General features: G+C 36.3%; 7 protein-coding genes, 1 long non-coding RNA gene and 1 pseudogene across 12 annotated transcripts; 1 reads left to right on the top strand and 8 right to left on the bottom strand.

Moving 5' to 3' along the window:
• Window positions 1-2,806: 2,806 nt before the first annotated feature.
• Window positions 2,807-5,602, bottom strand: LOC107435273 (GDSL esterase/lipase 1). 3 transcript variants are annotated; one of them, XM_016046846.4, is made up of 6 exons: window positions 5,417-5,602; window positions 4,189-4,364; window positions 3,966-4,084; window positions 3,648-3,866; window positions 3,251-3,509; window positions 2,807-3,129 (listed from the first exon to the last, which is right to left on the bottom strand). In XM_016046846.4, exons 1-6 carry the CDS (start codon window positions 5,452-5,454, stop codon window positions 2,894-2,896), a joined length of 1,047 nt encoding a protein of 348 aa, XP_015902332.3. In that variant the 5' UTR covers window positions 5,455-5,602; the 3' UTR covers window positions 2,807-2,893. The 3 variants fall into 3 exon arrangements, with proteins under 3 accessions (XP_015902332.3, XP_015902339.3, XP_015902324.3); XM_016046853.4 differs by lacking the exon at window positions 5,417-5,602 and adding an exon at window positions 4,668-4,873; XM_016046838.4 differs by lacking the exon at window positions 5,417-5,602 and having other exon boundaries at window positions 4,189-4,594.
• A 1,402-nt stretch (window positions 5,603-7,004) lies between these two features.
• On the top strand, window positions 7,005-7,820 carry LOC112490723 (E3 ubiquitin-protein ligase RSL1). The gene has a single exon (XM_025071095.2). It carries the CDS (start codon window positions 7,005-7,007, stop codon window positions 7,818-7,820), a length of 816 nt encoding a protein of 271 aa, XP_024926863.2.
• A 21,542-nt stretch (window positions 7,821-29,362) lies between these two features.
• Window positions 29,363-34,110, bottom strand: LOC107434966 (GDSL esterase/lipase 3). Its single transcript, XM_060814366.1, has 7 exons — window positions 33,771-34,110; window positions 33,466-33,590; window positions 33,120-33,350; window positions 32,834-32,920; window positions 31,540-31,564; window positions 29,725-29,886; window positions 29,363-29,611 (listed from the first exon to the last, which is right to left on the bottom strand). The coding sequence occupies exons 1-7, from the start codon at window positions 34,021-34,023 to the stop codon at window positions 29,373-29,375; spliced, it is 1,122 nt and encodes a 373-aa protein (XP_060670349.1). The 5' UTR covers window positions 34,024-34,110; the 3' UTR covers window positions 29,363-29,372.
• Window positions 34,111-35,452: 1,342 nt separating this feature from the next.
• On the bottom strand, window positions 35,453-36,629 carry LOC125422358 (uncharacterized). The gene is made up of 2 exons (XR_007240952.2): window positions 35,743-36,629; window positions 35,453-35,627 (listed from the first exon to the last, which is right to left on the bottom strand). It is a non-coding gene; the product is annotated as an uncharacterized LOC125422358 (long non-coding RNA).
• Window positions 36,630-36,782: 153 nt separating this feature from the next.
• Window positions 36,783-106,206, bottom strand: LOC132800507 (GDSL esterase/lipase 4-like). Its single transcript, XM_060814364.1, has 5 exons — window positions 106,158-106,206; window positions 105,673-105,797; window positions 105,315-105,545; window positions 37,186-37,435; window positions 36,783-37,068 (listed from the first exon to the last, which is right to left on the bottom strand). Exons 1-5 carry the CDS (start codon window positions 106,204-106,206, stop codon window positions 36,830-36,832), a joined length of 894 nt encoding a protein of 297 aa, XP_060670347.1. The 3' UTR covers window positions 36,783-36,829.
• Window positions 39,043-41,396, bottom strand: LOC125422341 (GDSL esterase/lipase 1). Of its 2 annotated transcripts, none has more exons than XM_048473690.2 (6): window positions 41,299-41,396; window positions 40,817-41,197; window positions 40,528-40,649; window positions 40,119-40,319; window positions 39,687-39,942; window positions 39,043-39,547 (listed from the first exon to the last, which is right to left on the bottom strand). In XM_048473690.2, the coding sequence occupies exons 2-6, from the start codon at window positions 41,079-41,081 to the stop codon at window positions 39,312-39,314; spliced, it is 1,080 nt and encodes a 359-aa protein (XP_048329647.1). In that variant the 5' UTR covers window positions 41,082-41,197; window positions 41,299-41,396; the 3' UTR covers window positions 39,043-39,311. The 2 variants fall into 2 exon arrangements, with proteins under 2 accessions (XP_048329647.1, XP_048329643.1); XM_048473686.2 differs by having other exon boundaries at window positions 39,047-39,547; window positions 40,089-40,319.
• LOC132805018 (GDSL esterase/lipase 1-like) lies at window positions 43,145-52,034 on the bottom strand (annotated as a pseudogene).
• On the bottom strand, window positions 57,738-59,771 carry LOC107435009 (GDSL esterase/lipase 1-like). Of its 2 annotated transcripts, none has more exons than XM_060813731.1 (5): window positions 59,417-59,771; window positions 59,127-59,248; window positions 58,732-58,932; window positions 58,300-58,555; window positions 57,738-58,160 (listed from the first exon to the last, which is right to left on the bottom strand). In XM_060813731.1, the coding sequence occupies exons 1-5, from the start codon at window positions 59,679-59,681 to the stop codon at window positions 57,925-57,927; spliced, it is 1,080 nt and encodes a 359-aa protein (XP_060669714.1). In that variant the 5' UTR covers window positions 59,682-59,771; the 3' UTR covers window positions 57,738-57,924. The 2 variants fall into 2 exon arrangements, with proteins under 2 accessions (XP_060669714.1, XP_048329686.1); XM_048473729.2 differs by having other exon boundaries at window positions 57,740-58,160; window positions 58,702-58,932.
• On the bottom strand, window positions 61,669-63,794 carry LOC132805016 (GDSL esterase/lipase 1-like). The gene is made up of 5 exons (XM_060819736.1): window positions 63,527-63,794; window positions 62,994-63,115; window positions 62,568-62,798; window positions 62,143-62,398; window positions 61,669-62,003 (listed from the first exon to the last, which is right to left on the bottom strand). Exons 1-5 carry the CDS (start codon window positions 63,792-63,794, stop codon window positions 61,768-61,770), a joined length of 1,113 nt encoding a protein of 370 aa, XP_060675719.1. The 3' UTR covers window positions 61,669-61,767.
• Window positions 106,207-134,831: the final 28,625 nt, after the last annotated feature.

Raw genomic sequence — 134,831 nt, 5'->3', positions numbered from 1 at the left:
AGTAATAATAATATAACAAATAAGGAAATTTAATTAATACCGGCAATTAAATAGGTAAATAGATAATAACAGTTGAAAATAATAATTTCTCTCAAAACTCTCACTATCACTCCGTTGGAAATGTTCCCTTTTTAAAACCTTTTCACAAAACCCGATATTTGTATTTCCCGAAGACCAAGGGATCAAACAATTTAATAAACAATAAATATATAAATACCCAAATATAATTAAAATGTAAATAAATATCATAAATAATTTTTGAACACTTGGGGTTTGAAATTTTATCTGAAAATTTACACTTGACGCACCACACCATATACCAGTGAGGCCCTCTGATACCCAGCGTCCCGAGCACCGACTGGCGGGGGATTAAAGAGAGAAACTTGCAAACGGCACTTCGGCGTCCCGACAGTACCGCTGCTGAAATCGTCATCCCGGCCAAGGAGGGGGGCGGCTGTGGCCAATATCAAACTTGCCTGCCTACGGTCCAATTGCAACTCACGGGAGACATATTAACTTATGCGCTAACCACATATACACCAGAACACCAATACTGTATGAATGCGTCTAAAATAATTATTAAATTAATTATAACCGTACCGTTTTTCCAAAATTACCGTGGAAAATATACCAATTTTCACATTTACCATCCCATATATTTTCATTTAACAAACCCGGTACGAAAACATCGATAACGAATAAAATAATTTTTCTCGCAACACGCAGTCCAACAAATAATATACCATGGGCATAATTATAAAAATTAAACCACTAAATTGAACAAATATTTTCTCAAAATATTTAAACCAATTATGCCCAAAAATAATATTAAAACCACATACAATTATTACTGAAATATACCTTGCTCATGCATAATAAATAAAATTAAATCACAATAAATAATAATTAAATTGCACCACATGAGCATAATTCAAATATCAATTAAACACCAATTAAATATAATTAATTACCCCAAAATAGGTTTAAAGGTGGATCACTCACCTTAAGCGCGTATATCAGCTAAGATCCTCCGTAGGATCAACTCCACTACTCGCACACACACCTAAAACAGCCACAGTACACCAACCAAATATATTAATATTTTAGTCGGGTAACTCCCAAATGGGTACCCGGGGAGCGAATACAAACGACAACTAAAAATTACGAGTGATATACCGAATCGAAGCTTGAGTGATGAGGATCACGGATTCGGTCTTACTTCCCGGAGATTGGACCCGAGGTGGCCGGAATTTCGCCGGAAAGCTTTTGGGATTCGACTCCTCAATTCTCCCAAACCGTCGCGAATTGGAGGAAAATGATGCCGGATTTGGATTCAGGAGGTCGGAATTAGTGGATAAGGACTGGCGGTGCAACTGGGTACTCGCCGGAACAGTGACTTCCGGCGAGCCGCTGCGGTCACCGGCAACCGTCGCCGGCGGCGGCGCGTGCGGTGGCCAATGACTGAGATTTTTGGAGGTTTTGTAGATCGAGGGGAGATGATTCCAAAGGGACCGGCGGTGAGACAAAAGGGGTTTGAAGATTTTCGGCGCCTCGCCGGAAAATGCTTCGATCCTGGCGCATCGGAGGTCCGATGGCTGTGAAATTTGGGGGTAGGGTGAGAGACCGGTCAAGCATGTGTGGCTTGAAAGTGGCCGGAAACGGGTCAACGGCGGTGGCCGGCGGTAGAGGGGAAAAATCACCGCCGAGCTTCGTCGGCTCGGTCTGGGCGCGTCCGGCGACCGATGGTCGTGAAATTTCGGGGTTCGGCTAAAAATGGGAAGGCGCTCCCGTTTGGCTGGAGCGTGTAGCAAGGATCGGCCGGAAAATTTGTCGAGTCCGGCGGCCAGTCGTTTCTCTCTCTCCCTCTCTCTCTTTCTCTCTCCTCCCCGGCGTTTTTACCAAATAAAAGCCACCGTGGGTGACACTGTTCACCCACGTGGACCAATCAGGTGACAACACGTGGCATTACTGTGCACTTAAGCCAGATATAATAAAATATTACGGTATCCAGCGAACTTCACACGTCCATAACTTTTTAACCAGACGTCCAATTTAAGCGTACCGCTAGTTTATGAACTCGTATCGACGAGTACTTTACAACCATACAAAAGTCAAAATAAAATTACACAACAATAAAAAGTCAACTCCCGGCACCTTTTGGACAATTTGCACTTCGACTTGTTTTGCCCATAACTTTCAAACCGTAGCTCCGTTTTCGACGTGCTACTAGTTTACGAACTTGGGGTATCATGCACTTCGCCACGGTACCATGGTCAACTAGAAATTTCAACTGGAACAAAAAGTCAACTTTTGACCCACTCGGTCAACGTGCACAAATTCCGATGTGGTTTGGGTCGGGGTGTTACATTCATCACCAGTTTCAACAGAGTAGAAAAAGCCAGCAATTTAACATATCTCATAGAATTTGATAGGACCAATTTAATCCTACATTACAAGTTTGGGATCAATTTATTCATTAACATATAATTTGTGTTATAAAGTGTTTATGTATTTTTTAGATTAAATTGTGCTTTTGATGTCGTAACTTGTCCACTCCACATTAGAATTGCTATGACGGGTGGCATTCACTCTGTTGATTTTCTTTTTTTCAGTATAAATTGGATAGGTACAAGGAGTATTGTTTAGCTTCCCTCTTCATATTTCTATCTATGAATTGACTAGTTCGCTCAAAATATTATATACATCATGACATTATCGACACATTCAAAACTAAGGAAAACATGGACACATTTATATAAAGTTGCCAACAGTTTCAGTAAAAACTGAAATATTAGCCGGCCAGCAATTCAGGAAGGGAAATATATTTAGTTTTTATTTATTTTATTTTTTATATATTAAAAAAAAAGCTACATTGCTATTGAAACTCAAAATTTCATTGTGTTTGAAGTTCAAATAGTGTCTTAAGATTGTAAGGCCAAATGAGAGGAGAGTTTCCACTCCACATCAGCTTCGCAAATTGCTCGTTGGCCTTCTCAGAGGGATGAGCAGGGTCAAAGAACAGATAATCATCAGGAGTATCACATAATTCATACTTGTTATTCCCTCCACACCCTCCAAGTCCTCTGTATGGACCAGAGCCACAACATGCTGTCTTTGCTTCCTTGAAACCTTCACAAAGAAATTCAAAAACAATCCATTATTACACAGAATACATGGTTTACCATACAATTAAAATTCTTTTTTTTTTTTTATTTGTCTGATTAGATAGCTCAGAGTGCCATGAGTATACCATATTTTGATGGGTTATTAATTCTTTCACTGAAAGCAGTATAGAAATCAGTCTCCGAATATTTGAAACCTTTGAGCTGCCTTTCCAGCTCCACAAGGACTTTGGAAAGTGCTGTATTATGTAGTTTCCGGGCTGTTGAGAATTCATCCATGCAGGAACCTTCACTTCCTGCAGATCTAAGTGCTCTGGCAACTGGAAAACAACCTTTAGCAACCAGGTTTAGAATCCCAAATTTCCTTCCTCCTTTATTGTATATTCCCTTATTTTAAAAAACAAAAAGCGCCCATCAAAATGTATGCATTGCTTCAACACATTTGGGAAACAAAAATAAAGTAGGATTCAATGTCTAATTGGCTAGGTAGAAAGCATAACAAAAGGTAATATATTTGTATCATACTTTGATAACATTTGTCAAATTTCCTATCACCATGCCGACATATTCTTCTTGAGAGTGGAATGGAATTGGAGTGGTTTTTGAATTGTAGTCGTTGGTACCGATGCTAAATATGTAAACAGCTTTGGACAGAAATCTCTTGGCTTCTTCACCACCTAGTTTGTGCCTCAAATTCTTTTCCACGTTCTTGAAATAACTTAGCTGAATATTGAGGGATATCACCTGAAAGCACATAAAATGAAATTGGAAAAAAAAAAAAAAAAAAATTCCTGGAATTAGAAAGCAAAAGTCTAATTATAATGATCTAGCTAGATCACATACAGAGCCCTTATTGGTTTCCTGCAGAGCACCAGCCCCTAACGATGCAAAGTTCACACCATAATTGTAGCTGATTCCAGGTTGCAAACATGGTGGAATCAATGGCAATTTTGCATACTCAGCTGAAACAAATATTTATGTACATATATATACACGCAAAAAATTCAATTTTTTATAGTACCCAGTATTTAAACAAAATAGCACAAAACGGGTTAGCATCCATTACCAATAAAGTCAGGAATCAAACGGCCATTGGAAGTTCTACCAGTGGGGAAATGAAAATAGGTTTCTCCATAAGGCCAGTGGTTTACTCGTAAAGGAGTGAGAAAGTAGTTGTTGTTTCCAGCATCATACAGTGAATCACCGAAGATGAACAAGCTGGTTGGATTTTTTTCACCAAAGCTGCTTGGAAGGTTGAGAATGATCAGTAATATTGGAGAAATTAAAGCCAAGAAGTAGATGTAAAACCATGTTGTTGCCATCTTCTAAACCTCTCTAATATGCCAATTAATGTAATGTTTATTTGATGATATGAACTGCTCTTTTACAGGTCTTTATTGGAATTTTCTGCTGAAGAAGAAACAGTTGTAGCTATGTGGATTAGCACAGTAAGGGGGAAAAAAAGATAAAGTGTTGAGGTTTTAGTGAAACTTGGTCCTTTAATTAAAGAAACATGTTTTTCTGGGTCAGATTTTCGTCGGTTACCTATTTTTTGTCTTCATTTGATTAAAAGTCGATGTGTACTGCGCGAATCACCTTTTCATACATGTCCAAAAATTGAAAAGGCAAAAACATAATTGTTAGCTGTGTCCTCCTCATTCACTCTTGCAAAACTGGTGTATCCAGGCTGTAGGCTGTAGGTATAAGTAAGATTTTGATAAACGGAGAGAGAGAGAGAGAGAGAGAGTCTCTATATTTCTTTAGAGAGAGAAAACGAAATCCCAGACTACAATTCCCTGGAAACCTCTTCTCTTTGTAAAGAGAGTCAGGGAAGGCATTCAATCTAACTGAAACCACATCTGGTTAGAAACTAATTGCTAGTAAACCACGAGGCATTAATTGAAGCTTCTGATGGTTATGAAAATAACATATACCTCAATAGTATAAAATAAAACTATGGTATTGCTTTTTATTTTCTAGCTATTACTTATTTATTTTCGGTAAATAAAGCTGCATTTTGAGTCCTAAAGCCTCGTCCGGATCTGGAGAATGTACTGCCAATTGTGCCAACCACAAGTATCCCCTCGTTGTGTGGTTTTCTCGACATTCTCGGCAAAGTAGAAAACCACATAGCACAAATACATACACATACATATACATATATATATACATGTATATACATATAAATATGACAATTATGTTTCATGGCAAGGACGAAATTATCACATTAAAGGCAAATTAGCAACATAAAAACAGGGGAGGTATGAGAACAGAGGAGGAAAGACATCTCTTACCTTAATAGGGTCTTGCTACTGGTTTTTGCTAAAACCATCTCGCACCTTGCAAAATGCTCCCCCTTGGTCAGAGCTTGTTTAGCTTTTCACTCTCCCTTGCCGACACCATAGAGCTCCCTTTCTGGAAGTAAAAAAAAAAAGAAAACTAGTGATTTCAATAAATCATATGGTTTCTGGCAGCAAAAAAGAAAAAAAAAAGTAGTGCTTTCAATAAATCATATGGTTTTGAAAATATATATATATATATATATATATAAATAGCCTATGAAAACAAAGATATGATTAGGAAAGATGAAAAACATGGGGTTTCACATCATTGCGTTTACCCAGTGACATTCTTCTATGTAACCTTCAAGAAAAATTTATAGCATGTCAATATTTTCCATAATGTAATTATAGTGCTGCAGAGTGTTCTACCTAGACCCTTCTTTTCTTTAATACAGCCTCCGACATTAAATTTACAGCCTCATTAAGGAAAAAAAAAAAAAATTGGATTATTAATGACAACCAATTAGTCCCGGAACACGACAATGGCAAAGCTACACTTGTTCCCTACGCAATGGTTTCGAATTCAACCTCCACATTCCCATATCAAAAAATCAAAGCAAATTGTTGTGTCTTGACCATCAATAATTATTTTACTAAAGTTAAAATGATTGAATTCCAATATGGAAGTCATATTGAGCAAGAGCAAATAATAAAAAAAATTAATTTATCCTAATGATTCATACAAACAAAAATAATTAGAAGCCCAGATCTCACCTCTATTAATATGGATATTTAAACGTTCATTTTAATTTGTATTCATAGGCTTGATCTAATAGTAAAACCATTAAAACAAAAAAAAAGTGTTAATTTTAATTGAGAATATTGACTAATTTTCATATCTTTTTTTTTTTTTAATATAAATTGAGAAAACAGTTAATTGAAGATCCAATATGGAATATTTTGAATTTGAGAGTCTAATGCGTAATTTACCAAAAGTACAATACAGTTACTTTCAGTGCAATTAACAAAAAAAAAAAAAAAAAAAACAGAGTATAAAACTTGAATAGTGTGTTCTGAAAAAAAATTGAACAGTATGTTTTTTATTTTTGGTCAGAACTTGAATACTGCTTTTCACTGCAGGCATAAAGATTCTTCATGGTCAAGTTTCAAATAGTAGAAATAATTTATAATAATTTAGAAAAATAATGTCAAACTATTGATAATAATCTAAAAATAACCATACAGTTTTGATTTACTAGATAAAAAAGCACTATTTTTTAAGTTGTACACAATATAAAATCATATTTTATTAATTAAAAGTCTTTCTGAAAAACAAAGTTATAAATTTGCATTACCTTTCAAACTTTTAAAGCTAAGTTTCAAAACTACTCTTATCAAGGATAAATATATATATATATATATATTTGATAAATGGTCAAAATATATTGATTGGCTTGGCTGTATTTATCCAATAGGAGGACACCCCTTTGAGTTTCCTAGATTTGCATGGAAAGTTGTATACCTATATTTATGATTGATTAACAAATGAATAAATAAAGAGAGAGGAGAAAAAGAGAAGTCCATACCGAGGGAAAAACAAATGGAAGGAGAACGATCGGCAAGTTCTGGTGTGGTTGATGAATTTTACTTCACAGCACTCTTTGATGATAATGAGTTATTCCCAATCTCAGACGAGAAATATGCAGAACAGCTTCAGATCCAAGAGGCCCTCGTGTCCTCAGCAATCTCTTTAAAAACTTCAACAACAAGTGGATCAGCAGCCCCGGATAGATCAAAGAACGCTAAATGCATGGAAACTGGTCAATCATCATCTTCTTCCTCTCATGGACAAGATTCTTCTCCTCCTGAGTTGTGTTTGATATGCATGGATGCAAAACCTGGTGGAGAAATGTTGAGAATTACCAGCTGTTCTCATTCATTTTGCAACGATTGCGTTGCCAAATACGTAGCAACAAAGATTCAGGACAATATATTAAAGGTAGAGTGTCCTGATCTCAAATGTAACGGTGTGTTGGAGCCGGAATCTTGTAGCTCCATTGTTCCTAAAGAAGTGTTTGAGAGGTGGGAAAATTTGCTTAGCGAATCTTTGATTCTTGGTGCTGAGAAGTTTTACTGTCCCTTTAAGGATTGCTCTGCTGTGTTGCTGGATGATGGTAAGGAGGCTGTGACTATGTCTGAGTGTCCCAATTGCCATAGATTGTTCTGTGCTCAGTGTAAGGTTTCATGGCATGGTGGAATCGAATGTAGGGAGTTTCAAAAACCAGGCCAGGACGAAAGAGAGAGAGAAGATATCTTGGTCATGGAGCTTGCCAAGGCTAACGAATGGAGAAGATGTCCCTGTTGCAAATTCTATGTGGAAAAGAGGTCTGGTTGTATGCACATTACATGCAGGTAATTAATTACTATCAAAAACTTTATTTTATTTTTGTCAAGAACATACTCGAAATTTAATAATAAGATAAAAAAAATTAAAGGATATGTATAATATGTATGAGATATCTATTGACATGTATTAGTATATGCATTTGATGGTTAAACTTGATCAAATTATTGTTTTTTCAAAGTCTAATTGTATTCTAAACCTTCTGCTTTTATATTCATACATATATATATATAGGTGCCGGTATGAGTTCTGCTATTCATGTGGATCAAAATGGTCCGAGGTTCATGCATGCGTTCCACTATCAAACTAGTTATTCTGGAGAAGAAGCTTTCGTGGGATGACAATCCTATCTATTATAATTAGATCGATATATATGCTTTTTAAAGTATTCTTAGTGCTGCATGTGTAGTCAGAAATGTCTTATATATGTTTTAATCTCTTTTTAATTTGTTTCTGGCTGTGCTGCAGTATTAGGATATCTATCTCTAATTTAGTTTAATTTGCTTTTGAATTAATTTATCACTAATCACTATATATGGAATACTATGCGTTTTCAATATTTTTTTGCTGCATGTTTAGTAAGAAATGATTTATGTTTTAATCTATTTTTTTTTTCCTTCCCGATGCAGTATTAATTTATCTTGTTAACTATAAGAAGGTGTCTTAAATGATTAAAACAAAAAGCTTTGTTCACTGGCTAGGCAGTTAGTAAGTGATGGCATTGCCATTGAGTTTTATTATTATTTTTTTTTTTATCGAAGTATTGTTATTTGAGTCGATTATCTAAATTTCAACAAATATTAAATTTCTACATGGTAATGATACTCTGCACTATTTGTATGTGAAACAATTCAAGTAATTAGTGGATTTCAAACCAATCAAAGGGTTAGCATATATTACCAATAAAATCAGGAATCAGACTGACGGCCTTTGGAAGCTGTTTACCATGTGACGAAATTAAAATGGATATCTCCATATGGCCAGTGATTTACTTGGAAAGAAGTGGGAAAGTAGTTGTTGTTTCCAGCACCACACAGTAAATCACCAAAGATGAACAAGCGGGTTAGATGTTTTTCACCAAAGCTGCTTGGAAGGTTGTGAATGATTAATAATATTGGAGAAATTATAGCCGAGAAGTATATGTAAAACCTCGTTGATGCCTTCTTCTAAACCTCTCTAATACCCCCAAATAATATAATGTCCATTTGATGGTATGAACTGCTCTTTATCGGTGTTGATTCTAATTTTCTTGGTGAAGAAGAAACACTAATAGCTATGGGTTAGCACAATAAGACACAAAAAAAAAAAAAAAAAAAAAAGCATAAAAAATGTTGAGGTTTTAGTGAAACTTGACCGTAGGTATGTAATTAAAATGGGATTGATATATATATATATATATATATATATATTTTTTTTTTGGGTATTACTTGGTCGTGCATATTGAAAAGAGCAGAAATTAAAACTGCTAGTAATTAGATTTCAGCATTTACCCCAGAAAATCAATCTACACTTTTTCTTTCGTCCATTATAATTTTCGACTAACATAAAGAATACCAAGTCAACTCTCCTAGACTGAATTAGGAGAATAATGTACAAGTTAAACATCAACCAAGTGACAGAGATTTCAGTAAATGATGTGGTTTTGAGGGGGAAAAAAAAAAAAACTATAAAATAACCTATCAAAAGAAAGATATATGATTACATGGGGCTTAACACGATTGTATTTCTGATTCATTGACAATCTTTCCAACATAATGTTATGGTTGTCGTAGTCTGTCAATATACAGTATACGATGATTATAGTTGATGCAGAATGTTCAACCTTGACTGTCATTTTTTTTTTTTGACTGTCATTTTTTTTTCTTTTTTCATTTTTTTTTAATAGTATTGAACTTTTGACTATTAATCAAGTGAATTAGTCTATCAAGTGAGATGGACTCAGTTAAATTAGTTTGTCAAGTGAAGTTGGTTGGGGGAATTATGGCAAAGCCATTTTTTTTCTCTTGCCAAATTTATATCCCCACCTTTCCCATATAAAAAAATCAGTGCAATTGTTATATCTTGACTATCAATAACATTTTTACTCCATTGAAATAAATAAATTCCATTATCGAAGTCATATCGGGGGAGAAGAACAAATAATAATAATAATAATAATAATAAAAATTTATCCTAATGATTCATATAAACAAAAATAATTAGAAGCCAGATATCACCATGATAAAATGTATACGTCCACTGCGCGTGTACAACATTTGTCTTCCTCCAAAATTAGCATTTAATTAAAGGCACCTTTGGCATTCAAAACAGTTATTTTACATGGATATGAATACCTATTAGTAGGAACTAAAAAATGAAGAATGCATCCTATTTATACTGAATTAGATTCTACGTTAAGCTTTTACAAATATTTTTTCCTTTCAAAAATATCAAATTAGGTAAAAATTAATAAAAAATGAAGTTTTATAGTTATTTATATATAGGAAAAATAATTTAAATTTAAATATATTTTTACTATATTAAGGATATTTATTTTTAAAATGCCGAAATTCAAATTCTAAATTTTTAAATGAGCATATGTTAATGATATTTATTCTTGAAACGAAGGAATATCAGAATTTTTAAATAAGGGATTAGGTTTGTCCTCTATCATCTTATAAAACAGTTTTCATTTTATAAATTGAAAAATGAACAAAAATGTTTTAGGGAGCTATATTTGAAACAAAATAATTGAAAAAAGTTGAAAAATTATTTGAAATATAGATAAATTTAGAAAATGGCCATTTTACATATACCTCAAAATTTTGGAAATAGCAATATTAAAAAGCATGGATAATATTTATTATTTTAAATTGAAAAACATTGATTCTATATATATATATATATATATATATCGTGTTTTTGACATATACTAGACATAAATATCGATAATTGTTACCATTTTCAATAACAAGATTATTATTATTATTATTTTTTAGATATAGATAAACATGATTTTTGTCCAGTTTCATTTTCATAAAATATTTTTAGAGATATATCAAAAATATTTTTAAATTCTAAAAATAGGAAATATAATTTTACCATTTCAATTTTACAAAATCTATTTATAAAATTTATTTTTAAAAAGTTACCAAATTAAACTTATGAAAATGTGTTTGAAAAAGCACGATACGGCATGATGGCCATCTTTCCTCTCCTAGATAGAAGCAAAGCCGATGTTTTTTCAAAAAAAACGTTGGCTTTTGTTATGATTCGCATGTGGATGATCCACATTGTACAATTACTCTCTCTATATGTTTGTGTGTGTATATATATATATATATGTGTGTGTATGTGTGTGTGTGTGTGTATTTTGCAATTTTAACGTTACTTTTGATTTTGGATTTATTTATGATATTTGATTTGTTTCTGATGCTAAGATCATTTCTAGAGGGTGATTTTATTTTTATTTACTTCACTTCTTTTTTTTTGGTTGTTGTTGATCATTGATTATATTGCTTATTTTTTTATTTTTTATTTTTGGCTAAGACCTATCTGTATTATTGATTTATTTATATGGTTTGGCTGAGATAATTTGTGTGAGTATTTTTTGTTAATATTGTTAATTAATCTAAAAATAACCATACAGTTTCGATTTACTAGGAAAAAGAGAAAAATACAATATTATACACAATATAAAACCATATTTTATTAACAAATTCAAAGTCTTTCTAAAAAACTAGTAAGTCATAAAATGTGCATACCATTTAAACTGATCTTTCAGTTGAATTAAAAAAAAAAAAGAAAAAAAAGAAAGAAAGAAAGAAGGAAAAATGATCTTTGCCACAATAATATCATCAAAAAAAAAAAAATTATATTTCAAAACTACTTTTATCAAGGTAGTTAATTGGTCATATTTTATTCATAGAATGAGTTGGATTGGTATTAACTTGGGTACAGCAAAATAATGCTACTAAATGTAACACCCCGTCCCAAAATACAATGGAAATTTTCCAACTTTGACCGAGGTTGACCGTTGACTTTGACTCTGACCATTAATCGAAAGGGGTCAAAAGTTGACTTTTTGGCTCGGATGGAATTCTAGGTTGACTGAGGTACCATTACGAAGTACAGGTTGGCACGAGTTCGTAGACTAGTAGCACGTCGAAAATGGAGCTACGGTTTGGAAGTTATGGGCAAAACAAGTCGAGATTCAAACTATCCAAAAGGTGCCGGGAGTTGACTTTTTATGGTTGTAGAATGTTGCTTTGACTTTTGTATGGTTGTAAAGTGCTCATTGATATGAGTTCCTAGACTAGCGGCACGCTTAATTTGGACGTACGGTTAAAAAGTTATGGACGTGTGAAGTTTTCCGACTACCATAATATTTTAATGTTTTTGAATCGGTGAACAGTGAAATGCCACGTGTCGACATCTGGGAAGGTCCACGTGGGTGAATAGTGTCACCCACAGTGGTTTTTATTTTGGCAAAACGGGGGGAAGGAGAGAGAGTAGAGAGAGAGCTAGAGAGAGAAACGAACGGCCACCACCGGTTGGCCACCGTCCGGCCACCGGAGGGCCACACGGGTCTGTCAGGCAGGAGCGCCTCTCCATTTCCGATTGACCACCCAAATCTCACGGCCAACCGACCGGCGATGCGCCCGGATCGGAGCGTTTTCCGGCGACGGCGATTTTTCCCCTCCACCACTGGCCACCACTGATTTGCCAGTTTCCGGCCACCCCAAGCTACACGCGCCTGACCGGTCTCTCACGCGTGGGAATTTCGGCCTACCCACCAAATTTCACGGCCACCGGACTTCCGATGCGTCGGGATCGGAGTATTTTCCGGCGAGGGGCCAAAAATCTTAAAACCCAGATCTCTTTGCTGTTCGGCCTCCGTTTGCCTCACCGTCGGTCCCGTTAGAACCCTCTCCCCTTGATCTACAAAACCCCCAAAAAAAATCTCAGCCATCGGCCACCGGACGCACTGCCATCGGCGACGGTTGCCGGTGATCGCGGCGGCTCGCCGGAAATCACTATTCCGGCGAGTGCCCAGTTGCACCGCCGGTCCCTCTCCACTAATTCCAACCCCCTGAATCCAAATCCGGTGTCCTTTTCCTCCAATTCACGACGGTTTGGGAGAATCGAGGCTCTAAAGGCCGAGAGCTTTCCGGCGAGATTCCGGCCACCACCGGTCCGATCTCCGGGAAGTAAGGTCGGATTCGTCATCCTCGTCACTCAAGCTTCGATTCGGTATATTATTCGTCAATTTTGGTTAACGTTTGTGTTAGACCCCCCGGGTATCGGGTATTATTTATCCGAATAAAATATTAATTTATTTGACTGTGTGTGAATCGTTGTTCTAGGAGCACGTGTGCGTCGTGGAATCGATCGTATGGAGGATCTTGGATTAATTGCGTGCTCCAGATGAGTGACCCACCTTTAAAAATATTTTCGGGCAATTAATTATATTTAATTGGTGTTTAATTGATATTTGTAATTATGCTCATGTGGTGCAATTTAATTATAATTGTGGAAAATTATTATTTTATTGTGATTTAATTTTATTTATTACGCATGAGCAAGGTATTTTCAGTAATAAATCGTATATGATTTTAATATTATTTTTTGGGTATAATTGGTTTAAATATTTTAAGAAAAATATTTGTTTAATTGGTGGTTTAAATTTTATAATTATGCCCGTGGAATATTATTTGTTGGACCTCGTGTTACGAGAAAAATTATTTTTATATTGTTATCGATGGTTTTGTACCGGGTATGTTAAAGGAAAATATGTGGGATGGTAAATTTGAAAACTGGTATATTTTCCACGGTGATTTTTGGAAAATCGGTACGGTAATAATTAATTTAATAATTATTTTAGACGCACTCATACAGTATTGGTGTTCCGGTGTATATGTGGTTAGCGCGCAAGTTATTATGTCTCCCGTGAGTTGCCATTGGACCGGAAATCACTATTCCGGCGAGTGCCCAGTTGCACCGCCGGTCCCTCTCCACTAATTCCAACCCCCTGAATCCAAATCCGGTGTCCTTTTCCTCCAATTCACGACGGTTTGGGAGAATCGAGGCTCTAAAGGCCGAGAGCTTTCCGGCAAGATTCCGGCCACCACCGGTCCGATCTCCGGGAAGTAAGGCCGGATTCGTCATCCTCGTCACTCAAGCTTCGATTCGGTATATTACTCGTCAATTTTGGTTAACGTTTGTGCTAGACCCCCCGGGTACCGGGTATTATTTATCCGAATAAAATATTAATTTATTTGACTGTGTGAATCGTTGTTCTAGGAGCACGTGTGCGTCGTGGAATCGATCGTATGGAGGATCTTGGATTAATTGCGTGCTCCAGATGAGTGACCCACCTTTAAAAATATTTTGGGGCAATTAATTATATTTAATTGGTGTTTAATTGACATTTGTAATTATGCTCATGTGGTGCAATTTAATTATAATTGTGGAAAATTATTATTTTATTGTGATTTAATTTTATTTATTACGCATGAGCAAGGTATTTTCAGTAATAAATCGTATGTGATTTTAATATTATTTTTTGGGTATAATTGGTTTAAATATTTTAAGAAAAATATTTGTTTAATTGGTGGTTTAAATTTTATAATTATGCCCGTGGAATATTATTTGTTGGACCTCATGTTACGAGAAAAATTATTTTTATATTGTTATCGATGGTTTCGTACCGGGTATGTTAAAGGAAAATATGTGGGATGGTAAATTTGAAAACTGGTATATTTTCCACGGTGATTTTTGGAAAATCGATACGGTAATAATTAATTTAATAATTATTTTAGACGCACTCATACAGTATTGGTGTTCCGGTGTATATGTGGTTAGTGCGCAAGTTATTATGTCTCTCGTGAGTTGCTATTGGACCGAAGGCTGGCAAGTTTGATATTGGCCACAGCCCCCCCCTCCTTGGCCGGGATGACGGTTTCAGCAGCTGTACTGTCGGGACGCCAAAGTGCCGTATTCAAGTTTCTTTCTTTAATCTCCCGCCAGTCGGTGCTCGGGACGCTGGGTATCGGAGGGCATCACTGGTATATAGTGTGGTGCGTCAAGTATAAATTTTCGGATGGAAATTTCAAACCCCAAGTGTTCAAATTATTTATTATATTTTATTTATATTTGGTGTATTTATCTATTATTTATTAAATTAATTGATCCCTTGGTTTTCGGGAAATACGTATATCGGGTTTTGTGAAAATGTTTTAAAAGGGGAACATTTCCAACGGAGTGAATAGTGAGGGTTTTGAGAGAAATTATTACCTCAATTGTTTAATATTATTTATTTATTTATTTAATTGTTGGTATTAATTAAGTTCCTTTATTTGTTATATTATTAATATTAAAAGTGTTCAGTAGATAGGGTCACTCACTGAGATGATTAGCATCTCACGTTTTTAAATTCCGTTCCCCTAGGTCCAGGTTGGGAGACGTTGATCATCCGGGGTGAGCCCGACGTCTCAGTTCGTTGCCGAAAGTCCAAGAAGTATTTCCTCCCTTTTTCCTCTCCATCTTGTATTGTTTCCTTATCTGACATTATATTAATTCCACATTTATTTGTATAATGCTCTGTATACTGTATTGAACGCATTTTATTAAATACTGCACTGGATTACTGTTATTCGTTTGGAATGCTGTAAATTTGTAGAATCAAATTGTAGTATTGTGGAAGGAATAAGGGGATGAACATAGAAGTATGTTTTCAGTACAGGAAATTTTTGGTTAGTTCTACCCTCAGGGGAGGTGGTGCTGGATTTTCCGTTGGAAGGTTCGATGGTATTTTCCTGGGATCAGGGCTTGTCTAGGGTTCCGATGAGAAATTTTAGACGGGACCTGACACTAAATCTAAGGTATTTATTAGATCTAATAGATGTCCCCTTAAAATATATTAATTTGCATGGGCAATTGTATTTATAATATCATACAATATAATATATTATGATATTCATAGTTTATCAATAAATGAATAAAATAAACAGATAAAGAAGAGAAAAGCCTATACCGAGGGGAAACAAGTAATGGAGGAAGGAGGATCAGCAAATTCAGCCTGTATGATGTGATTTTTACTAACGTGATTTTTATTGCAGATAGACAGCAAAATTTTGGCCTCTACATCCCCCAATAATATTCTGCTGACGTGCTTGAAATAAACAAGTTGAGTTTGGAGGTCCATCACCTGAAAAATGGTTGCATTTAATATTGTTAATTTCCATAACGATATTTGAAATACAATATTGAAAGTTTATATTATTAGCAGTTCAATTTATTCTTTTGGAAATTTTTATTAAAAGAAGCCTAAAAGGTGACCCAAATTTTTAAGATTGACCGAATTATTTTATTTTATTTTATTTTTTTCAAGAAATAATTATTAATTGTATCCTAACCTTTTGGTCACTCCAATCCCATATATACAAATAAAAGGGCAACACTTGGAGAAAAGTCTGAAACAACCTGAGGAGTCTCACAGGGAGTAAAAATTTGCTCCTCTAAGTCCTTTGCTTCTCACGTTGTTTCAACTTTTACTCCATTCTTTTAAACTTTTTGGATTTGGTAGATTACTTGTTATTATCTATATAATATATAATATATAATATATAAAAGTTGAATAGGTATTAAAAAATATTCCGTGTCATTATAATATTTTTTAAATTTCTTTTAAAATCATCAATAAAAAAATTCATCTCTCCTTTTTTTATTATTTATAATTCTATCAAAAAATTCATCTCCACCTAAATAATCACAAATTATAATGGTAATGAAATTATGTATAACCATGAATAAAGTACATTACAAGGTGAAAACATCTTTATAGGGTAAATAATAATAATAATAATAATAAAGTAATTAAATTATATGACAAGGATTTAAAATTATATTATATAATAAATAAAATTTTATTGTAAAATAAAAAGATTAATATATAGTAATTAATAATCCGATTTATCTTCTTATCAAGAATTTTAAAATAAATAATATAGTTTTTCAATATTTTCAAAAAATGCTTGAAACATACTTTTATATATATATATATATATACATATATGTGTGTGTGAGCGCGCGCGTGTTAACAGACGCTTAAAAGGATTTATATATATATAAAAAGTTGCTTTTTAAAAGGTTTTCTTAAAATGATAATATATATATATATATTTGGTTAATTATTATATATATTTAATTTGTTAACGATGATTTGTACCATCTTCAAAAAAAAAAAAAATATATATATATATATATATATATAATATCAATAATAAAGAACATTATATGCATATAAATTTTATATACTAAAAAAAATTTTTTTTAAAAAGATTTTACGATCTATATATTAATATCTTTATTACTTTGTTATCTTTATTTTATTGATAAATAGTAAGATTTTGTATATTATAATTAATAAAGAAATTGATCTTTTTATTTGTATAATTTATATATTGACATATTTATTACTTTATTATATTTATTTTATTATAAAATAATTATAGTTGATAATGTGATTGGACTTTTTATTTGATTTTTTTTGAATTTTTAAAAGATAAGGTAAAAAACATCTTTATAATAAAATATATTTTTTTATTAAATATATTTCACACAAATGTTCTATATATTAATACATATTCATATATAGATATGTAATAACTGAAATTTCAATATTCAATATATAAATTTCATTAATGAGATTGGTCTCTTTATTTGTTTTTTTAAAAGATAAAATAAAAAAAGTAAATATAATCAAAGATATTTTTATAATGAAAGATATTTCACACAAAAATTATATAAAGTAATATATATTCATATATAGATATGTGATAAATTGAATTTTATTATAAAATAATAAGACTAATATATATATATATAAAAGGACTTATATATATATATATATATATATAATTTAAAGCTGCTTTTAAAAGGTAATATTAAAATTATGATAATATATATATAAATATATATATGGTTAACTATTATATATATTTCATTTACCAAAAATAATTCATATCATCTTCTCAGCAAAAAATAATAATAATAAATAAATATAAAATATAAAATCAATGATAAAGAATTTTATATGTATATATTCATATTTATAAACATATAAAATTTATATACTCATAAAAAAATATTAAAAAAGTTTTTATAATCTATATATTAATACTTTTATTAGTTTGTTATATTTATTTTATTGTAAAATATCAAGATTTTTTATACAATAACTAATAATAAGATTGATCTCATTATTTTCTTATATATTAAAATTTTAATATATTTCTTACAAAAATTTTATATGCTAATAAATATTCATATATATAATAAATGTAATTTCAATATCCCAATATATAGTTGTAAGAAGCCCATGATATACAAATAAAAAAAAAAAAAAAACAATATACATGTTTTATAAAATGAGTTGCAATTGCGCTTTGTAACATGCTTACAATAAATATATTTGGACAACTTACAAAAAATACACCATCTCGAACAAGACCATTAGATGGTTTTTTTGTTTCACTAAACACAAAGTCTATACGTCAAAGTTAAGATTTTTTAAGCAGCTCACAAAGTTAATCAAGAATCCCATTGAGTGATGTCATATATGGTGTGATTATTTATTTGTTTATTTAATTTATTTTTTATAAAAATTTCTGCACATCAAATTACATTTTAGAAGTTTCAAAAGATAAAAATATACTAATAAAAAGGCAATTTTGAAAAGAGAAAGAAGAGATTGCACATTTACCAATAATACAACCTTTTCTCAAAGGAGTTTTGGACATAATAGATGCAACAAAGTATATAAATTATTAAATTAGCTATTTTCTTAGAGGCAAATAATGAATAATGAATTTATTGTTGAAGGTTTTAATACAGCTTCAAATACTTTTTTGGATAAATATGTTTGTAAAGCGCTCTTAGAAAACACAAACAACTTAAATAATGATACGATGCTTTATTAAAAATATTTGAAGTTATTTAAATTAATATTACTAATTTACTTTTATAGTTAAATCCATAATTGTTGTTTCAAAAGTGATTATGGATGTAGATTTGTCAGAAATTAATATTTATCAGTGTATTTTAACTCTGTAAAATACATTAGTTAACTATTTTAGCTTTTACTTTAAATTTAAAACTGTATGATTGTTTATGTAGTCTCCTTAGTTTACTATCTTGTGGATAATGAAAATCCTATAAATTCTGATGTCACAAGGAGTGATGACTGCGAATATGATGGTACGATTATTGTTATATAGAATTCAAATTATGCTTTTGTAATTTGAATATTTATTAATTGTTTTACTTTTTTTTTTGCCGGAAGAAGTGGACTGTGGTGACTTTTCAAGTAGGGGTATATTTTTTGAATTAAGTGGTTTTTGTTTTAAAAATTACTTATCTTACTTATCTTACTTATATGCAAATTTTAATAGTATTTAATTATTATAAATTTCATATAAACTATTGGGATATCGGAGATTTTTATAATAAATATGAATTTTGTGATGCATTATTTTGGTATGATGAAAGGGTTGAAAAGCATTACCCTTCATGAAAACCAAAATTGTTTTGGTGTTGCATGCCAGGGAAAGTGGAGATTCAAATGATTCAAAACCCTCTCCAAGTTCTTAAGGATCTAGTTTATGATGCAAATGACAAAAGCAAGCATTTTCTTGAAAATATTCAATCACACAGCGGCATTATTTTTTATTTCTACATCCATGGGAGGAAAGATTGATTCATAAAAATGTCACAAAGACTTTTTCCATTGCTTTGCAAGATCTTTTCAATCTCTTGAAGAGTATAATTTTTTATCTCTTCGTTCGTCTGTTAATTGTAAATTTGTGAAGTGGAATACTTAAACAATCAAATTATATTAATGATAACACAACAATGTTACACTCACCATGTCAGGACCCGTCCGGAATCCCTCCCCGGAACCCCAGACAAGCCCTGATCCCAGGGAAATACCACCGAACCTTCCAACGGAAAATCCGGCAGCACCTCCCTTAAGGGTAGGACTAACCAAAAAAATTACCTGCACTGAAAACACACTTCTATAAACATCCCCTTATTCCTCCCACAATACTACAAATTGATTCCACAAATTACAGCACTTCAAATAACCACAGCAGCAACCCAGTGCATAAATAACAACTACACGTCCAATACAGTATACAGAGCATTATACAGATAAATGTGAGGAATTTATACAATGATAGATAAGAAATAATACAGGATGGAGAGGAAAAAGGGAAGAAATACTTCTTGGACTTCGGCAACGAACTGAGACGTTGGGCTCGCCCCGGACAATCAACGTCTCCAACCTGGACCTAGGGGAACGGAATTTAAGAGTGTGAGATGCTAATCATCTCAGTGAGTGACCCTATCTACTGTACACCTTTAATATTAATAATATAAAAATAAAGAAATTTAATTAAGCAATACCGAACAATTAAATAAATAAATAAATAAATATTTGAAGTAATAATTTCTCTCAAAACCTTCACTAATCACTCCGTTGGAAATGTTCCCCTTTTAAAACATTTTCACAAAACCCGATATTCATACTTCCCGAAAACCAAGGGACCAAATAATTTAATAAACAACAAATAAATAAATAAATACCCCAAATATAAATAACTGCAATAAATTATAATAAATAATTTTGTACTTTTTGGGGTTTGAAACTTTATTTGAAAATTACACTTGACGCACCACACCATATACTGGTGATGCCCTCCGATACCCAGCGTCCCGAGCATCGACTGGCAGGGGGTTAAAGAGAGAAACTTGCAAACGGCACTTCGGCGTCCCGACAGTACCGCTGCTGAAATCATCTCCCGGCCAAGGAGGGGGGCGGCTGTGGCCAATAACAAACTTGCCTGCCCATGGTTCAATGGCAACAACGGGAGAAATAATACCTGTACGCTAAACCACATAATACTTGCACGCTACCACGTGTCCATACATCAGAACACCAATACTGTATGAGTGCGTCTAAAAATAAACATTATTAACCAACCGTACCGTTTTCCAAAATTACCGTGGGAAATACATTAAATTATCACACTTACCATCCCACATATTTTTATTTAACCAAACCAGTACGAAACCTCGATAACAACAACTCGAAATACGAGATGCAACCATAAAAAAAATACCGCGGGCATAATTTATAAAATTTAAACAAATATTTTCGTAAAATATTTAACCCAATTATGCCCGAAAAATAATACTTAAAATCCCGTACGATTATTACCGAAATATACTTTGCTCATGCATAATAAATAAATTAAACCACAATAAAACCATAACCAAATTGTACCACATGAGCATAATTTAAATACCAATTAAACATAATTAATTGCCCAAAAATGATATAAAAAGCAGACACAAGTAATTACTGAAAATACTTGCTCATGTGTAATAAATACCATTTAATCACAATAAAATAATAATCGGAAATTTCTTAATGACCCCAAAATTTCATTTAGTACCAAAGGGTAAATATATATATAAAATAATATTTTTCCCGATTATATTTAAAATACGCCACATGAGCACCAATTACAGATATCAATTTAATACCACATAAATACAATTAATTACCCCAAAAACATTTTCAAAGGTGGGTCACTCACCTAGGGCACGCAATAATCCTAAGATCCACCATGGGATCAATTCCATGACTCACCAGTGCTTCTAGAACACAATTCACACACAATCAAATAAATTAATATTTTATTCGGGTAAATAATACCCGGTACCCGGGGATCAAACACAAACGTTATCCAAAATAGTCGAATAATATACCGAATCGAAGCTTGAGAGACGAGGATTACAAATCCGGTCTCCATCGACTCCAATTCCGCCGGAGGTGGCCGGAATTTGGCCGGAAAGCTTCGGCCAGATTTAAACTTGAGAGATCTTTCAAACGGTGGGGATTTTGGGCAATCTAACCCCGGAAATGGACTCAGAGGGGTCGAAAATGGTGGAATAGAGATATGGATTGGGCTGGGTTGGTCGAAAACGGCAAGAATCGCCAGAAAAACGTAACCGGCCGCCGCCGGCTTCACCGGCCCAATCTGGGCGCGTCCGGCGGCGACTGGCCGGGAAATTTGGAAGCCGAGATCGCGAGGAGATGGGCTACACCGGTGGCCGGTGCGTGTGGCATTTCGGCGACTGAAATCCGGCCAAACGGTGGTCAAACAGAGAGAGGGAGAGAGTCAAAGGAGAGAGAGAGAGAGAGAGAAAATAACTGCTGGTGTTTTGATGGCTTGGGGAAGAAGAAGGGAAGAAAAAAAAGAAAAGAAAAGAAAAAGGAGTTGTTTTCCCACGTGGGGAAAAAGGAAAAGAAAAAGAAAAAGAAAAAGAAAAAGAAAAAGGAAAATAAAAAGAAATAAATTCAAATTAATTAAATAATATTAATAATAATATCATTATTTAAAATACTAATAAAAATAACTTGATATTATACATGGTTGACATGTGGCTTCTCAACATGGTGATACATGGTCACCTTCATTAAGTCACACGTGGCACATCGTTACGCGTTTAAAAAAAATAATATTAAAATAATACGGTGTTTAAAAAACTCTACAGGTCCATAACTTTCAAACCACATGTCCAAATCGGACGTGCCGCTAGTCTACAGACTCGTATCAACGAGCACTCCACAACCATGCATGAGTCAACGCTCAACTTTGCATGAATAAAAAGTCAACTCCGGCACCCCTTGGACAGTTTGGACCTCAACTTGTTTTGCTCATAACTTTCAAACCGTAGCCCCGTTTTCAACGTGCTACTAGTCTACGAACTCGTGCCGACGTGTACTTCGTAACGGTACCTCAGTCAACCTAGAATTCCAATCGGGTCAAAAAGTCAACTTTTGACCCCTTCGGTCAACGGTCAACAGTCAAGCTCGGTCAACGTGCAAAAATTCCGACATGGTTCGGGATGGGGTGTTACACACCAAATGCCCTTCTCTCTCTCTCTCTCTCTCTCTCTCTCTCTCTCTCTCTCTCTCTCTCTCTCTCTCTCAGCCCTTTAGTCTATCTCCAATATCATATATATATATATATATATATATTCTTTTTGCAAATTTACAATTGAAGTTTCTTTCCCTTTTTCCCTCTTCTTTTCTCCACCGAAACCCCATCCACATAGATTTCTTTATTTCTTTGATAAAATTTGTTTTGCAAGTTTGAAATTGCAGATGTTAGAAGCCATCTTTTTAGGGAAGGAGAAGGCTATATTTTAAGGAGAATGTGTGAAATCAAGACAAATGGAGTGAGATAACGTGCATTTGGAGTAGAAAAGAGCTGCTTCTGATTTGGAAAAAAATATTACACATGTCAAATACTGAAGGGAAGGAGTACTAAGCTATAGGTACTTTGAGAGTATTAGAAAATTTTCCATCACAAAACCATAATCATTAAAGTACAATTATTATTATTATTGTTAAAATAAACAAACAAAAGACAAAAAAAAAAAAAAAACTTGAAATTCTAGGGGGATGTATTTAATTTAAAATTTGAAGGATTTTAAAAGTATTTAAAAATTTAAATGTATTCGATTTAGATTTTAAAAGAGTCCATACAAGTCCAATGATATTCAATTTAGATTTTAATATATTTTATAAAAGTCTATCAAAATTCATGTGTATTCAATTAGGACTTTAAACTTTATAGAATTCTTTTAAAATTTACAGGTATTCAAAAAATCATTAATTTTAAAAGATTTTAAGAAGTAATGGATTTTAATGGATTGAAAGGATCTTAAAAGTAAAATTATGAAGAAAATTATAGATTCTCATGAAAGAATTTAATACCCTCTAATTATCAAAGCTCACTGTTTAACAATAAACACCGTTGGACAAAAGCAACAAACCATCCGTTAGAAAACTCCGTTCGATAGCCTTGGCGCGCATGCATATTTTCTTACCCCACAACCAAAAAAAAAAAAAAAAAAGTAAGTTGGAAAATTTATATGAATACATACAAAAAAATTGACACATCCATTTGTACATATCTTTGTGCCTAATTTGATAACTCTTAACATTACTGAAATTTGAATATATTAAAAAATTTAGTTAGGCAGAATATTTTTATATATATCTCATTTTATATATATTTTGATGCCTCGTCGAATATCTTTAGCATTATCCAATTTGAAATATATTAAGATTTAGCTAGGCAAAATATATTTTTTTTAATGAAACATTGACACATAGTACTTTGTATATATTTTGGTGCTCCAAGTGGTAAGGGAAGACGTTTATCTTATAAAACGGTCTATAAAATCACGAAGGTTTCGTTTTCCAAGCAATTCTACTTAGAGAAGAGAGATAAGCTTCAGATAAGAGAAAGAAAAAATCTTTAAGGTAGGTTCTGATTATACTACCTAATTTATATGTATATGAACAGTAATCTGTGTGCTGAGCACAATTATATTCATGAATATGTATAAACTCTTTGTTTTGAGCATCTAATTGATTTGTTTTCTGTTTGAGAACCTTAATCATCTACATTCATAAAAGTTGTTCCAATTAAAAGGTGTAAATTTAGAAACCCAGTAAATTATCAAAGGATCTAAGTAATTTCGTTTTTCCCATTTTAACGTAATTAACGAAACGGAAGCCCCCCCCCCCAAAAAAAAAAAAAAAAAAAAAAAAAAAGCAAAGCCCTCGCTTAAACAAATGAGTTATTTTATTGCCGATAGATAGATATGGGGTGGTCATCGCTTAAACCCAGTTCAGACGAACTTATTGGCCTACTTCAAGTTGAAGACAAACAGCGATTGGAACAGATTTATTGCCTTCACATCCATCCCAAAGCTTTAGTTGTTGCTGCTTGGTTTGCCATCGAATGCAGTGACAGTTAATTATCGTTTCCTTGCACTAATTGCTCAGTTTGCTGCTAATATTCTATTATTTTCTCTTTTTAACAAAATATATATATATATATATATATATATATATATATATATATATATATATAAATGTTTATTAATATTTAATCTTTTTTCTCTTTTTGTTTGTAGTTTTACTGCCACAGAGCAAAGCTGTTACTGACTATAAGCTCCACAAGTCTCTGCAGCAGCAACTGGCTGTTGATCTGTTGCAAAGGGCATGTTTTGAGCTGATAAATAACATTGACACGGATGACGATTTGGATGAATACTTGTTCACTCGCACGCATATTGAATTGAATGAAATTTCCAAAGAGAAGTATCCTGGGAAGAGAGTATGGTCTACTTATGTAAGTTAATAAATGCCTGATATGTCATTGAAACCAACCTTGTGTGTAAGCATTAATTGATTGGGAATTAATTAGCATAACTAATTTGTTTGAATTACTTGATATTACATATGAATTCAGGTGAAAAAGGAGCATAAAGAACTGAAGGAAAAATGGACAAAATTTGAGACCAAGTGGAAGCCGCTGATAGACTCATGGCGAAGATCCGAAACAGGAAGTAAACATGTAATAATGTTGGAGCAGGTACGCCAAGTGCGTGTTTCTTACATGAAGCAGCTGCAAATGGCAAAGAAGATGGACCACCTTGTGTTTCAACAGCTATATAAACTTGTCACTCAGCTTTGTCTAGCAGCTAAGACAGATCAAAAGCAGTTGCTAATTGTTACTCCCTTTATGGTAGCAAAGGAACATAAGTTAGTCATTTAGCACTCTGGTTAATTTATCATGCGAATGCTCACTTTTTTACTACACAACAACCTATAGGACCTCTCACATGGAATACGGATTTTACTACTTGGATTTCCCCTAATGGACTTGGTTTTATGAATTAAATGGAACCTGATTTTAAATTTCTATTGGTGCACTCTACAGGTAGTGAGGTCCTTGACTGGCATTCCAATTTCGTGGTTACTTCCGGTTACAAAACCAAAATTATTTCCGAGGTTCACAAGAAGGGTTGTGGGGCAAGAACTTGCCAAATTTGCAGTCACCACTGCCTTGTTACCGTAGAAAGTCTGTCACTGGCCCATGTGGTTCATTTCTTTTTCTTTATCATCCTGGTTGTGGCAGGACAAAGCTTGCAAAAGCTATTGCTGAGCAAGTTTTTGATGATAAAGACATGTTGACTGAATTTGACATGTCAAAATACAACGGCTCTGAGTTTAGGGAACAACTCACTGGAGTTGTGAAGAAGAGACCTTTTCGGGGTTGTCTTGCTTGACAATATTGAAATGGCATGCCGTGATGATGAAGACACTCTGCTTCAGATTTTAACTCATGGTAAAGTTAAGGATGAGCAAGAACATGTTGATTTCACTAGGATATTGATTATTTTGACATCTAATGTTGAAGAGGATATCTATCAAATGGCAAGAAAATTGAAAATTTTCAAAAAAAAGAACTAGGCAATGAAGAGCATCTATTAAGGTTGAATGATGGTCGCCGTATTTCCACCATAGCAGAGGTAAATTGCTGCGTGAAGATTCGTGTACTTTTGAATTATTACCATATGTATATATATATATATATATATATTTTTTTTTTTTCCCCCTCGTGCAAAAAAGATGTCCAATTTATATTTGTGTTTTACAGGCCAAAAAGCATTTTAGGACTGAATTGATTGAGAAATTGGATGACATAATAGCACCCGAGCCACTTTCATTTCTGCAGTATTAGTGCATCACAAGACACCTGCTGAGGGACATTGCATGCTTCTTTACACCGAAGCGGATCATCTTATAACCATCTGAAGCTGCAGTGGGAGTTATAGCATTTGAGAACCGTTACACTTATACCAAGGTAAGGTTGTTCTAATTAGCGGTTTATAGTCTTTTTGATCATGAAGAATTTGTTATACATATCTATCATCTAGTACACCTTCATTGAATCTGAATATGTATAGAATCATAATCACATAAGAATGCTTTCATTTCGTGCCATCGCATATCATTTCATTTTTCTTTTTCTTTTTTTTTTCTTTTTTTTTGAATTAGTCTAAATGAAGTGCCTGCCAAATTTTCTTACATAGGTACAGTGGCGATGAGCAAGCTCTCGAGATAATGCTATACACCATTTTCTTTCTGGATGGAATTGAAGAGGCTAATGGTTCTAATTTGAAAGCTCTGATTTCACTGCTTGATCATGGTATGATGATTGATGATCATGGACATAAGGTTACTTTAAGTAACAATATTTTCATGCTTGCTTCAAATGCAGGAAACAAACGCTTCATTGATTTTCTTCATGAGGTCCAAAAGCGTTTTACTTAAGCTGAAGAGGTAAATTCAGTAGACACTGTAGCTTTTTTAAAGTGCATTTTAAGTAGCTAGCATTGCTTCATTTTTCTTTTCCAAATTCTAAATTGATTAGCTTCAACATTTTGGTTGACATTTAGATACAAGGTACATAGAAATTGATTAACTTCACTTTTTTAATGTTTTTGTTTTCTACAATTAATAAAGGCTAGTTCCTCCATGGTAACGACTATTTCTATTCATTCGGCAGGAAAACAAAATTTGCAGGTCAGAACTGCTGAATCGCGTGGATGAAATAGTATTATTTAACCCTTCTATTCATGATGATCAACTTAAATCTTTTTTAAGGCTTTCAATGCCAATTGCTGGGGGATTGGAGGCTGTTACTTTCAAAGAATCATTTAGGCACTTGTTTATGCCTAATAATAATAAGGTGATTATCAATAATAGTGTAAAATGAGTGTGTGGTTTATCCTTCCCTTGACTTTCCTATTAAAAGTGTATATATATATATATATATATATATATATGTTTGCTTTTTGTAGGGATTGTCACAAACACGAAATCATTCTTGGCTAGCAAAGAAATATCTTTTCAAGTGGCTGGTTAGAGATAGAATTAGCAAGAGAGAAAAGAAGAAGAAGAAGAAGAAGAAGAAGAAGAAGAATGGATTAAACTCCAAACAGTTTGTACAACAGCAAAAACAAGCGAAACTAGAACGGGCTTACTTTCTATTTAAGGAGAGTTACTTGAGTTTTGGATTAGTCTGAAAAGTGTAAAGCATATGTTTAAGAGTGCTTTTTTTTTTTTTTTTTTTGTTTGTAAGACCAATTCAGTACCACAGTATAAGTTAGTGAACTACTTAATTTTTTAATCTCTGAAATTTAAGAAATAATACATAAAATATATTTTCTTAATTAGTTTCAAATAATTCAAATATCTCTTTGAGGATGTAAAAGCCAGAGAGAGTTGGTTTTCCATTCTGCGATTGTTTGGCAAAGTTGATGGTTGGCTTTTTCAGTGAGATGAGCAGCGTCAAAGGAAACATATTCACCAGCATTTTCACATAGATAATACTCTTTCACACCCCTTTTTACCTCCACAGCTTGAAATACTTCTGTATGGTCCATTGCCATAGCATGCTGTTTTTCCCTCCTTGAAACCTTGGCAATGAAACATATATATAGTGCATCAGAGTACAAGCATAAAATTAACACCGTACCATAACCATATTAAGAAGGGTGATTAATTCATTGGTCCAAAAGGGAGCAATATGGGAGGAAGTGACTAGTTGAAGAATCTACATGAAGACTCTTAATTATGCAATCGCGGGACAGTTTGACTAGAATCATGAAATATTATTTTGAGCTAAAAAGTTATCAACTTTCCCTATAACTTGGGCTATTAGCTAATGAAGCCCGGTACTAAATCCAAATACGGGCTTCAGTTTTTGAGTTGGACCGGAAAGCCCATCTATCGGAGTGCAATAGCCGTTGATGATGTGCTTCTACTCCAATAACATAAATAAGAAGCTTGGAAAGATCTTGGTTACCTTGTTGTCTTTTTTCGGGAAAAAAAAAAATCATTCTATTAATTTAGCGTAAAGCTTCTTGCATCTTTAGAATATATTAAAATCTCACGGAAAATAAATGACAATAAAAAAAACACTACCAATCACATCTTAAATACTTAATTTGATTTTTATTTAGAACACGAGTAGTTTCTCCAATATTGAGTATTAGTAATTAGACTGTAAAATTTGAACTAATGGACCGCTCATAATGAGTTTGACCAATATTGTTAAGATAGTCCAAGCATTGGAGTGTTCAAAGAATTTCTTTTTCCCCTTCATTTTAATCTTCCATGGTAGATGAGATTTATAAAAACATATTAAATAGTAATTATAAATTGCGGTTTATATGATACAAAAATAAATAATGTTAATATTTAGATGGCACAATATTCAATTTAATTCAAAAATTATTTTTTGATGATATTATGCAAAAATGTTGTTAATAGTTATTAATTTTATTCGATGATGACAATCACTATTCTAGCACACCATTTGTTAAAATTTAGAATTTCACTCAAAAAGTTAATCTAATAGAAAAGTAGTTCCGACCTTTTATAGGACTTTTATAGTCTCCAAATCTAACCCATATGGAATTTTATCCACACACTGTAATATATACTTCACCAGATGATGTAACTGGCTCAAAACAACCTGCCTCAGGATTACAGAAAATTTGGCTTGGTCTAACAAGCATAAAACATATATATAATAGACTCTAATAGTAATAATATATAGTGTATATATATATATACTTTTTTTAATAAGATTCGAATAGGGCTTTGAGGCTGTGAGAGCCAGAGAGAGTGGGTTTTCCATTCCATGATTGATTGACAAATTGCTGGTTGGCCCTTTCAGTGGGATGAGAAGAGTCAAAGAAGACATATTCACTTACATTCTTACATAGATAGTACTCTTTCACACCCCTTTTTCCTCCGCAGCTTCTACTACCTCTGTATGGTCCACTGCCACAACATGCTGCTTTTCCTTCTTTGAAACCTTAGACAAAGAAACATAAATATTATGCATCAAAATATAAGCTTAAAATTAATATGTGTTCAAAATAATTAATATTGGATTAAAAAACTGGCTAATAATTGATAGTTTAATACCATATTTAGAAGGGTGATTTATCCGTTGGTCCAAAAAGGAATAAAATGGTAAAAGTGAATATTTGAATCCCTTTAACTCGCTTTGTAGCTTTTGAAGAAGCTTGGGAAGTTCTTTGTTGTGAAGCTTCACATAGGGTGTAATTTGTTCAAAGCATCGTCCCCCTCCATGTCAGGACCCGTCCAGAATTCCTTTCCCGGAACCCTAGACAAGCCCTGATCCCAGGGAAACTCTACCGGACCCTACAATGGAAAATCTGACAGAGCCTCCCCTAAGGGCTTTACTTACCACAAACTACCTGCACTGAAAACACACTTCTATAAACATCCCCTTATTCCTCCCACAAACTACAAATTGTTTCACAAATTTCAGCACTTCTCAAAAACCACAACAGTCCAGTGCATAAATAAAACATAAGTATCCCAATAGTATACAGAGCTTTAAGAAGTGCTAAACAACAGAAATACAACAAGGCTGAAAGAAATAATACACTGAAATGAAAGAGTACAGAAGGATTTCTCGAAACACAATAGCAGCGGAAAACTTGGTTCGCTCCGGAAGAACGTCTACCACCACTTGCACCTAAGGGAACGGAATTTAAGAGTGTGAGATGCTAATCATCTCCGTGAGTGACCCTAACTACTGAACACCTTTAGTGATAAATAAAATAATATTAATAGCAATTAAGGAATAGAACAAATACCAACAATTAATAAATAATAATAGTAACTGTTGGAAAATACTAATTTCCCTCAAAACTCTCACCAATCGCTCTGTTTGAAATATTCCATTTTTAAAACCTTTTCGCAAAACCCAATGTACATACCTCCCAAAAACCAAGGGATTAAACCATTTAATAAACAATAATTAAATAAATACACACCCCAATATATAATTAAAATGTAATAAATTATAGTAAATAATTTTGAACACCTTTGGGGTTTAAAACATTATTTGCAATTTACACCGACGCACCACACCATATACCGGTGATGCCCTCCGATACCCCGCGTCCCGAGCACCGACTGGCGGGGGGTTAAAGAGAGAAACCTGCAACGGTCACTTCGGCGTCCCGACAGTACCGCTGCTGAAACCATCACTCGGCCAAGGAGGGGGGCGGCTGTGCACAACAATAACCTTGCCTGCCCACGATCCAATGGCAACTCACGGGTGAAGTAATAACCACGCGCTAAACCACATAATAACCGCGTGCTACCACGTGTCCATACACCATACACCAGAACACCAATACTGTATGAGTGCGTCTAAAAATAAACGTTATTAACCAACCGTACCGTTTTTCCAAAACCACCGTGGGAAATATATTAAATTCTCACAATTACCATCCCACATATTTTTATTTAATAACCCGGTACGAAACAGCGATAACAACAAACCACAATTTTCTCGAAATACGAGATGCAACCATAAAAATACCGCGGGTATAATTTATAAAATTTAAACAAATATTTTCGTAAAATATTTAACCCAATTATGCCCGGAAAATCAATACTGAAAACCACGTACAAATACTACCGAAATACACTTTGCTCATGCATAATAAATAAATTAAACCACAATAAAATTCATAATTAATCACACCACATGAGCATAATTTAAATATCAATTTAAATACCAATTAAATATAATTAATTGCCCAAAATAATTTTTTTGAAGGTGGGTCACTCACCTTGAGCACGCAAATCAACTAAGATCTTCCTCGGGATCAACTCCACCACTCGTACGCGCAACTACACAACCACAGTGTACCAACCAAAAATATTAATATTTTATTCGGGTAATTCCCAAATGGGTACCCGTGGAGCGAATACCAAACGATATCTAAAGGTTACGAGTTATATACCGAATCGAAGCTCGCGTGATGAGGATCACGGATTCGGTCTTACTTTCCGGTGATCGGACCCGACGGGGTCGGAATCTCGTCGGAAAGCCTTTCGGGTTTCGGCTCCGCAATTCTCCCAAACCGTCACGAATTGGCGGAAACGGATTCCGGATTCGGGTTCAGGAGGTCAAACACAGTTGACTGGAGCTGGCCGGAAATTTGGGTACTCGCCGGAACAGTACTTTCCGGCGAGCCGCCGCGGTCACCGGCAACCGTCGCCGGCGGCGGTGCGTGCGGTGACCGTTTGCCGTGAAATTTTGCAGACTTGTAGATCGTGAGGAGAGCAACCCAACGGGATTGGCGGTGAGCAAAACAGAGGCCGGACGGCGGAGAAATCACCGTTTGAAGATTTCCGGCACCTCGCCGGAAAACGCTCCGATCCGGTGCGTCGGTGGTCCGATGGCCGTGATTTTTGGTGGGTCGGCCGGACTTGAGGAGAGGATCAAGGGTGTATGGCGCGTGTGGCCGGAAAATGGCCGGAAGTGGGTCGATTTGTGGTGGCCGGCGGTGGAGGGGAAAAACTCGCCGCCGATCTTTGGATGTCCGATTCGGGCGCGTCCGGCGGCCGTTCGCCGCGCAACTTGGAGGTTTTGCCGAAAATGAGGAGGGGAAGCTTTCTGGCCAGCGCGTGCACAGTAGATCGGCCGGAACAGTTGAAAAATTCCGGCGGCCGGCGGACTCTCTCTCTCTTTCTCTCTCTTCCCTGAGAATTTTATCCAATAAAAACCCCTGTGTGACACTGTTCATGCCACGTGGACCAATCAGAAGCTGACATGTGGCATTTCACTGTTCACCAACTCAAAAACATTAAAATATTACGGTATCCGGTAAACTTCAAACGTCCATAACTTTTTAACCGGATGTCCGTTTCGAGCGTGCCGCTAGTCTGTGAACTCGTATCGACGAGCACTTCACAACCATGCATGAGTCAAAGCTCATTTCCCCATAAATAAAAAGTCAACCCCGGCACTCCTTGGACAGTTTGGACCCCAACTTGTTTCGCCCATAACTTTCAAACCGTAGCTCCGTTTTCGACGTGCTACCAATCTACGAACTCGGGGCATCGTGCTCTTCGCCACGGTACCCTGGTCAACTCGAAATTCCAATCGGGCCAAAAAGTCAACTTTTGACCCCTTCGGTCAACGGTCAACAGTCAATCTCGGTCAACGTGCACGGATTCCGGTGCAATTTGAGACGGGGTGTTACACTCCAAGCAATGCTTTTGCAGATGGAAAACAGCTTATTGGCAACATATTTACAAACCCGAATTTCCTACCTCCGTTCTCATATATTTCCTAATTAACACACAAGATCATCAAATTAAAACCATTTAATCATGCATTAAATGTAGAAAATATAAGCCATGATATATATATATATATATATATTATATTTCCTAATTAATAAACCAAATTATTAAATTAAAACCATTTAATTATGCATCAAATATAGTACAGAAGTCATATATATTTAGAGGCTATAAATAGTACTTACTTTGACTACTGTGGTTATGTTGCCTATCACCAACCCCACAAACTGTTTTGGCGAGTAGGAATGAGGAACGGTGGAGTTGATCTCAAAAGGGAGTGTGTAGTCATTGCCTCCAACACTAAACAAGTAAACAGCTCTGGATAGCAAGGATTTAGCCCCTGCATCCCCAAGCTGCTTCCTCAATTGCCTGCTAACATTTTTGAAATAACCAAGTTGAGTTTGAAGGTCTATCCCCTGGAAATTAAAATGGTTCATAATATTAATGTTATCCATCATATATATATATATATATGGACAATAAGGAAATAAAAAAAGAAGAAGCCCAAAAACCAATATATAAAGCCTATACCAATCCTTGGCGAGTTTCAAGCAGAGCACCAGCTCCTGCTGATGCGAAGTTCACCCCATATGTCAATTGATGATCGATTCCAGGCTGTAGATATGGTAGAATTAGTGGCAACTTCGCACGCTCAGCTGTATATCAAAAGATCAAATTGTCAATTTCTCTGATAATTTTGATGCCATCTAAAAAATCAATAAAATTCTATATATGTATACGCATAAAGATGTGTAAAAAATAATAACAATAATAATAATAAAAAAATAAATAAACAAAAATAAAAATAATAATAATAAAAAAATAAATAAACAAACCAATGAAATCTGAAATTAATCGGCCATTCGAAAATCTACCAGTAGGGTGGTGAAAGAAGGTTTCGCCATAAGGCTTGTAATTAGATCTGAAAGTGGTGTTGATGTAGTTATTATTTCCAGCATCAAATAGTGAATCTCCAAAGATGAACAAAGCCACATGGTTCTTCAATAGGCCAGAGCAAGTGTCTGTGATGAGAAAACTTGTAAAGAAAACAATTAGGAGACAAATATTGTGGAAGCTTAACTTTGCCATGAGCGACAAACTCTTTATCAATTTCTAGTAATAAATGCACATCATCATCTTAGTCATGTTTCTTTGATAATTTGTAAAGAAAATAATTTGTTTTTATCTCTCTCATTTAGACCTTTCAAAATTGATGATCTGCAGTCGCCGTCTATCCAAGCACTTACTTTCAAATGAATTTTGGTCAGAGTATTGACTATAGAGACTAGTCAGCATGTTATGCCAAAATCAACTTGTATACGTTCTTATTGTTAATTGGCAGATCAAATTAATTGATATATCCTCTCACTGGCTAATCATCAAACTGAGTGTGTGTACATAAATATGTGAGTATATTAGTTTTCTAAACATATACATAATTTTGTGTATAGGTTCACCGCAATGCTTTTTGATGAAGTTGTTTATAAAATTTTTATTAGTTGCTTTTGTCATGAAATTATCCCAGATTAACTGCTTAATGGGGAACCATCTAATGTGAAAATTTCCAGAGGTTTTCTTAATTTCTCATAGTCAAGAAAGCTTTATTTTATTTTCAATTAGTCAAACGATTTTTTAGAATACCCTGCCTAAGTTTTTTTGTGAGATTCCACATTGGTTGTAAAAGGAAACGAAGCATACCTTAAAAGAGGATGTGGATGCTTTTCCCTTATGATGCGTTTTGACAAAACCGTGCGGGCTGGGCCTAAAGTGGACAATATCGCATGCGGGTGGACTGGGCTGTTATAAGTGGTTACAAAGCCAGTACCCGGATCGGTGTGCCAGCGAGGACGCTGGGCCCCAAGGGGGGAGAATTGTGAGATCTCACATCCCTTGGAAAGGGGAACGAAACATGCCTTAAAAGAAGGTGTGGATACCTTTCCCTTGCAATGCGTTTTGACAAAATTGTGTAGGCTGGACCCAAAACGGACAATATCGCATGCAGATGGACTGAGCTGTTACATTTTTTGTGGGACCTGACCTGCTTTACACATTTTTCTAACACGTATAGGTAGTATATTGTATAAAATCATTTGATATTGTAATGATTTGAGGCTGTAAGACAGAAAAAGAAATACTCTTTAAGTTGGGGTAGTTGTCTAATGGAGGTTAATCATATTTGTTGATGTGTTGCATGTACTTTGTTAAATTTTTTTTTCTCTTGTTAACTAATTCTATATCTGTCCTTCAAATCTCAAAATATATGTAAAAATTTTATAAACATTTCGAATCAAAATTTTACAATATAACCTACCATATGTGGACAAGAAATAGATAGATTATTTATAAGTGTAATAAGCACATATATGGAAATATTAGAAGTATTTATGGAAAAAAAAAAGAAAAAAAGAAAAAAAAAAGGAGAGAAAGACCATGAGAATAAGTAGACAATTCTAATGTAATATAGCACAAGTAATATATATATATATATATATATTCTTTTTTTTCTTTTTTTGGGGGGGGGGGGGGGGATAAACAGCACAAAGTAATATATGGGAGTTACATATGAGCATCGTCTTTATGGAAATCAAACTACAATTCAAAAAGGGCTTTAAGATTGTATGGTCCAGTGAAATAGGGTCCTCCAATGCAGGCCACAGGCTTGGGATTTTCCTTGCTCTAACCTTATATATTTCCTAACACGTCAAGAAAAATTGAATGTCATGTAGGGAAAGATAAAGGGTAAGAAATATATAGAACATTGAACAGAAAATGTATGAAATATGGGGTATATAGTATCCTGGTACGTACTTTGATGACTTGGGTTAGGCTGCCTATCACCGTCTCTACGAATTGTTGGACAGAATATGTATGAAGGAGTCCCATGGGCGGATTTACATTAGGCCAACTTGCCTCCCTCAATTTATTATTTCTTTAACATTTTTATAGGTTAGTTTTGCTTAATATAGATAACAACTAAGTAGGCGGTTATATGTAGGAGTTATATCTTAGCGTTAGTCTTATGGAAATCAAACTAAAATTTAAAAAGAGGTTTAAGATTGTAAGGTCCAGTGACATTGGGCTCTCCACTCCAAGCAACTTGGGCCAACAACTCGTTGCACCTTTCTGTGGGATGACCAGAGTCAACGAACAAATATTCGCTAACATGTTAGATGGATGATCTTGCCCATTATGAAATTTTCTCCTCTCTCTCTCTCTCTCTCGCTCTCTTATATTTATATATATATATATATATATATATATATTAGTGTTGTAAACCTTTTTTACACATTTTTCTTTACATAGGTGTCTCCGTTGAGGTTGCTTTGCAATTTTTGAAGGAGCTTGGAAAGTTTTTTATTGTGTACTTCACCAGATGGTGTAATCGGTTAAAAGCAAGCAGCCATTGATTAAAATATGGACTAGTCTAACAAGCATAAAGCATACTTAATGTTAGAACCAAATTAATTTTATAACTATGAAAAAGCTATAATTTAATAGAATTGTAGTTAAAAATATTTTAGCTTGAACAAAAATGTGTCTATATTGTTAAGTTAATATATACCATTATAAATGTTGTAACAAAGATAAAAAAACAAATCATTATTCTAAATAAATTAATATAAATATTTTATGTCATATTGAACCTTAAATGTAATATACCATATATTTTTTACAATATATAGATTATTATTATTATTATTATATTATGTGAATACAAAGTTTTTGTATATACTACCTAAAAAAATCATAATTTATTATAATATAGAGTTTATTCTTATTTATAATTGATCTAAATTGAAACAAAATCTTTTACAACTAAATGACAATTATTTCAATACAGAGAATTATTGTAAAAAGGTTTTTCTGTAATAAATTCTAGTAATACAATATTTTCTTAATTAGATTCAAATAAAGCTTTGAGGCTGTGAGAGCCAGAGAGAGCGGGTTTTCCATTCCACGATGGTTTGGCAAATTGCTGGTAAGCCCTTTCAGTGATATGAAGAGAGTCAAAGAAGACATATTCACTAGCATTCTGACATAGATAATACTCTTCCACACCTCTTTTTACTCCGCAGCTGAAAATACCTCTGAACAGTCCACTGCCACAACATGCTGCTTTTGCTTCTTTGAAACCTTAATTAGGCAACCAAATTTATATATAATGTATAAAAAAAAAATGTAAGCTTAAAATTAACATGTTCAAAATAATTAATACCAGACTAAGAAAAATTAATTGGTTGTATATAATACCATATTTAGAAGGGTGATTTATCCGTTGTTCCAAAAAAGAGTAAAATGGTAAAAGTGAATATTTGAATCCCTTCAGCTCGCTTTCTAACTTTTGAAGACGCTTGGGAAGTTCTTGGTTGTGAAGCTTTACATAGGGTGTGATCTGTTCAAAACATTGTCCCCCTCCAAGCAATGCTTTTGCATATGGTGTACAGCTTAATGGCAACATATTTAAAAACCCAAATTTCCTTCCTCCAGTCTTATATATTTCCTAATTGACACGCAATATAATTGAGTTAAAACCATTTTAATTATGCATCAAATATAATAAATATAAGGTATGATATATATTTCCTAATTAGCACACCAGATCGTTAAACTAAAACCATTTAATTATGCATCAAATATAGTACAGAGGTTATATATATTATTTAGAAGATATAAATACTACCTACTTTGACTATTGCTGTTATGTTGCCTATCACCAACCCCACAAATTGTTCTGGCGAGTTTGAAGATCTATCACCTGGAAATTAAAATGGTTCATAATATTAATGTCATCCATTATACATAAATGGGCAGAAAAAGAAGCCCAAAAACCTATACCATGTATAGGCTATGTATATATAGCTTACTAATCCTTGGCGAGTTTCAACCAGAGCACCAGCTCCTGAGGATGCAAAGTTCACCCCATTTGTCAATTGATGATCGATTCCAGGTTGTAGATATGGTGGAATTAGTGGCAGCTTCGCGTACTCAGCTGTACATCAGTGATCAAATTGTCAGTTAAAATTTCACGGATAAAATCAACAAAATTCTAGATACATACATACTAAAAAGTAGGATAAAAATGAGGTACCAATGAAATCTGGAATTAGTCGGCCATCCGAAAATCTGCCAGTAGGATAGTGAAAGAAGGTTTCACCATAAGGCTTGTAATTAGCTTTGATAGTGGTGTTGATGTAGTTGTTATTTCCAGCATCAAATAGTGAATCCCCAAAGATTAACAATGCCACATGATTCTTCAATGGGCCAAAGTGAGCATCTGTGATGAGAGAACTTGTAAAGAAAACAATTAGGAGACAAATACTGCGGAAGGTTAATTTTGCCATGAGCGACAAACTCCTTATTAATTTGTACTAATTAATGCGCATCTTCATCATCTTTCTTTCGATAATTTATGGGGAAAATCATTTGCGTCTATCTCTTTCATCAGACCTTTCAAAGTTCTAGCTAGAGTCACTGTGTATGCAGGCACTTATTTTCAAATTAGTTCTCGTCTGACTAAGATTATCTAAAGACTATTAGACATATTATGTAACAAAATCAATTCGTATATGTTTGTTAATGGGAAGATCAAATAATTAGATTGAAGAGTAAAAATTAAGGATATAGCTAAGTCATGTAAATATATGTTTTTAAGTGAGATTGACTTAATTGATAAGTTACTCTTGTATATATAATCAGAAAATTATGGATTTAAAACGTGAGAATAAAAAAAAAAAATTGTTATAAGTAAAAAAAAATACTGCTGATATATATATATATATATGTATATATTCTCACCTAGCTAATCACCAAATTGAGTGTGTATATAAATATGTGTGCGGTATGTATTATTTTTATAAATATATACATATACATAATTTTGTAATATATGTTTAAATGCTTTTTGATGAAGTAAATTGTTTGTAAAATTTTTAGTAGTTGCATTTATTCTGAAATTATCCCATATTGCTTAATAGGAAACCATCTTAAATTATATTGTAATTCAGGAGTTTTCTTAATTTTTCAAATTAGTCAATAATCGGAGTATATATCATAATCTTTATGGGACCTGCTTCGCACAATTTTTCTAACACGATTCACGATTCATGCGGCCACCGCCACCAGCAAAACCGTGGTTGACGGGCAATAACCACTCCCGATTCATGAATACACAGGCCGAGTGGCCCATTGCTGAGTGCAATGGAAGATCTAATTATAAGTGATTTTTGTTTTTTTTTCTTATGACCAGTCTCTATAATCACTTATAATAATTATAAGTGATTAAGTAGAAATGAGACCATCTGAATACAGATAACAATTTAGTAGGTAGGTGGTTATATGTGAGAGTTACGTATGAGCATTGTCTTATGGAAATCAAACTAAAACTCAAAAAGAGCTGCAAGATTGCAAGGTCCAGTGACATTGGGCCCTCCACTCCAAGCAAGATGGGCCAATATCTCGTTAGTCCTCTCTGTGGGATGACCAGAGTCAAAGAACACATAATCGCTGACGTTGTCACATAGGTAAAACTCTCTCACACCTCTCCTTCCTCCACAGCTCAAAATTCCTCTGTAGGGTCCGCTGCCACAGCATGCTACCTTCCCTTCCTTGAAACCTTAACCGAAAGAAAAATCAACAAATTAATTAAATTAGCAATGGGAAATTATGTACATACTTCTTTCGTTTGGTAAAAGAAATTATATTATACATGCATTGTGACTAAACTAAGAAATTGCAATGGCATTTATAGATACCATATTTAGAAGGGTAATTTATAAGATCTTGTCCAACTGCACGAAAGTCAAGAATTGAATATTTGACTCCCTTTAGATCGCTTTGCAGCTCTTGGAAAAGCTTGGAAATCTCTATATTGTGGAGTTCTACATATGGTGTAAATGGTTCAAAGCACTTGTTTTCCCCTGCAGGCACCATTGTCCTTGAGAATGGCGCACACTCTATAGGACCAAGATTTGGAAACCCAAATTTTCTTCCTCCAACCTCATATATTTCCTTTTAACACATGAAAATTAAATTAAATAGAATTTTGGGGAAACAAAAGATTAAGAAAAATGCAGAATATTAAATAGAAAATGTAACGAATATTATGTATATGTATCAAATATATATGGGATACATGGGATGGTGGTGTTGCATACTTTGATGACTTGGGTTATGTTACCTATCACCTGCCCTACGTATTGTTCAACAGAATAGGTGTAAAGGACACTGGAGTTTGTCTCAAAAGGGAATGCGTAGTCATTGGTTCCAACACTAAACAAGTAAACAGCCCTTGACAGCAAAGCTTCGGCTTTTGCATCTCCTAGTTCCTCCCTTAATACCCTGCTAACATTCTTGAAATAACCAAGTTGAGTTTGAAGGTCTATCACCTGATAAATTGGTATAGATACGTCAGTTTTCATTACAGATGAAACTTTTCTTCTTGTCAATTATGATAGGAGTATTTATAATATGATTTAAAATATGAATACAGACAAACGTTATGCATATATATATATATATATATATATATATATATTTAATATTTTTATGCCTCTCAACCTTAGTATAGAAGCCTAACAAAGAAATTCAACGTACCGATCCTTTCCCAGTTTCAACAAGAGCGCCAGCTCCTCCTGATGCAAAGTTCACCCCATATATAAATAGCTTGTTACCGGGCTGTAGATATGGTGGAATGAACGGCAACTTTGCATACTCAGCTGGATTAAAGAAATTAACACATATATAAAAATATGTATATAAAATTTTTATCTATTGGGTGCCATCACATGTAATACCGATAGTATATCCCATACATCATATGTAATTAAGTACCAAATATCCAACAGAAAATTTCTATATATACTTAAAAAAATATCATGTTTACCAATGAAATCTGGCACTAGACGGCCATCGCAGAATCTGCCAGTTGGGTGGTGAAAGAAGGTTTCACCATATGGCCAAAAGTTAGCCTTGCCAATAGTAGCGTTGATGTAGTTGTTATTCCCAGCATCAAACAATGAATCCCCAAATATGAATAAGGCTGCGTGGTGTTTGTAAAGCCAAGGACGTTCATCAAAGCATTTTGTTTGGATATTGAAAAGACTTATGCAGAAAACAAAGATACTAAGGCAAAAGTTTAACTTAGCCATCACAGACAAACTGCCTATTCGGCTCTGCTACTAATATGCATGTCCTACATTAGATTTACCTTGATAAACAGAGCAGGGTTAGCACTTTTTTCTCTCTCAAGTTCTCTATGAGGTACCTGTCAATGAATTAATCTGTTTATTAATCAATTAAAACCATTGTTATTATGTTTGAAAATTGAATAAACAACAAAGAATGACTGAGTCGTAAGAGTCTAACCTCATTAATGACGAATTGCTCTTAACAAAGGGGCGGAACTACCCCGTGGTCTAGGGGGCCAAGGTTTTTTATTTTGTTTTTTTATTTTTTACTATATAATATACAATGGTTTTCTGACTTTTTTTGTCATAGTAGTTGTAGACTTGCTTTAAATAATAATATCTATATAAATTATTTTTTATTCCCAATTACATTATTAACTTTTTTTTTTGGTTATCAATTAGAAATTTTATTTTATTTTTTTTTTAAATTGTAATTAGAAAATTTTGATATTAACATTATTTTAGTTTTTGTATGGTATCAATTTTGTTCGCTAAAGTATATTCTCTGATATTTTTCAAATAGAAACGTTTTTTGAAGAAAATGAATCAATTTTCTAATAAACTTATATAGATGTTAATATAATAAATTATATGAAGTTCTACAAAAACTAGTCATCAAATTTTTATTTAAGGGATTATAAATATATTTAAAAAAAGAAAAAACCTGTCATCAATAACAATTTGAACATTCAAAAAAAAAAAATTTGTAACTTGGCCCAAAGATGAAACATTGGCTCTGCCCCTGTCTTAACATAAAGTTAGACAGATATATCCCCATAAGTTTTAGTTTCCAATTTCTTGTTTGCCAAAATAAGTATTTAAATTCCATTATAGAATAAGTTGGATATGGTGAAATACAATTCAGAATATTCTTGCTCCATGGAGTTTGCCGAAAGATAATGCATAGAATTCGCATTGACTTTTTATAAATGGTAGACTTGGCAATAATATAAATTTGTCTCGGCGAAGAAAATGTTTTTCTATTCATTCTAATAATATAATATATATATATATATATATATATATATATATCTGCTCCATTTTTAGGTCAAAGAACATCTATATGTATATAGATGTATATATATATATGTATATGTTCATTATTGTTAAAAGAAATGTGTAAAATGCATGTGATATGCCTGTTCAGTCTTTACTTGCTTATCCAATAGCACCAAAGCAAAAACCAAATGAATAAAGAAGTAGAAAAGAATATAACTTGATTTGTAGGAAAACGTATGTGGTTTCTTCGCAATTGCTGTCCGGGTATACAATTACTATAATATTTTTACACTTGCAGATTGTATTTTTCTGATTGATCAGTTTTTGTCATTGTCAACTATATATGAGGAAGCCCTGTTTGAAATTATGAAAACTAAAAAGCAATATGCTTTGAATGTTTACACAACTAGAGATGCAAATTATACTCTTTTAATTATTTCAAAATTTGATAGCCTGAGTCATTTATACATAGTCAATATCTTCTCAGTTTTAGTTGGTGCTTTTCATTTCCATTTTTTCGGTTCCTTATAGAAAACTTTACACGATATAGTGTATTTATTGGTTTGTACAGATAAATTTTATTCACATATTATATAGAGATGCACTGCGTGCTAAAGTTTTTGTCACTAAAACAATTTGGCTGTGCTAGACAATAGACGATAAGTTGCTTGCTGGAAATGAAGCTGAAAGGTACAAAAGGTTGCAGAGATTTATATATTGTTATAGAGCTTTACAAATTCCACTATTATCAATTATGAGAAATGAAATTTGAACTCATAGATATCATTTTAAATACTGGTTGTTTAATTGTCTTTAGCAATCCAAACTGCTTATAAAACAGGTCAAACTGCCTTAAATAGGTTTTGATTGTCAAGGGACAACATTTGGTTAAGTTTATTCTACATGATCAATCAATATATGCTAGATATATTATTTGTGATACTAAAACTTTGAAAGGAAGGAAATGGAAGAGCCAAGCCATCCATCAAAGCCATGCTGTGAAAAACAACCATTTCCATTAAAGATTAGGATTCAAAAAGAGCTTTAAGATTGTAAGACCCAGTCAGACTGGGCTCTCCACTCCAAGCCAATTGGGCCAATAGCTCGTAGGCCCTTTCAGTGGGATGAGAAGAGTCAAAAAGCACATATTCACTAACATTGTCACATAGATAATACTCAGTTACACCTCTCCTTCCACCACAGCTAAAATTCCTCTGTAGGGTCCACTGCCACAGCATGCTACCTGCCCTTCCTTGAAACCTTAACAAAACAAAGAAAATCAACAAATTATTTAAATTAGCAATGGATATTATATATGTACGTTTTCTTTTGGTAGAAGAAATTAAATTATGTACTATGACTAAACTAAGAAATGTAATTGGTATTTAGAGATACGATATTTAGAAGGATGATTGATAATATCTCCCATAAGTGTATGAAATTCAGGAATTGAATATTTGAATCCCTTGAGGTCACTTTACAGTTTTTGGAGTACTTTGGAAATCTCTATATTGTGCAAGTCAACATATGGTGTAAGTGGTCCAAAGCAGTTGTTTTCCCCGTCAGGTTCCCTTGTCCTTGAGAATGGCGCACACCCTAAAGGCCACAGGCTTGGAAACCCAAATTTCCTTCCTCCAACCTCATATATTTCCTGAATACATCAAAAACAAATTCAATGGAATTTTGAGGAAAGAAACCTTTAAGAAAAAATTTAGAATATTAAATAGGAAATGTAACAAATATCATTTATATATGTATCAAATATGGGATTCATAGGATGTTGGTACGTACTTTGATGACTTGGGTTATATTGCCTATCACCTGCCCTACAAATTGCTCGATAGAATAGGTATAAAGGACGCTGGAGTTTGTCTGAAAAGGAAATAAATAGTCGTTGCCTCCAACACTAAACAAGTAAATGGCTTTTGAAAGCAAAGCTTCGGCCTCTGTATCTCCTAGTTTCTCCCTCAGTACCCTGCTAATGTTCTTGAAATAACCAAGTTGAGTTTGAAGGTCTATCACCTGAAAAAAATTGGATCAGATACTTAGTTTTCATTACAAACAAAATTTTTTTTCTCCTTGTTAATTAAGATAAGAATATTTGTAATATGCTTGAAGATATTAATACATTATTGACAAACATGATATATATTTAATTTTTTTCATTTATGCCTCTAGACCTTAGTATCGAAGCCTGATAAAGAGATTTACCGATCCTTTCCGAGTTTCAACGAGAGCACCAGCTCCTGCTGATGCGAAATTCACCCCATTTATAAATAACTTGTTACGAGGGAGTAGATATGGTGGAATGAACGGCAACTTTGCATACTGAGCTGCATCAGAGAAATTAAGATATATATAAATATGTCCATATAAAATTTTATCTACTGAGTGTCATAAGTTCAAAATAAGCAAGCGCTTGATTACATGTAATATGAGTGATATATTATACAAATTATATGTAATTGAGAGCTAGACACCTAACAAAATATTTATGTATATATTTAAATATATATATGTATACAGTCAAATTAAAGGAAGGTCGACCTTACTTCAATAAAATGAGTCAGTCCATAATTGTGATTATTAGATCACATCAAAGATTTTGTTTTAAAATTCAAAAACTTATTAAATATGAATTTAGTGACATTTTAAAACTCTATTTATGAAAATTAAATCTTATCGGAAACCAATAATTAATAAATATAATTTTAAATTTTAGTTTTTTATGTGATTTAAAAACTGAAAAAGGAAGATCTCATGATAATGCTCATATTAAAGACTTTATTTGATCTTAGCTATACATCTATCTATCTATATATATATATACATATATATGTATATACATATATATATGTATATATGTATGTATGTATGTATATATATATACATACATATGTATATATATACATATATACATGTAATGGGTGTGTAATATCCCAATATCCCACATCGGTTGGAAAGGACAAGGTGTGATGCCTTATTAGTGTGAGACTACCTTTCCTTTCAAGACGCGTTTTGGGTGTGTAATATCCCAAAAAACCTTGAGGCCCGATGGACTGGGCCAAAGAGGACAATATCTTGATGCGGGTTGAGCCTGGGCTAGCAATGGTATCAGAGCCTAACCCGGATCGGTGTGCCAGGACGGACTCTGGGCCCCAGGAGGGGGAAGGATGGGTGTGTAATATCCCAATATCCCACATCGGTTGGAAAGGACAAGGTGTGATGCCTTATTAGTGTGAGACTACCTTTCCCTTCAAGACGCGTTTTGGGTATAAAACCTTGAGGCCCGATGGACTGGGTCAAAGAGGACAATATCTTGATGCGGGTTGAGCCTGGGCTAGAAATGGTATCAGAGCCTAACCCGGATCGGTGTGCCAGGACGGACTCTGGGCCCCAGGAGGGGGAAGGATGGGTGTGTAATATCCCAATATCCCACATCGGTTGGAAAGGACAAAGTGTGATGCCTTATTAGTGTGAGACTACCTTTCCCTTCAAGACGCGTTTTGGGTATAAAACCTTGAGGCCCGATGGACTGGGTCAAAGAGGACAATATCTTGATGCGGGTTGAGCCTGGGCTAGAAATGGTATCAGAGCCTAACCCGGATCGGTGTGCCAGGACGGACTCTGGGCCCCAGGAGGGGGAAGGATGGGTGTGTAATATCCCAATATCCCACATCGGTTGGAAAGGACAAGGTGTGATGCCTTATTAGTGTGAGACTACCTTTCCCTTCAAGACGCGTTTTGGGTGTGTAATATCCCAAAAAACCTTGAGGCCCGATGGACTGGGCCAAAGAGGACAATATCTTGATGCGGGTTGAGCCTGGGCTAGCAATGGTATCAGAGCCTAACCCGGATCGGTGTGCCAGGACGGACTCTGGGCCCCAGGAGGGGGAAGGATGGGTGTGTAATATCCCAATATCCCACATCGGTTGGAAAGGACAAGGTGTGATGCCTTATTAGTGTGAGACTACCTTTCCCTTCAAGACGCGTTTTGGGTGTGTAATATCCCAAAAAACCTTGAGGCCCGATGGACTGGGTCAAAGAGGACAATATCTTGATGCGGGTTGAGCCTGGGTAGCATCACACTAATAAGGCATCACACCTCGTCCTTTCCAACCGATGTGGGATATTGGGATATTACACACCCATCCTTCCCTCTCCTGGGGCCCAGAGTCCGTCCTGGCACACCGATCCGGGTTAGGCTCTGATACCATTTCTAGCCCAGGCTCAACCCGCATCAAGATATTGTCCTCTTTGGCCCATTCTATCGGGCCTCAGGTTTTTTGGGATATTACACACCCAAAACGCATCTTGAAGGGAAAGGTAGCATCACACTAATAATCAAAGAGGACAATATCTTGATGCGGGTTGAGCCTGGGCTAGAAATGGTATCAGAGCCTAACCCGGATCGGTGTGCCAGGACGGACTCTGGGCCCCAGGAGGGGGAAGGATGGGTGTGTAATATCCCAATATCCCACATCGGTTGGAAAGGAGAGTTAAGCACGCCTTATAAGCGTGGGGCTCCCTTTCCCTTCAAGACGCGTTTTGGGTGTGTAATATCCCAAAAAACCAACAAGGAAGAGAAAGTAGAGTATAAAACAAGAACAGATATGGAAGGGACAGAGTATGAATATGAAAGCGGAAGGAAATGAAAATGACAAAAGTTAAAGGCGGCAAAGCCAGCCAAGAACAATGAAATATAAATATAAAATAATTAAATGAAGATAAAATAATTTTCATATATACATATGTATGTATATATGTATATATATATGCATGTGTGTGTTTACCAATGAAATCTGGAACTAGATGGCCATCACAGAATCTGCTTGTTGGGTAGTGTAAGTGTAACACCCCGTCCCGAAGTACACCGGAAATTTTCTAACTTTGACCGAAGTTGACCGTTGACCGTTGACTGAAGGGGTCAAAATTTGACTTTTTGACTTGGATGGAATTCTAGGTTGACTGAGGTACTGTTATGAAGTACACATTGGCACGAGTTTGTAGACTAGTAGCACATCGAAAATGGAGCTACGGTTTGAAAGTTATGGGCAAAAGAAGTCGAGATTCAAACTGTCCAAAAGGTGCCAGGACTTGACTTTTTATGGTTGTAGAATTTTGCTTTGACTTTTGTGTGGTTGTAAAGTGCTCGTCGATACGAGTTCATAGGCTAGTGGCATGCTTAAATTGGACATCTGGTTAAAAAGTTATGGACGTGTGAAGTTTTCCGACTACCGTAATATTTTAATATATCTGGCTTAAGTGAACAGTGATACCACGTGTCGACATCTGAGAGGTCCACGTGGGTGAATAGTGTCACCCACTGTGGCTTTTATTTTGGTAAAACGGGCGGGCCGACGGGGAAAGGAGAGAGAGGGGGGGAGAGAGAAAGAGAGAGAGAGCTAGAGAGAGAAACAACCGGCCACCGCCATTTAGCCATTTTTCTGCCACTCTTTCCCCACACGCGCCACTCCACTACCTCCGCCTCCTCAATTCCGATCGGCCACCCAAATCTCACGGCCAATCGGCCGGTAACGCACCGGGATTGGAGCGTTTTCCGGCGACGGTGATTTTTCCCCTCCACCATCGGCGACTGCCGTTTGACCCATTTCCGACCATTTTCAGGCCACACGCGCCAGCCACCCCTCACCACCTTCTCATTTTTGGCCAGCCCACCAAATTTCACGGCTACGGGACCTCCGACGAGCCGGGATCAGAGTATTTTCCAGCGAGGGGCCGAAAATCTTCAAACCCAGATCTCTTCGCCGTCCGGCCTCCGTTTGCCTCACCGCCAGTCCCGTTGGAACCCTCTCCCTTCGATCTACAAAACCCCCAAACATCTCAGCCATCGGCCACCGGACGCGCCGGCGGCGGCGACGGTTGCCGGGGACCGCGGCGGCACGCCGGAAAATCCAGTTCTGGCGAGTACCCAGTTGCACCGCCGGTCCCTCCCCACAAATTCCAACCCCTGAATCCAAATCCGGTGTCCTTTTCCTCCAATTCGTGACGGTTTGGGAGAATCAAGGCTTTAAAGGCCGAAAGCTTTTTGGCGAGATTCCGGCCACCTCGGGTCTGATCTCCGGGAAGTAAGACAGGATTCGTAATCTTCGTCACTCAAGCTTTGTTTTGGTATATTACTCGTCAATTTTGGTTAACGTTTGTGTTTAACCCCTGGTACCGGAAATTATTTACCCGAATAAAATATTAATTTATTTGACTGTGTGTGAATTGTTGTTCTAGGAGCACGTGTGCATCGTGGAATTGATCCCATGGAGGATCTTAGGTTAATTGCGTGCTCCAGGTGAGTGACCCACCTTTAAAACTATTTTGGGGTAATTAATTATATTTATTTTGTGCTAATTTGGTATCTGGAATTATGCTCATGTGGTGGAATTTAAATATAGTTGTGAAAAAAAAATATTATTTTCTATATGTATATATACTCATTGATGCTAAACGGAATTTTGGGTTATTAAGAAATTCCTGATTATTATTATTGTGATTTAATTGTAATTATTACGCATGAGCAAGGTATTTTCATTAATTAATTGTATCCGGATTTTAATATTATTTTTGGGCATGATTGGTTTAATTTGGTAGTTCCAAATTTTATAATTATGCCCGTGGAATATTATTTGATGGACTTTGTGATACGAGAAAAATTATTTGTATATTGTTATCGGTGGTTTTGTATCGGAAATGTTAAAGAAAAATGTGGGAGGTTGAGTTCGAAAAATGGTATAATTCCCATGGTAAATTTTTGGAAAATTTGGTTATTTAATTTAGATGCACTCATATAGTATTAGTGTTCTGGCTGTATATGTGGATTAGCGCGCAAGTTATTATGTCTCCCGTGAGTTGCCATTGGACCGAGGGCAGGCAAGTTTGATATTGGCCATAGCCGCCCCCCTCTGTGGCCGGGATGATGGTTTCAAGAGCGGCGCTGTCGGGATGCCGAAGCGCCGTATGCAAGTTTCTCTCTTTAACCTCCCCGTCAGTCGGTGCTCGGGACGCTGGATATCGGAGGGCATCACTGGTATATGGTGTGGTGCGTCAAGTATAAATTTTCAGATAGAAATTTCAAACCCTAAAGTGTTCTAGAATTATTTATTATATTTTATTACATTTTATTTATATTTGGATTATTTAATTATTGTCTATTAAATTAACGATTCCTTGATTTTTGGGCATAAGAACAATCGGGTTTTGTGAAATGTTTTAAAAGGGGAACATTTCCAACGGAGTGAATAGTGAAGATTTTGAGAGAAAATATTACTTTCAAATGATTATTATTTATTTATTTATTTAATTGTTTGGTACTGATTAGTTAAATTCCTTTTATTGTTATATTATTAATATTAAAAGTGTACAGTAGATAGGATCACTCACTGAGATGATTAGCATCTCATATTTTTAAATTCCGTTCCCTTAGGTGCAAGGGGTGGTAGATGTTCTTCCGGAGCGAACCTAATCTCCATCGCTGTCGTAGTTCGAGAAGTTACATTTGTCTTCATTTATTTCAATTGTAATATTTCTTTCATCCTCGTTGTATAATTTCTATACTTATAGTACTTCATGAAGCTCTGTATACTGTCTCGGACATTTATGTATTAATTATGCACTGGATTACTGTTATTCATTTGGAGTGCTGTAAATTTGTGGAATCAAATTGTAGTAATGTGGGAGGAATATAGAAGTGTGTTTTCAGTGCAGGAAATTTGTGGTAAGTCCAACCCTTAGGGGAGGTTCTGCCGGATTTTCCATTGGAGGGTCCGGTAGGGTTTTCCTGGGATCAGGGCTTGTCTAGGGTTTCGGTGGGAAATTTTGGATGGGTCTTGATAGTAAGAAGGTTTCCCCATATGGCCAATAATTAGCCTTGCCAGTAGTAGTGTTGATGTAGTTGTTATTTCCAACATCAAACTGTGAATCCCCAAATATAAATAAGGCTGCTTGCTTTTTGTAAAGCCATGAACTTTCATCGAAGCATTTTGTTTGAAAATTGAATAGACTTATGCAAAAAACAAACAAATAAATGTTCATAAGGTTTAACTTTGCCATTACATAGAGACTGCCTATTCTCTTCTCTGCTACAATTATATGCTATATTGAATTTACCTTGATATATAGGGCTGGGTCAGCACTCTCTTTTCTCTCAAATTCTATATGTGTACCTTTCAATTGATTAATCTACTTGTTAATCAATTAATTAATCAAGCATAGCATTGGGACTATGTTTGAAAATTGAATTGAATAAAAAACAAAGAATGATTAAGTCGGTTGCATTCGAACATCATTAATGACGAATTTCTCTAACATAAATTAAGATAGATATTTCTCACATGTTTATAGTTTCCAATCCTTGTTTGACAAAATAAGTAAAATTCCATTCTATAATAATTGGATAGAATAAAAAAGTATATGATGTGGCTTCAGAATATGCTAGCTTGTAGTTTAAGAAAAGATATGAGCAGAATTTGCATTGATTTTTTCATAATTTGTGTATGATTTAGACTTTTCAATAATATATATTTGTCTCACGGAAGGAAATGTCATAAATCGTAATAATATTTAGACGATATATAAAATATGTACTTAATTCTTAGTCAAAGAACATCTATATATATATATATATATATATTTCTTGGTTTATATTTCTTGGTAAACGGCGCAAAAACCAAACAAATAAAGAAGAAGAAAATAATTAAATTGGATTTGTATGGAAAATGTGGTTTGTTAGCCCTTGCTGTCCGGTTCACTATCACCATAATAAAATAGGCTTACAAATTTTGGTTTTCCTATTGATCAGTTTTTTGACAACTATATATAATATGGCGATTGAGAAGCCACGGTTGAACTGGTGAAAACTAAAAAGCTTTGAATATTTACACAACTAGAAAGCTTTATCTTCAAATTTTGATAGAAAGCCATTTATATGTAGTCGATCTTTTTACGGATTTAGTAGCACTTTTTTATTTCCATTCTTTAGGTGCCATGTAGAAGACAACTTTACAAGATATGGTGCTATTTTTTAGTTCCTACGAATCTATTCATATGTTATAGTATATAGCTGAATTTTATGCTAAAGTTTTTTACCACTAAAACAATGTGGCTGTGCTTCACAATGGAAGAAAAGTTTCTTGCTAGAAATGAAGCTAAAAGATGCAAAGGTTTCAGAGTTTCATATATGGTTATAGAGTTTTACAAATTGTACTATTACCAGTTATGGGAAAATTTGAACTAATAAATATCTTTTCCATAAATCTTAATTATTGGTTTTGAAATTGTTTCTCTAACAATCAAAACTACCCAAAAAAAAAAGAAGATAAAAATTCCTTTACTCAGTTTTGTTGTTCAAGGTATATACATTTACAACTAGAGATTGTTAAGACATTTATTTGTGGTACCAAAATTTTGAGAAAAGGAAAAAGGAAGAGAAGCATTGCTATCATGCCTGCCATGTGTCACAGTCCTACATTTTAAGCAGCGGAAATAGACAGTGCACCACCAAGACTCTATAGTCAAGGCCAACCTTTTCACTATCTGAGTTCATATATCGACCCATCTGATATCAATCGTATGCTTTTGAGGTTCACTGACATGAACTACTCTCGCGAGTCTCGCACATAGGCGACTATGATTGCTTCCCGGCATCAAGGCTCTTTGCTAAGACATTCGCCCCATCTATAGGTTCTCATAGTCATCAAGGCTTATGCCGCCTAATAAGCTAGCCCGATGGCCTCATGCCCATTCGGTAACTTGCAGCTCGACCTTGTGCCAAAATCTAGCCACTAACCCAGCTCTCCATTCGAGCCTTGATCCATGCACATCCTGAATAGCACATGATCTTGGTGTATGCACATCACATCGTGCCAACATGCCATCCAAAGTAGTAACATAAGATCCGAAACCCATATAGGAATGCCACACAATGGCACGGTATCACCCCATCCGTGCCTACTAGCTGCCAACCCTTTATAACAAAGGCCTACGTATGACTTTAGCATAGCCAATAGGAAACAGAATAACGAATGCGACACTCAGCCTTTGGCACAAGAGTGACGCACAATAACAGCTCGTAGCACCTACTGGTACTCTCCTCGGGACTCCCTGTCCCTCGGAGAAATAAGACCACCCCCGTTGTAACACCCCGTCCCAAAGTACAATGGAAATTTTCCAACTTTGATCGAGGTTGACCGTTGACTTTGACCGTTGATCGTTGACTGTTGACCAAAGTACCAAAAGTTGACTTTTTGACTCTGATGGAATTCTAGGTTGACTAAGGTACCGTTACGAAGTACACGTTGGCACGAGTTCGTAGACTAGTAGCACGTTGAAAACGGAGCTACGGTTTGAAAGATATGAGCAAAACAATTCGAGGTCCAAATTGACCAAGGGATGCCGGAGTTGACTTTTTATTCATGCAAAATTGAGCTTTGACTCATGCATGGTTGTGAAGTACTCGTCGATACGAGTCCGTAGACTAGCAGCACGTCCGATTTGGAGATGCGGTTTGAGAGTTATGGACCTGTAGAGTTTTTCAAATACTGTATTATTTTAATATTATTTTTTAAACGTGTAACATTGTGCCATGTGTGACTTAATAAATGTAACCATGTGTCACCATGATGAGATGCCACATGTCAACCATGCTTAATACCATATTATTTTATTATTGTTATTTTATATAATAATATTATTTGTAATATTATTTAATTATTTAATTTTCTTTTCTTTTTTTCTTTTTCTTTCTTTTCCCCCAAGTGGGAAAACACCAGCCCCCGAGCCTCTTCTTCTTCTTCTTTCTTTCCTTCTTTCTTCCTTCCCATCGACCATCCCTCTCTCTCTCCCGTGTTCATCTTTCTCCGACCACCACAAGCCACACGTGCCGGCCATCGTCCAAGACCACACGCCGATGAGCTCACCAGCCAAATTTGGCGGCCGAACGGCCGGCGACGCGCCCAGATCGGGCCGGTAAAGTTGGCGGCGGCGAGTTTAAATTTTTTGGCGATTCCGCCGTATTCCGGCCAACCCAGTCCAAATTAAACCTCCTTTCCCCCTATTTTAGATCTTCTGATCCCAAATATGGCTTCCAATTTCAAAAATTCGAAACGGGTTGCGAGATACGAGGAGTTGAATTTCGGCCGGTGCTTCACCGATAAATTCCGGTCACCGCCTGTCAAAATGGGTCCGACGAAGGTTGGTTTCACGTTCCTCATCTCGTAAGCTTTCCATAGATATATAATTTGCGTATTTTGGATAACGTTTGTGTTGGGCCCCCGGGTACCAGATATTAATTACCCGAATAAAATATTATTTTATTTGACTGTGTAAAATTGTTAATTTAGGAGCACGTGTGAATTGTGGAATCGATCCTATGCTGGATCGTGGTTTAATTGCGTGCTCGAGGTGAGTGACCCACCGTTAAAATTATTTGGGGTGATTAATTATATTTATTTGGTGTTAATTTGATATCTGGAATTTTTGCTCATGTGGTGGAATTTAAAAATAATTGTGAGAAAAATATTATTTTATATGTATACACATGTTTATCGCTGGTAAACGAAAATTTGGGTTATTAATGAATTTCTGAATAGTTGTTGTGATTTAATTGTATTTACCACGCATGAGCAAGGTGTTTTCCTTAATTAGTGGTATTTGGATTTTAGTATTATTTTTGGGCATAATTTGATTTTTAAATATTTCAAGGAAAATATCTATTTAAGTTGGTGGTTTCAATTTTTATAAGTATGCCCATGGAATATTATGTGATTTAATTTATTATATTTCAAAAATATTTATGCCATTGGAAAAATTTGAATATTTAAATTGTTGGATTTGGGAGTTGGTAGATTTGGAAATCATGGAATTTATGGCGACGATTATAAAGAAATTGTGGGAATTTTACGGGTTTAATTGGATGGAATAAACCCAGTATGTTTATGAAAAAAATTTGAGATTTTGAGATGTATTAATTTATGATTTTTAGATGCACCATACACGTATTGGTGTTCTGATATATGGATGTGATTAGTGTGCACATGGATGTGATTAGCGAGCAGGTGGGTGTGAGTAGCACGCAGGTGATTTATGGGGTTGTCTTGTGTTTGCCATCGGATGAGGGTAGGCCGCCCCTCCATGGCCTGGACGCCTGTTTGCAGCGGCGCGGTGGGACGCCACACGACTGTATGCCGGTTTCTCTCTATAACCTCCTGTCTGGCGGTACCTCGGGACGCTGGGTACTGTTGGCGCCACTGGTATATAGTGGGTGCATCAAGTGATTTTCAGAACTGGGATTTTAAAATAAATATTTTGAAATTGCATTGGAATTAAGAATATGATTAATGCTGTTTTTATTATTTAATCGAATGGGGATTTTAAATTGATTTAATTTTCCTTTTACTTAATTATTCAATAAATTAATTTCTTTTTAATTATAAATATGGAATGCTTGATTTATTATATTTTATTTGATATTTAGTTGAATAAATTGATTCCTTGGTTTTCGGGGATTATGAATAAAGGGCTTTGTGAAAATGTTTTAAAAGGGAAACTTTTCCAACCGAGAGAATCATAAGGGTTTTGAGAGAAAATATTATTTCCAATTAATTATTATTTATCTACTTAATTATCGTGGTATTATAATTGTATAGTAGATAGGGTCACTCACTGAGATAATTAGCATCTCATATTTTTAAATTCCGTTCCCCTACATCCAGGTTCGGTGACGTCGATCATCCGGAGCGAGCTCGACGTCTCAGTTCATTGTCGAAAGTCCAAGGAGCATCTCCTTTCCTTTTTCCTCTCCATCCTGTATTACTTCTTTGTCGGTCATTGTATTAATTTCATATTTATTTGTATAATACTCTGTATACTGTATTGGACATTTATGTATTAATTATGCACTGGATTACTGTTATTAATTTGGAGTGTTGCAAATTTGTGGAATTACATTGTAGTAATGTGGGAGGAATAAGGGGATGAATATAGAAGTGTGTTTTCTGTGCAGGAAATTTGTGGTAAGTCCATCCCTTAGGGGAGGTTCTGCCGGATTTTCTATTGGAGGGTCCGGTGGGGTTTCCTTGGGATCAGGGCTTGTCTAGGGTTCCGGTGAGGAATTTTGGACGGGTCCTGACACCCGTGGCATGTTATGCTTGCCCCATGGCTTGCTGTCATCCATGGGAGGCTTGCTTAGCCCAAGCTCGAAGCCAAAGCTGGGGGCCATGGAGAGCCAGACACCGACCACCCCCCTAAAGAGCTCATTTAGCCATTTCCTTTCTAGCAGCAACAGATATCACTTTGTGCATGGAATCATAATGGGGTTTTCTCTAGCAAACCTTCATATTTTGGCCCGCCATTCGACTTGCACCATTCTAGTGACATTCTTAAGAGATTCCCATGGCTCGAGATCGAAGATCCCGATCTTCAAATATTTACAAAAATACCACTAGTCTATTCCAAATGTGTGGACCGTCACACCATGTGTGTGAAATCAACCATTTTCATTAAAGACTAAGATTCAAGAAGGGTTTTGAGATTGCAAAATCTCCAAGCCAGTTGGGCCAATTGCTTGCAGACTCTCTGCGCAGCATGAAAAGAGTTGAAGAACACATAATTACCAACATCGTCACATAGATAATACTCTATTGCATGTGTAGTACCAGCCCCATCTTAAAGCTCCTTTGTAGGATCCACTTCACAGCATGCCACTTTCCCTTGAACCTTTCACAAGGAATTAAAACAGCAGTTAATTTTTTTAATTAGCAATAGGAAATAATGAACCAACTACATTAAAAAATGGCAATGTATTGGCATTGGTAAGCATACCATATTTAGAAGGATGATTTATAAGTTGTTCCATTAGTGTATGAAATTCAGAAATTGACATATTTGAACCCCTTGAGGTTGCTTTGCAGTTTAGGAAGAGCTTGAAAAGTTGTTTATTGTGTAGTTCAGCATATGGTGTAATTGGTTCAAAGCAAGCATCCTTGTTTTCCCCTAATCTAAGCACCCTTGTGAGTGGAACACACCTTAAAAAAATTTCCTTCCTCCAACACCTATATTTCTTAAATAAAATGAATGTAATATATGGAATGATTAAGGTTAAGAAAAATGTAGAACACTGAATAGAGAATGTATGAAATATTGGATATATTGTATGCAGGTATGCACTTTGATGACTTGGTTTATGCTGCCTATCACCAGCTCAATGAATTGTTCCTCAGAATAGGTATGAAATGGATGGTGGAGTTTGTCTCAAAAGGGAATAAGTAGTCGTTGATTCCAAAACTAAATAAGTAAATAGCTATTGATAGCAAAGAGTGTGCCTTTGCATCTCCTAGTTTCTGCTTCAGTAGCTTGCTAATGTTGGATTTATACTCCAGAAGCAATCTAAACCGTTGATCAAGAGCCTTAACTAATAATGGGCAGGAGGACCCCCAAACTAGCTCATTAAATGATGAAGCCCACTTAACTGATTATTAAGATACAAGAAAGAGCCCATTAATTGGGCCTAAGGTGTTATGAAATCCTAGGAGGATTAGGATTAGCAGTGTATAAATACATTGCTTACTAGCCTCCAAATATAAGTTTCTACGTATTATTTTCTAGAGATTGAGAATCTCAATAAAGAATTAAAAACATCTTGAGAGAAAAATAGAAACGGTAAGTTTCAAAGTGTTTTTCAGATTAATCTTCTTGTTTTTTTTTGTGATTAGGTGTGCCCACACGAAGAACCTCTAATAGAAAATGTTTTTCTATTCATTCTAATAATATATTTATATATATATATATATATATATATGTCCGTTCCATTTTTAGGTCAAATAACATCTATATGTATATACATATATATATATATATATATATATATATATATATATGTTTATTATTGTTAAAAGAAATGTGTAAAATGCATGTAATATGCCTGTTCAGTCTTTACTTGCTTATCCAATAGCACCAATGCAAAAACAAAATCAATAAAGAAGTAGAAATGAATATAACTGGATTTGTAGGAAAACGTATGTGGTTTCTTAGCAATTGCTGTCCGGGTGCACAATTACTATAATATTATTACACTTGCAGATTGTATTTTTCCGCTTGATCAGTTTTTGTCATTGTTAACTATATATGAGGATTTGAGAATCCCTGTTTGAAATCGTGAGAACTAAAAAGCAATGTGCTTTGAATATTTACACAACTAGAGATGCAAATTATACTCTTTTATTTTCAAAATTCGATAGCCCGAGTCATTTATACGTGGTCAATCTCTTCTCAGTTTTAGTTAGTGCTTTTCATTTCCATTTTTTTGGTTCCTTGTTGAAAACAACTTTACACAATATAGTGTATTTATATTGGTTTGAACACATAAATTTTATTCATATATTACATAGAGATGCACTGTATGCTAAAGTTTTTATTACTAAAACAATTTCACTATGCTAGACAATAGACGATAAGTTTCTTGCTGGAAATGAAGCTGAAAGGTATAAAGGTTGCAGAGATTTATATATTTTTATAGAGCTTTATCAATTTTAGGAAATTAAATTTGAATTCATAGATATCATTTTAAATATTGATTGTTTAATTGTCTTTAACTGTCAAAACTACTTATAAAACAGGTCAAACTGCCTTAAATAGGTTTTGATTGTCAAGGTACAAACATTTTTTTGAGTTTATTCTACATGATCAATCAATATGTGCTAGATATATTATTTGTGATACTAAAATTTTGAAAAGACCGAAATGGAAGAGCCAAGCCATCCATCAAAGCCATTTTGTGAAAATCAACCATTTGCATTCAAGGCTAGGATTCAAAAAGAGCTTTAAGATTGTAAGACCCTGTGACACTGGGTTCTCCACTCCAAGCCAGTTGGGCCAATTGCTTGTAGGCCCTTTCGGTGGGATGAGCAGAATCAAAGAACACATATTCACTAACATTGTCACATAGATAATACTCTGTTACGCCTGTCCTTCCACCACAGCTCATTATTCCTCTGTAGGGTCCGCTGCCACAGCATGCTACCTTCCCTTCCTTGAAACCTTAACAAAACAAAGAAAATTAACAAATTATTAAAATTAGCAACGGATATTATATATGTACGTTTTCTTTTGGTACAAGAAATTAAATTATATGTGTACTATGACTAAACTAAGAAATGGAATAGGTATTTATAGATACCATATTTGGAAGGGTGATTGGTTAGATTTTCCAAAAGTGTATGAAAATCAAGAATTGAATATTTGAATCCATTGAGGTTGCTTTGCAGTTTTCGGAGGACCTTGGAAATCTCTATATTGTGTAGTTCAACATATGGTGTAATTGGTTCAAAGCACTTGTTTTCCCCTGCAGGCACCATTGTCCTTAAGAATGGCACACACTCTATAGGCCCAAGATTTGGAAACCCAAATTTTCTTCCTCCAACCTCATATATTTCCTTTTAACACATGAAAATTAAATTAAATAGAATTTTGGGGAAACAAAAGATTAAGAAAAATGCAGAATATTAAATAGAAAATGTTACAAATATAATGTATATGCATCGAATATATATGGGATACATAGGATGGTGGTGTTGCATACTTTGATGACTTGGGTTATGTTGCCTATCACCTGCATTACGTACTGTTCAACCGAATAAGTGTAAAGGAGACTGGAGTTTGTCTGAAAAGGGAATGCGTAGTCGTTGCTTCCAACACTAAACAAGTAAACAGCCCTTGACAGCAAAGCTTTGGCCTCTGCATCTCCTAGTTCCTCCCTCAATACCCTGCTAACATTCTTGAAATATTCAAGTTGAGTTTGAAGGTCTATCACCTGAAAATTGGTATAGATACTTCAGTTTTCAGTACAAATGAAACTTTTCTTCTTGTTAATTATGATAAGAATATTTATAGTATGCTTTAAAATATGAATACAGACAAAGATTATATATATAATACATATATATATTTAATATTTTTATGCCTCTCAACCTTAGTATAGAAGCCTAACAAAGAAATTCAACTTACCGATCCTTCCCAAGTTTCAACAAGAGCGCCAGCTCCTCCTGATGCAAAGTTCACCCCATATGTAAATAGCTTGTTACCGGGTTGTAGATATGGTGGAATGAACGGCAACTTTGCATACTCAGCTGGATTAAAGAAATTAACACGTATATAAAAATATGTATATAAAATTTTTATCTATTGGGTGCCATCACAGGTAATACCGATAGTATATCCCATAAATCATATGTAATTAAGTACCAAATACCCAACAGAAAATTTCTATATATACTTAAAAAAAATATCATGTTTACCAATGAAATCTGGCACTAGACGGCCATCGCAGAATCTGCCAGTTGGGTAGTGAAAGAAGGTTTCACCATATGGCCAAAAGTTAGCCTTGCCAATAGTAGCGTTGATGTAGTTGTTATTCCCAGCATCAAACAATGAATCCCCAAATATGAATAAGGCTGCGTGGTGTTTGTAAAGCCAAGGACGTTCATCAAAGCATTTTGTTTGGATATTGAAAAGACTTATGCAGAAAACAAAGATACTAAGGCAAAAGTTTAACTTTGCCATCACAGACAAACTGCCTATTCGGCTCTCCTACATTAGCTTGACCTTGATAAACAGAGCAGGGTTAGCACTTTTTTCTCTCTCAAGTTCTCTATGAGGTACCTGTCAATGAATTAATCTGTTTATTAATCAATTAATTAATCAATTAAAACCATTGTTATTATGTTTGAAAATTGAATAAACAACAAAGAATGACTGAGTCGTGAGAGTCTAACCTCATTAATGACGAATTGCTCTTAACAAAGGGGCGGAACTACCCCGTGGTCTAGGGGGCCAAGGTATTTTATTTTATTCTTTTATTTTTTACTATATGATATACAATGGTTTTCTGACTTTTTTTGTCATAGTAGTTGTAGACTTGCTTTAAATAATAATATCTATATAAATTATTTTTTATTCCCAATTACATTATTAACTTTTTTTTTGCTTATCAATTAGAAATTTTATTTTATTTTTTTAAATTGTAATTAGAAAATTTTGATATTAACATTATTTTAGTTTTTGTATGGTATCAATTTTGTTCGCTAAAGTATATTCTCTGATATTATTCAAATTGAAAGATTTTTTGAAGAAAATGAATCAATTTTCTAATAAACTTATATAGATGTTAATATAATAAATTATATGAAGTTCTACAAAAACTAGTCATCAAATTTTTATTTAAGGGATTATAAATATATTTAAAAAAAGAAAAAACCTGTCATCAATAACAATTTGAACATTCAAAAAAAAAAAAAAATTGTAACCTGGCCCAAAGATGAAACATTGGCTCTGCCTCTGTCTTAACATAAAGTTAGACAGATATATCCCCATAAGTTTTAGTTTCCAATTTCTTGTTTGCCAAAATAAGTATTTAAATTCCATTATAGAATAAGTTGGATATGGTGAAATACAATTCAGAATATTTTGTTCCATGGAGTTTGCCGAAAGATAATACATAGAATTCGCATTGACTTTTTATAAATCGTAGACTTGGCAATAATATAAACTTGTCTCAGCGAAGAAAATGTTTTTTTATTCATTCTAATAATATAAATATATATATATTTATATATATATATGTGTGTGTGTGTGTGTGTCTACTCCATTTTTAGGTCAAAGAACATCTATATGTATATATATGTATATATATGTATATGTATATGTATATGTTCATTATTGTTAAAAGAAATGTGTAAAATGCATGTAATATGCCTGTTCAGTCTTTACTTGCTTATCCAATAGCACCAAAGCAAAAACCAAATGAATAAAGAAGTAGAAAAGAATATAACTGGATTTGTAGGAAAACGTATGTGGTTTCTTCGCAATTGCTGTCCGGGTATACAATTACTATAATATTTTTACACTTGCAGATTGTATTTTTCCGCTTGATCAGTTTTTGTCATTGTCAACTATATATGAGGATTTGAGAAGCCCTGTTTGACATAGTGAAAACTAAAAAGCAATATGCTTTGAATATTTACACAACTAGAGATGCAAATTATACTCTTTTAATTATTTCAAAATTTGATAGCCTGAGTCATTTATACGTAGTCGATATCTTCTCAATTTTAGTTGGTGCTTCTCATTTCCATTTTTTTCGGTTCCTTATAGAAAACTTTACATGATATAGTGTATTTATTGGTTTGTACGTATAAATTTTATTCACATATTATATAGAGATGCACTGTGTGCTAAAGTTCTTGTTACTAAAACAATTTGGCTGTGCTAGACAATAGACAATAAGTTGCTTTCTGGAAATGAAGCTGAAAGGCATAAAGGTTGCAGAGATTTATATACTTTTATAGAGCTTTACAAATTCCATTACTATCAATTATGGGAAATTAAATTTGACTTCATAGATATCATTTTAAATATTGGTTGTTTAATTGTATTTAATAGTCAAAGCTACTTATAAAACAGGTCAAACTGCCTTAAATAGGCTTTTATTGTCAAGGTACAAACCATTTAGTTGAGTTTTATTCTACATGATCAATCAATATTTGCCAGATATATTATTTGTAATACTAAAATTTTTAAAAGATGGAAATGGAAGAGCCAAGCCATCCATCAAAGCCATTTTGTGAAATTCGACCATTTGCATTAAAGACTAGGATTCAAAAAGAGCTTTAAAATTATAAGACCCAGTGACACTGGGCTCTCCACTCCAAGCCAGTTGGGCCAAAAGCTTGTAGGCCCTTTCTGTGGGATGAGCAGAGTCAAAGAACACATATTCATTAACATTGTCACATAGATAATACTCTGTTACACCTCTCCTTCCACCACAGCTCAAAATTCCTCTGTAGGGTCCGCTGCCACAGCATGCTACCTTCCCTTCCTTGAAACCTTAACAAAACAAAGAAAATCAACAAATTATTTAAATTAGCAATGGATATTATAAATGTACGTTATCTTTTGGAACAAGAAATTAAATTAAATAAGTACTATGACTAAACTAAGAAATGGAATAGGTATTTATAGCTACCATATTTAGAAGGGTGATTGATAAGATTTTCCATAAGTGTATGAAAATCAGGAATTGAATATTTAAATCCATTGAGGTCGCTTTGCAGTTTTTGGAGGACCTTGGAAATCTCTATATTGTGTAATTCCACATATGGTGTAATTGGTTCAAAGCACTTGTTTTCCCCTTCAGGCACCCTTGTCCTTGAGAATGGCATACACCCTAAAGGCCACATGCTTGGTAACCCAAATTTCCTTCCTCCAACCTCATATATTTCCTGAACACATCAAAGATAAATTTAATAGAATTTTGGGGAAAGAAAAGGTTAAGAAAAATTGTAGAACATTAAATAGTAAATATAACAAATATCATTTATATATGTATCAAATATGGGATTTATATTCACCAAACAAAAAATATGGGATTTATAGGATGTTGGTACATACTTTGATGACTTGGGTTATATTGCCTATCACCTGCCCTACAAATTGCTCGACAGAATAGGTATAAAGGACGCTGGAGTTTGTCTCAAAAGGAAATGAATAGTCGTTGCCTCCAATACTAAACAAATAAACAGCTTTTGAAAGCAAAGCTTCGGCCTCTGTATCTCCTAGTTTCTCTCTCAGTACCCTGCTAATGTTCTTGAAATAACCAAGTTGAGTTTGAAGGTCTATCACCTGATAAAATTGGATCAGATACTTAGCTTTAATTACAAACGAAATTTTTTTTTTCTTGTTGTTAATTTAAGATAGGAATATTTGTAATATGCTTGAAGATATTAATATATTATAGACAAACATTATATGTATTTAATCTTTTTAATTATGCCGCTACACCTTAGCATAGAAGCCTGATAAAGAAATTTGACCTACCGATCCTTTCCGAGTTTCAACAAGAGCACCAGCTCCTGCTGATGCGAAATTCACCCCATATATAAATAGCTTGTTACGAGGGGGTAGATATGGTGGAATGAACGGCAACTTTGCATATTGAGCTGCATCAAAGAACACATAAAATTTTATCTATTGAGTGTCATAAGTTTAGAATAGGTTGATGGTAAGAACCACTTTGAATGATTATTAAATCATATCAAAGTATAGGATTTAAAATAAAAAAAATATTAGAATTTAAAATCAAAAAGTTGTTAAATATGGATTTAGTGACATTGAAAATCTTATTTACGAAAACTTAATTTTGTCGAAAACCAGTGATTAATAAATATAATTTTAAATTTCAGATTTTGACGCAATTCAAAAAAATTAAAAAAGAAAGACCTTATAATGGTATTCATATTAAAGACTTTATTTGATTTTAACTATATATATATATATATATATATATATATATATATATAAGTTTGTGTGTGTGTGTGTGTGTGTGTGTGTGTGTGAGTGTGTGTGTTTACCAATGAAATCTGGAACTAGACGGCCGTCACAGAATCTGCCTGTTGGGTAGTGAAAGAAGGTTTCCCCATATGGCCAGTAATTAGCCTTGCCAGTAGTAGTGTTGATGTAGTTGTTATTTCCAGCATCAAACTGTGAATCCCCAAATATGAATAAGGCTGCTTGCTTTTTGTAAAGCCATGAACTTTCATCGAAGCATTTTGTTTGAAAATTGAATAGACTTATGCAAAAAACAAACAGATAAATGTTTATAAGGTTTAACTTTGCCATTACATAGAGACTGCCTATTCTTTTCTCTGCTACAACTATATGCTATATTGAATTTACCTTGATATATAGGGCTGGGCCAGCACTCTCTTCTCTCTCAAATTCTGTGTGTGTACCTTTCAATTGATTAATCTACTTGTTAATCAATTAATTAATCAAGCATAGCATTGGGACTATGTTTGAAAATTGAATTGAATAAAAAACAAAGAATGATTAAGTCGGTTGCATTCTAACATCATTAATGACAAATTTCTCTAACATAAATTAAGATAGATATTTCCCACATGTTTATAGTTTCCAATCCTTTTTTGACAAAATAAGTAAAATTCCATTCTATAATAATTGGATAGAATAAAAAAGTATATGATGTGGCTTCAGAATATGCTAGCTTGTAGTTTGAGAAAAGATATGAGCAGAATTTGCATTGATTTTTTTTATAATTTGTGTATGATTTAGACTTTTCAATAATATATATTTGTCTCACGGAAGGAAATGTCATAAATCGTAATAATATTTAGACGATATATAAAATATGTACTTAATTCTTAGTCAAAGAACATCTATATATATATATATATATATATTTCTTGGTAAACGGCGCAAAAACCAAATAAATAAAGAAGAAGAAAATAATTAAACTGGATTTGTATGGAAAATGTGGTTTGTTAGCCCTTGCTGTCCGGTTCACTGTCACCATAATAAAATAGGCTTACAAATTTTGTTTTTCCTATTGATCAGTTTTTTGACAACTATATATAATATGGCGATTGAGAAGCCACGGTTGAACTGGTGAAAACTAAAAAGCTTTGAATATTTACACAACTAGAAAGCTTTATCTTCAAATTTTGATAGAAAGGCATTTATATGTAGTCGATCTTTTTACGGATTTAGTAGCACTTTTTTATTTCCATTCTTTAGGTGCCATGTAGAAGACAACTTTACAAGATATGGTGCTATTTTTTAGTTCCTACAAATCTATTCATATGTTATAGTATATAGCTGAATTTTATGCTAAAGTTTTTTACCACTAAAACAATGTGGCTGTGCTTCACAATGGAAGAAAAGTTTCTTGCTGGAAATGAAGCTAAAAGATGCAAAGGTTTCAGAGTTTCATATATGGTTATAGAGTTTTACAAATTGTATTATTACCAATTATGGGAAAATTTGAACTAATAAATATCTTTTCCATAAATCTTAATTATTGGTTTTGAAATTGTTTCTCTAACAATCAAACTACCCAAAAAAAAAAAAAGATAAAAATTCCTTTACTCAGTTTTACTGTTCAAGGTATATACATTTACAACTAGAGATTGTTAAGACATTTATTTGTGGTACCAAAATTTTGAGAAAAGGGAAAAGGAAGAGAAGCGTTGCTATCATGCCATGTGTGTGTTAAAATTAATGGGTAAGTGTGACTTGCAGAGACTATAAAAGGTCTAGGGCAAGCAAATAAATATATGCCATACGGCATTTTGATATTAGGGTTTTCAGAGATCTGAGAGTGGTTTGAGAGTAGTGTGTCCATAGGCACTACTTTATATTGTTTTCTATTTTTTCGCAGGATTAAAGATTTAATTTATCAATAGCTGCGTTTGGAGGTTAGTAATTTATGATTAATAGAATTTATTATGTATATTTAGATCCATAAAATTTCTAACAATTGGTATCAGAGCATGTGTCCCGTATGGGATTGTTAGACAGCTGAGACCGTTGTGGGTCAGTGGGAGTTTGTTATAATTTCTGCAGTAATATCTATGTTGAGTATTATTTATTTATTTGAGTATTTTGATACATTGATGTATGTGGATCATTATTTATTTATAAGATGATTTATTACACATATTATTGCTCCTTGTATTTACAGATCTGTTGAGACTATTAGTCTATGTATATGTGTATGTTGATCTACAGGTGCCATGGTGAATCCCTACTACGCAATGTGCTTGAATGAAATGGTTTTGTGTGTTGGGAGATTGCACATGGTTAGGTAAATCTCTACTACCTAGACCGAGTTTATGGCATGCAAAATACTCAGTTGAAATGGTATAATGTTTTGGGAGATTTACTGAGAGAATCTCTATTGCCTAGTCTAGTATATTGTTATGCCTTGTCCGTATACTATATATTTGGATGAAATGGCATTATGGTTCGGGAGATTCTATAGTAAGTGAGTTTGGATTTTATATGATGATGATTATGCAGTCCAAGTGGGAGAATGTTGAATAAATTAATATTTGTGGACTTGGCATAATCAATTACTCACTTACAGTGCCTATTTATGCCATTAATAGTCTCAACCGTGACCCGGTTGGGTGAAGAAGATGAGAGAAACGGCATGCCGTTTGGAGCTTGTGCTGATGTCAGCACGATGTGTCGTTTGCTGACCTCAGCAGCAAAAAAAAAGAAACAAAAAAAAAACTGTTATGTATTTATTTATTTATTTATTATTGGTTCATTTATTTATCTGTTTATTTATTTCATTCCAATTTTATTGAATTAAATTTAAATATCTATGCATGAAAATTTTGATTGTGTTAGCTTTCCCTAAAGAGGCTTTGTGCCTAGTTGGTATAGTAGTATGGAATTTTAAGTACTCACCTGTCGTGAGACTTATTTTATTCGCATTATGTGTACCAATGTAATGTGTGTTGGCATAATGGATGGGTTATCTTTTATTTACCTATAATGAAATTGCCAATATGTTATTTTTCTCCCACTTATTAACCAGGGTCTATACGGGTAACTAGGCTACCCTGTCGGTAGTTTTAGTTGCTTTGTATGATGCCTGGAATGGCAATGGAAGTTAATTAAATGCCATGTATTGCAGGTTCTGAGTTGCCCTGTCGGTGATTCAGTTCAATGCATTTGATTGTGGTTATTTGGTTGACTGTCCCTGGCCTGCGTAAGGGTATCTTTAGTTCTACAAAGACCTTAAGCGATATTTATGTTTGTGTTTTTGTGTTGAGGGGTTGGAAAATAGTAATTGAATTGTCTTAAATTTTTTGAATGTCTTGTTGTTTACTATTTTTACAGCTAGTTGCACCCCAAACCTTCTGCCCATGACTGCCATGATGAAATTGGATGGGACAAATTATCAAAATGGAAGAAAACTTTAGTTATGAATTTGACCTTCATGAAATTGGATTTGGCTTTGGAGATAGATCCACCAGAGGTACCGACTGATGAGAGTACTGCAGCAGCTAAGAAACTTTATGAGGATTGGAAGCACTCTAATAAGTGCTATATGATGATGATGGAGAATTACATGGATGAGGCCATATATGCTAGTATTCCTAAAGTGGATACTACAAAGGGACTTCTTGAGGAGATAGGAAAGAAGTTTATCAAGTTTGATATGAATGAGAAGCATCATTATTTGGACCTATTGAATAATACCAAGTATGATGGTATTAAAGGAGTAAGGGACCATATTATGCTACTTTCCTCCTATTATAATAAGCTGAAGGACCTTAAGATGGACATTGGAGAGGAGTTCTTGACCTATTCTATAATGAGGAGTCTTCTGTCACAGTTTCATAATATAAAGTCGAATTTGAATACTAAGAAAGAAGGTTGTAGCTTGGAGGAATTGACTGCTATCCTTGTCAAGGAAGAGGATGATATTAAATTAAGTAAGTCTAGGTCTGTTGCTATGGTTTCACATCAGGTAGATAAGTCCAAGAAGTTTTTCCAAAAGAAGGGACAAGGATTCAAGCCAAGACAAGGTTTCAAGCCTGGGCAGGGTTTTAACCCCAATAGGAAGAAGTTTTTTGGTATGAAGCCTAAAGGGCCGAGGGATGGTGTTTTTCAGATTAGAGAAAGGAAAGAGTACTTCAATGGAAGGTGTGGATACTGCAATAAAGTTGGACACAAGAAGATAGACTGTTGGACCTTAAAGGGAAAGCAAGAGAAGAAAGGGAATGATAAGGCAAAGGGGGCCAACCAATCTTGAGCAGCATGTTTATATGGGAGATAACTCGAGAGTGAAGGTGAATATCATGGGAACAATCAAGTTAAAGTTTGCCACTGGATATGTTTTAGAATTACAAGAAGTTTCATATGTACCCTCAATTAGGAGGAATTTGTTATTTGTTTCACTTTTGGATAATCAAGGTTTTAGTTTTTTGTTTGGGAATAATAAAGTTGAGATGTATAAGGATAATAAAGTTGTTGGTTTTGGAACTTTATGTGGCAATTTATATAGACTTGATTTATTTAGTAATGGTCTTAATTCTTCTATTAATTCTGTTGTTGACCTTGTTATTGCTTCTAAACGTCCAAGAGTTAATGATAATTCCTCAATGTTGTGGTATAAGCGTTTGGGACATATTTCTAGGCACAGGATGGAAAGGTTAGTGAAGGATGAAATACTTCCTAATCTTGATTTCTCTGATCTGTTGACTTGTGTTAAATGTGTGAAAGGGAAGTTAACTGCCAAGGTAAGAAAGGATAAGTTAGCTAGGTGTGGAGATATTTTGGAGTTAATCCACACTGACGTATGTGGACCTTTTACACCAACTGATTTGGGTAGTTATAGATATTTTATTACCTTCATTGATGATTACTCTCGTTATGGACATGTTGAGCTTATTCGTGAGAAGTCAGATTCTTTAGTTGCCTTTAAAGAGTTTAAGGTAAAGATGGAGCTTCAAAAGAATAAGAAAATAAAAGCTGTAAGGTCTGATACAGGTGGTGAGTTTTATGGTAGATATGATGAGACTGGAAGGAACCTGATACGAACCTAGGATGACCTGCTCCTAAACCCGTATTATATTAGCCCGGATCTTAATTAAGTTCAAGTTCTAATGGAATGGACCTCAACCTTTAACCAACCTGTGGTTAGAAACCTTGGTATAATGTAGACGCCACAATAGGGGATGGAAAACCTATTGATAAGTCAAGCTAAAACAACCAATTCTCTAATGGTGTTTTAGGTGTTCTCAAAGAACAAAGAGATAATTAATCTCACAAGTATTTTCTTAATCAAATCCAAGTTTAAAGTTATCTTATTAATGAAAAATAAGCCTTTAAATAGGCTTTCAAAGAAACAAAATAAACCCTAAAAACCCTAGGAAAAACCGGCCACTCAATGAAAAATTCTACCTTGGCCGAAACTTTCCTTTTCCTAATCTAATTTGGATTAATTAATTCCTTTATTTTGAATTAGGAATTAATTAATTTACAAAGAAAATAATAAAATAATAACTTTCCTAATCTTATTTGTCCAAAAAATAAATAAATAGAAACTAAAAATAATGGTAGTTTCCTAAAACAAAAAGTAGAATAAAATTAGGAAACTAAAATACTAGCTTTTTGACTACATTGACTTTGACCAATTCTTTGACCCAAGTGAGCTCCAAATCAGCTTCAATATGCTTTGTAGGATGCCAAATAAGCTTATTGTGAAGTTCCTCACGTTGCCCTTGCTTGGAAGTAAGAGAAAAGGCTAATACAGTAAAATACAGTAAAGCCCGCGAAGAATACAGCAAATCCGGCCTTTCCTTCTCCTTGTGTGCAAACCTTCTTGTTGGTCGGCTTTGAAGCTGCTTTGGCTGGTTTCTATGAATCATCCTCCATATAAATTAAACCCATAAAGATGGGGTTCCAATTCATACAACCCGGCCTCTTTATTGTTACCAAAAACGTCACCCGACCCTGTTTTGGCTTCTATTGCTTGTATGAGTAAAACAGGCCTTTGTTCTTTAGATATGGCCAACCCCTCTTGACTATGACTTATTCCTTGTATGAAGACAGCAAGATTGTCCTTGAACTTCTTGGCTTGGGCCCTAGTGATCGGCCCCACCTTCATTTGTAATGGGTCAGCACCCCAGCGGGTTGTTGGTCGAGCTGTCTCGGGTGGATTCGCATCATTCCCCTCCTCTTGAAAAGGATTTGTCCTCAAATCGAAATCATCACCTGCAGTAAAAGGAGATAAATCAGCAACATTAAAGGAAGCACTAACATTATACTCACCCGGTAGATCAAGCTTGTAAGCATTGTCGTTTATCCTCTCCAAAACTTGAAAAGGTCCATCACCCCTCGGCATGAGTTTTGATTTCCTTTGTTCGGGGAATCTTTCTTTCCTTAAATGCAGCCACACCCAATCTCCAGGTTCAAACACCATTGATATTCGGCTATATATTAAAATGTCATCAAAATAAACAACCACAAATTTACCAATAAATGGACGCATTACATGATTCATAAGCCTCATGAAAGTACTAGGTGCATTGGATAATCCAAAAGGCATAACTAACCATTCATATAGTCCATATTTAGTTTTGAATGCGGTTTTCCATTCATCACCTTCTTTCATCCTAATTTGGTGATAACCACTCCTAAGATCAATTTTTGTAAACATGCAAGCACCATGCAATTCATCAAGCATATCATCTAATCTAGGAATGGGATGTCTATATTTGATGGTAATATTATTTATAGCTCTACAATCAACACACATTCTCCAAGAACCATCCTTTTTAGGTACCAACAAAACAGGAACAGCACATGGACTTAAACTCTCACGAATATATCCTTTATCAAGCAAATCACTTACCTGTTTTTGCAGCTCCTTTGTTTCTTCGGGATTGCTCCTATAAGCTGGTCTATTTGGTATGGAAGCCCCTGGAACAAAGTCAATTTGATGTTCTATCCCTCGAATAGGTGGTAGTCCACTTGGAATTTCACTTGGGAAGACATCTCCAAATTCCTTCAAAAGAGAAATCATTGAACTTGGCAATTCAAGTTCTTCAAAATTAGTTTGATCATTAAAATAATTTTCTTTGTAAAGCATGACCAACAAAGGTTTCTTACACTCAATAACCTTATTAATATCCCCTAAACTCAAATAAAAATTCTGGTTTTTCCTCTCTTTTCTTTCTTTTCTTTTTCCTTCCTCGGTTTGGCTCTCATTGGCCGAAATTTCCAGTTTTTTTATGCTCTCGGGTTTGCTCTCTTTTCTCACCTCTCTCTCGGCTTTTTCTTGGTCTTTCCACTCAATATGAACCTTAGAACCCTTACCTTGGTTAACAACCTCAATCTTACCTTCTTGAATGGATGGTGAAGCCGTTGGTGCCATGCTTGCTTTTTCCTTGAGCTTTTCGGCTTCTCTCCTTTGTTGCATTTGTAATTGGTCCTTGTAAACCTCTTTAGGAGATAATGGTTCCAGCTTGATCTTCTTCCCTTTAAACCTGAAAACAATACTATTTTCTCGACCAAAATGAGTAGCATCTTTATCAAATTACCATGGTCTACCTAATAGTATATGTCCAGCAATCATAGGTACAATATCACATAAAACTACATCCTCATATCTACCTATATTAAATTTTACTTTGGCTTGTTTGTTTACTTTCATCTCACCACTATCATTAAGCCATTGTAATCTATAAGGTTCTGGATGTTTAATTGTTTTCAAACCTAATTTATCAACTACAAGATTACTTATCACATTAGTACAACTCCCACTATCTATAATCATGCTACAAATTTTACCTTGTATTTCGCAGCGAATGTGGAAGATGTTTTCTCTTTGTATCTGCTCTTCATCTTTGTAGACAGCAAGTACTCTCCTTGAAACCAAGCTCAACTCGGCTTTAGATGTATCTACAGGTTCGGTTTCATCTTCATTACATTCCTCCTCTTGCTCGGTTTCAGCGCCACTTTCTTCACTTGCGGATTCCAGCTCACCATCACCCTTTAATACCATGATTCTTCTATTTGGGCATTGGCTGGATATGTGTCCTCTTCCTTGGCACTTAAAACAAATTATTTCTCTAGATTTTTGAGGTTTAGGATCAGATTTTATCTCACCTCTAAGTGCTTGGACAGATTCGGTCTTGACCTCCCTTCTTGGCCGGTTGGTTGATTCTTCTCCTAATTTCGGCCTCAACTTGTTTTCATAAGTGGAATTGTTTTTCCAGCCACTTGAACTTGTCCTTCCACTGCTAGAAACTCCTCCAAACCGTGTACTAACACCCCTCCTCTTGAATTGGTTCTCAAGTTTAATGGCTACATGCAACATCTCCTCCAATTCCAAGTATTGTTGTAATTCAAGTTGGTTGGCAATGTCACGGTTTAACCCTCCAAGAAATCTTGCCATTGTTGCCTCTCTATCCTCCCTCATGTTTAACCTCATCATTAACATCTCCATCTCTTTGTAATAATCCTCCACGGACCTACTTCCTTGAGACAAAGATTGAAGCCTTTGATGCAGCAACCTTTGGTAATGGGATGGCACAAACCGCTTCCTCATGACTCCTTTCATTTGTCGCCATGTTGTAATTAAGTCTTCACCAACCCTCCTTCGGGTGCTTTGCTCATTTATCCACCATTGGAGTGCATAATGGCCAAACTCCATTGCTGCCATCTTCACCTTCTTACCTTCCGAATAGTTGTGGCAGTCAAAAATCATCTCCATTTTCTCTTCCCACTCCAAATAAGCTTCAGGATCACTTTTACCCATAAAAGGTGGGATATTAACCTTGATATTTCCCAAATCTTCATCTGTATCCTCCCTCCTATATCTCCCACGGCCAGCTCTATCTTGGACAGCAAAGGTTTCGTCCATACCTTCCTCAAAGTCACCGTCCAATGGCTCCTCGTCAAATTCCTCTCTCGGCCTCTCGCGACCTCCTCGTCCTCGGCCTCGTCCTCCATGGAATTCTTTCCTATTTCTTGTATTCGGCCTTCCTTGTGAGGCTTCTAATCTTCCCACTCTTTGGTTTACATGCTCAAATTGAGCACTCATCCGCTGTATTGATTCCAAAATAGTTCTCAAGTCCACTTGGTCTCCACTTCCGGTAGCTCGGTCATCGCCATGAAATGCTACGGACTCTTCCTCATTGATCCTCAAAGGTGGATCCCCTCTTCTTATTCTAGAATCTGCCATGTTAGTAAAATACTACAAAAATAAATAAATAAATAAATCCTCACAATATTCACTCCCTCACGTGTTTCACTCAAACAAGGTCTCGACACTCGTGTTTGCACACTAGTTTTGGCTTTTACCCTCTTTTAAGCTCTCACACTCTTGCCTTTTTCCACTCAATGAATTATCTCAAAGTTCTAATTAAAACACCCACAAAACAGCAATTAGATCACTAGTATGTTTTAATTAAACTTATCAACAAAGCAGTAGCAAAAAGTAGGCAATACCGAAAGAATCCAACAAATCCTAATTTTTCAGCTTTCTAGACAAGAAAACACAAAATAATGGGAAAACGTTGGAATTTTTGAAAACTGCACCAGATGGTAGTAGATTATGAGTTCAAGAATAAAATTCCAGAAAAAGAAATTCAAAATCGAACAAGAATCAAATTGAACAAAAATATAGAATAGTTGTTGGTTGTTGTTCTTGTAATTCAAGTTCTGTATCAATTCCTTTATCTAATTTTAATCCAAATAATTTAAGCACCCAAAATCCAAATATCCAGCAGCAAAAATAATTCTCCAGCAACTCAAATATTGAATAAATAATAAAAAAACCAGCAGCTCCAACAAATTTCCAGCAAACAAATCAAACTCCAACAAACCGAAATATTTTTTTCTTCTTTTTTTTTTTTTTTTTTATATTCGGCTTTACCTTCTTCTTTTTTTCACTCACAGAACATAAACAACTGCAGTAGCAAGAATAATTACAAAATTGCAATTCCAACTCCAAAACAAACACCAAACCCATGACCTCCAAATAAACAAAATGTGCAGTTTTTTTTTTTTTTTTAAATGTTGCCGCAAACTTTTTTTTTTTTTTAATATATGAATGCAAATATTTAAGACTAAAACAGCAAAGGAAAATCAACAAAACCCAAAATTATCAAGAACAATGATAAAAGACAACCAACAAATTAGGAAACAAAAATATGATAAAACTAGGAAACCTAATTCAACTAGGAATGAATTTTTTTTTTTTTTTTTTAAAGATATGCTGAACTTGTATGGGACAGATGCAACTTTAACCTAATGCTAAAATTGCAGAATAACACAAAAAAAAAAAAGTAAATAAAGATAGATCAAACCTGAACAAAATTTAGCTCTGATACCAAATGATACGAACCTAGGACGACCTGCTCCTAAACCCGTATTATATTAGCCCGGATCTTAATTAAGTTCAAGTTCTAATGGAATGGACCTCAACTCCTAACCAAGCTGTGGTTAGAAACCTTGGTATAATGTAGACGCCACAATAGGGGATGGAAAACCTATTGATAAGTCAAGCTAAAACAACCAATTCTCTAATGGTGTTTTAGGTGTTCTCAAAGAACAAAGAGATAATTAATCTCACAAGTATTTTCTTAATCAAATCCAAGTTTAAAGTTATCTTATTAATGAAAAATAAGCCTTTAAATAGGCTTTCAAAGAAACAAAATAAACCCTAAAAACCCTAGGAAAAACCGGCCACTCAATGAAAAATTCTACCTTGGCCGAAACTTTCTTTTTCCTAATCTAATTTGGATTAATTAATTCCTTTATTTTGAATTAGGAATTAATTAATTTACAAAGAAAATAATAAAATAATAACTTTCCTAATCTTATTTGTCCAGAAAATAAATAAATAGAAACTAAAAATAATGGTAGTTTCCTAAAACAAAAAGTAGAATAAAATTAGGAAACTAAAATACTAGCTTTTTGACTACATTGACTTTGACCAATTCTTTGACCCAAGTGAGCTCCAAATCAGCTTCAATATGCTTTGTAGGATGCCAAATAAGCTTATTGTGACGTTCCTCACGTTGCCCTTGCTTGGAAGTAAGAGAAAAGGCTAATACAGTAAAATACAGTAAAGCCCGCGAAGAATACAGCAAATCCGGCCTTTCCTTCTCCTTGTGCGCAAAGCTCCTTGTTGGTCGGCTTTGAAGCTGCTTTGGCTGGTTTCTATGACTCATCCTCCATATAAATTAAACCCATAAAGATGGGGTTCCAATTCATACAACCCGGCCTCTTTATTGTTACCAAAAACGTCACCCGACCCCGTTTTGGCTTCTATTGCTTGTATGAGTAAAACAGGCCTTTGTTCTTTAGATATGGCCAACCCCTCTTGACTATGACTTATTCCTTGTATGAAGACAGCAAGATTGTCCTTGAACTTCTTGGCTTGGGCCCTAGTGATCGGCCCCACCTACATTTGTAATGGGTCAGCACCCCAGCGGGTTGTTGGTCGAGCTGTCTCGAGTGGATTCGCATCAGAACCCAGGGCCTTTTGCTATTTATTTGAGTGAGTGTGGCATTGATGCGCAATATACGATGTCTGGTACACCTCAGCAAAATAGCATAGCTGAGAGAAGGAATAGGACTTTGTTGGATATGGTGCGGTCTATGTTGGCAAATTCTAGGTTGCCAGATTATTTGTGGGGAGAGGCTTTAAGGACGGCGGCTTATATTTTGAATCAAGTTCCAAGTAAGTCCGTTCCTAAGACACCTTTTGAGTTGTGGTCAGGAAGAAAGCCTAATTTGCACCATTTTCGAATATGGGGTTGCAAAGCTGAAGTAAGGATTTATAATCCCCAAATTAAGAAGTTGGATCCTAAAACCATTAGTGGATATTTTGTTGGCTATTGTATAGGATCTAGAGGTTCAAGATTCTTTTGTCCTTCTCACACCACCAGGATCGTGGAATCAGACAGGGCCATTTATTTTGAAGATGATTTTGGATTTGATGATATTAATGGAACAAGGGTGCCTCAATTTAGAGAAGAAAGTGTTTTCATTCCCAGTATAGTTGTTCCTGATAGAGATATTGTTGATCCAGTAGTTGATGGACCAGTAGTTGGTCAGAATGAACTCATTGTTGAAGAGCAGGATATTCCAGCTATTGCAGATACTGATGTGCCTTTGAGGAGGTCACAAAGGACTAGGAGATCATCTATTCCTGATGACTATGAGGTTTACTTGCAGGAGCATGAGTTTGACATAAGTGATGATTCAAATCCAGTCACTTATAAGAAGGCCATAAGCAGTTCAAACTTAAATTTTTGGTTGGATGCAATGGAAGATGAAATAAAATCCATGGCATCAAATGGAGTTTGGGATTTGGTTGAGTTACCAGAGGGTAGCAAGCCTATTGGGTGCAAATGGGTCTTTAAAACTAAAAAGGACTCCAATGGTCAAGTGGAGAGGTATAAGGCTAGACTTGTAGCTAAAGGGTTTAGCCAGAAAGAAGGAATTGATTATACAGAGACTTTCTCTCCTGTATCCACAAAGGATTCTTTTAGAATCATTATGGCGATTGTGGCGCATTATGACCTGGAGTTGCATCAGATGGATGTCAAGACTGCTTTTCTGAATGGTGATTTATATGAGGATGTATATATGGTTCAACCAGTTGGTTTTCAACAAACAGGGAATGGTAATTTGGTTTGTAAGTTTAAGAAATCTATTTATGGTCTTAAGCAAGCTTCAAGACAATGGTATCTTAAGTTTGATGAGGTTGTCATCCAAAATGGTTTTAAGGAGAATGTTGTTGATAGATGCATATATAAAAAGGTCAGTGGGAGCAGTTTTTTATTTTTGGTGTTGTATGTTGATGACATACTTTTGGCTACTAATGACACTGACCTATTAGCTGAGACAACAGATGTTGTGCAACCATTTTGATATGAAAGATTTTGGAGAGGCTTCTTTTGTTTTGGGCATCAAGATTGTTCGAGATAGAACTAATTATGCGTTGCAATTGTCTCAAAGAGCCTATATTGATAGAATCCTTAAGAGATTTGATATACATAATTGTTCTCCTGAAAGTGTACTGGTCACAAAGGGTGAAAGATTTTTTAAGGATCAATGTCCCAAGAATGATAAAAAGAGGATGGCGATGAGAAATGTTCATTATTCTTCAGCAGTAGGTAGTTTGATGTATGCTCAAGTATGTACACGGCCTGATATAGCTTTTGCTGTGGGTGTGCTTGGTAGATTTATGAGCAATCTCGGTCCTATTCATTACCAAGCAGTTAAAAAGGTCTTTAGGTATCTTCAGGGTACTAAAGATCATATGTTGACATATCGTCACACCAACTCTCTTGAAGTAGTGGGTTATAGTGATGCAGACTATAAAGGTTGTGTGGATGATAAGAAATCTACCACTGGTTATATATTTATCATGGCAAGAGGTGCTGTGTCTTGGCAGAGTCCCAAGCAGTCAGTGACAGCATCCTCGACTATGGAGACAGAGTATGTGGCGTGTTATGAGGCTACTCGTCATGCAGTTTGGCTTCAAAATTTTATTCGTGATTTGGAAGTGGTTGACTCCATTGAGAGGCCTATTATGATATATTGTGACAATACTGCAGCAGTATCTTTCTCCAATAATTTAAAAAGTGCCCCTGGTGTGAGGTACATTGATGTTAATTATTTTGTGGTTAAGGAGAAAGTTGAAGAAGGCCTTATTACTGTTGTTCACACGCCTACTTACAGCATGGTGGCAGATCCACTGATCAAGGCCTCATTCGTAGGCATATTTGAGGAGCATGTGTCCCGTATGGGATTGTTAGACAGCTGAGACCGCTGTGGGTCAGTGGGAGTTTGTTATAATTTCTGCAGTAATATTCATGTTGAGTATTATTTATTTATTTGAGTATTTTGATACATTGATGTATGTGGATTATTATTTATTTATGAGATGATTTATTACACATATTATTGCTCCTTGTATTTACAGGTCTGTTGAGACTATTAGTCTATGTATATGTGTATGTTGATCCACAGGTACCATGGTGAATCCCTACTACCTAGTTTGGGTATATTGTTGTATCCTGTCGATAGGCAATGTGCTTGAATGAAATGGTTTTGTGTGTTGGGGGATTGCACATGGTTAGGTAAATCTCTACTACCTAAACTGAGTTTATGGCATGCAAAGTACTCAGTTGAAATGATATAATGTTTTGGGAGATTTACTGAGAGAATCTCTACTGCCTAGTCTAGTATATTGTTGTGCCCTGTCCGTATACTATATATTTGGATGAAATGGCATTATGGTTTGGGAGATTCTGTAGTAAGTGAGTTTGGATTTTATATGATGATGATTATGCAGTCCAAGTGGGAGAATGTTGAATAAATTAATATTTTTGGACTTGGCATAATCAATTACTCACTTACAGGGCCTATTTATGCCATTAATGGGACTGGCTTATTTTATTATTTTGTAGTAGGGTCCTTGGTCACACACTTTCTATAAGATTTCAGTTGGCCCATTAGACTGGAGGACCAACTCTCTTTAAAAGCCCAATGACTTACCCATATTTTTCCTAGTATTATTATATTATTAAATTATTAGTATTTTGTGTGTGTTAAAATTAATGGGTAAGTGTGACTTGCAAAGACTATAAAAGGTATAGGGCAAGCAAATAAACATATGCCATACAGTATTTTGATATTAGGGTTTTCAGAGATCTAAGAGTGATTTGAGAATAGTGTGTCCATAGGCACTACTTTATATTGTTTTCTATTTTTTTGCAGGATTAAAGATTTAATTTATCAATGGCTGCGTTTGGAGGTTAGTAATGTATGATTAATAGAATTTATTATGTATATTTAGATCCATAAAATTTCTAACATTTTTTATCATGAAGAATTTGTTATACATATCTATCATCTAGAACACCTTCATTGAATCTGAATAGGTATAGAATCATAATCACATAAGAATGCTTTCATTTCATGCCATCGCATATCATTTCATTTTTCTTTTTCTTTTTTTTTCTTTTTTTTGAATTAGTCTAAATGAAGTGCCTACCAAATTTTCTTACATAGGTAAAGTGGCGATGAGCAAGCTCTAGCAAGCTCTCGAGATAATGCTATACACCATTTTCTTTCTGGATGGAATTGAAGAGGCTAGTGGTTCTAATTTGAAAGCTCTGATTTCACTGCTTGATCATGGTATGATGATTGATGATCATGGACATAAGGTTACTTTAAGGAACAATATTTTCATGCTTGCTTCAAATGTAGGAAACAAACGCTTCATTAATTTTCTTCATGAGGTCCAAAAGCGTTTTACTTAAGTTGATGAGGTAAATTTAGTAGACTGCACTGTAGCTTTTTTAAAATGCATTTTAAGTGGCTAGCATTGCTTCATTTTAAGTAGATATGAAGTACATAGAAATTGATTAACTTCGCTTTTCTAATGTTTTTGTTTTCTACAATTAATAAAGGCTAGTTCCTCCATGGTAACGACTATTTCTATTCATTCGGTAGGAAAACAAAATTTTCAGGTCAGAACTGCTGAATCACGTGGATGAAATAGTATTATTTAACCCTTCTATTCATGATGATCAACTTAAATCTTTTTTAAGGCTTTCAATGCCAACTGCTGGGGGATTGGAGGCTGTTACTTTCAAAGAATCATTTAGGCACTTGTTTATGCCTAATAATAATAAGGTGATTATCAATAATAGCGTAAAATGAGTGTGTGGTTTATCCTTCCCTTGACTTTCCTATTAAAAGTGTATATATATATATATATATATATGTGTGTATGTTTGCTTTTTGTAGGGATTGTCACAAACACGAAATCATTCTTGGCTAGCAAAGAAATATCTTTTCAAGTGGCTGGTTAGAGATAGAATTAGCAAGAGAGAAAAAAAGAAGAAGAAGAAAATGAAGAATGGATTAAACTCCAAACAGTTTGTACAACAGCAAAAACAAGCGAACCTAGAACGGGCTTACTTTCTATTTAAGGAGAGTTACTTGAGTTTTGGATTAGTCTGAAAAGTGTAAAGCATATGTTTAAGAGTGCTTTTTTTTTTTTTTTTTTTTGTAAGACCAATTCAGTACCACAGTATAAGTTTGTGAACTACTTAATTTTTTAATCTCTGAAATTTAAGAAATAATACATAAAATATATTTTCTTAATTAGTTTCAAATAATTCAAATATCTCTTTGAGGATGTAAAAGCCAGAGAGAGTTGGTTTTCCATTCTGCGATTGTTTGGCAAAGTTGATGGTTGGCTTTTTCAGTGAGATGAGCAGCGTCAAAGGAAACATATTCACCAGCATTTTCACATAGATAATACTCTTTCACACCCCTTTTTACCTCCACAGCTTGAAATACTTCTGTATGGTCCATTGCCATAGCATGCTGTTTTTCCCTCCTTGAAACCTTGGCAATGAAACATATATATAGTGCATCAGAGTACAAGCATAAAATTAACACCGTACCATAACCATATTAAGAAGGGTGATTAATTCATTGGTCCAAAAGGGAGCAATATGGGAGGAAGTGACTAGTTGAAGAATCTACATGAAGACTCCTAATTATGCAATCGTGGGACAGTTTGACTAGAATCATGAAATATTATTTTGAGCTAAAAAGTTATCAACTTTCCCTATAACTTAGGCTATTAGCTAATGAAGCCCGGTACTAAATCCAAATACGGGCTTCAGTTTTTGAGTTGGACCGGAAAGCCCATCTATCGGAGTGCAATAGCCGTTGATGATGTGCTTCTACTCTAATAACATAAATAAGAAGCTTGGAAAGATCTTGGTTACCTTTGATAATGAAGCTTATGTAACACCCCATCCCAAATCGCACCGGAATTCATGCACGTTGACCGAGGTTGACCGTTGACCGTTGACCAAGGGGTCAAATGTTGACTTTTTGACTCGGTGGGAATTTCGAGTTGACCAGGGTACCGTGGCAAAGTGCATGATGCCACGAGTTCGTAGACTGGTAGCACGTCGAAAACGGAGCTACGGTTTGAAAGTTATGGGCGAAACAAGTTGCGGTCTAAACTGTCCAAAGAGTGCCGGGGTTGACTTTTTGTTTATGGGGAATTGAGCTTTGACTCATGTATGGTTGTGAAGTGCTCGTCGATACGAGTTCACAGACTAGCGGCACGCTCAAAACGGACATCCGGTTAAAAAGTTATGGACGTTTAAAGTTTGCCGGATATCGTAATATTTTAATGTTTTTGGGTTAGTGAACAGTGAAACACCACGTGTCAGCTTCTGATTGGTCCACGTGGCATGAACAGTGTCACACAGGGTTTTTATTTGTTAAAACTCTCGGGGAAGAGAGAGAAAGAGAGAGAGAGAGACAGCCGGCCACCGGAATTTTTCCACTGTTCCGGCCGATATACAGTACACGCGCTGGCCAGCAAGGTTGCCCTCCCCAATTTTTCTTTTCCCCTCACATGAGAAAACACCCAGCCCCCACCCGAAGCCTCCTTCTTCTTCCTCCTTCTTCTTCCTTTCCTTTCCTTCTTCCTCTCGGGCCCTCGTCGTTTCTTCATTTGCAGCCACCGGACGGCCACACGTGCCGGCCACCGGTGAAGCCCAGACGCCGCCGGATGCGCCCAGATCGGGCCGGTGAAGTTGGCGGCGGCGGGTTAAGTTTTTCCCGCGATTCTCACCGTTTCCGGCCAACCCAGCTCGACCCATACCTCTATCCCACCATTTTTGACCCCTCTGAGTCCATTTCCGTGATTAGATTGCCCAAAACCCCCACCATTTGAGAGATCTCTCAAGATGAAATTCGGCCGGTACTTCCCAGGCAAATTCCGGTCACCACCGGCGGAATTGGGGTCAATGGAGACCGGTAATGCGATCCTCGTTCCATAGGCTTCGTTTCGGTATATTACTCGTCAATTTTAGTTAACGTTTGTGTTTAACCCCCCGGGTACTGGGTATTATTTACCTGAATAAAATATTATTTTATTTGATTATGTGTGAATTGTGTTCTAGGAGCACGTGTGCGTCGCGGAATTGATCCCATGGAGGATCTTAGGTTAATTGCGTGCTCCAGGTGAGTGACCCACCTTTAAGAATATTTTGGGATAATTAATTATATTATGTCGTGTTAATTTGATATCTAGAATTATGCTCATGTGGTGGAATTTAAATATAATTGTGGGAGAAATATTATTTTATATACATATATACCCATTGATGCTAAATGGAATTTTGGGTTATTAAGAAATTCCCGATTATTATTTTATTGTGATTTAATTTTATTTATTATGCATGAGCAAGGTATTTTCATTAATTAATTGTATCTGGATTTTAATATTATTTTGGGCATAATTTGATTTTAAATATTTCAAGGAAAATATTGGTTTAATTGGTGGTTTAAATTTTATAATTATGCCTGTGGAATATTATTTGTTGAACCTCGTGTTACGAGAAAAATTATTGGTATATTGTTATCGATGGTTTCGTACCAGAAATGTTAAAAGAAAATGTGGGATGGTGAATTTGAAAACTGGTATATTTCCCACGGTGATTTTTGGAAAATCGGTACGGTAATAAGAAATTTAATAATTATTTTAGACGCACTCATACAGTATTGGTGTTCTGGCTGTATATGTGGTTAGCATGCAAGTTATTATGTCTCCCGTGAGTTGCTATTGCACCAAGGACAGGCAAGTTTGATATTGGCCATAGCCGCCCCCCTCCATGGCCAGGATGACGGTTTCAGCAGCGGCGTTGTCGGGATGCCGAAGCTCCGTATGCAAGTTTCTCTCTTTAATCTCCCCGCCAGTCGGTGCTCGGGACGCTGGGTATCGGAAGGCATCACTGGTATATGGTGTGGTGCGTCAAGTATAAATTTTCAGATAGAAATTTCAAACCCTATAGTATTCTAAAATTATTTATTGGGTTTTATTACATTTTATTTATATTTGGATTGTTTAATTATTATTTATTAAATTAATGATTCCTTGGTTTTGGGCATTCGAATAATCGGGTTTTGCGAAAATGTTTTAAAAGGGGAACATTTCCAACGGAGTGAATAGTGAGGGTTTTGAGAGAAATTATTACCTTCAAATGTTTATTATTTATTTAATTGTTTGGTATTGATTAATTAAATTCCTTTTATTGTTATATTATTAATATTAAAAGTGTACAGTAGATAGGGTCACTCACTGAGATGATTAGCATCTCATATTTTTAAATTCCGTTCCCCTAGGTCCAGGTTGGGAGACGTGATCGTCCGGGACAAGCCCGACGTTTCAGTTCATTGCCGAAAGTCCAAGAAGTATTTCCTCCCTTTTTCCTCTTCATCTTGTATTGCTTTGTTATCTGTCATTGTATTAATTCCACATATATGTGTATAATGCTCTGTATACTATATTGGACATTTAGTTGTTAATTATGCACTGAATTATTGTTATCCATTTGGAGTGCTGCAAATTTGTAGAATTATATTGTAGTAACATGGGAGGAATAAGGGGATGTATATAGAAGTGTGTTTTCAGTGCAGGAAATTTGTGGTAAGTCCAACCCTTAGGGGAGGTTCTGCCGGATTTTCCATTGGAGGGTCCGGTAGAGTTTTCCTGGGATCAGAGCTTGTCTAGTGTTCCAGTGAGAAATTTTGGACGGGTCCTAACAAATTAAATCACATAATGTGCCATAGGCATAATTATAAAATTTGAAACTACCAACTTAAACAAATATTTTTGATGAAATATTAAAAAAATCAAATCATGCCCAAAAATAATATTTAAAATCCAAATACAATTAATTAATGAAAACACATTGCTCATGCGTAATAAATATAATTAAATCACAATGATAATAATCGAGAATTTCTTAATAACCCAAACCTTCATTTAGCATCAATGATTATATATATATATATATATATAAAATAATATTTTTTCCATAATTAGATTTAAATTTCACCACATGAGCATAATTCTAGATATTAAATTAACACAAAATAAATATAATTAATCATCCCAAAATAGTTTTGAATGTGGGTCACTTACCTGGAGCACGCAATTAAACCAGGATCCACCATAGGATCGATTCCACAACGCACACGTGCTCCTAGAACAACAATTTACACACAGTCAAATAAAATAATATTTTATTCGGGTAAATAATACCCGGGGTAAATAATACCCAGTACCCGGAGGGGTTAAACACAAACGTTAACCAAAATTGACGAGTAATATACCAAAACGAAGCTTATGGAACGAGGATCGCATTATCGATCTCCATTGACCCCGATTCCGCCGGTGCTGGCCGGAATTTACCCGGGAAGTACCGGCCGAATTTCATCTCCTCATAACTCTTGAACCACTTCGAATTTAAACAATTGGAGGCTATATTTGAACTTAGAGGACCCAAAATAGGGGAAAAGGGGTGGAAGACCGGACTGGGTTGGCCGGAAACGGCGAGAATCGCCGGAAAAACTTAACCCGCCGCTGCCGACTTCACCGGCCCGATCTGGGCTCGTTCGGCGGCCTTTGGCCGGGAAATTTGGAGGTCGGCATCACCGACGAACGGGCTTCTTCCCTGGCCAGCCCGTGTGACCGTCTGGCGGCCGGAATTAAAAAAAATGGCAAGAATCCGAGAGGGAGAAAGGAAGGGAAAGGAAGAAGAAGGAGGAAGAAGAAGAAGAAAGAAGAAGGGGCCCGTGGCCCTTTTTAACCACGTGGGGAAAGGAGAAAAAAGGAAAAAAGAAAAGAAAAAGAAAGAAAAAGAAAGAAAAATAAAATAAAATAAAATAAAATAAAATAAAATAAAATAATTAAATAATATTAAAAATAATATTATTATATAAAATAACAATAATAAAATAATATGGTATTAAGCATGGTTGACATATGGCATCTCATCATGGTGACACATGGTCACATTTATTAAGTCACACGGGGCAAATTATTACACGTTTTAAAAAAATAATATTAAAATAATACGGTGTTTTAAAACTTTGCAGGTCCATAAGTTTTTAACCAGATGTCCAAGTTAGGTGTGCCGCTAGTCTGTGGACTCGTATCGACGAGCACTTTACAACCATGTATGAGTCAAAGCCCATTTCTCCACAAATAAAAAGTCAACTTCGGCACCCTTGGACAATTTGGACCCCAATCTTGTTTTGCTCATAACTTTCAAACCGTAGCTCCGTTTTCAACGTGCTACTAGTCTACGAACTCATGCCAATGCGTACTTTGTAACAGTATCTCAGTCAACCTAAAATTCCATCTGAGTCAAAAAGTCAACTTTTAACCCATTCGGTCAACGGTCAACGGTCAACCTCGGTCAAAGTTGAAAAATTTCCGTTGTATTTTGGGACAGGGTGTTACAATCTTCCCCCCTTACAAAAATTTCGTCCTCGAAATTTTGTACATCATAGAAACGCATAAGAATATTGGTTGCGGATTTATGCCTCGAGCTTCCACGTCGTTTTCTCGACTAGATTAATTCACCATGAGACTTTGACTTAAGAAAATAGTCTTATTGACCCATACGCATTCTTCATAATTTAAAAAATCTGTCTTAGTCGCTCCATGCATGACGGGTCTTCGATGTCCTCTCATAGCAACAATACGTGAATTACGCTGCATACCCATGTCTGCTTTCCCGAAAATACTAACTTGCATGCCACAAAACCAATTCTTCCAATAACCTCATAGAAACTAAGGTAATGAGAACTTAACTTTCTTTGTCAGCCAAAGCATACAACTTTCTTCTACGGAGATAATTTCAAAACTTAATCTCGGACTTTGAATTCAACATCTTTTTCATGCACGTCGGCTTAACTCATTTGTCGATCATGAGCAGCTTTCAAACTCTCTCGGATGACCTTTTCCTTATTCATAGTCATTCGTAGGTGTTTGCATCCAATTCACGTTGGTCGTCGTATGGTGCTTCTCCTCACCTACTTCACTCCAATATAGTGAGGTTTGACACTACCTTCCATATAGAATGTCAGGACCCGTCCAAAATTCCTCAGCGGAACCCTAGACAAGTCCTGATCCCAGGGAAACCCTATCGGACCCTCCAAAGGAAAATCCGGCAGAACCTCCCCTAAGGGTTGGACTTACCACAATTTCCTGCATTGAAAACACACTTCTATATTCATCCCCTTATTCCTCCCACAATACTACAAATTGATTCCACAATTTTACAGCACTTCACAGGAATAACAGTAATCCAGTGCATAAATAATACATAAGTGTCCAGAACAGTATACAGAGCTTCATGAAGTACTATTAAACAGAGAATACAACAAGGATGAAAAAAATATTACAATTGAAATAAACGAATACAAAGGTACTTCTCGAACTACGATAGCGGCGGAGATTTGGTTCACTCCGGAAGAACGTCTACCACCCCTTGCACCTAAGGGAACGGAATTTAAAAACGTGAGATGCTAACCATCTCAGTGGGTGACCCTATCTACTGATCATTTTTAATATTAACAATATAACAAATAAGGGAATTTAATTTAATACCGACAATTAAATAGATAAATAAATAATAAACAATTGAAAGTAATAATTTCTCTCAAAACCCTCACTATTCACTCCGTTGGAAATGTTTCCTTTTTAAAACATTTTCACAAAATCCGATATTTGTATTTCCCAAAAACCAAGGGATCAACAATTTAATAAACAATAAATAAATACCCCAAATATAAATAAAATGTAATAAAATATAATAAATAATTTTGAACACTTTGGGGTTTGAAATTTCTATCTGAAAATTTATACTTGACGCACCACACCATATACCAGTGATGCCCTCCGATACCCAGCGTCCCGAGCACCGCTGCTGAAACCGTCATCCCGGCCAAGGAGGGGGGCGGCTGTGGCCGATATTAAACTTGCCTGCCCTCGGTCCAATGGCAACTCACGGGAGACATAATAACTTGCGTGCTAACCACTTATACACCGGAACACCAATACTGTATGAGTGCGTCTAAAATAATTATTACATTAATTATTACCATACCGATTATCCAAAATCACCGTGGGAAATATACCAGTTTACAAATTTACTATCCCACATATTTTCCTTTAACATACTCGGTACGAAACCATCGATAGCAATATAAAAATAAATTTTCTTGTAACACGAGGTCCAACAAATAATATTCCATGGGCATAATTATAAAATTTAAACCACCAATTTAAATAAAATATTTAAACCAATTATGCCCAAAAACAATATTAAAACCACATACGATTTATTACTGAAAATACCTTGCTCATGCGTAATAAATAAAATTAAATCACAATAAATAATAACTTTCCACAATTATAATTAAATTGCACCACATGAGCATAATTTCAAATATCAATTAAACACCAATTAAATATAATTAATTGCCCAAAATATTTTTAAAGGTGGGTCACTCACCTTGAGCATGTATATCAGCTAAGAGCCTCCGCAGGATCAACTCCACTACCCACATGTGCACCTAAAACATCCACAGTACATCAACCAAATATATTAATATTTTAATCGGGTAACTCCCAGATGGATACCCGGGGAGCAAACACTAACGACAACCAAAATTGACGAGTAATATACCGAATCGAAGCTTGAGTGACGAGAATCACGGATCCGGTCTTACTTCCCGGAGATCGGACCCGAGGTGGTCGGAATCTCGCCGAAAAGCTATCGGGATTCAACTCCTCGATCCTTCCAAACCGTCGTAAATTGGAGGAAAAGGATGCCGAATTTGGATTTAGGAGGTCGGAATTAGTGGAGAGGGACCGGCGGTGCAACTGGGTACTCGTCGGAATAGTGATTTCTGGCTAGCCGTCATGGTCACCGGCAACCATCGCCGGTGGCGGCGTATCCGGTGGCCGATGGCTGAGATTTTTGGGGATTTTGTAGATCGAGGGGAGAGGGTTCCAACGGGACCGGCGGTGAGGCAAACAGAGGCCGGACGGCGAAGAGATCGGGGTTTGAAGGTTTTCGGTGCCTCGCTGGAAAATACTCCGATCCCGGCGCGTCGGCTGTCCGGTGGCCGTGAAATTTGGTGGGCTGGCCGGAAATGAGGAGGTGGTGAAGGGTGACTGACGCGTGTGGCTTGAAAATGGCCGGAAATGGGTCAAACGGCGGTGGCCGGTGGTGGAAGGGAAAAATCGCCGTCGCCAGAAAACGCTTCGATCCAGGCGCGTCGTCGGTCGGTTGGCCGTGAAATTTTGAGGTTCGGCCGGGAATGGAGAGGCGCTCCCGTCTGGCCGGCGCGTGTAGCAAGAATCGACTGGAAAATTTGACAACTCCGGCGGTCGGTTGTTTCTCTCTCTCTCCCTCTCTCTCTCCTCTCTCTTTCTCTCTCCTCCCCATCTTTTTTGCCAAATAAAAGCCACCTTGGGTGACACTGTTCATCCACGTGGACCAATTAGGTGACGACATGTGGCGTTACTGTGTACTTAAGCTAGATATAATAAAATATTACGGTATCCAGCAAACTTCACACGTCCATAACTTTTTAACCAGATGTCCAATTTAAGTATGCCACTAGTCTATGAACTCGTATCGACGAATACTTTACAACCATACAAAAGTCAAAACAAAATTATACAATGGTAAAAAGTAAACTCCGGCACCTTTTGGACAGTTTGCACCTCGACTTGTTTTGCCCATAACTTTCAAACCGTAGCTCCGTTTTCGACGTGCTACTAGTCTACGAACTCGGGGCATCATGCACTTCGCCACGGTACCATGGTCAACTAGAAATTTCAACTGGGACAAAAAGTCAACTTTTGACCCACTCGGTCAACGGTCAACCTCGGTCAATGTGCATGAATTCCGATGTCGTTTGGGACGGGGTGTTACAACGTTCCCCCCTTATAAGAATTTTGTCCTCGAAATTTCGCACGTCACTATAACAGATAAGGATACTAATCACGCATCTGCGCTTCGGGCTCCCACGTTGCTTCCTCGATTAAATGGTTCCGCCATAAAACTTTAACTAAAGGAGTAGACTTGTTACATAGCACCCGCTCTTTGCGATCCAAAACCTGCACTGGTTGCTCCACATACAAAAGATCTTCCCTTAATTATATGTCAGGAGTCTCGAGTACGTGTGAGGGGTCTGCAATATATTTCCGTAGCATCGAAACATGAAACACGTTATGCACTCAGGCTAGGTCTTCCGGTAATGCCAATCTATAAGCCACAGGGCCAATCCTCTCCGTAATCTCGTAAGGCCCAATATAACGAGGACCTAACTTACCCCATCGACCAAAGCGTACTACTCCTTTCCATGGAGATAACTTGAGGAATACCCAATCTCCTACTTCGAATTCCAAATCCTTCCTACGCACATCGGCGTAACTCTTCTGTCGATCTTGGGCAATCTTCAACCGATCTTTAATGATCTTCACCTTGTCCAAGGTCATCCGTAAATACTCAGATCCAACCGCATTATTCGTTGCAAGGAGTCTCTCTTCTCCTACCTCACTCCAGCACAAAGGTGTCCGACACTGCCTCCCATATAAAGCCTCATACGGGGACATCCCAATACTCGCCTGATAACTGTTGTTATAGACAAATTCTATCAATGGCAATTGTTCATCCCAGCTACCGTGAAATTACATAACACAAGACCTTAGCATGTCTTCTAATGTCTGAATTGTGCGCTCAGCTTGTCCATCAGATTGCGGGTGAGAGGCGGTGCTGTAGTTAAGTCTTGCTCCTAGTGCATCAGCCAACTTCCGCCATAGTCGTGAAGTAAAATGTGGATTTCGATCGGATACGATGGCTAGCGGTACTCCATGAAGACTCACAATACGTTGCACGAACAACTGGGTTAACTTCTCGGGTGAAAAACGTTCTCGTACCGGTAAGAAGTGTGCCGACTTAGTAAAACGATCAATGATCACCCAAACACCATCATATCTCCTGGGCGTAGAGGAAAGCTTGAACACAAAATCCATATTGAGTTCCTCCCACTTCTACACGGGAATAGGTAAGGATTGGAGTAGTCCTGAAGGCTTCTGTCTTTCTGCCTTTACTTGTTGACAAATTAAGCATTTTGATACAAAATCTGCGACTTATCTCTTCATGCCAATCCATCAATAATACTTAACAAGCATTTGGTACATTTTGGTACTTCTAGGATGCATTGTATACATTGATCTATGCGCCTCTTCTAAAATCTCCTTTTTAAGTTCTGGGTTATCAGGAACGCAAAGTCATCTTTTATACACGAGGGCTCCATCCCTCCTTATGGAAAACTCCGGATCAAGACCTTCTTATACCTTGCTCTTAATTGTTCTTAATTTAGGATCTTCCATTTGGGTCTCCAATATACTATCCACCAACACCGGTCGCACCTGAAAACTAGCCATAAGAACTCCCAAAGGATGCATATGCATTAACACCCCCATCTTTTTCAACTCCACCATGAGAGGTAGTTGGATGGCTTGGATGTGAGTGAGAGATCCGATAGCCTTCCTACTCAAAGCATCTGCCACTACATTCGCCTTGCCTAGGTGATAATCAATCACACAGTCATAATCCTTCAATAACTCCATCCATCTCCTTTGCCTCATATTTAATTCCTTTTGAATGAAAATGTATTTGAGGCTTTTGTGGTCGGTATAAATTTGGCATGTGGCCCCATACAAGTAGTGTCTCCACTTCTTTAGAGCAAAGACTACCACTGCCAATTCTAAGTCATGCGTAGGGTAATTTTGTTTGTGTTACTTCAATTGCCGTGATGCGTACACTACCACCCTTTGATTCTGCATTAGCACGCAACCCAACCCTTGATGGGATGCATCACAATAGATTTCAAAACCTTAATTCCCATTAGGTAAAGTTAAGACAAGTGCGAATGTTAACCTTTGCTTCAATTCCTGAAAACTCTGCTCACACCTGTCCGTCCAGCTAAATTCAACCTTCTTTCGGGTTAAATTATGAAGCGGTCCAACAATTCTCGAAAATCCTTCTATAAAACGACGATAATATCCCGCTAATCCAAGAAAACTTCGTACTTCCTTCACAATGGTAGGGCGATCCCAATTCAACACTGCCTTCACCTTATCAGGGTCCACATAGATGCCGTCGGCTGACACGATATGTCCGAGAAAACCCACTTGATTTAACCAGAACTCACACTTATCGAATTTAGCATATAGCTGATGCTGCCTTAGAGTTTGGAGCACTCTCTTCAAATGCCTCACGTGTTCTCCTTGGCTCCTAGAATAGATCAGGATGTCATCTATAAATACAATGACAAAACGATCCAAGTACGGACGAAACAACCGGTTCATCAAATCCATAAAAGCTGCTGGGGCATTGGTGAGTCCGAACGAAATCACTAGGAATTCATAATGTCCGTACCTCGTCCTAAAGGCATTCTTAGGAATGTCTGACTCTCGGATCCTTAACTGATGGTATCCAGATCTCAAGTCGATCTTGGAAAACACCTTGGAGTTGGTCAAATAGATCATCTATCCTTGGAAACGGATAGCGATTAGGGATGGTTACCTTATTAAGTTGTCGGTAGTCGATGCACAGTCTTAGACTACCATCTTTCTTCTTCACAAACAAAACTGGAGCTCCCCATGGCGATATGCTTGGTCTAATAAACCCCTTATCTACCAAATCTTGCAATTAGACCTTTAGCTCCCTTAATTCCGCTGGAGCCATCCTATACGGTGGTAGAGAAATAGGCACGGTGCCCGGAATTAATTCAATGGGAAAGTCAACTTCACTTTCCGGAGGCAATCCTGGTAACTCCTCAGGAAACACATCCGGAAAATCCCGCACAACGGGCATGTCTTCCAACCTGACCCCACTTACTCGGGTATCTATCACATGAGCTAAATACCCTTGGCAACCCTTATTCAGTAGCTTCTTGGCGGTGAGGTTAGATATCAATCTCGGCAAAGGCCTCTCAACTTCCCCACGGAATACCACTTCAGGCAAACCTGGCCTCTTGAATGTAACTTCTTTGTTAAAACAATCTACGGATGCATGGTTCCTTGCCAACCAATCCATGTCCAAGATTACATCAAGTCCGGATAGATCCAACAGGATCAAGTCCACTTCCATCACTTGATCTTTGATGCAGAAGAAACACTCCTTGATCAACTGGCTGGGCCACAAGGATTCTCCTGCAGGAGTGGCTATTTCTAATAGAGATTCTAAAGGAGTAGGGGTCATACCGACCCGAGTCTATAAGCATACGTGCGTCATTACCAAAAATATTCAAAGTACCTATAACAACGTCAGGTGTGGTCCGGGCTTCCTGCTGCATCATAGCAAACACTCGACCTTGACCTGTCTGCTGGGGCTTCCTTCCTCTACCTCGACTCGATCTTGCAGACGGTTGAGTTGATCCCGAAGAACCTCCTATTGCTTGACTCCCCTGGGAACTTTGACCCTGAAATACATCAGTATGCTGTGCTCGCCGACCTGCCCCTGGCATGCTGCCACTACTATAAGGGCACTCCCTCCTTATGTGGCCTGGCTGCCCACACGGAAAACATAACCATCCATCTGACACTGCCCGGAATGCTTCCTCTTACAAATTGGACAAATCCGTGTAGAACCAAAGTGTGACTGTTGATACGAGCTTGTATCCCCACTGATCGAATGGCGAGCTGTCTGGGGCATACGATAACTGCCTCTCTGCTGAAATCTGCCTTGTGGGCTCGGTCCACCACTACCCGATGAGCCTGAACTACGGCTCTTCTTGGACGCTCCCTGGCTAGGTGCTCCACTATATGAACCTTTGAATGATCTGCGCCTCGAGGGTTTATGCATCTCCACCTGTCTCTCTAGCTCCAGCGCTGCATCCCTGGCGGACTGATAGGTGGGATGTACTGATCCAGCAAGGGTGAGGGCTATGTTTTCTTTCGAGCCTGATCCACGGATTGATTACTAGAGCTTGATCCTCCTAAGGCTCGAGTTAATTGAGAGACAAGTTGCCTAAGGCTCGATCGACTCCCGGAACTCTCGGCCGAGTGTTTCCGAGTACTACGTGCATCCCGCCTACGCATCGTAGCAGATTCTGAGGAAACAAACAAGAGTTTAGAAACAAAGACACTTAAGCACGATTACAAAAAGGGAGAAATTTACGGATGGGCTGTACAGCAATGCATAGTCCCTTAGGATTATAAGAACCTATGCTCTGATACCAACTGTTAGGACCTTTCCAAAATTCTTCACCGGAACTCTAGACAAGTCCTGATCCCAAGGAAACCCTACCGGACCCTCCAAAGGAAAATCCGGCAGAACCTCCCCAAAGAGTTGGACTTACCACAATTTCCTGCACTGAAAACACACTTCTATATTCATCCTCTTATTCCTCCCATAATACTACAAATTGATTCCACAATTTTACAGCACTTCACAGGAATAACAGTAATCCAGTGCATAAATAATACATAAGTGTCCAGAACAGTATACAGAGCTTCATGAAGTACTATTAAACAGAGAATACAACAAGGATGAAATAAATATTACAATTGAAATAAACAAATACAAAGGTACTTCTCGAACTACGATAGCGGTGGAGATTTGGTTCGCTCCGGAAGAACGTCTACCACCCCTTGCACCTAAGGGAACGGAATTTAAAAACGTGAGATGCTAATCATCTCAGTGAGTGACCCTATCTACTGAACACTTTTAATATTAATAATATAACAAATAAGGGAATTTAATTTAATACCGACAATTAAATAGATAAATAAATAATAAACAATTGAAAGTAATAATTTCTCTCAAAACCCTCACTATTCACTCCGTTGGAAATGTTCCCTTTTTAAAACATTTTCACAAAACCTGTTATTTGTATTTCCCGAAAACCAAGGGATCAACAATTTAATAAACAATAAATAAATACCCCAAATATAAATAAAATGTAATAAAATATAATAAATAATTTTGAACACTTTGGGGTTCGAAATTTCTATCTGAAAATTTATACTTGACGCACCACACCATCTACCAGTGATGCCCTCCGATACCCAGCGTCCCGAGCACCGACTTGCGGGGGGTTAAAGACAGAAACTTGCAAACGGCACTTCGGCGTCCGGACAGTACCGCTGCTGAAACCGTCATCCCGGCCAAGGAGGGGGGCGGCTGTGGCCAATATCAAACTTGCCTGCCCTCGGTCCAATGGCAACTCATAGGAGACATAATAACTTGCACGCTAACCACATATACACCGGAACACCAATATTGTATGAGTGCATCTAAAATAATTATTAAATTAATTATTACCGTACCGATTTCCAAAATCACAGCGGGAAATATACCAGTTTTCAAATTTACCATCCCACATATTTTCCTTTAACATACCTGGTATGAAACCATCGATAACAATATAAAAATAATTTTTTTCGTAACACGAGGTCCAACAAATAATATTCCATGGGCATAATTATAAAATTTAAACCACCAATTTAAACAAATAATTTCCTTAAAATATTTAAACCAATTATGCCCAAAAACAATATTAAATCCACATACGATTTATTACTGAAAATACCTTGCTAATGCGTAATAAATAAAATTAAATCACAATAAATAATAATTTTCCACAATTATAATTAAATTACACCACATGAACATAATTTCAAATATCAATTAAACACCAATTATATATAATTAATTGCCCAAAATATTTTTAAAGGTGGGTCACTAACCTTGGGCACGTATATCAGCTAAGATCCTCCGCAGGATCAACTCCACTACCCATACGTGCACCTAAAACATCCACAGTGCACCAACCAAATATATTAATATTTTAATCGGGTAACTCCCAAATGGGTACCCAGGGAGCAAACACTTACGACAACCAAAATTGACGAGTAATATACCGAATCCAAGCTTGAGTGACGAGAATCACGGATCCGGTCTTATTTCCCGGAGATCGGACCCGAGGTGGCCGGAATCTCGCCGGAAAGCTTTCGGGATTCAACTCCTCGATCCTCCCAAACCATCGCGAAATTGAGGAAAAGGACATCGGATTTGGATTCAGGAGGTCGGAATTAGTGGAGAGGGACCGGCGGTGCAACTGGGTACTTGCTGGAATAGTGATTTCCGGCGAGCCGTCGCGGTCACCGGTAACCGTCGCCGGCGGGGGCGCGTCCGATGGCCGATGGCTGAGATTTTTGGGGGTTTTGTAGATCGAGAAGAGAGGGTTCCAACGGGACCGGAGGTGAGGCAAACGGAGGCCGGACGGTGAAGAAATCGGGGTTTGAAGGTTTTCGGTGCCTCGCTGGAAAATACTTCGATCCCGGCGCGTCGGAGGTCCGGTGTCAGTACCCGTCCAGAATTCCTCCTCCGGAACCCTAGACAAGCCCTGATCCCAGGGAAATACCACCGAACCTTCCAACGGAAAATCCGGCAGCACCTCCCCTAAGGGATTTACTTACCACAAATTTACCTGCACTGAAAACACACTTCTATACTCATCCCCTTATTCCTCCCGCAAACTACAAATGGTTCCACAAATTTCAGCACTTCAAAAGAAAACAACGGCAGCAACCCAGTGCATAAATAACAACCACACGTCCAATACAGTGTACAGAGCATTATACAATTAACTGTGGAATTTATAAAATGACAGATAAAAAGCAATACAAGGCAGAGAGGAAAAAGGGAAGAAAAACTTCTTGAACCTTCGGCAACGAACTGAGACGTTGGGCTCGGCCTAGACAATCAACGTCTCCAACCTGGACCTAGGGGAACGGAATTTAAGAGTGTGAGATGCTAATCATCTCAGTGAGTGACCCTATCTACTATACAATATAATACCACGGTAATACAGTAGATAGATAATAATTAATTGGAAAATAATAATTTCTCTCAAAACCCTTACAATTCTCTCAGTTGGAAGGTTCGGTGGTATTTCCCTGGGATCAGGGCTTGTCTAGGGTTCCGGAGGAGGAATTCTAGACGGGTCCTGACAGTTGGTATCAGAGCTCTAGGTTCTAGTATTCCTAAGGGACTGTGCGTTGTTGTGCATCCCATCCGTGTCTGATCTCTCGTTTTCCTGTCTTAAAGCGTTCTTTCCGTTTGTCTCGATGTAAATTCGTTGCCCAAGTTTGAATAACTCTAATCTTCGAGGGTGTCAAAATATTTTTCCGATCGATTATCAAAATTAAATACTTTTCAAAGTGGTATTTGAAATTAAAGGTGTTTTATTCAAGTATTTTTGTTTATGTTCGTACATGTATTTGTATGTTATATTGTTTGATATTATACTGCACCATATGGAGGCGGCGAACCAATGTGGTCCATGTAGAGCTAGCCCATAATCATGTTGCCTACGAGTCCAAGGGATCGGACGGCCAATATAGGCAACCACCCTGGTTTGTATTGGTAGCAGAGTGTCGGCGACAGTTGGAAACATGGATCACGTAGCATGTAGAAGGTATCGTACGTACCTCCATTACAAGCGTGCATATTTGTTTTATGTTATGGTTTTTTCCAAGCCCGACTTCAGCGACGTAAGAAATTTCGAGGACGAAATTTTTGTAAGGGGGGAAGGTTGTAACACCCCGTCCCGATCCATGTCGGAATTTTTGCACGTTGACTGAGGTTGACCGTTGACCGTTGACCCAAGGGGTTAAAAGTTGACTTTTTGACCCGGTTGGAATTCTAGGTTGACTGAGGTACCGTTACGGAGTACACGTTGGCACGAGTTCGTAGACTGGTAGCACGTTGAAAACGGGGCTACGGTTTGAAAGTTTTGAGCAAAACAAGTTGAGGTCCAAACTGTCCAAGGGGTGCCGGAGTTGACTTTTTATTCATGCAAGGTTGAGCTTTGACTGATGCATGGTTGTGAAGTGCTCATCGATACGAGTCCGTAGACTAGCGGCAAGTCCGATTTGGACATGTGGTTTGAAAGTTATGGACCTGTAAAGTTTTTCAAATACCGTATTATTTTAATATTATTTTTACACGCATAACGATGTGCCACGTGTGACTTAATGAAGGTGACCATGTGTCACCATGGTGAAATGCCACATGTCAACCATGTGTAAAAATCAAATTGTTTTATTATTATTTAATAATATTATTATTAATATTATTTAATCATTTTTATTTTATTTCTTTTTCCTTTTCTTTTTCTTTTTCTTTTTCTTTTCTTTTCCCCACGTGGGAAAACACCTGTTTTTTTTTTCTTTTCTTTTTTCTCTTCTTCTTCCCCGAGCCCGTCAAAACAAAATGCAGAAATTTTTTTTCTCCCTTTCTCTCTCCTTTGACTCTCTCCCTCTCCTTGTTTGACCAGCGTTTCTCCGGATTTCAATCCCCAGAATGCTACACGCGCCGGCCACCTGTGTAGCCCGCCACCTCGCGACCTCGGCCACCAAATTTCCTGGCCAGCCGCCGCCGGACGCGCCCAGATCGGGCCGGCGAAGTCGCGGCAGCGAGGTGAAATTTTTCCGGCGATTCTCGCCGTTTCCGACCAACCCAGCCCGTCCCATACCTCTATCCCACTATTTTCGACCCCTCTAAGTCCATTTCCGGGGTTAGATTGCCCAAAATCCCCACCGTTTGAAAGATCCCTCAAGATCAAAACCGGCCGAAGCTTCTCGACCAAATTCCGGCCACCTCCGGCGGAATTGGGGTCGATGGAGACCGGATTTATGATCCTCGTCCCACGAGCTTCGATTCGGTATATCATTCACCTATTTTGGTTAACATTTGTGTTTGACCCCCCGGGTACCGGATATTATTTACCCGAATAAAATATTAATTTATTTGACTGTCTATGAATTTTGTTCTAGGAGCACCGGTGAGTCGTAGAATTGATTCCGTGGTGGATCATGGGTTAATTGCGTGCTCCAGGTGAGTGACCCACCTTCAAAAATTATTTTGGGCAATTAATTATATTTAATTGGTATTTAAATTGGTATTTAAATTTATGCTCATGTGGTGTGATTTATTTATGAATTATATTGTGGTTTAATTTATTATGCATGAGCAAAGTGTATTTTGGTAATATTTGTATGTGGTTTTAAGTAATATTTTTCGGGCATAATTGGGTTAAATATTTTACGAAAATATTTGTTTAAATTTTATAAATTATGCCCGCGGTATTTTTATGGATGCATCTCGTACTTCGAGAAAATTGTGGTTTGTTGTTATCGCTGTTTCGTACCGGGTTATTAAATAAAATATGTGGGATGGTGTTTTGTGAAAATTTGGTATACTTCCCACGGTAATTTTGGAAAACGGTACGGTTGGTTATTAATGTTTATTTTTAGATGCACTCATACAGTATTGGTGTTCTGGTGTATGGTGTATGGACACGTGGTAGTGCGCGGTTATTATGTGGTTTAGCGCACGGTTATTACTTCACCTGTGAGTTGCCATTGGACCGTGGGCAGGCAAGGTTATTGTTGTGCATAGCCGCCCCCCTCCTTGGTCGGGTTGATGGTTTTAGTAGCGGTACTGTCGGGACGCCGAAGTGACCGTTGCAGGTTTCTCTCTTTAACCCCCCCCCCCCCCGCCAGTCGGTGCTCAGGACGCTGGGTATTGGAGGGCATCACCCGTATATGGTGTGGTGCGTCGGTGTAAATTGCAAATAATGTTTTAAACCCCAAAGGTGTTCTAAAATTATTTATTATAATTTATTGCAGTTTATTTATATTTGGGGTATTTATTTGTTTATTTGTTGTTTATTAATTTATTTGGTTCCTTGGTTTTTGGGAAGTACGTACAAGGGTTTTGTGAAAATGTTTTAAAAGGGGAACTTTTCCAACTGAGAGAATTGTAAGGGTTTTGAGAGAAGTTATTATTTTCCAATTAATTATTATCTATCTACTGTATTACTGTGGTATTATATTGTATAGTAGATAGGGTCACTCACTGAGATGAGTAGGCATCTCACACTCTTAAATTCCGTTCCCCTAGGTTCAGGTTGGAGACGTTGATTGTCCGGGGCGAGCCCAACGTCTCAGTTCGTTGCCGAAGGTTCAAGAAGTTTTTCTTCCCTTTTTCCTCTCTGTCTTGTATTGTTTCTTTATCTATCATTTTATAAATTCCACATTTGTCGTATAATGCTCTGTATACTGTATTGGACGTGTAGTTGTTTTTAATGCACTGGGTTGCTGCTGTTGTTTTATTCTGAAGTGCTGAAATTTGTGGAATCAATTTGTAGTTTGTGGGAGGAATAAGGGAATGTTTTTAGAAGTGTGTTTTCAGTGCAGGTAATTTGTGGTAAATAAATCCCTTAGGGGAGGCTCTGCCGGATTTTCCGTTGGAGGGTTCGATAGGGTTTCCCTGGGATCAGGGCTGTCTAGGGTTCCGGGGAAGGAATTCTGGACGGGTCCTGACATCCGGTGGCCGTGAAATTTGGTGGACTGGCCGGAAATGAGGAGGTGGTGAAGGTTGACAGGCCCGTGTGGCCTGAAAATGGCTGGAAATGGGTCAAACGGCGGTGGCCGGTGGTGGAGGGGAAAAATCGCCGTCGCTGAAAAACGCTTCGATCCGGGCGTGTCGCCGGTCGGTTGGCCGTGAAATTTTGAGGGTCCGCCGGGAATGGAGAGGCGCTCCCTTCTGGCCGGGGCGTGTAGCAAGAATCGGCCGGAAAATTTGACAACTCCGACGTCTGGTCGTTTCTCTCTCTCCTCTCTCTCTTTCTCTCTCCTCCCCATCATTTTTGCCAAATAAAAGCCACCGTGGGTGACACTGTTCACCCACGTGGACCAATCAGGTGACGACACATAGCGTTACTGTGCACTTAAGCTAGATATAATAAAATATTACGGTATCCGGCAAACTTCACACGTCCATAACTTTTTAACCAGATGTCCAATTTAAGCATGCCGCTAGTCTATGAACTCGTATCGACGAGTACTTTATAACCATACAAAAGTCAAAACAAAATTATACAGCGATAAAAAGTCAACTTCCGGCACCTTTTGGACAATTTGCACCTCGACTTGTTTTGCCTATAACTTTCAAACCGTAGCTCCGTTTTCGACGTGCTACTAGTCTACGAACTCGGGGCATCATGCACTTCGCCACGGTACCATGGTCAACTATAAATTTCAACTGGAAAAAAAGTCAACTTTTCACCCACTTGGTCAACGGTCAACCCGATCAATGTGCACGAATTTCGATGTCGTTTGGGACGGGGTGTTACATCGAATCTCACACGAAGACACCTCGATGCTCGCTTGGTAGCTAATATTACAATGGAATTTATCAACGGAAATTGCTTCTTCCCACTTCATTCGATATTACATCATGCACGGTCTCAGCATAACTTCCGAAGTATAAATTCTGCACTTCGCTTGTCCAATGACTTGTGGTGGAAGGCGATGCAGTAGTTAAGTTTCGTTCCAAGTGTATTTGTTAACCTTCATCATAGTCTTGAAGTAAAGCTCGAATCTCAAATAGTCGTGATGGTGATTGATACTCTGTGTAGTCTCATGATACGCTTTACGAACAGCTTGGCCGACTTGTCTCAGTGAGAACCACTCTCGTACCAGTAAAAAGTGCGCTAACATTTCTACCTCCCGCTTCCACTTGTCGGCAGCTTACGTACCTAGATTCTAATTCGGCGACTTCCTTTATCGTGCCCATCCACCAATAATACTTAGTGAGCATTTGATATATCTTCATACCTTTGAGGTGTATCACATACATCGAATCACGTGCTCTCTTTAGGATCTCCTTTTTGAACTCAAGGATATCCTACTTTGGACTCTCAATTGGCGATACTTAACCCTTAAATCACTCTTGGAAAAACCATAACATAAAACAAATAATAAAATCTATTTTTCAAATATACCACCAACATAAAATATACAAAATTTATCAACCCAAATTAAATTTCCAAACTCCTTCAAAAACCAAAATATAATTTATGAAATTTACTAATTAAATCAATGAAATAATAAATAATAAGAAAATTATTTTAATTAGTTTAAAATATCTTAACTTGCATAGGCAATTGTTAAAACTCCACATTTGAACAATAATATCATATCTTAAAATCCATAGCATAAAATGAAATATGCATGCTTGTAATGGAGGTACGTACAATACTTTCTAACATGTTATGTGATCCATGATTCCAGCTATCGCCGGCACTCTGCTACCAATACAAACCAGGGTGGTTGCCTATATTGTCCGTCCGATCTCTTGGACTCGTAGGCAATATGATTATGGGGCTAGCTTTACATGGACCACATTGGTTCGTCGCCTCCGTATGGTGCGGCATATGCAATATAATATCAAACAATATAACATACAAATACATGTACGAACATAAACAAAAAAAATACTTGAATAAAATAGCTTTAATTCAAATATCACTTTGAAAAGTATTTAATTTTTAATAATCGATCGGAAAAAATATCTTGACACCTTGAGGTTGATCGACACACATCCATACTCGACAACAAGTATCGATTATGGGTGGTGACCTTGCTAAATCATTGGTAGCCGATACACACCTTTAGACAATCATCCTTCTTTTCCATGAAAGGAACAGATGTCATTCACGATGATAAGCTTGATCTAGTGAAACCTTGATTCACCAAATCTTGCAGTTAAGCCTTTAAGTCCTTTAACTTTGATGGAGTTGCACGGCATGGCGGTATTGAAATAGATCGATGTCCAAAGCCAATTCAATAATGATTCGATATCCTTTTTACGGTCGTAATCCAAGTAACTTGTTGGGAAAACACGTTCGAATTTCTTCCCACTATGAGCAGTTCCAACGCTCACCATCTACTCAGGCATCAACCACATAAGTCAAATACCTTTGACAACCATTCTCTGATAGCTCCTTGGAGACGAGGATAGAAATTAACCACGGTAAAGGTCTCCTAACTCCTCCACGAAGCACCACTTCAGGTAAGCTGAAACACTTTAATTTTACTCCTTTACGCTAGCGGTCCATAAACATAAGATGCATAACTACTCAATCCATATCTAGGGTCGCTTCAGATCCCAAAAAGATTCACAGAATTGGATCTGCCCCCATTACTTGAGCTTCGATAGAGAAAAGACAATCCTCGACCATTGACTTAGGCCATAGGAATTCCCCGTAAGGATAGGTGATTCTAATTGACACCCTCGAAGATTAGAGTTATTTCAACTTAGGCAACGAATTTGCTTCGAGATAAAAGGAAAGAATGCTTTAAGACGGGTAAAACGAGAGATTAGATGCGGATGGGATGCACAACAATGCACAGTCCCTTAAGAATTCTAGAACCTAGAGCTCTGATACCAACTGTTAGGACCCGTCCAAAATTTCTCCCTGAAACCCTAGACAAGCCCTGATCGCAGGGAAATACCACCGAACCTTCCAACGGAAAATCCGGCAGCACCTCCCCTAAGGGTAGGACTAACCAAAAATTTCCTGCACTGAAAACACACTTCTATATACACCTCCTTATTCCTTCCACGTTACTACAATATAATTCCACAAATTTGCAACACTCCAAATGAATAACAGTAAATTAGTGCATAAATAACAACTAAATGTCCAATACAGTATACAGAGCATTATAAAAATAAATGTGGAATTAATACAATGTCAGATAAGGAAGCAATACAAGATGGAGAGGAAAAAGGGAAGAAATGCTTCTTGGAATTTCGGCAATGAACTGAGACGTCGGGCTCGCCCCGGACGATCAACGTCTCCCAATCCTTGAACCTAGGGGAACAGAATTTAAAAATATGAGATGCTAATCATCTCAATGAGTGACCCTATCTACTGTACAAATATAATAGTAATGATATAACAATAAAAGAAACTTAATTAATCAATACCAAACGATTAAATAATTAATAAATAATAATTAATTGAAAATAATATTTCCTCTCAAAACTCTCACCATTCACTCGGTTGGAAAAGTTTCCTTTTGACAACATTTTCGCAAAACCCGTTATTTCTATTTCCCGAAAACCAAGGAATCAATTAGTCAACTAAATATCCAATAAAATATAATAAATCAAGCATCCAAAATTTATAATGAATAAATTGAAATAAAATAACTTATAACAGTTACTAGATAATTAATCCATGTCATAATAATTAATACCGAAATATTAATAAAACTCACATTGAAACAATCCATGAAATAATTGTTTAATTAAAATGAATCAATTTATTGAAGAATTAAGTAAAGAAAAAATTAAATCAAATTAAAATCCCCATTTAAATAAATAATAAAAACAGCATTAAATATATTCTTAATTTAAACGCAATTTCAAAATATTTATTTTGAAATCCAAGTTCTGAAAATCACTTGATGCACCCATTATATACCAGTGGCGCCAACAGTACCGAGGTACCGCCAGACAAGAGGTTATAGAGAGAAACCAGCATACGGTCGTGTGGCGTCCTACCGCGCTGCTGCAAATACCATAATTTTCAAATCCACCATCTCTCAATTCCACCAATTTAAATATTCAAAGTTTCCAATGGCATAAATATTTTTGAATATAATAAATTAAATCACATATTGTGCCATGGGCATAATTATAAAATTTGAAACCACAACTTAAACAAATATTTTTGTTGAAATATTAAAAAAATCAAATCATGCCCAAAAATAATATTTAAAATCCAAATATAATTAATTAATGAAAACACATTGCTCATGCGTAATAAATATAATTAAATCACAATGATAATAATTGAGAATTTCTTTATAACCCAAACCTTCATTTAGCATCAATGGGTATATATATATATATCAAATAATATTTTTTCCATAATTATATTTAAATTCCACCACATGAGCATAATTCTAGATATCAAATTAACACAAAATTAATATAATTAATCACCCCAAAATAGTTTTGAAGGTGGGTCACTCACCTGGAGCACCCAATTAAACCACGATCCACCATATGATTGATTCCACAATGCACACGTGCTCCTAGAACAACAATTTACACACAGTCAAATAAAATAATATTTTATTCGGATAAATAATATCTGGTACCCGGGGGGATTAAACACAAACATTAACCAAAATTGACGAGTAATATACCGAAACGAAGTTTATGGAACAAGGATCGCATTACCGATCTCCATTGACCCCAATTTCGCCGGTGGTGGCCGGAATTTACCCGGGAAGTACCGGCCCAAATTTCATCTCCTCATAACTCTCGAACCACTTCGAATTTAAAAAATTGGAGGCCATATTTGAACTCAGAGGACCCAAAATAGGGGGAAAAGGGTGGAAGACCGGACTGGGTTGGTCGAAAACGGCGAGAATCGCCGGAAAAACATAACCCGTCGCCGGCCCGATCTGGGCGCGTCCGGTGGCGTCTGGCCGGGAAATTTGGAGGTCGGTGTCGGCGGCGAACGGGCTTCTTCCTTGGGCGGCATGTGTGACCGTCCGGTGGCCGGAATTAAAAAAAACGGCGAGAATCCAAGAGGGAGAAAGGAAAGGAAAGGAAAAAGAAGGAGGAAGAAGAAGAAGAAAGAAGAAGGGGCTCGTGCCCTTTTTAACCAAGTGGGGGAAAGGAGCAAAAAAAGAAAAAAGAAAAGAAAAAGAAAGAAAAAGAAAATAAAAAGAAAATAAAATAAAATAATTAAATAATATTAAAAATAATATTATTATATAAAATAACAATAATAAAATAATATGGTATTAAGCATGGTTGACATATGGCATCTCATCATGGTAACACATGGTCACATTTAGTAAGTCACACGTGGCACATTGTTACACGTTTAAAAAAAATAATATTAAAATAATACGGTATTATAAAACTTTGCAGGTCCATAACTTTTTAACCAGATGTCCAAGTTAGGCATGCTGCTAGTCTGTGGACTTGTATCGACGAGCACTTTACAACCATGTATGAGGTAAAGCTCATTTCCCCATAAATTAAATGTCAACTCCGACACCATTGGACAGTTTGGACCCCAATCTTGTTTTGCTCATAACTTTCAAACCGTAGCTCCGTTTTCAACGTGCTACTAGTTTACGAACTCATGCCAACACATACTTTGTAACGGTACCTCAGTCAACCTAGAATTCCATCCGAGTCAAAAAGTCAACTTTTGACCCATTCGGTCAACGGTCAACAGTCAACCTCGGTCAAAGTTGAAAATTTTTCGTTGTACTTTGGGACGGGGTGTTACAATGATTGATTGAAAAATTGCTGGTTGGCACTTTTAGTGAGATGAGAAGAGTCAAAGAAGGCATATTCACTTACATTCTTACATAGATAGTACTCTTTCACACCCCTTTTTCCTCCCCAGCTTCTAATACCTCTGTATGGTCCACTGCCACAACATGCTGCTTTTCCTTCATTGAAACCTTAGGCAAACAAACATAAATATTATGCATCAAGATATAAGATTAAAATTAATATGTGTTCAAAATAATTAATATTGGATTAAAAAACTGGCTAATAATTGATAGTTTAATACCATATTTAGAAGGGTGATTTATCCGTTGGTCCAAAAAGGAATAAAATGGTAAAAGTGAATATTCAAATTCCTTTAACTCGCTTTCTAACTTTTGAAGAAGCTTGGGAAGTTCTTTGTTGTGAAGCTTCACATAGGGTGTAATTTGTTCAAAGCATCGTCCCCCTCCAAGCAATGCTTTTGCAGATGGAAAACAGCTTATTGGCAACATATTTACAAACCCGAATTTCCTACCTCCATTCTCATATATTTCCTAATTAACACACAAGATCATCAAATTAAAACCATTTAATCATGCATTAAATGTAGTAAATATAAGGCATGATATATATATATATATATATATATATATCATATATATATATTATATTTCCTAATTAATAAACCAAATTATTAAATTAAAACCATTTAATTATGCATCAAATATAGTACAGAGGTCATATATATTTAGAGGCTATAAGTAGTACCTACTTTGACTACTGTGGTTATGTTGCCTATCACCAACCCCACAAACTGTTTTGGCGAGTAGGAATGAGGAACGGTGGAGTTGATCTCAAAAGGGAGTGTGTAGTCATTGTCTCCAACACTAAACAAGTAAATAGCTCTGGATAGCAAGGATTCAGCCCCTGCATCCCCAAGCTGCTTCCTCAATTGCCTGCTAACATTTTTGAAATAACCAAGTTGAGTTTGAAGGTCTATCACCTGGAAATTAAAATGGTTCATAATATTAATGTTATCCATCACATATATATATATATATATATACATATATGGACAATAAGGAAATAAAAAAAGAAGAAGCCCAAAAACCAATATATAAAGCCTATACCAATCCTTGGCGAGTTTCAAGCAGAGCACCAGCTCCTGCTGATGCGAAGTTCACCCCATATGTCAATTGATGATCGATTCCAGGCTGTAGATATGGTGGAATTAGTGGCAACTTCGCACGCTTAGCTGTATATCAAAAGATCAAATTGTCAATTTCTCTGATAATTTTGATGCTGGAAATAATAACTACATCAGCATCAAATAGTGAATCTCCAAAGATGAACAAAGCCACATGGTTCTTCAATAGGCCAGAGCAAGTGTCTCTGATGAGAAAACTTGTAAAGAAAACAATTAGGAGACAAATATTGTGGAAGCTTAACTTTGCCATGAGCGACAAACTCTCTATCAATTTCTAATAATAAATGCACATCATCATCTTAGTCATGTTTCTTTGATAATTTATAAAGAAAGTAATTTGTTTTTATCTCTCTCATTTAGACCTTTCAAAATTGATGATCTGCAGTTGCCGTGTATCCAAGCACTTACTTTCAAATGAATTTTGGTCCGAGTATTGACTATAGAGACTAGTCGGCATGTTATGCCAAAATAACTTGTATACGTTCTTATTGTTAATTGGCAAATCAAACTAATTGATATATCCTCTCACTGGCTAATCCTCAAACTGAGTGTGTGTACATAAATATGTGAGTATATTAGTTTTCTAAAGATATACATAATTTTGTGTATAGGTTCACCACAATGCTTTTTGATGAAGTTGTTTATAAAATTTTTATTAGTTGCTTTTGTCATGAAATTATCCCAGATTAACTTCTTAATGGGGAACCATCTAATGTGAAAATTTCCAGAGGTTTTCTTAATTTCTCATAGTCAAGAAAGCTTTTTTATTTTTATTTTCAATTAGTCAAATGATTTTTTAGAATACACTGCCTAAGTTTTTTTGTGAGATTCCATATCAGTTGGAAAGGAAAACGAAGCATGCCTTAAAAGAGGGTGTAGATACCTTTCCCTTGTGATGCATTTTGACAAAACCATGCGGGCTGGGCCCAAAACGGACAATATCGCATGCGGAAGGACTGGACTGTTACAGGTGGTATCAAAGCCAGTATCCGGATCGGTGTGCCAGCGAGGATGCTGGGCCCCAAGGGGGGAGAATTGTGAGATCCCACATCGGTTGGAAAGGAGAACGAAGCATGCCTTAAAAGAGGGTGTGGATACATTTCCCTTGCGACGCGTTTTGACAAAAATGTGCGGGCTGGGCCTAAAGCGGACAATATCGCATGCGGGTGGACTGGGTTGTTACATTTTTTGTGGGACCTGACCTGCTTTACACATTTTTCTAACACGTATAGGTAGTATATTGTATAAAATCATTTGATATTGTAATGATTTGAGGCTGTAAGACAGAAAAAGAAATACTCTTTAAGTTGGGGTAGTTGTCTACTGGAGGTTAATCATATTTGTTGATGTGTTGCATGTACTTTGTTAAATTTTTTTTCTCTTGTTAAGTAATTCTATATCTGCCCTTCAAATCTCAAAATATATGTAAAAGTTTTATAAACATTTCGAATCAAAATTTTATAATATAACGTACCATATTTGGACAAGAAATAGATAGATTCTTCATAAGTGTAACAAACACATATATGGAAATATAAGTAGTATTTATGAAAAAAAAAAGAGAGAGAGAAAGACCACGAGAATAAGTAGGTAGTTCTGATGTACTATAGCACAATTAATATATATATTCTTATTTTTTTATTTTTTATTTTTTTTTTATAAACAGCACAAAGTAATATATGGGAGTTACATATGAGCATCGTCTTTATGGAAATCAAACTACAATTCAAAAAGGGCTTTAAGATTGTATGGTCCAGTGAAATAGGGTCCTCCAATGCAGGCCACAGGCTTGGGATTTTCCTTGCTCTAACCTTATATATTTCCTAACACGTCAAGAAAAATTGAATGTCATATAGGGAAAGATAAAGGGTAAGAAATATATAGAACATTGAACAGAAAATGTATGAAATATGGGGTATATAGTATTGTGGTACGTACTTTGATGACTTGGTGATGCGAATCCACCCGAGACAGCTCGACCAACAACCCGCTGGGGTGCTGACCCATTACAAATGAAGGTGGGACCGATCACTAGGGCCCAAGACAAGAGGTTCAAGGACAATCTTGCTGTCTTCATACAAGGAATAAGTCATATCCAAGAGGGGTTGGCCACATCTAAAGAATCAAGGCCTGTTTTACTCATACAAGCAATAGAAGCCAAAACAGGGTCGGGTGACGTTTTTGGTGCTAATAAGGAGGCCGGGTTGTATGAATTGGAACCCCATCTTTATGGGTTCAATTCATATGGAGGATGAGTCATAGAAACCAGCCAAAGCAGCTTCAAAGCTGACCAACAAGGTGGTTTGCGCACAAGGAGAAGGAAAGGGCCGGATTTGCTGTATTCTCCGCGGGTTTTACTGTATTTTACTGTATTAACCTTTTCTCATATTTCCAAGCAAGGGCAACGTGGGGAACTTCACAATAAGCTTATTTGGCATCCTACAAAGCATATTGAAGCTGGTTTGGAGCTCACTTTGGTCAAAGAATGGTCAAAGTCAAATTAGTCAAAAAGCTAGTATTTTAGTTTCCTAATTTTATTCTACTTTTTGTTTTAGGAAACTACCATTATTTTTTAGTTTCTATTTATTTATTTTCTGGACAAATAAGATTAGGAAAGTTATTATTTTATTATTTCCATTGTAAATTAATTAATTCCTAAATTCAACATAAAGGAATTAATTAATCCAAATTAGTTTAGGAATAGGAAAGTTTCGGCCAAGGTAGAATTCTTCTTTGTGTGGCCGGTTTTTCCTAGGGTTTTTAGGGTTTATTTTGTTTCTTTCAAAGCCTATTTAAAGGCCTACTTTTCATTAATAATATAACTTTAAAACTTTGATTTGATTGAGAAAATACTTGTGAGATTAATTATCTCTTTGTTCTCTAAAAACATCTAAAACACCATTAGAGAATTGGTTGTTTTAGCTTGACTTATCAATAGGTTTTCCATCCCCTATTGTGGCGTCTACATTATACCAAGGTTTCTAACCACAGGTTGGTTAGGGGTTGAGGTCCATTCCATTAGAACTTGAACTTAATTGAGATCCGGGCTAATATAATACGGGTTTAGGAGCAGGTCGTCCTAGGTTCGTATCACTTGGGTTAGGCTGCCTATCACCGTCTCTACGAATTGTTGGACGGAATATGTATGAAGGAGTCCCATGGGCGGATTTACATTAGGCCAACTTGCCTCCCTCAATTTATTATTTCTTTAACATTTTTATAGGTTAGTTTTGCTTAATATAGATAACAACTAAGTAGGTGGTTATATGTAGGAGTTATATCTTAGCGTTAGTCTTATGGAAATCAAACTAAAATTTAAAAAGAGGTTTAAGATTGTAAGATCCAGTGACATTGGGCTCTCCACTCCGAGCAACTTGGCCCAACAACTCATTGCACCTTTCTGTGGGATGACCAGAGTCAACGAACATATATTCGCTAACATGTTAGATGGATGATCTTGCCCATCATGAAATTTTCTCCTCTCTCTCTCTCTTACATTTTTATATATATATATATTAGTGTTGTAAACCTTTTTTACACATTTTTCTTTACATAGGTGTCTACGTTGAGGTTGCTTTGCAATTTTCGAAGGAGCTTGGAAAGTTTTTTTATTGTGTACTTCACCAGAGGGTGTAATCGGTTAAAAGCAAGCAGCCATTGATTAAAATTTGGACTAGTCTAACAAGCATAAAGCATACTTAATGTTAGAACCAAATTAATTTTATAACTCTAAAGAAGCTATAATTTAATAGAATTGTAGTTAAAAATATTTTAGCTTTAACAAGAATGTGTCTATGTTGTTAAGTTAATATATACCATTATAAATGTTGTAACAAAGATAAAAAAATAAATCATTATTCTAAATAAATTAATATAAATATTTTATGTCATATTGAACCTTAAATGTAATATACCATATATTTTTTACAATATATAGATTATTATTATTATTATATTATGTGAATACAAAGTTTTTGTATATACTACCTAAAAAAATCATAATTTATTATAATATAGAGTTTATTCTTATTTATAATTGATCTAAATTGAAATCAAAATCTTTTACCAGTAAATGACAATTATTTCAATACAGAGAATTATCGTAAAAAGGTTTTTCTGTAATAAATTCTAGTAATACAATATTTTCTTAATTAGATTCAAATAAAGCTTTGAGGCTGTAAGAGCATGAGAGAGCGGGTTTTCCATTCCACGATGGTTTGGCAAATTGCTGGTAAGCCCTTTCAATGAGATGAATAGAGTCAAAGAAGACATATTCACTAGCATTCTGACATAGATAATACTCTTCCACACCTCTTTTTACTCCGCAGCTGAAAATACCTCTGAACGGTCCACTGCCACAACATGCTGCTTTTGTTTCTTTGAAACCTTAATTAGGCAACCAAATTTATATATAATGTATAAAAAAAAAAATGTAAGCTTAAAATTAACATGTTCAAAATAATTAATACCAGACTAAGAAAAATTAATTGGTTGTATATAATACCATATTTAGAAGGGTGATTTATCCGTTGTTCCAAAAAAGAGTAAAATGGTAAAAGTGAATAATTGTCAGGACTCGTCCAAAATTCCTCACTGGAACCCTAGACAAGCCCTGATCCCAGGGAAACCCTACCGGACCCTCCAATGAAAAATCCGGCAGAACCTCCCCTAAGGGTTGGACTTATCACAAATTTCCTGCACTGAAAACATACTTCTATATACATCCCCTTATTCCTCCCACGTTACTACAAATTGATTCCACAAATTTACAGCATTCCAAAAGAATAACAGTAAATCAGTGCATAATTAATAACTAAATGTCCAATACAGTATACATAACATTATACAAATATATGTGGAATTAATACAATGACAGATGAAACAGTACAAGATGGAGAGGAAAAAGGGAAGAAATACTTCTTGGACTTTCGGCAATGAACCGAGATGTCAGGCTCGCCCCGGACGATCAATGTCTCCCAACCTGGACCTAGGGGAATGGAATTTAAAAACGTGAGATGCTAATCATCTCAGTGAGTGACCCTATCTACTGAACACTTTTAATATTAATAATATAACAAATAAAGGAACTTAATTAATACCAGCAAATAAATAAATAAATAATAATAAACATTTGAATGTAATAATTTCTCTCAAAACCCTCACTATTCACTCCGTTGGAAATGTTCCCCTTTTAAAACATTTTCACAAAACCCATTATTCGTATTTCCCGAAAACCAAGGGATCAATTAATTTAATAAACAATAGATAAATACCCCAAATATAAATAAAATGTAATAAAATATAATAAATAATTTTGAACACTTTGGGGTTTCAAATTTTTATCCGAAAATTTATACTTGACGCACCACACCATATACCAGTGATGCCCTCTGATACCCAGCGTCCCGAGCGCCGACTGGCGGGCAGATTAAAGAGAGAAACTTGCATACGGCACTTCAGCGTCCCGACAGTACCGCTGCTGAAACCATCATCCCGGCCAAGGAGGGGGGCGGCTATGGCCAATATCAAACGTGCCTGCCCTCGGTCCAATAGCAACTCACGGGAGACATAATAACTTGCGCGCTAACCACATATACCACCAGAACACCAATACTGTATGAGTGCGTCTAAAATAATTATTAAATTAATTATTACCGTACCGATTTTCCAAAAATAACCGTGGGAAATATACCAGTTTTCAAATTCACCATCTCACAATTTTCTTTAACATTTCCGGTACGAAACCATCGATAACAATATACAAATAATTTTTCTTGTAACACGAGGTTCAACAAATGATATTCCACGGGCATAATTATAAAATTTAAACCACCAATTAAACAAATATTTTCCTTAAAATATTTAAACCAATTATGCCCAAAAATAATATTAAAATCACATACGATTTATTACTGAAAATACCTTGCTCATGTGTAATAAATAAAATTAAATCGCAATAATAAAAATCGGGGTTTTTGGATAACCCAAAATTCTGTTTAGCACCAACAACATATACGTACTTATAAAATAATAATTTTTCCACAATTATAATTAAATTTCACCACATGAGCATAATTCCAAATATCAATTAAACACCAATTAAATATAATTAATTACCCCAAAATATTTTTAAAAGTGGATCACTCACCTGGAGCACGCAATTAACCTAAGATCCTCCATGGGATCAATTCCACGACTCACCCGTGCTCCTAGAACAACAACATTACACATCCCAAATAAATTAATAGTTTATTCGGGTAAATAATACCCGGTACCAGGGGGGTTAAACACAAACGTTAACCAAAATTGACAAATTATATGTCTATAGAAAGCTTTTGAGATGAGGATCACATTACCGACCTCCATTGAGCTCAACTTAACCGGCGGTGGCCGGAAAGCATCGGCCGAGTTTAAACTTGAGGGATCTCTCAAACGGTGGGGATTTTGGGGAATCTAACCCTGTATATGGACTCAGAGGGTTCGAAAATGGTGGGATAGAGGTATGGGTCGAGTTGGGTTGGTCGGAAAACACAAGAAAAGAGGAGAGAGAAAATTTCTGGCCGGCGGCTTCTCCAGCCCGATCTGGGCACGTCCGGCGACTGGTGGGCGTGAAATTTTGCAGTTGAGCTTGCGTCCATCCCCCGCTCCTCTCTGGCCGGCGCGTGTAGCAAGGTGGTGGCCGAAAACGAAGAAACGGCGACAGCCCGATGGAAGAAGGAAAGGAAAGGAAGAAGAAGGAGGAAGAAGAAGAAGGCTCGGGGGGGGGGGGGGGGGTGGTGGTGTTTTCCCACGTGGGGGAAAAGGAAAAAAGAAAAAAGAAAAGAAAAAGAAAGAGAAAGAAAATAAATTAAAAGTAATTAAATAATATTATTATATAAAATAACAATAATAAAATAATATGGTATTAAGCATGGTTGACATGTGGCATCTCAACATGGTGACACATGGTCACATTTATTAAGTCACACGTGGCACATTGTTACACGTTTAAAAATAATACGGTATTCGAAAAACTCTACAGGTTCATAACTTTCAAACCGCATGTCCAAATTGGACAGGCCGCTTGTCTACGGACTCGTATCGACGAGTACTTCACAACCATGTATGAGTCAAAGCTCAACTTTGCATGAATAAAAAGTAAACTCCAGACAGTTTGGACCTCAACTTGTTTTGCTCATAACTTTCAAATCGTAGCTCCGTTTTTGACGTGCTACTAGTCTATGAACTCGTGCCAATGTGTACTTCCTAACGGTATCTCAGTCAACCTAGAATTCCATCCGAATCAAAAAGTCAACTTTCACCCCTTGTCAACGGTCAAAGTCAAAGGTCAACGGTCAACCTCGGTCAAAGTTGGAAATTTCCGTTGTACTTTGGGATGGGGTGGTACAATCTTCCCCCCTTACAAAAATTTCATCCTCGAAATTTCTTACGTCACTGAAACGCATAAGAATATTGATTGCGGATTTGTGCCTCGAGCTTCCACGTCGCTTTCTCGACTAGATTAATTCACCACGAGACTTTTGATATGAGAAAATAGTCTTATTGACCCATACGCATTCTTCATGACTTAAAATCTGTCTTAGTCGCTCCTTACATGACTGGTCTTTGATGTCTTTTCATAGCAACAATACGTGAATTACGCTGCATACCCATGTCTGCTTTCCTGAAAATACTAACTTGCCCGGCGCCAAACCAATTCTTCCAATAACCTCGTAGAAACTAAGGTAACGAGAACTTAGCTTTCTCTGTCAACCAAAGCGTACGACTCTCTTCTACAGAGATAATCTCAAAAACTTAATCTCAGACTTTGAACTTAACATCTTTTCCATGCACGTCGGCTTAACTCATTTGTCGATCTTGAGCGGCTTGCAAACTCTCTCGGATGACCTTCACCTTATTCATAGTCATCCGTAGGTGTTTGCATCCAATTCAGGTCGGTCGTCGTATGGTGCTTCTCCTCACCTACTTTACTCCAATATAGTGGGGTTCGACACTGCCTTCTATATAGAATCTCATACGAAGACATCTCGATGCTCGCTTGGTAGTTAATATCGTAACGAATCCTATCGATGGAAATTGCTCAATCCAGCTTCTTTCGACATTGCATAATTCACGGTCTCAACATAACTTCCAAGTGTGAATTCTGCACTTTGCTTGTCCATTGGCCTATGGTGAAAGGCGATGCAGTCGTTAAGTCTCGCTCCAAGTGTATCTGTATACACACCACTGTATAGCTTTTCTTCTGAACCTGAGCGGCTTAACTTAGCAAGTATAATAGAGACCTCATCCACTATCACTACACTACCATCACGCCTAATAGTGAATTTTAACTTCCTCTTGTGCAACTTTCCTCCTCATGTCCCCTAATTAAAGATATTCAAACTAGGCCACGAGAACACGATCTACAAGTCTTGGTCATAGTCGAACGCTAACCATAAAGTGCTTCTGAAGCATGCATCCTTAAATCAACAACCAAGTAGAACTTTAATCGCTATCCGGATCTTGTTTAATTCTCTAAACGCTGTAGTGCCTTCCCTTTGTGAATGATAGTTTAAGCATGAAATCCATGTTTACATCTCCCCACCAGACACGGAAATGGGCAAGGATTGAAACTACCTCAAACGTTTCTATTCCCCACTTTTACTTGTCGGTGACTTAAGTACCTTTATTCAAATCCCGCAACTTCCTTTATCGTGCCAAACCATAATGTAATCTAGTGAGCATTCCATACATCTTTGTACCCTTGGGGTGTATCGCATACATTGAATCACATGCTTCCTTTAGGATCTCCTTTTTGAACTCAACAATATCCTAATTTGGACTCTCAATTGGCGATACTTAAACCTTAAGTCGCTCTTGGCAACACCATAACATAAAACAAATAATAAAATATATTTTTCAAATATACCACCAACATAAAATATATGCAATTCATCAACCCAAATTAAATTTCCAAACTTCTTCAAAAATCAAAATATAATTTATGAAATTTACTAATTAAATCAATGGAATAATAATAATACAAAAATTAATTTAATTAGTTTAAAATATCTTAACTTGCATAGGCAATTGTTAAAACTCCACATTGGAACAATAATAAAAACATGAATAAATGCATAAAATCATATCTTAAAATCCATAGCATAAAATGAAATATGCACGCTCGTAATGGAGGTACGTACGATACCTTCTAACATGCTACGTGATCCATGATTCCAGCTGTCGTCGGTACTCTGCTACCAATACAACCCAGGGTGGTTGTCTATATTGGCCGTCCGATCCCCTAGACTCGTAGGCAACATGATTATGGAGCTAGCTCTACATGGACCACATTGGTTCGCCACCTCCGTATGGTGCAATATATGCAGTATAATATCAACCAATATAACATACAAATACATGTACGAACATAAACAAAAAATACTTGAATAAAATACCTTTAATTTCAAATATCACTTTGAAAAGTATTTAAGTTTTAATAATCGATCGGAAAAAATATTTTGACAACTTGAGGTTGATCGACACACATTCATACTCGACAACAAGTATCGATTATGGGTGGTGACCTTGCTAAATCGTTGATAGCTGATACACACCCTTAGGCAATCATCTTTCTTTTCCATGAACGGAACATATGTCATTCACGATGATAAGCTTGATCTAGTGAAACATTTATTCACCAAATCTTGCAGTTAAGCCTTTAAGTCCTTTAACTTTAATAGAGTCACACGACATGGCGGCACTGAAACAGATCGATGTCCAAAGTCAAATCAATAATGATTCGATATCTTTTTTACGGTCGTAATCCAAGTAACTTGTTAGGAAAACGCTCTCGAATTGCTTCCCACTATGAGCAGTTCCAACGCTCACCATCTACTCGGGCATCAACCACATGGATCAAATACCTTTGACAACCCTTCTCCGATAGCTACTTGGAGACGAGGATAGAAATTAACCACAGCAAAGGTCTCCTAACTCCTCCATGAAGCACCACTTCAGGTAAGCTGAAGTACTTTAACTTTACTCCTTTATGCTAGTGGTCCATAAACATAAGTTGCATAACCACTCGATCCATATCTAGGACCACTTCGGATCCCAAAAAGATTCAAAGATTTGATCTGCCCCCATTACTTGACCTTCAAAAAGAAAAGGCAATCCTCGACCATTGACTGGGCCATAGGAATTCCCCGTTAGGATAGATGATTCTCAATGACACCCTCGAAGATTAGAGTTATTCAAACTCGGGTAACGAATTTGCTTCGAGACAAAGGCTAAGAACGCTTTAAGACGGGTAAAATGAGAGATTAGACGTGGATGGGATGCACAACAATGCACAGTCCCTTAGGAATACTAGAACTTAGAGCTCTGATACAAACTGTCAGGACCCGTCCAAAATTCCTCACCAGAACCCTAGACAAGCTCTGATCCCAGGGAAACCCTACCGGACCCTCCAATGGAAAATCCGACAGAACCTCCCCTAAGGGTTGGACTTACCACAAATTTGCTGCACTGAAAACACACTTCTATATACATCCCCTTATTCCTCCCATGTTACTACAAATTGATTCTACAAATTTACAGCACTCCAAAAGAATAACAGTAAATCAGTGCATAATTAATAACTAAATGTCCAATACAGTATACAGAGCATTATACAAATATATGTGGAATTAATGCAATGACAGATGAAACAGTACAAGATGGAGAGGAAAAAGGGAAGAAATACTTCTTGGACTTTCGGCAATGAACCGAGAGGTCGGGCTCGCCCCGGACGATCAACGTCTCCCAACCTGGACCTAGGGGAACGGAATTTAAAAACATGAGATGCTAATCATCTCAGTGAGTGACCCTATCTATTGAACACTTTTAATATTAATCATATAACAAATAAAGGAACTTAATTAATACCAGTAATTAAATAAATAAATAATAATAAACATTTGAATGTAATAATTTCTCTCAAAACCCTCACTATTCACTCCGTTGGAAATGTTCCCCTTTTAAAACATTTTCACAAAATCCATTATTCGTATTTCCCGAAAACCAAGGGATCAATTAATTTAATAAACAATAGATAAATACCCCAAATATAAATAAAATGTAATAAAATATGATAAATAATTTTGAACACTTTGGTGTTTGAAATTTTTATCCGAAAATTTATACTTGACGCACCACACCATATACCAGTGATGCCCTCCGATACCCAGCGCCCCGAGCGCCGACTGGCGGGGAGATTAAAGAGAGAAACTTGCATACGGCACTTCGGTGTCCCGACAATACCGCTGCTAAAACCATCATACCAGCCACGGAGGGGGGCGGCTATGGCCAATATCAAACTTGCCTGCCCTCGGTCCAATGGCAACTCACGGGAGACATAATAACTTGCGCGTTAACCATATATACCACCAGAACACCAATACTGTATGAGTGCGTCTAAAATAATTATTAAATTAATTATTACCGTACCGATTTTTCAAAAATCACCGTGGAAAATATACCAGTTTTCAAATTCACCATCCCACATTTTTCTTTAACATTTCCGGTACGAAACCATCGATAACAATATACAAATAATTTTTTTCGTAACACGAGGTTCAACAAATGATATTCCATGGGCATAATTATAAAATTTAAACCACCAATTAAACAAATATTTTCCTTAAAATATTTAAACCAATTATGCCCAAAAATAATATTAAAATCACATACGATTTATTACTGAAAATACCTTGCTCATGCGTAATAAATAAAATTAAATCACAATAATAAAAATTGGGGTTTTTGGATAACCCAAAATTCCGTTTAGCACCAACAACATATACGTACTTATAAAATAATAATTTTTCCACAATTATAATTAAATTTCACCACATGAGCATAATTCCAAATATCAATTAAACACCAATTAAATATAATTAATTACCCCAAAATATTTTTTAAGGTGGGTAACTCACCTGGAGCACGCAATTAACCTAAGATCCTTCATGGGATCAATTCCACGACTCACCCGTGCTCCTAGAACAACAACATTACACATCCCAAATAAATTAATAGTTTATTCGGGTAAATAATACCCGGTACCTGGGGGGGTTAAACACAAACGTTAACCAAAATTGACAAATTATATGTCTATGGAAAGTTTGTGAGATGAGAATCACATTATCGACCTCCATTGAGCTCAACTCAACCGGCGGTGGCCGGAATTTGGCCGGAAAGCATCGGTCGAGTTTAAACTTGAGGGATCTCTCAAACGGTGGGGATTTTGGGCAATCTAACCCCGGAAATGGACTCAGAGGGGTCGAATATGGTAGGGTAGAGGTATGGGTCGAGCTGGGTTGGCCGGAAAACACAAGAAAAGAGGAGAGAGAACATTTCTGACCAGCGGCTTCTCCGGCCCGATCTGGGCGTGTCCGGCGACTGGTGGCCGTGAAATTTTGTAGCCGAGCTTGCGTCCATCCCTCGCTCCTCTCTGGCCGGCTTGTGTAGCAAGGTGGTGGCTGGAAACGAAGAAACGGCGACGGCCTGAGAGGAAGAAGTGATGTGATTCCGCCCGAGGCCGCTCAACCGATAACCCGCTAGGGTGCTGACTCGACACAGATGAAGACTAGGGCAATCAAAAGAGCTCAAATTAAGAGATTTAAGGGCAACCTGGGAGTATTTATACAGAGGGTAATCAATCTCAACAGAGCTTGTCCATACTTGAAGATACAAAGCCTATTCGAAGCATCCAAGTGGTGGAAGCCGATACGGACCCGGGTGACGGTTTTAGTACATTTTTGGAGTCCGGGGAGCATGAAATGGTTCCAATGCTTTATGGGTTCAATACATATGCCTAAAAGGTCATGGAATCAAGTTAAAGCAGCCTCAAATGCAATCAAAAAGGGCTTGTACGGACAGCTTCAACATTTTGGCCGAATTTGCTATATTGCTTGCTGGCTTTACTGTATTTTACTGTATTAGCCTTCTCTTATTTTTCCAAGCATGGGCAACGTGTGGGCCTTCATATTCAGTTTATTTGGCATCCTATAAAGCATATTAAAGCTGATTTGGAGCTCACTTTGGTCAAAGATTGGTCAAAGTCAACTTAGTCAAAAAGCTAGTATTTTAGTTTCCTAATTTTATTCTACTTTTTGTTTTAGGAAACTACCATTATTTTTAGTTTCTATTTATTTATTTTCTGGACAAATAAGATTAGGAAATTTATTATTTTATTATTTTCATTGTAAATTAATTAATTCCTAATTCAAAATAAAGGAATTAATTAATCCAAATTAGATTAGGAAAAGGAAAGTTTCGGCCAAGGTAGACTTCTTCATTATGTGGCCGGTTTTTCCTAGGGTTTTTAGGGTTTATTTTGTTTCTTTCAAAGCCTATTTAAAGGCTTATTTTTCATTAATAATATAACTTTAAAACTTTGATTTGATTTAGAAAATACTTGTGAGATTAATTATCTCTTTGTTCTTTGAGAACACCTAAAACACCATTAGAGAATTGGTTGTTTTAGCTTGACTTATCAATAGGTTTTCCATCCCCTATTGTGGCGTCTACATTATACCAAGGTTTCTAACCACAGGTTGGTTAGGGGTTGAGGTCCATTCCATTAGAACTTGAACTTAATTAAAGATCCGGGCTAATATAATACGGGTTTAGGAGCAGGTCGTCCTAGGTTCGTATCATTTGGTATTAGAGCTAAATTTTGTTCAGGTTTGATCTATCTTTATTTGCTTTATTTGTTTTTGTGTTATTCTGCAATTTTAGCATTAGGTTAAGGTTGCATCCATCCTATACACGTTCAGCATCTTAAAAAAAACAAAAAAATAAAAAAAAATTCATTCCTAGTTGAATTAGGATTTCCTAGTTTTATCGTATTTTTGTTTCCTAGTTTGTTGGTTGTCTTTTATCATTGTTCTTGTTAATTTGGTTTTTGTTGATTTTTCTTTGCTGTTTTAGTCTTAAATATTTGCATTCATATATTCAAAAAAAAAAAAGAAGAAAAAAAAAAGTTTGCGGCAACATTTAAAAAAAAAAAAAAAAACAGAAGGTGACTTGCCGCAACAACTTTGAAAAAAAAAAAAAAAAAAAACTGCACTTTTGTTCTTGTCACGGGTTTGGTGTTTGTTTTGGATTTGGAATTGCAATTTTGGTACTTACTCTTGCTACTGCAGTGTTTATGTTCTGTGAGTGAAAAAACAAAAAAAAAAAGAAGAAAAAAAAAAAGAAAGAAGAGGTAAAGCCGAATAAAAAAAAAATTAAAAAAAAATTTCAGTTTGTTGGAGTTTGATTTGTTTGCTGGAAATTTGTTGGAGCTGCTGGTTTTTGATTATTTATTCAATATTTGAGTTGCTGGGAAATTATTCTTGCTGCTGGATATTTGGATTTTGGGTGATTAAATTTTTTGGATTAAAATTAGTTAAAGGAATTGATACAAAACTTGAATTACAAGAACAACAACCAACACTTTTCTATATTTTTGTTCTCTTTGATTCTTGATCGTATTTGAATTTCTTTTCCTGGAATTTTATTCTTGAACTCATAATCTACTACCATCTGGTGCAGTTTTCAAAAATTCCAACGTTTTACAATTATTTTGTGTTTTCTTGTCTAGAAAGTCGAAAAATTAGGATTTGTTGGACTCTTTCGGTATTGCCTACTTTTTGCTACTGTTTTGTTGATAAGTTTAATTAAAACATACTAGTGATCTAATTGCTGTTTTGTGGGTGTTTTAATTAGAACTTTGAGATAATTCATTGAGTGGAAAAAGGCAAGAGTGTGTGAGCTTAAAAGAGGGTAAAAGCCGAAACTAGTGTGCAAACACGAGTGTTGAGACCTTGTTTGAGTGAAACACGTGAGGGAGTGAATATTGTGAGGATTTATTTTATTTTTGCAGTATTTTACTAACATGGCAGATTCTAGAATAAGAAGAGGGGATCCACCCTTGAGGATCAATGAGGAAGAGTCCGTAGCATTTCATGGCGATGACCGAGCTACCGGAAGTGGAGACCAAGTGGACTTGAGAACTATTTTGGAATCAATACAGCGGATGAGTGCTCAATTTGAGCATGTAAACCAAAGAGTGGGAAGATTAGAAGCCTCACAAGGAAGGCCGAATACAAGAAATAGGCAAGAATTCCATGGAGGACGAGGCCGAGGACGAGGAGGTCGCGAGAGGCCGAGAGAGGAATTTGATGAGGAGCCATTGGACGGTGACTTTGAGGAAGGTATGGACGAAACCTTTGCTGTCCAAGATAGAGCTGGCCGTGGGAGATATAGGAGGGAGGATACAGATGAAGATTTGGGAAATATCAAGGTTAATATCCCACCTTTTATGGGTAAAAGTGATCCTGAAGCTTATTTGGAATGGGAAGAGAAAATGGAGATGATTTTTGACTGCCACAACTATTCGGAAGGTAAGAAGGTGAAGATGGCAGCAATGGAGTTTGGCCATTATGCACTCCAATGGTGGATAAATGAGCAAAGCACCCGAAGGAGGGTTGGTGAAGACTTAATTACAACATGGCGACAAATGAAAGGAGTCATGAGGAAGCGGTTTGTGCCATCCCATTATCAAAGGTTGCTGCATCAAAGGCTTCAATCTTTGTCTCAAGGAAGTAGGTCCGTGGAGGATTATTACAAAGAGATGGAGATGTTAATGATGAGGTTAAACATGAGGGAGGATAGAGAGGCAACAATGGCAAGATTTCTTGGGGGGTTAAACCGTGACATTGCCAACCAACTTGAATTACAACAATACTTGGAATTGGAGGAGATGTTGCATGTAGCCATTAAACTTGAGAACCAATTCAAGAGGAGGGGTGTTAGTACACGGTTTGGAGGAGTTTCTAGCAGTGGAAGGACAAGTTCAAGTGGCTGGAAAAACAATTCCACTTATGAAAACAAGTTGAGGCCGAAATTAGGAGAAGAATCAACCAACCGGCCAAGAAGGGAGGTCAAGACCGAATCTGTCCAAGCACTTAGAGGCGAGATAAAATCTGATCCTAAACCTCAAAAATCTAGAGAAATAATTTGTTTTAAGTGCCAAGGAAGAGGACACATATCCAGCCAATGCCCAAATAGAAGAATCATGGTATTAAAGGGTGATGGTGAGCTGGAATCCGCAAGTGAAGAAAGTGGCGCTGAAACCGAGCAAGAGGAGGAATGTAATGAAGATGAAACCGAACCTGTAGATACATCTAAAGCCGAGTTGAGCTTGGTTTCAAGGAGAGTACTTGCTGTCTACAAAGATGAAGAGCAGATACAAAGGGAAAACATCTTCCACACTCGCTGCGAAATACAAGGTAAAATTTGTAGCATGATTATAGATAGTGGGAGTTGTACTAATGTGATAAGTAATCTTGTAGTTGATAAATTAGGTTTGAAAACAATTAAACATCCAGAACCTTATAGATTACAATGGCTTAATGATAGTGGTGAGATGAAAGTAAACAAACAAGCCAAAGTAAAATTTAATATAGGTAGATATGAGGATGTAGTTTTATGTGATATTGTACCCATGATTGCTGGACATATACTATTAGGTAGGCCATGGCAATTTGATAAAGATGCTACTCATTTTGGTCGAGAAAATAGTATTGTTTTCAGGTTTAAATGGAAGAAGGTCAAGCTGGAACCATTATCTCCTAAAGAGGTTTACAAAGACCAATTACAAATGCAACAAAGGAGAGAAGCCGAAAAGCTTAAGGAAAAAGCAAGTATGGCACCAACGGCTTCACCATCCTTTCAAGGAGGTAAGATTGAGGTTGTTGATCAAGGTAAGGTTTCTAAGACTCATATTGAGTGGAAAGATCAAGGAAAAACTGAAAGAGAGGGGAAAGAAAGTGGCAAACCCGAGATCTTGGAGAAGGAAGGGAAATCCGAAGGTTTGTGCCAATCCAAGGGGAAAAAAGAAAAAGAAAGAAAAGAAAGGTCAAGTAGCAACTTTTATTTGAGTTTAGGGGATAGTAATAAGGTTATTGAGTGTAAGAAACCTTTGCTGGTCATGATTTATAAAGAAAATTATTTTAATGATCAAACTAACTTTGAAGAACTTGAATTGCCAAGTTCAATGATTTCTCTTTTGAAGGAATTTGGAGATGTCTTCCCAAATGAAATTCCAAGTGGACTACCATTCAATCAAGAGGGAAAAGGTGAGCTTGCTGTCCAAGGTAAGTCTTCTAATACTCAGGTTTTATGGAAAAATTTTATTAAAACCAAGAGTGAGAAATTTGGTGCAAAAGCCGAGAGTGAGGAAGGTGAGATGGCCGTGAGTGAGAAAGGAAAAGGAAGACAAGAAAGAAAAAATATAAATTTTTATCTTAGCTTTGGTGATGTTAATAAAGTAATTATGAATAAGAAATCATTGCTGACCATGAATTTTAAAGATACTTACTTAAAGATGTCTTTATTGCATAGAACTTTATCTGCATTGTTGAGAGCTTTACTTAGTGGTAATTTGAAAATTTGGGAAATATTGTTTGCTAACTTTAAAAAGTGTACTTTTTACCATAATGAGCATGTATGTCTAGATTTTGTTGTAATAGTATTTGACCCAGGAGAATTGGTTTGGTTGCACTTACGAAAGGAAAGGTTTCCTAATCAAAGAAAGTCAAAGCTCATGCCGCCTATGGATGGATTTTTTCAATTTTTGGAGCCGAATAACAAGAATGCCTACAAGCTTGATTTACCGGGTGAGTATAACATGAGTGCTGCATTTAATGTTGCTGATTTAACTCCTTTTGCTGCAGGTGATGATCTTGATTTGAGGACAAATCCTTTTCAAGAGGAGGGGAATGATGTGATTCCGCCCGAGGCCGCTCAACCGATAACCCGCTGGGGTGCTGACTCGACACAGATGAAGACTAGGGCAATCAAAAGAGCTCAAATTAAGAGATTTAAGGGCAACCTGGGAGTATTTATACAGAGGGTAATCAATCTCAACAGAGCTTGTCCATACTTGAAGATACAAAGCCTATTCGAAGCATCCAAGTGGTGGAAGCCGATACGGACCCGGGTGACGGTTTTAGTACATTTTTGGAGTCCGGGGAGCATGAAATGGTTCCAATGCTTTATGGGTTCAATACATATGCCTAAGAGGTCATGGAATCAAGTTAAAGCAGCCTCAAATGCAATCAAAAAGGGCTTGTACGGACAGCTTCAACATTTTGGCCGAATTTGCTGTATTGCTTGCTGGCTTTACTGTATTTTACTGTATTAGCCTTCTCTTATTTTTCCAAGCATGGGCAACGTGTGGGCCTTCATATTCAGTTTATTTGGCATCCTATAAAGCATATTAAAGCTGATTTGGAGCTCACTTTGGTCAAAGATTGGTCAAAGTCAACTTAGTCAAAAAGCTAGTATTTTAGTTTCCTAATTTTATTCTACTTTTTGTTTTAGGAAACTACCATTATTTTTAGTTTCTATTTATTTATTTTCTGGACAAATAAGATTAGGAAATTTATTATTTTATTATTTTCATTGTAAATTAATTAATTCCTAATTCAAAATAAAGGAATTAATTAATCCAAATTAGATTAGGAAAAGGAAAGTTTCGGCCAAGGTAGACTTCTTCATTATGTGGCCGGTTTTTCCTAGGGTTTTTAGGGTTTATTTTGTTTCTTTCAAAGCCTATTTAAAGGCTTATTTTTTATTAATAATATAACTTTAAAACTTTGATTTGATTTAGAAAATACTTGTGAGATTAATTATCTCTTTGTTCTTTGAGAACACCTAAAACACCATTAGAGAATTGGTTGTTTTAGCTTGACTTATCAATAGGTTTTCCATCCCCTATTGTGGCGTCTACATTATACCAAGGTTTCTAACCACAGGTTGGTTAGGGGTTGAGGTCCATTCCATTAGAACTTGAACTTAATTAAAGATCCGGGCTAATATAATACGGATTTAGGAGCAGGTCGTCCTAGGTTCGTATCAAGAAGGAAAGGAAAGGAAGAAGAAGGAGGAAGAAGAAGAAGAAAGAAGAAGGCTCGGGGGGGAGGGGTGTTTTCCCACGTGGGGGAAAAGGAAAAAAGAAAAAAGAGAAGAAAAAGAAGGAGAAAGAAAATAAATTAAAAATAATATTATTATATAAAATAACAATAATAAAATAATATGGTATTAAGCATGGTTGACATGTGGAATCTCAATATGGTGACACATGGTCACATTTATTAAGTCACACGTGGCACATTGTTACACGTTTAAAAATAATATGAAAATAATACGGTATTCGAAAAACTCTACAGGTCCATAACTTTCAAACCACATGCCCAAATCGGACGTGCCGCTGGTCTACAGACTCGTATAGACGAGTACTTCACAACCATGTATGAGTCAAAGCTCAACTTTGCATGAATAAAAAGTCAACTCCAACACCCCTTGGACAGTTTGGACCTCAACTTGTTTTGCTCATAACTTTCAAACCGTAGCTCTGTTTTCAACGTGCTACTAGTCTACGAACTCATGCCAACGTGTACTTTGTAATGGTACCTCAGTCAACCTAGAATTCCATCCAAGTCAAAAAGTCAACTTTTACCCCTTGGTCAACGATCAACGATCAACCTCGGTCAAAGTTGGAAATTTACGTTGTACTTTGGGACGGGGTGTTACAGCGAGCACCATCTGGCAGGAGGTTAAAAAGAGAAACTTGCATACGGTCGCTTCGGCATCCCGACAGCGCCGCTGCTTAAACCGTCATCCCGGCCATGGAGGGGGGCGGCTTATGGCCAATATCAAACTTGCCTGCCTTTAGTCCGATGGCAACTCACGGGAGACATTATAACTTGCGCGCTCATCCACATATACAGTACAAAACACCAGTACTGTATGAGTGCGTCTAAAACCAATTTTTAAATTTATTATTAAAATACCAAATTTTTCAAAATTCACCGTGGGAATTATACCACTTTTCAAATTCACATCCCACATTTTTCCTTTAATATCACCAGCATGAATACTTCGATAATATATATAATTTTTCTCATATCACAAAATTCATTGATACAATTATACAATTTTCAAATCCATCAACTTTCATTTCCATCAACTCAAATATACAATTTTCCAATGGCATAAATATTTTTGAAACATAATGCTTTAAAACAATATTTTTCTCCAATCCTCAAAATCCATTAAATCAACATATCCTTAAAACCACATAAATTTCATATATAATTTAATTCTTCAAATCCTCAATACCATAAAATAATTTCCACAATGCATAAATTTATATAAATGCATTTTTTATTAATCAAAATAAATTCACAAATAAATTCCGTAATAAATCAAATAATATTACTTTTACAATTCCTTTAAATATCAAATTGTCATAAAATCTAGATTTTCATCATTTATCAAAAATCATACATTTCAATTTATTCAAATATGGGCATCAAAATTTAATTCACAATTTATCTAACAATTAACATAAAATAAAAACATTCAAATATTAAAATATCACAATATAATTAATTTGACTCCCAAAATTAATTTGAAGGTGGGTCACTCACATCGAGCACGCAATTAACCCAAGATCCTCCATGGGATTAGTTCCACGACGCACATGCGCTCCTAGAACAATAATATTACACAACTCAGATAAATTAATATTTTATTCGGGTAAATAATACCGGGTATCCGAGGGGTTAAACACAAACGTTAACCAAAATTTACGAGTAATATACCGAATTGAAGCTTATGGAATGAGGATCGCATTACCGGCCTCTATTGACCCCAATTCCACCGGTGGTGGTCAGAATTTACCCGGAAAGTACCGGCCGAACTTCACCTCCTCATAACTCGCGAACCACTTCTAATTTAAACAATTGGAGACCATATTTGAACTCAGAGGACCCAAAATTGGGGAAAATGGGTGGAAGATCGGACTGGGTTGGCCCGAAACGGAGAGAATCGCTAGAAAACTCAAACTCACCGCCGCCGACTTCACCGGCCCGATCTGGGTGCGTCCGGTGGCGTTTGGCCAGGAAATTTGGAGGGTGGCATTGCTGGGGAATGGGCTCCTTCCCTGGCCAGAATGTGTGGCCATCCGGTGGCCGGAATTTGAGAAACAGAAAGGACCCGAGAGGAGGAAAAAGGAAAGGAAAAGTAAGAAGAAGAAGAAAGGTTCGGGGGGGGGGGGGGCTGGGGTGTTTTTACCACGTGGCGGAAGAAAAAAGAGAAAAAAGAAAATAAAAGAAATAATAAAATAATATTATTGTATAGAATAATAATAAAATATTATAGTATTTAATCATGGTTGACATGTGGCATCTCACCGTTGTGACACATGGCACCGTTTATTAAGTCACACGTGGCACACTTTTTCACATATTTAAAAATAATATTAAAATAATACTGTATTTGAAAAATTCTATTGGTCCATAACTTTCCAACCACATGTCCAAATCGGGCGTACCGCTAGTCTATGAACTCGTATCAACGAGTACTTCACCACCATGTATGAGTCAAAGCTCAACTTTGCATGAACAAAAAGTCAACTCCGGCACCCCTTAGATAGTTTGGATCTCAATTTGTTTTGCTCATAACTTTCAAACCGTAGCTCCATTTTCAACGTGCTACTAGTCTATGGACTCATGACAACATCTACTTTTTAACAATACCTCGGTCAATGTGAAATTCCATCAAGAACAAAAAGTCAATATTTGACCCTTTCTCGATCAACGACTGTCAAACCCAGGCAACCTTGGTCAAATTTTAGAAATTTCCAATGTACTTTGGGATGGGGTGTTACATTGACCCTCTCTGTGGCATGAAAGGAGTCAAAGAACACATAATTACCAACATTGTCACATAGATAATACTCTATTACATGTGTCGTTCCTCAACAGCTTAAAACTCCTCTGTAGGGTCCACTTCACAGCATGCCACTTTCCCTTGAAACTTTCACAAGGAATTAAAACAGCAGTTAATTTTTTTTAATTGGCAATGGGAAATAATGAACCAACTACATTAAAAAATGGCAATGTATTGGCGTTGGTAAGCATACCATATTTAAAAGGGTGATTTATAAGTTGTTCCATTAGTGTATGAAATTTAGAAATTCACATATTTGAACCCCTTGAGGTAGCTTTGCAGTTTAAGGAAGAGCTGGGAAAGTTGTTTATTGTGTAGTTCAGCATATGGCGTAATTGGTTCAAAGCAAGCATCCTTGTTTTCCCTAATTTAAGCACCCTTGTGAGTGGAACACACCTTAAAGGCCATAGGCTTGGAAACCCAAATTTCCTTCCTCCAATACCTATATTTCTTAAATAAAATGAATGTAATTTATGGAATGATTAAGGTTAAGAAAAATGTCGAACACTGAGTAGAAAATGTATGAAATATTGGATATATTGTATGCTGGTACGCACTTTGATGACTTGGTTTATGCTGCCTATCACCAGCTCAATGAATTGTTCCACAGAATAGCTATGAAATGGACGGTGGAGTTTGTCTCAAAAGGGAATGAGTAGTCGTTGATTCCAAAACTAAATAAGTAAACAGCTCTTGACAGCAAAGAGTGTGCCTCTGCATCTCCTAGTTTCTGCTTCAGTAGCTTGCTAACAGTCTTGAAAGAACCAATTTGAGTTTGAAGGTCTATCACCTGAAAAATTGGTTCAGAACTTCAGTTTTCATCACAAAGAAAACTTTTCTTCTAGCTGTTTAAGATGGGAATTATAATGAGGATATGGATTTGCCTTTGATTTCCAACCCTTGTTTGACAAGATAAGCATTTAAATTCCATTGTAGGATAAAATGGTCAAAAAAGTATATACTAATTTAGACTGTTAGTTCATAGTGAATCTCTAATGACAGCACTACCTGTTCCCAGAGCTCAGTATCTTCCTAGTGAGTCAGAGATCACCGTCAACAAACTATATTTGAGAATTGAGAAGCCCTGGTTGGAATAGTGAAAACTAAAAAATGGAAAAAGGAATATGTAGCCATTGGCTCCAATAGTACTAAACAAGCAAACAACTCTAGACAGCAAAATTTTGGCCTCTGCATCCCCTAATAATATCTGCTAACGTGCTTTATATAACCAAGTTGAGTTTGGAGGTCTATCACCTGAAAATTGGTTCCATTTAATATTGTCAATTTCCATCACGATATTTGAAATACAATATTGAAAGTTTGTATTGTTAGCAGTCCAATTTATTATGTTGGAAAATTTTATTAAACGAAGCCTAAAAAGTGACCCAAATTCAATGTGCTAATAATAATCACCAATTATCAATCCTTTTGCATTCCAAAGCTTCGACCCATATCTATATTTTTTATTATCAGGTAGTAAATACGGTGGAATTAGGATAAAAAGGCAATTTTGGTATACTTAGCTGTACAAAGTATAATTTTCATTTAACATTACAGATGACAATATATCTTTAAAAGCTACTTAATAAAGAGGAAATAATTATTAAGGAGTTACCTAGCTCATTAAATCAAAATCCTAAATATATGTACATGTACCAATAAAATTTAGAATGAGACAGCCATCGGAGAATCTGCCAGTTAGGAACTTAAAATAGGTATGACCGTAAGGCCAAAAATTGGCCTACTTGTAGTGTTGATGATCATGAAACTGTCATTGCCAGGATCAAATATTGAATCTCCAAACATGAATAATGGTGGTGCATGGTTTTTCAAAGGGTGATCTTGGCTTTTGGTCTCAAACATGAGTATCATCATATAGAAACTAATGACGTAGTTAATGTAAAATGTTTACTTGGCCATTTTATGAGGTATTTTCTAGTTATACTATTATATTCTATTTATGGGTTCAATACTTTGAAAACGAGTTCTAGTCTTATTCAGTTTATAGTGTCGATGTTCTCTATTTTCAGTACCTTCCAAAGGGCATAATTTTCAAATGAATATAATTTATTTCTCTTGAAAAAAAAAAAAAATCTACATAGAAAGGTCATTAGACATTTTGTATATACAAGCAAATTAACCATTTATAGCTAGCTAGGTTGCTAATGTTAGAAGTTTAATTGAATTGTTATTATGATTTTTTTAATAAATAGTTATTAAAAAGAGACAAAACGGATGACTGAATCACGACAAATTGACGATCTAATTGACCTTCACTTGTTGAAGGTATACTTCTCAATAATTATATATGTATATGTATGCATCAAAGAAAGTGACAAATTTGACTCCCCAAAATGCTTTTTCCTCAAAAAGTACTGCATTTGATACGCTGATGTAGAAAATGTTTGTTTGCTAAAGAATGAGGTAATTCTGTTCAATTTTAAGGTGTCTTCCGTACAATTTTTTTTTTTGATGCTTTTGGGGTTTTTCGGCTGTAATTGGGGTTTTAGGGTATCGCGCAATTTTGCTCACCTTTGTACCAATTTTTCGATATTGGATTTGCTTCTCCCTGCCCGTGGTTTTTCCCGTCAAGGGTGTCCACGTAAATTGTGTGTTTGTTCTTCGCTTTCATTGTTTTCGTTGCTATTTGTTTTTCTCCCAATTCCGTAACAAGTGGTATCAGAGCCGCGTCGATCTATTTGGGAATTTTTTTTTTCTTTCGATCATGGCAACAAAGTTCGACATTGAGAAATTTGAGCGCAACATGAGTTTCTCCATGTGGCAAGTCAAGATGAAGGCGATTTTGACACAGAATGGTTTACACAAGGCGTTGGTTGGCAAGGAGCAGATGCCGTCTTCATGGGATGCCGAAAAGAAAGCCGAGGTTGATGAGCGTGCCCTATCCACCATTCAGCTATGCTTGTCCAATGAAGTTTTGAGGGAGGTCCTTGATCAGAAGACAACAAAGGACTTATGGGACAAGTTGGAATCTTTGTACATCACAAAGAATCTCACAACGAAACTGATTGCGAAGCACCGTCTATACACCCTTTCTATGGTTGAAGGTACATCTATTAAAACACACATAGATGACTTTTCTACTATTTTGTTGGATCTGGCGAACATGGACATTAAATATGATGATGAAGATCAGGCCCTAATACTACTGCGTTCCTTACCTCCATCGTATAAAAATTTTAGGGAGACTTTGATTTACAGTAATAAAAGCCTAAAATTGGAGGACGTGAAAGCTTCTTTATATTCTAAGGAGTTGTTTGATAAGGAGTTGACCAGCAGTTCGGATAACAATAATTTTGGGAGTTCCGGAGGAGAGGGTTTGATTGTTAGAGGTAGAACATCATCTAGAGATCAAAATAACAACGGTGGTAGTCGGCCAAGATCGAAGTCAAGGTTCAAAAACCGTATTTGTCACTACTGTAAGAAAAAAGGGCACATCAAAATTGAATGTCGTAAGCTTCAGAATAAAAATAATGAAAAGGGTAAGGAACATGCCGAAGCCAGTGTCGCACATGAGGAAATTGAAGATGGAGATGTTTATTCAGTGACTGAGGATAGTTCGGGCAAGCAGGGATGGATTTTGGATTCAGCCTGTTCGTTTCACATCTGTCTCCACAGGGATTGGTTCTCTTCTTATGTTCCGGTGGATAAAGGTGTTGTGCTGATGGGAGATGATCATCCTTGCTGTGTCATCGGCATTGGAACTGTAAGGGTGAAGATGCATGATGGAATTATCAGAACACTATCTGAGGTACGTCACGTTCCAGATATGTCTAAAAATTTAATTTCTTATCTGCTTTGGACAAATCTGGTTGTTCTTTTTCTGGTGGAGGTGGAGTTTTGAGGGTTCTGAAGGGTGCTTTGGTGGTGATGAAAGCTAGCCTGGTTGGTACATTATACAGGCTACAGGGTTCTGTGGTAATGGGATCGGCTGCTGTTTCAGTGTCCATGTCAGATTCGGATGTTACTCGTTTGTGGCATATGAGATTGGGCCATATGAGTGAGAAAGGTTTGGCGATGTTGAGCAAACGGAGTTTGCTTGGTGACCGGAGTATCTCGAAGTTGGAGTTTTGTGAACATTGTGTGTTTGGGAAGCAGAAGAGAGTTAGCTTCAGTACTGGAATTCACAAAACCAAAGGTACTCTAGACTACATTCATTCAGATCTTTGGGGACCCGCACGTACTGCTTCTAAGGGTGGTGGCAGATATATGTTGACCTTCATTGATGATTTCTCCAGGAAGGTCTGGGTATATTTTTTGAAGCACAAGAATGACGTATTTTCTATCTTCAAGCAATGGAAAGCTTTGGTAGAGAAGCAGACGGAAAGAAGGGTGAAGTGCCTTCGTACAGATAATGGATTGGAGTTCTGTGATGGTGTTTTCAATGAGTTTTGTAGAAACGAAGGGATCGTTAGACATCTCACAGTTAGAGGAACTCCGCACCAAAATGGTGTGGCTGAGCGGATGAACAGAACTCTTATGGAGAAAGTCTGATGCATGCTGTCGAATTCTGGGTTAGCACAGGACTTTTGGGCAGAAGCAGCTGCTACAGCTTGCTACTTGGTGAATCGTTCTCCATCGGCAGCAATCGATTGCAAGACTCCTGAAGAGGTATGGTCTGGAAAACCTGCTAATTATTTAGATTTGAAGGTATTTGGATGCCCTGCCTATGTTCATGTTAATGATGGTAAGCTTGAGCCTAGATCGAAGAAGGGCATATTTCTTGGTTACCCGCAGGGTGTAAAAGGATATAGAGTTTGGCTTCCTGATCCAAAGTCATCTAAGGTTGTGATTAGCAGGGATGTTGTGTTTGATGAGATGGCAATGCTGCATCCAAAAAAGGAGCTCGTTGTTTCAAACAGTGTGCCAAAGCAGGTGGAGTTTAGGGTGGAGGAAGTAAGTACTTCACAGAATGGTTCAGTTTCAGGCCCATTTGAGACACCCACTCATGTGGAAGAAGAGAGAATTGAGGAGGTGCAGGAGCATTCGATTGCCAAGGATAGACCTCGCAGGGAGATCAAGAAGCCCTCTAGTTTAGCTGACTATGTCACTTTTGCTTGTGTTGCAGCACAGGAGATCGAGAGTCCCAGTGATCCTTGCAACTATTATGAAGCCATTTCATGTGAGGATTCTGCAAAGTGGTTAATTGCTATGCAGGAAGAGGTGGAGTCGCTTCATAAGAACCACACTTGGGAGTTGGCATTACCTCCAGAGGGTAAGAAGATTGTGGGATGCAAGTGGGTCTACAAAAAGAAAGAAGGCATTCCTGGTGTTGAAGATGCGAGGTACAAAGCACGTTTAGTAGCGAAGGGGTATTCACAGGTACAGGGAGTTGATTTTAATGATATATTTTCCCCTGTCGTTAAACATACTTCTATTCGTGCTTTGTTAGCGCTAGTTGCTATGCATGATTTAGAGTTGGAGCAACTAGATGTGAAGACCGCTTTCTTGCATGGTGAGCTTGAGGAGACAATTTATATGCAACAACCCGAAGGTTTCGAGGTTGAAGGAAAAGATGATCATGTGTGTTTGTTGAAAAGGTCCTTGTATGGTTTGAAGCAATCCCCTCGTCAGTGGTACAAGCGGTTTGATGGGTTTATGGTTAGCCATGGCTATTCTAGAAGCCAATATGATAGCTGTGTGTATTTTAGGAAGTTGGAAGATGGCTCATTTATCTATTTGTTGCTTTATGTTGATGATATACTGATAGTGGCCAAGAAGAAATCCGATATCAACAGATTGAAAGCAGAATTGAGTGGTGAGTTTGAGATGAAAGATTTGGGAGCAGCAAAGAAGATTCTTGGTATGGAGATTGAGAGAGATAGATCTGCAGGTAAACTTTTCTTGACTCAAAGATCTTTTGTTGAGAAAGTTCTGGAGCGTTTTGGAATGAAGAACGCTAAACCTGTAAGTACTCCATTAGCTACTCATTTTAGATTGTCTGCTGATATGTCACCACAGTCGGATAGAGATATTGAGTATATGTCACATGTTCCTTATTTTAGTGCTGTTGGTAGTTTGATGTATGCTATGGTGTGTACCCGTCCTGACATTGCACATGCTGTTAGTGTTGTGAGCCGGTATATGGCTAATCCTGGCAAACAACACTGGCAAGCTGTTAAGTGGATTCTAAGGTACTTGAGAGGCACTACTAACACTTGTTTAGAGTTTGGTGGAAGTAAGGAGGGTGTAAGTGGATATGTTGATGCAGATTTTGCTGGGGACCTTGATAGAAGGAGGTCCACTACTGGTTATGTATTTACTCTTGGAGATACTTCTATCAGTTGGAAGTCTGTTTTGCAAGCAACAGTTGCACTATCAACTACAGAAGCTGAATATATGGCTATAGCTGAAGCAGTGAAAGAAGCTATTTGGTTAAGGGCGTTGATAGGTGAGTTGCGCTCTGAGCAGGAGAGTATGGTCATCAATTGTGATAGTCAGAGTGCTATCTATCTCACTAAGGATCAGATGTTTCACGAGAGGACAAAACATATAGATGTTCGGTATCATTTTGTACGTGATGTTATTGCTCGTGGAGATATTGTTGTCAACAAGGTGAGTACTCATGATAATCCTGCTGACATGATGACCAAGGCACTTCCAGTAGCCAAGTTTGAGCATTGCTTGGACTTGGTTGGTGTTTGTTGTTGAGCTTTGCCTTTAGGGGCTTTTGTGGAAGAGGATGGCAACTTTTATCGAAGATTGGAGTTTTGTATGTTTTTCATTCCTTATATGGAATTCGTGTCAAGGTGGAGATTGTTAGAGTTAGTGACCCGAATTCTTGTTGACCCGACCCGAAAAGCTCGCGGTGCGACCCATTTGGTGAAACTAATTTTGGAGAAAAATTTGGGGCTCTGTGGTGGAAGCGGAGGTCTCGGGCCGATAGGCCCGAGACCGTACAATATATTTTTTTGATGCTTTTGGGGTTTTTCGGCTGTGATTGGGGTTTTAGGGTATCGCGCAATTTTGCTCACCTTTGTACCAATTTTTCGATATTGGATTTGCTTCTCCCTGCCCGTGGCTTTTCCCGTCAAGGGTTTCCACGTAAATTGTGTGTTTGTTCTTCGCTTTCATTGTTTCCGTTGCTATTTGTTTTTCTCCCAATTCCGTAACATTCTACCAAATGAGAGCCAAAAATAAAAAATAAAAAAAGTAAAAAAAATACATAAAATAAATTCTTTTCAGGGAATGAAAACATATTAATTTATATTTTAAAATTTGATATAAAAGATCAGTTCCTAGAGTTTTGTTATTTAT

Source organism: Ziziphus jujuba, chromosome 1 (genome assembly GCF_031755915.1).
Source record: "Ziziphus jujuba cultivar Dongzao chromosome 1, ASM3175591v1".
Lineage (NCBI taxonomy): Eukaryota > Viridiplantae > Streptophyta > Magnoliopsida > Rosales > Rhamnaceae > Ziziphus > Ziziphus jujuba.
This window is presented reverse-complemented; position numbering and strand designations above follow the sequence as displayed.

Bases quoted from the DNA above. Each gene is read 5' to 3' on its own strand.
- LOC112490723 (XM_025071095.2), top strand. From the start codon at position 7,005: ATGGAAGGAGAACGATCGGCAAGTTCTGGTGTGGTTGATGAATTTTAC.
- LOC125422341 (XM_048473686.2), bottom strand. From the start codon at position 41,081: ATGGCTAAGTTAAACTTTTGCCTTAGTATCTTTGTTTTCTGCATAAGT. The intron at 40,650-40,816 runs GTAAACATGATA...TCTTTAATCCAG, and splicing joins TCTAGTGCCAGATTTCATTG to CTGAGTATGCAAAGTTGCCG. The intron at 39,548-39,686 runs GTATCTATAAAT...CTTTCGGTTAAG, and splicing joins AAATTACCCTTCTAAATATG to GTTTCAAGGAAGGGAAGGTA.
- LOC107435009 (XM_048473729.2), bottom strand. From the start codon at position 59,681: ATGGCAAAGTTAAACTTTTGCCTTAGTATCTTTGTTTTCTGCATAAGT. The intron at 58,933-59,126 runs GTAAGTTGAATT...ACCAATTTTCAG, and splicing joins TTGAAACTTGGGAAGGATCG to GTGATAGACCTTCAAACTCA. The intron at 58,161-58,299 runs GTATCTATAAAT...TGTTTTGTTAAG, and splicing joins CAATCACCCTTCCAAATATG to GTTTCAAGGAAGGGAAGGTA.
- LOC132800507 (XM_060814364.1), bottom strand. From the start codon at position 106,206: ATGCCGACTAGTCTCTATAGTCAATACTCGGACCAAAATTCATTTGAA. The intron at 105,546-105,672 runs GTATAGGCTTTA...TTTAATTTCCAG, and splicing joins TTGAAACTCGCCAAGGATTG to GTGATAGACCTTCAAACTCA. The intron at 37,069-37,185 runs GTATTATATACA...TGCCTAATTAAG, and splicing joins AAATCACCCTTCTAAATATG to GTTTCAAAGAAGCAAAAGCA.
- LOC132805016 (XM_060819736.1), bottom strand. From the start codon at position 63,794: ATGGCAAAGTTAAACCTTATAAACATTTATCTGTTTGTTTTTTGCATA. The intron at 62,799-62,993 runs GTAGGTCAAATT...CAATTTTATCAG, and splicing joins TTGAAACTCGGAAAGGATCG to GTGATAGACCTTCAAACTCA. The intron at 62,399-62,567 runs GTATGTACCAAC...TGATGTGTTCAG, and splicing joins ATATAACCCAAGTCATCAAA to GAAATATATGAGGTTGGAGG.
- LOC107434966 (XM_060814366.1), bottom strand. From the start codon at position 34,023: ATGGCAAAGTTAAGCTTCCACAATATTTGTCTCCTAATTGTTTTCTTT. The intron at 33,591-33,770 runs GTTTGTTTATTT...TTTGATATACAG, and splicing joins ATTAATTTCAGATTTCATTG to CTGAGCGTGCGAAGTTGCCA. The intron at 32,921-33,119 runs GTAAGTACTATT...TGTGTTAATTAG, and splicing joins ACATAACCACAGTAGTCAAA to GAAATATATGAGAACGGAGG.
- LOC107435273 (XM_016046838.4), bottom strand. From the start codon at position 4,444: ATGGCAACAACATGGTTTTACATCTACTTCTTGGCTTTAATTTCTCCA. The intron at 3,867-3,965 runs GTATGTGATCTA...ATGTGCTTTCAG, and splicing joins AGGAAACCAATAAGGGCTCT to GTGATATCCCTCAATATTCA. The intron at 3,510-3,647 runs GTATGATACAAA...TTTTAAAATAAG, and splicing joins ATTTGACAAATGTTATCAAA to GGAATATACAATAAAGGAGG.